We start from the raw sequence: 142,951 nt of genomic DNA, 5'->3' as shown, positions 1-142,951 counted from the left end.
AGGTATAAACTCTTTCAAGTTCTTCTTGGCCTACAAGGGGGCACTTATGATTAATGATGAACTTCTATTAGAAGGATTTAAGAAGTGCAAGTCCCTTGGTGCTCTAGCTATGGTCCATGCAGAAAATGGAGATGCCGTGTATGAAGGACAGAAAAGAATGATAGAACTTGGAATTACTGGTCCTGAGGGACATGCTCTTTCGAGACCTCCGTTGGTAACCTTCAGAAATACATTTCCTAATCAGATTGCTTTTTTTAGATTACGTTATTCTGCAGTATATAAACAGGCCCAAAATCCTAGGCAACTGAAAATCATCATTTCTTTGTTTTACTGATGAGATAAAAGATATATTTATTTATCTGTTCATGATAAAATTCACGATGCCTCTTTCCTTTTGATTCCTTTTTTTTTTTTCACCTTCTTGTTACTTATATTAATAATAGAGCCATTTCAGTACAAGATGACTCTAGTATTGTTTCATTTTGGAATTTTTTTGGCTTTTTATTTGGAGAAATTGAAGCAAGCATCCCAAATCCCCCCTCTAAAAAAAAAAAAAAAGAGCAGTGAAGGCTGAGATGTCTAATAGTGAAGTTCAAATGGTACTCCTAAGATGAAATTAGTGCATCCAGATTCATCTTGGAAGTGACTCTCATCTATTATCCTTTTCAAGGGTACTAGGGCAAAAGCCTAAAGGTGAAGTTCAAACAATACTTCCAAGATGAAACCACTGGGTCCATATTCGAAGTAACTCTGCTGAGTTATCCTTTTTGAGTGGCCAGGGTTGAAGCCTAACACTATGTTTATTTGGGACTTTGGAGGGAGCGGCAGATGAGAGGACAGAAAGGAGAGAGAGGAGATAGTTATCTTTTCCTTTTATTTGCATGTTTTAATAAAACAAAATAGGAGGGAGAGGAGAGTAGATATCCTTTCTTTTATTTGGTTGCAAATATGGTCCCTGTCACTAAAAAAGGAAAAGATATCATGTAAATTGAAAAGCGAGAGAGATAACTGATAAAAGTTGTGCTGTAACTTTATTAGAATTTTGCTTACTTGTCAAGGGTAAAAAAGACTAAAGAAAAATTCAGAAAACTTGGAATCCTCTCTCCTCAAGTTGCCCATTATGAAAGCATTAAAAAAAAAAAAGTGTTTTGAGGTTGTACATACACTCTTAAGAGCACTAGCAGCAGCTTCCCTAAATCTCATTCCCTTTCCTAGATATAGGGAAAACTCCTAAAAAAACTCATTGAATTAGATTCCCTTATTGTTCCCTAAACTAAGGAAACACCAAGGGAACTAAAAGTTGTATCCCAGAGAAGTAAAAGTGATTCCCTTAACATTACTTTAATATAAAAAACTTTCTCTTTCATCTCTCATTCCTCTAGCATTTATTTGAAACAATATTTAAATGATTTCTCTTTCCTCTCTCTTTTCCCTACTATTTAATTTAAAGAATATTTAAATGGTATAGAGAAAGGATAAGGGAAACTATTGTGAAGTGCATTTAAATAGGGAAGAAAACTGGTTTGGCTAAATTGAGGAAAAGCTTAAGGGAAGTTGCTACTAGTGCTCTAAAGAGTCCCTCATTTCCTCTCCTCTTCACCCCTAAAAAGACATCCAAACAGGTGGAAAGGAGAACCCCTACCCCTTCCCCTCTCATTTCCTCTCCTCTTCCCCGTTCCAGACATACTGATAAAAGGTGAAGTTAAATGGATGACCTGTCATTCTTTCTTGTTGATTGGTGTGTGTGCATGCTCAGAAACAGACGAACTCCTTTGTGCTTGGTGCAAACTTGGTCATGATCGATTTATTTCACTCTTTTTCTCAAGCATATCACTTGTATTCACCTTTTCTGGGGGCATCTGCCTGGCCTATAATTTCAACTTGTGGTTGGAGCTTCATTTAATTTTTCTTCGACCACTAATAGAAAAAATTTATTGCTAAAGATTTGTTTTTGCTTTATTTTCTTCTGGCTGAGAAAGACCATATATATATATATATTCTAAACCTTTTTTTGAAGGTGCAGTCACTGATGGATACAAAATTTTCTTCACTCTTATTGCTGTAAATAACATTTCTTTAAAGATAAACTGCTCTTTGTTAATCTGTGAATATGTTCCTCAAGGGAATCGTCAATAATTTTAATTTAACATCAGTACTAAGAGCAGGATAACTGCTTATACTTGCCTCCTTGTTCGGGTGCAAGTGCTTACTGAGAATAGTCTTAAGACATTCTTTTAGGGTTATATATTAACCCATTTCAGTAAAAGATATATTGCTATGCTCTGGTGAGACTAATGACTAAAGCAGTAGATCTGTTCTTTTAAATTTTGTTGTTTCAGTAAAAATTCATTCCGTGAATGTCATTGAAGAAATGCTCCATGTATGATTTTATGATTTAATGCCCATACAGCTGGAAGGGGAGGCAACTGCTCGAGCAATCCGTTTGGCAGATTTTGTGAATACTCCTCTCTATGTAGTTCATGTAATGAGCATTGATGCTGTGGAAGAAATAGCTAGAGCTCGGAAAACAGGTTTGGAACTCTCCAATCTTTTAAATTTCTGTTTGATTTGGCAAAATTTATTTGACAGTAGCATTGATTTGCTTTTACAGAGTATCATGTTATTGAACAGTAAAAGCTGCACCTTTTCATTTTAAATTGGCTTTTGCTTTTTCTGGGGGAAGAAAATAATGTCGTTTTTTGCACATCTGAGTAATATATGGAACAGGTGGGAGAAAAGTTTAGATGCTTATATCAATTATAAAGGTTGGCTTGGACATTTATAATACGGTTTTTTTTTTTTTTTTTGATAAGTAAGAGAAACATCATTAAAAAGCGCAAAGCGCAATCAAGTTTATAATACAGTTGAAATGGCAAGAAACAACCAATAGGATTATGATGATCTTTTGCAATTATTTTCTCCTTTTCTGTTGAAGACATGTGGTTGATTTGATCCTCATATGATTTTCTAGATTTGATTTCCATTTATTGTATTTCCGTATTAGATAGTACTGCTCCTCTTTATAAACGATGTAATTGTATCAGTAATTTCATCAAGAAAAAACAGACCATATTCACTGCATATTCTTCCTTGTTCTTTCCCCAATTTTTTCTTTCTTCTATTTCAACTTTCTATTTCACTTTTATATATACATGGTAACTTATCAAAAAAAAAAAAAAAATAAATATCAATATGCAAGAGAAGTTTGGTTCCCTGGTAAGGAAGAGAGGAAAAAGGTGCTGTCAGGCGTAACTGATTCAGTTAGAGCAAGGGGAATGTGTAGCTCTGAGTACGTGCATTGGAACTCTTTGCTTGATGTTCTGGGTTGCTCTATTGTAAACCGCTGTTTTGTCGGGCAGTGGGAGAAGAGACAAGATAAAGTTGATGATATTAGATGTAGTCTGTCTTAAGAATAGTTTTCTTCAATGAGAGAGAAGCTTGTTATATGATATTAATACAGTTTCCAAAAACTAAACTTCAGTGATTTAAAAATTACTCGATGCTGTAATTCTTTCTCCTAACAGCCTAGTTAGGCCTTTTTTTGCCGCCCTAGTATTGATGAAAGAACACCCATAGTTGTCACATCAGTGGGTGAGTTTCTCTGGAAGAAGCCATGTGTCACCTTTACTGATGCCACTGACTTGATTTCAGCCATAAGGATGCTTGTACTAGCCTACTTTTAAATATTTCTTCTAAGAACGTATTGATTTTACCCCCTAAGTGGAACCACCACCTTATAGCATGTTGTCACCAGAGGTTCATTTGTTGTTCTACCCCACAATAACTCATTTGATCAATCCTTTTTTCTGTTGTTTTTAAGGTGGAGAATTGAACCAAAAAATTTCTTTCTTAATCAATAACCAAATTCCACTTGAAACAAAAACTTTAGGATAAATCACTGCAATTTAAGACTTAAAAAGGACATCAATTTGAATCCAGGCTTTTAGAATTTAAAGGATGCTTTGTACTAGCCTACTTCAAAACGCTATTCAGCTCTAATGACATACTCGTAAGGACTGAAAGAAGTTGAAAGGAGCGGAGAATTTTAGGTTTTACTCTAGGATTTGGCTAGAAGGAGGAGATGAGAAAGGAGGAAATGAAATTAAGAGTTATACTCCTTGACCAAAATATCCAATCTCTTTTACTTGATTGGTGCTACCTCCACCGTCTCAAGAATTTCTTCAGTTTTTGTTCTATCTTTCTTTTATTGCCACTCATCCTCATCTCAACTAGACTCATTTGGGGGCATGGTTTTTCAGTTGGCCAATATCTGTATCGTATTTTATATGTATCCTTATAGCAGTGCTATAAGTTTCTCCTTTCAGCTATATAGGTTTTATATAATCTCACGGCAGTTTAGATGTTCTTCATGTTATTTACTCTTTCTCAATTTCATGGATGACATTCTCTTCAATCTTCCCTTGACACCTTTTTTATTTTTTAAGGATAAGTACATCCCTGAATGAAAAATTGCTCATGAGACCCCAAAAATAATTTTCATAGTACTGTAAGTTTCATGTTTGCCCTCACATACCAGAACCATCCTCCTCAACGCACCTCTAAAAGCTATGAGCCAAAAGGGCTAAAGTTGAAAGAAATGAGAAATACACACAGCCGTGGATATTGACACACACAAAGATGAAGAGAGATATTGATATGTAGGTGATTAAGAGCCCAAGACTAGTTTTCTTTCCAATCCTAGCTGGTTGATTTGGTTCGAGCATGATCTTCAAGTTTTCAGCTTTCATTATTGAAACTCGTAACTTTATGCTGGTCTCCTGATTCCAATGTTATTTTACTTTTGATGATTTACTGTTTGGAGAAGATCAAGTATTCGTTTTCAAACTGCAGGTCAGAGGGTTATTGGAGAGCCAGTAGCTGCTGGGTTAGCCCTTGATGATTCTGGGATTTGGGATCCTGACTTCGTCACTGCAGCAAAGCAAGAACCGGAACTCCTTTCATATTATTTTGTTTTGTTTTTCAGCCTTTTCTAATTACTGTCAGGTTTAAATTTTCAAACATTATGATCGTCTCATGTTTCAGGTATGTCATGAGTCCCCCTATTAGAGCATCTGGACATGACAAGGCCCTTCAAGCTGCCCTTTCAAGAGGAGTTCTGCAGGTTTCTACCTCATCATTAAAGAACATAGTGCAAACACAACAGTGGGGACCATAAGACACAAGAGAACTTTTTGATCTACAGGAGTTTATGATTTAATATGCAATTTTAGAAAGGCTTATCCATGACTTGAGTTTAATAAACAATACATGCAGTCTTCAAAATTTTGGCTTTAACTATATGCCATAAGCAAACTATAGTGCCTCAGATTTAAAATACTTCCTTTTAATTTTCAGTTTATGGAGATCTTTAAATTTGTTTCTCAGGATACTTTCACGTTTTGCAGCTTGTGGGAACGGACCATTGTTCCTTTAATTCTACACAGAAAGCTCTAGGGATCGATGATTTCCGAAAAATTCCAAATGGTGTCAATGGTAATCACAAAATTAGCCCCTTATATTTATGAAATCATATATACGGTTCTGAGTAATTATGTGGGTCCAATTTATCCTATTCGACTTTCTAATACTTCTATATGTGGCAATTGGGAATTTAGGTATTGAGGAGAGAATGCATTTGGTATGGGATATAATGGTGGTAAGCTGCAATTAGATTTCTTGGTCATTTCCTCAAATAAATGGATTCAATTAGAATATATTCTTGAAGCTCCGACTTTTCTCAGATTCACATATTCATGCAGGAATCTGGCCAAATTTCTGTCACTGATTATGTTCGGGTAACAAGCACAGAATGGTATGCTATTTCTCTGACTATTTAGACAACATAGGATCTCTTTGTGATTTTATCTTTAGCTTTTTGAGATAAGAAAAACTGAGAGTACTTATCAAAAAGAAAAACTAAGGAGAATATTATGTGTTTTATGATCTAATCCCTATTAAGCTGCCTGTTGTTTGTCAAAATGATCTCACTGTCTGTAATTTTTTCAGTGCTAGAATCTTTAATATTTATCCGAGAAAAGGAGCAATTTCTCCTGGATCTGATGCAGATATAATCATACTGAACCCAAATGCAAGCTTCGAAATAACTGCAAAGTCCCACCACGCTAGATCAGATACAAATGTTTATGAAGGAAGGAGAGGAAAGGTAATTTTTGTATCTATAATATAGTTGATCTCTATATAAACAAGGAATTATAGAATTGGTTAGCAATTATTAATGAGAAGGATCTGCTATCGGTTGAATACATTTTTTTTTATTTGCATCTATGGTTTGTAGACACACCAACTCCCAAACATCTAGACACAAGGACACAGCCATAAATATGTCTCTCTGACTTTATTACATTAGATGTGTGTATTATTTTTTATTGAAAGTAATAACCACGTAAAAGTGTCTTGACAAAAATACATAACATACTCATAATTCTGCAATACTTTTAAAATAATCAAGAAAGTAAAAGCTATTTATAGTTTTCTTGAAAAAGAAAAGAAATGTGTAACACTCTTATAATCCTGCACTTCTATATTACATGACGGAGGTGAATTCTTCTATCAGTCTCCAAAGAAGTGCCCCACAGGGACCACACATGGTGTTGTTCCTCAAGTTTGTACTTGCCAATTTCATATGGAACAAATCATAGTCAGTGAGTCTATATCGATACACATTTATATTTACATATACACAGACATATATTTTTCCAAATGACAGCCTATTATTTTTAAGATGTTGCCTGTTCTCTTGATTCTTTATTTAGATGGCTGTCTTAATGTACAGATATCTGAAACTTTTCCAAGTAATGTTCTCATCTAATACTTCACGTGGTTTCAATAAAAATGATGTCTACAATGAACTAATGAATGTAGTTTCATTTAAGCTGAGATGATTGGGGTTGCTAGTTTGAAGTTTTAGTTTATTTGAAAAATTACATTGTCTGTGAAGTTGAAGAATTTTTTTATTTTATAAAGCAACAGTGCAGAGTGTTAGCACATTGACTTCTGTAGATGTGATTTGAAGATGCTTGAATAATGTGAAACTTATGAAATGGCTATAATATGACCTTTTCAATTGATTGTGCCCCATAAAGGATCCTTTGTAGATCCCATGTTATTTAATGGGTTTAACAGCCTTTTTAATGCAATGTAAGCAACCCAAATTATTTCATGATGAGTTACCACTAGTTATAGTTTTTTTTTTTCTGAGAAATACAGGAAGCAGGGAAAGGGATACCACTAGATATTGGTTAACTCTTCTGTTTTACATATTGCTATATTTTCATCAATACTGGTGTAATTGTTGATTATTTTATTGTTATAACTTGTAAGCAAATCCATGTATCCTTATTTTTACTTTCTAATGCTACACATGACAGCAAAGCTATGGCATTACAGTTTTCAACAACTAATACTGCATTTGATACTTTGAAATTAAATTTTAAACAGCTCAATTCGATATTTAGTCCTGTCAACGATAATTCATCTACTCTTGAAAACTTTTTTAATTATTTCTTACAACCCCAACTATATCTTTTCCCCTGCACAATTTGTTTTGCTGTCCCTTGAGAACCTCTCTTTGATCACTACTAACTCATCCATATCTGCTGAATTTGTAAATTTTCAGTCTTCTCACTCTCACTCTCTCTCTTTTATTTTTTATTTTTATAAGTAATCGAGATATCATTAAAAGTGTAAGACACCTTCATGTACACAAGAAGTATACAAGAGAAGCCACCTAACTAGTAGGGGCAAAAAGAACAAAAAAAATCATGATAACTAATCACCGCGAGAAACATAAGCAACTGTCCAAAGATACATAGTGTTAAAAAATAAAGGTTTAATTTCCTCCATAGTTCTCTCGCGGTCCTCAAAACATTTATCATTCATTTTTCCCCATAGACACCACAAAAGGCACGAAGGCACCATCTTCTACACAGCAGCACTCCGAGTATTGCCGGTAGTCCACCAACAAGCGTACAAATCGATTACTCGTCTAGGCATAACCCAAGACAACCCAAATCGACTGAGGAAACATTTCAAATGGTACAAGCAACCTCACAATAAAGAAGAATATGGTCCACTGACTGTCCATTTCTTTTGCACGAACCCACTATCTCTCTTATAGCATTAACAATTCATATGTCCTATTAAACTTTGTCATTTTGTGTTAGGTTTTAAATGTTGATATTATGTTCTCTCAGGGAAAGGTTGAAGTGACAATTGCTGGAGGAAGAATTGTTTGGGAAAATGATGAACTGAAAGTTGTTCCCGGTTCTGGAAAGTATGTAGAACTGCCACCATTCAGTTATCTGTTTGATGGAATTGACAAGGCAGAAGCTAAGTACTTATCTTCCCTCCAAGCTCCAGTAAAGCGATTTAAATCCACAGCTTAAATTGTAGTTGCTTTTACTTTTAATATCTCAGTTTTACTTGGAAGGAAAAGAATACACAACTCTCCAGTATATAGGGTTTTGAGTTTTTGTATAAAAAGAAAAATAAATGAGATCATGCTACTCATCACATCATCTGTGTGAAATATGTGTGAATTCATTTATGTCTGTCAATCAATGGAACTCTAATATGACTCTTTTCTAATTATGTTACAGTCTGATTTCATTTCTTTATTTTGCTTCTATCTGAATGACTAAAAGCTGGAGAAACTCAGAATGTTACATAGTAAATAGCATATGTAGCACACTTGAAAGATTTTATAGAATCAATAAGCCAAAAAGAAAAAGAGAGAGAGAGAGAGAGTAAGAAAGATTACACAGAAGCTTTGGTTATGCTTCTATTGATGAACATGCGCCATCTATAAATTTACAGGCCAGACTTCAAAATTTAGCATAATAGTGCAAGATGATTGAAAATGAGGAGTGGCTTGGTTCTTAGGAAATCAAGGCTTAATACAGCAATTGATGTAGGTCAGAATCTTCTTTTTCCTCTGCATGGCAATAGACATAGAATGATTAGAAAGAAGAATGTGAGGATTGTATTAGTACCATTCTTCCTCTTTCTAGAACAATAACTCATTTCTTGTGAGGGCATTCTCTACCATGTAATGATCCATGTGCGTTGACCAAGGGGATATGGACCAAAACAAGATGAGTATGTCAATAGCCCCAAGTGAGAAAAACATAGTCAATTTGGGAGACTAGGAACAACCATTTTATAACAAAGAGTTTGTAAATTGGAGGCTCACCATAATCGAATCATCTTGATGCTGAGCGCCATTGATTAACTCCGTTTCATGCCCGAGGCTGGCTCGCTTGAAGTCACTCAAATCTGTTTTGTGCTGCTTCCTATTAGCTCGAGCTCGAGAAAATACCATGGAATAGTCTGTAGCTCCTGGAGCCTTATGATCCCACCCTCCAAATTGAGGAACGGACATCCAACCATTTTTCTGTACATGTAGAATATCTAAGTAGTCAATATATGTCATCTAAGAAACTCATGTGTTCAATAAACTATCAATGAGAATCACATCGATATTGTAGTCAATCACACAGAAATTCTTCCTCTTAAACAGCTTATATGCCATCTTGAGATTGCATTGGTCAATATCCCCTTGGTCAACGCACATTGACCAATACAAGCTCAAAATGTTCCTCCACCTAAATGTTGTTTGTCTAGAAGTTACATTTTCAGAAATTCAGATACAGATATTAAACTGGAAACTGGCTCTAAAGGGAAGCATTAGAAGAAGGTTTATAAGCATTTAGAGAGCAAAAACTGTAGGCATGTTTGCATAATGAGGAACTTTTCATGAATATTGAGTAGTGAAGTTTAAGGATGTGTTAAGAAACAGATGACATTTCCATACAAATAACGAAGATTTAAGTTACAGTAGGCCTTAAATTCAACAAAACCAGCCCTATTGGATCACCAAAAAAACAATTAATGCTTGTTGAAAAGGTAGCAACCAGGCATTCAGACAAAGGCAAGATATATATATGTTCTTGCAACTCTTGAAGATTTTTAGGCCTACCTCCTTCAGATTTTCCATTGTTCCCAGAGGAGAGAAGATGGGATTTGCACAAAAAAATAAATTGTAGAGCAGTATAATTTTCACAATATATTTATATATATGTGTATTTTAGAAGGAAGTGGAAATTGCTCTGCCACATGTCATGGTTTCATTGGACAGTGAGTAGGGCAATTCCATTTCTAGCCATTTACATGCATTGTGCATGGTGGCGATAACGGAATTAACGTGAACTCAGTTAGAAACGCTGGATAGGTACACTATATGGGAGACACAGAGAGATCTTAGGCAAAAAATGTGCATGGCCAATGGATTTTGGAATGCATTTTGTTTGAGAAAAAAGAAATGACGTAAAAAAAAAATAAAAAATCAATATTTTTATAAACACAAGTCAAACCGGACGTTTTGAAATTGTTAAACCAAATAGACCCTTAAACCGGACGTTTTGAATTTAATCATTTGGTTTAAATTCTTACATTTTTAAAAATGCATCCCTTACCCGCTTCTTGACGTGTTTTCAAACCGCTATTCTTCTTCTTCTTCTTCTTCCTTTTTTTTTTTTTTTTGAATTTTTAAACACACTTTTAAACTTGATAATTTCTACGATTTTGTCTAAAAATGCTATTTCGCCTAAAAAAAAATCGAATGAGATTTTCTCGCTGAAATCGTCGAATTGACCTATAGATTTTATCGGTAGTACATGTTTAATCCAAAAACAGAAAAAGTTGTGAAAAGCAAAAATCTACGAATTTGTTAATGCAATTTAAGGTTTTATTATTATTATTATTTTAATGTTTGGTTTGAAAAAAAATATTATGACGTGATACAAAGATAAAAATTATTTTTATGTTTGACTTATTTGTTAATATTTTTATTTTGGAAAGAAAAACAAATGGCATAAAACAAGAGTTTTAACAAACAATGCTGATGTAATTTCTTTTTTCTTCTTATTTTGTCTTGTTTCACTCCTCTTAGTTCTCTATAATAATAAAAAGAGATAATTGCATCATTGGTCCCTCTGGTATGCTATAATTATTTTTCACTCCCTATGGTTTAAAAAGTACATGGAAGATCCATGTGATATACAATAATTACGTTTTACTCCTTGAATCGATTTTCCGTCCACTATTTTGACGGAATCTGCTAGCCTTACACGTCAGCGCCACGTGTCCATCTTAAAAAAAAATATAAATTTATTAATAAATAAATAAATAAATTTATTTAAAAAAAAAAAAAGAAGAAAAAAAAAATGGCAGGCAAGGGGTGGTTGGGCCACCCCCTTGCCACCTTTTTCCTTCTTCTTCTTTTTTTTTTTTTTAAAAAAAAAAAATAAAAAATAAAATAATAAGTATTTTTATTTATTTTTTAATAAATTTATATTATTTTATTAAGATGGACATGTCAGCGCCACGTGTTGCCAATAAGATGGCGACACGTGGCGCTGACGTGGTATTTGACGGAATCTGTTAAATTTTTTAACTGAATTTGACTGTAGAGATCAATTTGTAATTATTGCATATCACAGGGACCTCCCATGCACTTTTTAAACCATAGGGAGTGAAAAATAATTACGGCATATCACATGGATCAACAGTGTAATTATCCCTAATAAAAAAATAATAAGAGTAATACTAAAAATTATATTTTTATCTTACAATTATTTTATGATATTGATGTAACAATCTCAACCAACCATTTAATCAATAATTGAAAAAAAAAAAATTAAAGATTAGTTGGATCTATTATGTCAACATTGTAAAATAATTATGAAATAAAAATATAATATATATTATATAACAATACTCAAAGAATAATGCTAGAAACCATGGGTGTGTTTGGCGGCACATTCTACTTTTTTTGTTTTTATTTTTATTTTTATTTTTTTCTATTACAAACAACTTTCTTTCTTTTTCCTTTTATAAAAAATTCAAATCTTTTTTCCTCTATCACATCAATAACTTCTTATTATTATTCAAATAAAAAATTTACAGTATAACATTTTACTAAACATGCCACACATTTTATCTCGTAATTATTTCAAAATATTCACATAATAGTCTGAATCAACCATTAAATTTGATCATTATTTTTAATTTAAGAAAGATTAATAATATAATTGTTAACAAAGGCTTTTTTTTATTCGAACTATTTTATTATTATTATTATTATTTCTTTTTTGTTTTTAACAATAATGTAGCATTACTCTCATTCAAAATAATAATAGACTAGTATGTAGAGGAGAGCTTTGTCGGCTTATATTTGTATAAATTATAAATATATGGAAATATAGAAACATCCTTTCGGATTCTCGCCAAAACTTTCTCGGCATCCAAACATGGCGACAATCAGCCTGCGTAAGGCGAACACGCGGCTTCCGCCGGAGGTGAACCGCGTGCTGTACGTGCGGAACCTGCCGTTCAACATATCGAGCGAGGAGATGTACGACATCTTTGGGAAGTACGGGGCGATACGGCAGATCCGGGTGGGGACGAGCAAGGACACGCGAGGCACGGCCTTCGTGGTCTACGAGGACATCTACGACGCCAAGACCGCCGTAGACCACCTCTCCGGCTTCAACGTGGCCAACCGCTACCTCATCGTGCTCTACTACCAGCAGGCCAAGATGAGCAAGAAGTTCGACCACAAGAAAAAGGAGGACGAGATCACCAAGCTCCAGGAGAAGTACGGCCTCTCCAAAGATAAGTAGTAGATTAGACTATGAATATCTCAAAGCGACGTCGTATTTGGTTTTTATAAATCTAGGGTTTGTTTCTGTATGTATACGGTTTATCTGAAGTTTGAGACTGATGATATTATATGACAGTGATTCTTTTTTAGCTGTTATTTTGCTCTTGGTTTCTCTGCTTTTTGTGCGATTCGTGGAATTGATTGGATGCGATAGCCGTGATAAATTGTAGAACTTATAGGTTTTCTTTTCCTATTTTTAACTCAAATTAGGGAAATTCTAGTCGCAGAGTTATATGGTGGAATTGAATGCGGCGATTAGATGAATCATTTTGAAGTTTTCGTGGTTTAATGGAGAACTTGTTAGGCGCAAAGTTGTTATTTTCAATCCTATGATTTAATTGTTTGGTGTAAATTGTGTGAATAATTTTTAGGATTTCTTTGGTACTAGATTAGTTAGGTTTAGTTTGGAAACCTTGTTTCGGGAGTAATCAATACGGTATTTAAGTTGTTAGGTTTTTTCTGCTTTTGGATAGATATAATAATCACTGCAGTCTTTGTTGTGACTTGTTATTTGATTGTTCATTGTTTGGTATTATAAGTTTGTAAGGTCACTCAAAAAAAAAAAAAAAGTTTGTAAGGTCACTAGCATTGGGTTCCCTATCCTCCATGTGGTTCCCTAAATTTGGATAAAACCCCCAAAAACTCACCTGCATTGGCTTCCCTATACCCAATCTAAAATAGCATCGAGTGTAGTAGCTCAATCCAAACATTCTCTCTCACTTTTTTTTTATTCGCAAAAGGTTCTCCCTCCGCCCCTCCCTTTCTCTATAAAAGCGTAAGGCGCCCCTAAGTACATAGGTAGTATACACAAGAGAACCAAAGCTAACTCGCGAAAACCCAACCACAGAAACTAAACCCTAGAAACTGAAAAAACACCCAAAAAACAACCCATAAAAGAACCCAAACAAAAGCACCCACAAAAGAAACCAAACACAACCATCTAGAAACTGAAAGAACCCCCGAGATACAACCCACAAAATCCACCAAGGCATACAATCCTACAACATGTGGGCCTTGCCTTTCCTACACCTAGAAGAAGCTTTAACGTCGCCATAATTGATGAAACTTTGCAGATTTTGAAGCTCCCTTTTTTCCTTTGGATTTCTAGCGCTCAATCAACTCGCCCAAGATAGCCCTGAACTCCTCGCCTTGACCCTCATCCATTTCCCACTCCATGGGCAGCCTCTCCAAAAACGCCTTCTCCTAAACATCTATCTCCCTATTGCGGTCAAAATCGACAGTCGAAGCCTGGGTTTGGGAGAAGCCATTTCTGACCTCCTGAGATGGAGCACTCTGACGAGAGTTGAGAAATCCCTTCCTAAGAAAGTATTTCTTCACTGGAGGCTCTGCAACCTTCTTCAATGGAAGCTCTACAGCCATCTTCAAGGCTTCCAGGGAATCTGAGCGAAACCCATCATTCCACTTCATAGAATGGCTTTTCCTGAGCTCCCTAGCCCTCCGATAATAATGCTGAAAGGGTTTGGAATTAAGCAGCAAGGGGGGAGAAGAACGAATCTTCTCCCCCAGCTTGGAAGCCCTTGAGAGGGGAGGAGCGAAAGCAGGGAGCTCTGTACCGCACGAGCTATCGGAAAATCTAGAGCTCACAAACAGACTAGCCAGAGCCGGAGGAGCAACCAACGACACCGTAGGCGACAGCTCTGGATCTAGCAAGGCGGGGAAGAAAAAAGTGAGAGTCGGGTTGACTGGAGGAAGGGCTGATGCAGACTTCAAAAGACAAGACGACCCACCCCCAGAATAAGTCTCCGGCAACAACTCCGGTTGGATGCTCGACTGATTGTCGACTGAAGTAAAAGCTGAGGCCGTCTTCAAAAGGCTAGACGACCCACCCCCATGAGGAGGCAGACCCAGAAACACCCTAGAAGAAGTCATCGGCGTCCTCTCTGGCAGGATTCTCGCTGGACAGGAGACTATGTCCTTCGGCATGAGACGGCCCAAATGAAGACCTGAGCGTTTCAGGCCCAGCCTAGACCCGGCAAGCCGACCCAAAAGATTCCTTAAAGCCCAACCCATGACCAAGTTGAAACCGAAGACCAACTTACTCCATGTGTGCAAGTTCGGAATTTCGAATTTCGAATTCGAACGTGTGAGAGGCTTCTTATCCAACGGACTACGAGGCTGATCTTTGTCCAGCAGATCAAGTGGAGGAGACTCTCCTCTCTCACTTTCTCTCACAACTTTTTTCACACCACACACCACTGATCGTCCATCAGCAATGATGGGTGTGCGTTGTGCAGCCCTCTCGTCCCTCACACTTTCCATTAATGCTACTGCCACAATGCCTATCAAACCTTGTAATTCCCATTGTGATGACAATCAACATGCACAATTAAAGGATCCATTGCATATTTCAGTTGGGCCTATTACTATAGCAAGATCCAAGAAGATCAAAGAAGTACTTAATGGGCTGATTGAAGAGATTTGGGGTGATTCTAAAACGGAGCATTCTAAGCTTGGCCCAAAGGAAGATGAAGGCGTAATAAATTTAATCCAAACTATTGATGGGGTTGATCTTACTTAATTGGGCGTGGATTAATTGCTGATTATTGCTTGATTGGGCGTGGAATTAGAAGGAGAAAGTGGCTAATTACTTTCTAATTTCAGACTAATTAATTGGCTGATTGACTTACCTATTTCATACCAATTAATTGGCTAATTGACTTGCCAATTCTATACCAATTAATTAGCTGATTGACTTGCCTATTATTAGTGCTAAATTTAAGGCTCCTATGTTTTTAGTCGTCCTTTTTTTTTTTAATCTATTTTCTTATTTTCGAAATACGTTAGTTTTCTTTTCCTTATAGTGGATAAATAGCCTATACTCGTTGTAATGAAGTATCATTGAATCGAAAATGTAAGTTTGTTTTCTTCTATTGGTTCTTTAGAGAACTTGTGAACTTATCAATGATTCTTTCTTGTGGCGTCAAATTTTATACCTTCGGTTTATGATTCAATTATAACCATTGGGTCGGGGTTTGTCATTTTATACCTTTGGTTCTTGATTCAATTATAATCATTAGGTCGGGGTTTGTTACTTTATACCTTCAGTTCGTGTTTTATTTATAAACGTTGGGTCGATGTTTTCTATCAAAAATACGAATTTTAGCTTTCTTGGGCAAATATTCCAATATTGTTTATTAGGTCTCAAAGCGTGTCAATAGAGGTTCGCATCATTTGGTATTAGAGCCAAGTTCTGAAATCAGGTTTACTATCCTTTTATCTTTTGTTTCTTGTTATCATCTTATCTTGTTCCGTTTGTGTTCATTATTCATTGTTCTTGTTATCATCCTATCTTATTCCGTTTGTGTTCATTATTCCTTATTCTTGAGACTAAATGATGTGAATCTCAATTGACACACTTTGAGACCCAACAAACAATATTGGAATAGTTGCTCAAAAAAGCCAAAATTCAGATTTTTGATAAAAAACCTCGACTCAATGTTTATAAATGAAACTGAATCAAAGGTATAAAGTAACAAACCCCGATCTAATGATTATAATTGAATCACGAACCGAAGGTATAAAATAACAAACTCCGACCCAATGATTATGATTGAATCACGAACCGAATGTATAAAATTTGAACGCCACAAGGAAGAATCCTTGATAAGTTCACAAGTTCTCTGAAAAAAGGAACGAGTGCGCCTATTTATAACGAGTGCGCCTATTTATAACCTTTTCAGCCCTACACGTCCACTATAAGAAAAAAGGAAACTAACGTATTTTGAAAATAAGAAAATAGATTAAAAAAACAAAAAAAAAAAGACTAAAAATATAGGAGTCTAAAATTTAGCACAAATAATAAGCAAGTCAATCAGCTAATTAATTGGTATAGAATTGGCAAGTCAATCAGCCAATTAATTGATATGAAATAGGCAAGTCAATCAGCCACTAATTGGTCTAAAATTAAAAAGTAATCAGCCACCTTCTCCTTCTAATTCCACCCCCAAGCAAGCCATAATCAACAATTAATTTACGCCATTTCTAAGGAAATTACAGCTATTAACCCACACCCAATTAAGTATGATCAGTCCCATCAGTAGCTTGGATTAAATTTATTACGCCTTCATCTTCCTTTGGGCAAAGCTTGGAATGCCACGTTTTAGAATCACCCCAAATCTTTTGAATCAGCCCATTAAGTGCTTCTTGGATCTTGCTCTAGTAATAGGCTCAATTGAAACATGCAATGAATCCTTTAATGATGTATGTTGATTCTCACCACATTGTATCCCCCAAATTGATTCAAAGTCTCCAACCAACGAAATATCTGATGAAAACTAGCGCCACCGATAAGGTTAGGGAATTTCGAGTCTTTGAGACATCAGTAGAATATGATGGCATTGTCGGTAAATTTTCGGCTAGGTCTGTCCTAAAATACGTTGCATGGAATCTTTGTGTTGCAAACATTTTGTGCTGTTTGGGTACTAGGAAATGCCAATTCTGAGAGAAAAGAAAGGAATTTGGATTTGTGCAAGAAAAAATTGATGGCTAGGGAGGCATGGTCCATGGAGGATTGAGGTGAAGGCAATGAAGAAAGATGTTGAGGGTATTGCTTTTTATTTTTTGATAAGTGAATGAGATATTATTGAAAAGCGCTAAAGGCGTGACTCAAGTACGCAAGATGTATACAAGTGGAACACCTAGCTAGAAAGAGAAAGAAGGTTGAGAAAATCATGAAAACTAAGCACATTAAGATCTAGAGCAGCTATCTAGTGGAAAAAAGTTTTAAAAAAGAAAGGCATTAGGTCCACTGCACTTTTTTCGTCGTCCACAAAACTTCTATCATTTCTTTCCTTATGAAGACACGACAAAACCATCTCCCACACTGCTCAACCCTGATGACATGAGGGAAGAGAAAGAATAGAAAAAGAACAAAGAAATAAAATTTCAATGGTATAGAGAAGGAATAGATAGTAGGATGTAGAGTGCATTTGAAAAGGGAAGCAAAAAGTAACCTGGTTTCCTAATTTTGGATAGAATTATGGGGAAACCAATGTTAGTGTTCTAAGATTTGTTCAGTCTAGTTAATTTGTTGATTATTTTATAATTTCTTGCACTCCTTTTGTTTCCTTGTCATGAGAGATAAAAGAAGTGAAGTATTATAGAGAAGGAAAGGAAGATAAGGGGAATAGAGATGTGGTTATTACCCTTTTCTTCTGTATTCTTAAGATCAGCAGAGAATGTGGGTGGAGATCAAGTTCTCAGTTCATTAAATTATGCAATTGCCTTCTAGACTTCCCTGAGAGCTTTTTTTTTTTTTTTTTGTCCTAGTGGAAATTTTATTTTGCTTCTCTTTGGAGAGGCAAGTTAAAAATTTCTCATTTCTGGTTCATATCTTTTAAAATTTGCTGTCATCGGAATATATTGACATGTTCGATTGTTCTGTGTACTGTGTTTGTTTGATGGGCTTGTCTGGTTCATGGATTAGGTTTTTGAAGCCATTCATTGTTGTTTACTGCATTACCTATTTTCCCCCCTTTGTGACAGCTTGAATTGTTTGATTACGGTGGAACAATTGATTATATTTAAACTAAAGGAGATCTGGTTTTTTTTTTTTTTTTTTGAAAAATTATTTTTTTAGTTTATATATTTATATTTTTTTATTAAAGAGTGAAACGTGTTGCGCTTTTATTGGGTCTGGCGTGGCAACCAAAAGAATTATGTTAAGTTGTGGACGGAAATTGACTTTAGGGAGTAAGTTGTTATTTTTGCTAAGCACAAGGATCTTTGAATTAATTTTTATAACACATGGAGCGATTTGTAAATTAGGCCAACTACAAGAACTGATTTTACATTTTTTTCCTTAAATAAATTAATCCTTAAATCAGTATACACACTATATTTATAACTGATGTATTGGATTGCAGATTAACTTCTTACATATTAAGCTTCGTATGCTAATGCTTTTTAGATTGTATTTTTTGTTTTACAGAGTGTTATGAAATGACATAAATGTTGAAAGTAGTTTTGAGTGTTTTATGAGTGAAAGTTTTGAATCTTTTGTTAATGTGTTTGTCTTGAAAAGAGAAAATAAAAGGGTGATGGAAAAAATGTTATCAAAAGCAAAACTGAATGATTTTATTTTTAGCATTCTAATGTCAAGTCTTTACATCGGAGGGCATGAATCGCACCATTCCTTTACCCTTTATTAGCAATGTCTAGCTTAAGAGAGTTGAAATTGCACAAAGAAGCAGTACAAAGGGGGGATAAGATAGCTTAAACAGTAGTTAACTAATTTATCTTTCTCTGAGAAGTTTTCAGTGAGTTCTTTTTCCATCCATCAATGACTTTGGAACGGTCATTTAGGATTAACTTTACAAGTCTCTCTTGTGACTCTCCAATAATGAGATAGCTTTTAAAATTATTATTTGATCAAAATTCAATAATGATCAATTACAAATTCAATAGTGATTTTAACAACCACATCATTATAGGACGGACATAATAAGGACTTCTAGGATTACTCGTCAAGTTAGTGTCATCCATTTTTTCTCTAAATGTGAAATTATGGAAAGGTAATGGCAATATAAGGGGAGACTTGAAGTATTTGTAAAGATTCGAAAGTCTTCCCAACTGCTATTTTTGTACTTGAGTCCCCTAGACAACTAGTACAACATAAGTGTGATTTTTGAAATGAGTAATGTTAGAAATTATATATTTTTTTTTCATCACTATCTTACTATCCAGATGTGGTACTGTCACTCCACCATTAGTTTTTTTTTTTTAAAAATAATAATAATAGCTAATCTAATGGTAGAATGACGGTGTGCATAGTGAGATGGTAGTGTGGTTTTTAGCATTGTTTGGGAAAAGCCAAAAAAATGATCGGATAAGGAGGGGTTTGAAAAGTGTAAAAGAAGCCATATTAGAGCAAAATTATAAAGTTTTTGGGTATAGGTTGTTTGAGTAAGGCTAGAAATCACTCTTATTTCTCTCGAATAATTATGTGACTTTAAACATCATTGAGCTTGTGATTGATCATTATCGAATTTTGATTAAATTGTTATTTTAAAAGTTACCTTATTATTTGAGGGATATAAGATGAACACAAGAGGAACTTGTAGAATTATTCGAGTTGTTCAGTTTCTATTAAGTCATAAGCAATTTTAAGAGTTTAAATTAATATAATTGCATCCATGGTATCGATAACAAGTATTTTGCCATCGAGTTTATTTGTGTGGGATGTTGGCGTCGGGTCTTTGGTCTTCCTCTGCACTGCCAGTCGCCAGAGTTGATATTTTTTGGGCTTTTTTGTTGTTTATTTGCTTATTTTTCTTCTTCTTCTTCTTCTTCTTCTTTTTTTTTTTTTTAAATGGTACTTGGGTTATTGTTTTCCTCTTGGGGAGACTCTTGTATTTGAATTTGTGTTGGTACCTCTCTTTCTTGCCGTCCCATTTTCGGACTCTAATAGTGATTTTACTATTTCAGTCATATTCTGATGGTTGTTGTTTCCAAGTGGGAGTACAGATATGCCTGCCTTAATCTATTCTCCTTTCGCTTTTATAACTGCCTTGTACAGCCCATTGAGAGGACCGGGTCACTTGTTTGACCCATTTCCTACGCTTTGTAGTTATTTCAGCGTTGTTTTAGTTTGGTTTGAGTCTACTGTTGGGGAGCCCACCCATTTTTTATTTATAGAATTGGCCATTTCTTCCTTTTGGATCAGAAATGGGAATGATCCTCCCTTGTAACCATTTTCTTTATTCAATTAAAAAAAAGAAAGAAGGTATTTTGCCATTGAGTTTTGATTGGTTTAATAATGTATTACTTAGCGTTGGCAGATTGTAAATAAATTATAGGCAGAGAATGTTTCTTTTCCTAAGTTTAGTAAATAAATTTAACTATCTTTTTATTAATTTGGTTGGTTAGATCCAAATAAGAAGGGTGAAATATGAAAATTTGAAAACTCATTCAAACAACACTCGTCTCTTAATCTGATTTTCAGAAATCACATCTGAATAAAACATCCTTGATCACCTCTTACATGTTAGTTACATGACAATATCATTCACAAGTCAACACCCCTGATTCCAGTTTTTCCATTGTCAGCAAACCCACATGTTTGTTCCATTCATGATACACACTACTCTTGTCATGTAATCGTTGCACATTCAAACCCCAAGTAGTTCAAATTATACCATACTGGATCAGCCTCTATGCTACAATCTACATATCATGTTCAGAAACCTATGCCACCAGCATAGACTTTCACCATTGCAGCAACTAAGAACACACACTTCTTCTCGATTGCTGCTGCAGTTGGTGTTTAAACAAGCAGATCTAACTTCAGTCTGTTGCTTCACACCGCCGTTCATGGTGACCTAGTTCTTGGCCGAGGAGCTAAGTTTCAAATGGGTCGGGTCAATCTTTTGGCCCATTTCCTATAGTCTTTAGGGTCTGATTGCACTTGTATTGGTTGTTTTGGAGTGTTTGTTGTGTTGTCCCACTTTCTTTTGTGTTGTGATGATTGATGTATAATAGGGGTGTAAACGAGCTGAACTACTCGTGAGCTTACTCGAGATCGGCTCGAATAAACTCGACTCGTGCTCGAATCGATTATTAAATGAGCTACTCGTGAACACGAAAATCAAACTCGATTATTAAACGATGCAAACTCGTATAAACTCGACTCGACTAAAGCTCGTGAACCCGCTCGTATAAGGATCGACTCGTTTATTAAGGCTCGACTCGTATATATATATATATATATATATATATATATATATATATATATATATATATATATATATATATATAACTAGTTTTATAATATAGTATATTAATAAATAATATACTATATGTAAGCATAAATTAAGTAATAAATAACAATAGTTATTAGTTAGTATATATTAATTGGTTATAGGTATATAAAATAATAAAAGTGAATAATATCAATAATTAATTATTAGTCATATGATATAATGACAATTTGTATACTTAATCATATTATTCATGTTATATAATAAGATTATATGGTTATATGATCATATAATAATATAACATTGTGTCATATGACATGTAAATATAAAATATGCAATCACTTTATTATATGTTATGAGTTTATCATTAAATACTTAATAATCATTCCATCACGTGATCTAAGATCTAAGATTTAAGATCATACGAGTTGTTAAATCATGTTAATACATTAAATATGCTATCATATGATAATACTTAGATCGTATGATCATATAATATTAGTATTATTAGTAGGTAGTTATAAATTATGATTTATGACTCATAAATTCATAATGATCAATTTGACCATATTTAATTACTTATTATAGATTCATAGATAATTGTAATTCAAATTCTAGACTCATTGGCAATTGCCTTATTGTTTGCTTTTATTGCAAAATTCTAATATGTGCAAGTACACATTATTTTGAAAATTTGTGGTTTAATTTTTAATTTTTTTTTTTTGCTAAAGTTAATAATTTAAATTATGATACGAGCCGAGCTCGAGCCGAGTACTCGAGCTCGGGATCGACCAAAATGGCCGAGCTCGAGCTCGAGCTTGGACAATAGTTTTTGTTACGCGAGTCGAGCTCGCACAAGATTTTTCAGCTCGTGTCGAGCTCGAGCTCGAGCTCGAGCTCGAGCTCGAGCTTTACTGTTTGTTAAACGAGCCGAGCCCGAACAGGCAATACCCGCTCAGGATCGGCTCGTTTACACCCCTAGATGTATTTCTCCCCCCCTTAGTGCGCTCTTCTCACTGTATTTCAAATTAAGACACATTTGGTGGGATCCAAGCATGTGATTTCACTTGTAAGTCTCACCCAATATATCTTAAAATTATAAAATAGTTATATAAAAGTTGTAATTTTATCATTTCTCTTTTCAAAAACATTTGCGCGCGGGTTCAAATTGTGGTGCGGCAAGTCATAGTTAGAATAATGCCCTCACCTAACTTGTGTTTACAACCTAGGTATGCAACTGTATGCAAATCCTTTTCAATGGAAATGAACAGTCACGAATGTAACAAAAAGAAAAAAGAAAAAAATAGGACCTTAATAGAAGAAGTCAAACCACCTCCATGATCTTAACGGTGGTTCAATCACTCTCAAATGAACGATTAAGACCATACCTGTAACACCCAAGAATTTTATTAGGATAACTAAGAATACTTTAGTATAAATAATAGTTTTAAGTTAGATTAAATATATTTGATGTCTAATGTTATATCCTCAGTTTGAACTGAGAAGTGGACAGTTCGAACTAGACTATGATTCGTATTATAGATGGTTTAACATTTAAGATTTAAATATTTTGACTTAAAATAGAATAATTAAAATAGTGTGAAATTTGTATGTAGTTTATACAAAAAGTAACTAATGGGTTTTAATTAAAAAAAAAAAAAAAAAAAATTTACTGCTATTTTATATAGTAGTGTTACATGTAATTTTTTAGATGATTACGCTTACGGCTTGTTAAAAAGCTGGGACGCTACAAAAACACATCCACACTTGGGGGGGAGTTCTCAAAAATAATATCATTAACCTTTTACATTGTTTTCAAAACTAGGGTTAAATACTTTATTGGTACCTGAATTTTCAATTTTTTTAAATTTAGTACTTGAGTTTTCATTTGTTTTATGGGTGATACTTGAGTTTAAGGGTAAAAACCACTTTGGTACTTCTGTTACATTTTCCGTCCAATTATTAACGAGTTGCCACGTGTCAACCGCTATGGTTGACATGTGGCACTATATAAAAAAATTTAAAATTTAAAAATCTTTAAAAATTAATTAAAAAAATTAAAAAAAAAAAAAAAAAAAAAAGAAGAAGAAGAAGAAGAGGGGTGGCTCTCGGCCGATCTGAGGCCCCCGTGGCAGAAAAAAAATAAAAAATAAAAAAATTGATAGGTTTTGGCCTTTGAGGGTAGCCGAACCACCCCCAAAGGCCACGGGGGTAGTTCTGTCACCCCCAGATCGGCCGGCCTAGGAGTGGCCGAACCACCCCATGGCCCATGCCATGGCAAAACCTCTAAATTTTTTTTAGAGGGTTTGGCCGCCCTAAGAGGTGGTTCGGCCATCCCATAAGCAAACCTTCTAAATTTTTTTTAAAGAAATTAATTAACATCTCATTCTGCCGTTACAACAATTACAATTCCTTACAAAGTTAAGCCAATTCCAAAAATGAATTGATCGCCCTCAAGTCTCACCCCATATATATATATATAGACCATATATAGTCTACGTCAAAGCCATCTATTTCAACATTTATCACCGTATTCCTGCGCACCAAAAACAATCAAAACCACAGTGCTTGTGAGTTGTGAGTGCTTATTATTGTCATAAAAGAACACAAAAACATAGTATATAATGTAAGATAACTAACACAATAAAACTTCGACGTACTAGTCTACAGCTAGTATCCATATATGAGGAACAATTCGCATGCATTTGACTATCATAGAAACTATACATATCTAGACGGTAGGAAATTCGATTAGTGTCCCATGTCACATTTAATTTGTTGTAACAGTAACGGTTAAATAATTACTGTAACGGTAATTATTTAATAAATGAATTTAATATGATTTATTTTACATTATGTTACATGATAAAAATGGTTTTGTATTCATATTAATTTCTGATTTATTTGTCTTGATGGGAGGAGGATAATCAACTAACACTACAAAAAAACCAGCAATTACTAACGTGCATAAATTAGCACGCCACTACAATTAGTAACGTTATAACAATTTGCACGTTACTAACATATATTTCGAATAATTTTTTTTAAAAAATATATATATAAATATTCAAAATAATACTAACGCGGTGTAAAATGCACGTTACTAAAGTTAGGGTTGTCAATTTTTGACACGACAAGCGAACTCGGCAAGAACAAGACACGGAAAAACAGGGTTTGGGTTTAGCATTATCGGGTTCTGGTCATAATCGGGTCAACCCGATTATGACCCGGTTATATTAATAAAAAAATAAATAAGAAACTTGAAAGAAATGATTCAAATGAACCAGGAACGCAGGAACCCTAACCGAACTTCTCTTTCACTTTCACGGTTTCACATAATCACAAGTTCATAACTTTCACAGTTCACTTTCACCATTCGGTCCCTTCCAGTTCCAGTCTTTCTCTTTCACACTACGTCTTCACCCAAATCACTCGTTCGCCCGAATCACCCGACGTTCACTCAGGTGCAGCCACAAGCCCACGCCCCACGATGCCTTAGTGCCTCACACACAGCCACGAGTCCACGACGCTTCATCCTTCAGGCCCTTCACAGGTACAGGTGCGTTAATCACTAAATCTTAATTTGTTGATTTTTTGTTGTTAATAAAAAGGATAATTTTTACTAATCTATTGGAGTCTCTAGGACTTTTTCGGACATTAATTTAATGGGTGTTTCTTGTTTACAAAAATTGTATCATGCAGCAGTGGTTATGGGTGATTTGATTTTGAATGTGTATTGAAAAAAAAAAATATAATAAAATAAAATCTCGATCTTGAAAAATTCTTTGAGATGTAAAAATATCCTAGAAATATTATTTTTACAGAGGGGACCATCAGAGGCGATCGAGACTTGTTCTTGAGTCTCTTTCTTCAGGTTTAACCTACCGTTTAATACAAATCTTTCTTGGGTTGTGTCCTGTTTTGGAGTCTCGTTTAATCCATTTATGGTTTCATTTTCATATCTTGGTCCACCATTAGAGCAAGTTACATATCTTGGAAATAATATCTGTTTGGCCCTTTGGGAATTGGGACCATGGACTGTCACAAAAAATTCTTGTCATATATATTATCTTCTCCATTGCCACATGTGCCCAAATGCATCCATAATTATTAATTGAAAATATTGGCGTTCTTCTAATAGTATTGAAGGTAAGGGACTTGTCTACCAATTATCCAACCAAATCCAATGCATGCCTAGTCATTGCTAGTTCTGGTCCCAACTAATTAAAGAGTAAAAACCCTTTTTTTGCGCAGAAATTAGGAAGCAGGGTTATTGGTATTTTCTTATTGCTTTCAAAAGTGACCGTTATTTCTCTTCTTCAACAATCAACACTCGATAATTAATCTTGATTCCTTCTTCTTATGTCGTTTCTTTTTCAACTAAATCCAATGTTTAATAATCAAGTTGTTTTTGTGAGTTAGATTTTATGTACTATCTAATTTGGAATGAAGAACTAATTTGCTAATAATGATATGTGTAGATGAGTAACGAAGTACTTGATGATGATATTGTTAGAGACTTTGAGGATGGTGTGATTGAATTGACTACAATAGAAGACGATAACTTTTTTTGTGTGGAGAAAGAGAAAAAAGACCACAAGCGTAGGAGGACTTCAACCGTTTGAGAACATTTTGATGCCATTCGTGGAAAGGAAGGTGAGAAGTTAAAGGCAAAATGCAAGTTGTGTGGTACTATATACTTGGCTCCAAGTATTTATGAAACTGTAAATTTGAAGCGTCACATAGATAGTTGTTCGAGGAGAAACACTCGTGATATTGGGCAGATGCTCTTATCTAGAAGTCAAGGATCTCTGTTTGTAAGTAACTCTAAATTTTGTCTCAAAAAATTTAGAGAACTATTGGTTGCTTCAGTTATTAAGCATGACTTGCCTTCTTCGATATGTTGAGTATGAGGGTATAGGAGAGATGATAAAATACTTACAGTAAAACCCTTTAACCTTTGGAGTGCTCCAAAACTCGAATGCCCCGAGCACTTAAGAAAAAGGTATGTACTGAAAATATTTTCTCTATTTTTGAGAATTTAACGCAACGTTAAATATTGGTCAACCTGAAAATGTTTTCAACTAGACAAAAAAAAAAAAAATTAACCTTCACAACAGAATCATGAGACGTAAAATGATTTACATTTTTAATTTGCGTAAACTATTTCCTGCTACGTACTCTTCCACGTCCTTGGACAGAAAATTGTGAGATGGGTCCATATGTGGCCTACCTGCCGCATATGTTGAGCTTTCCAAACAAGTTAATAGCACGCATGCTCTACAAAGAAGATCTTCTTGCAATTGCATACCTAAATTTTAAATTTTTAAAAATGTCACCACTTGTTCAGACATAACCTCCCCCACATTAGTACATTATAGTCTATGCAAACAAGTATTAAATATGTCGCCACCTTTTGAACTCTTGCTCCCACCTTAATTAATTACGTACCCTCTTTCGGCATTTTGTATCATGACTCATGGTTTCACATGCTAGTTTTGGCCTGCTCTCCCATTCCGATCCCCATTAAATAATGCAGTCTATGCAGAGCACTAAAATAGAAAAGAGCTATAGGTAGTAGCTAGTATCTGGCCTGCTTGCTGCCGTATTTGTTTGTGTTGGCTAGGCAGCCATGCTCCTTGACTGCTAGTTGAGCAACCGAAGGTCCTCGCTTAAAAGAATCAAACGAATCTCCTTTATAAATGAGATACGATCACTTTTTTAAATTAATTATTAAATTTATAGGATCTACATGTATATCCTACAAATCTAATGGTTAGTTTAAAAAAATGATGTACAAAAAATATACAAATGATGTGTAATAATCATTTCTCTTTACAAATAGCAATTATAGCATCATTTATATGATGTCACTTACCAACGCTTTGGTTTTAGTTAGTATTGATGTGACATATTAATGTGTTTTTTATCAATAATTTTTTTTAACGATAATTAAGGACCAATTTTTTTTTTTTTTTTTAATTATTTTGACTTATCCTAAACAGTGATTAATCATTTTTTAAAACTGAAAGAGTTATCTACCAAACCTCAATAAAAAATACATTAATTTGTCCCTTCTTTAAAATATTCTCCCGCAATGGCAAAAAATTCTTAAAGAGAGCGAAATATCCGTGCATCAGCCAAGTCACGTGTAAGTCTGACCTATCTTCATTATTATATATACAGCCAAGTCGCGTATAAGTTGGATCTATGATCTATCTCTTACATCCTCATATATATATATATATATATATATATTATGTAACGCTCCCAAACCTCTAGGGTTAGATTTGACTATTTTCTTACACAAAGCCGCAAAGATTTATAAGGTCTGCTAAATAACCTAGCTAATATGCTGAATTAAATAAATTACTAGAAAAATAATTTTTTTTCAAACTCAAAGCTTTAATAAATGCGGAAACAAGTATTTCGAAAAGAATAATGATATTTGATACAAAAAATGAAAATCCAAAGAAAACTAAATTTATCGTGCAAGTGCACTTACTAAAGTAACGGAAATGCAATATCCTAATGCTAGCTTAGATCACATCCCGGCCGCTTAAGTCTCTCTACTCATAACCTGAAAACAAAACAAAATAAGGGTGAGCGAGAAATACTCAGTAAGGTAACCTTCAACCATAAAACGGTTGAGTTAAATTCATATTCTTCAAAACGATTATTAAACACACTTGAGATCAAATAGTTCCATAAAATAAAATATAAGTTCGGCATTTTTCATAAAGCATAAAATTACTGGTTAATAAATAAACTTCTCATACCCATGTACACTATTACGTCCTGTGCATTAGGGTTGCACAGTCAATGCAACCCCAGGCAGGTAAACTGTGGTCACAGGCCTGCCTTGTTAGCTAATTAATTAAAGTGTACTTAGCATGACCTAGGGATGGATTATCGCATTTTCAAAGTCCTTCAGCGGTTGCGCTTCCATCCAAATAACAGTACTGAGCTTAAGCCTCTGTGAATCTCTGTGAATATCTCTGGGGCCAAAATAATTGTCTCCTCTACACACGTTCCTCATTTATAAAAATCTCATTCTTATAAATTATTCTTATTCTCTTCACTTTTCTTGTAGTACATCTTGAGGGCATGTGTGTGAGGGTTTTTACTATTTTCTTTTCATTTCTACCAAAAGTAGGGACTTCCTATCTCGGGGGTAAAATATGAAATTTTTCTATAATTGAAAAATCCTTTAGAACTGAGGTTTTTCTTAAAATCGTTACTTTCAAAATATCATTTCCACTAAATTACTTTCATATTGAAACAAATTTAAGATAAATCCTTCATACAAACAATATATTTCAAATAATTTTTTTTTAAAAATATATATATAAATATTCAAAATAATACTAACGCGGTGTAGAATGCACGTTACTAAAGTTAGGGTTGTCAATTTTTGACACGACAAGCGAACCCGGCAAGAACAAGACACGGAAAAACATGGTTTGTGTTTAGGATTATTGGTTCGATCGGGTCATAATCGGGTTGACCCCGATTATGACCCGGTTATATTAATAAATAAATAAATAAGAAACTTGAAAGAAATGATTCAAATGAACCAGGAACGCAGGAAACTTAACCGAACTTCTCTTTCACTTTCACGGTTTCACATAATCACAAGTTCATAACTTTCACAGTTCACTTTCACCCTTCGGTCCCTTCCATTTCCAGTACGTCTTCACCCAAATCACTCGTTCACCCGAATCACCCGTCGTTCACTCAGGCGCAGCCACGAGCCCACGCCCCACGATGCCTTAGTGCCTCACACACAGCCACGAGTCCACGACGCTTCATCCTTTAGGCCCTTCACAGGTACAGGTGCGTTAATCACTAAATCTTAATTTGTTGATTTTTTGTTGTTAATAAAAATGATAATTTTTACTAATCTATTGGAGTCTCTAGGACTTTTTCGGATTTTTAATGGGTGTTTCTTGTTTACAAAAATTGTATCATGCAGCAGTGGTTATGGGTGATGGGTGATTTGATTTTGAATGTGTATTGAAAAAAAAAATAATAAAATAAAATCTCGATCTTGAAAAATTCTTTGAGATGTAAAAATATCCTAGAAATATTATTTTTACAGAGGGGACCATCATATCAGTGGCGATCGAGACTTGTTCTTGAGTCTCTTTCTTCAGGTTTAACCTACCGTTTAATACAAATCTTTCTTGGGTTGTGTCCTGTTTTGGAGTCTCGTTTAATCCATTTATGGTTTCATTTTCATATCTTGGTCCACCATTAGAGCAAGTTACATATCTTGGAAATAATATCTGTTTGGCCCTTTGGGAATTGGGACCATGGACTGTCACAAAAAATTCTTGACATATATATTATCTTCTCCATTGCCACATATGCCCAAATGCATCCATAATTATTAATTGAAAATATTGGCGTTCTTCTAATAGTATTGAAGGTAAGGGACTTGTCTACCAATTATCCAACCAAATCCAATGCATGCCTAGTCATTGCTAGTTCTGGTCCCAACTAATTAAAGAGTAAAAACCCTTTTTTGGGCGAAGAAATTAGGAAGCAGGGTTATTGGTATTTTCTTATTGCTTTCAAAAGTGACCGTTATTTCTCTTCTTCAACAATCAACACTCGATAATTAATCTTGATTCCTTCTTCTTATGTCGTTTCTTTTTCAACTAAATCCAATGTTTAATAACCATGCATGAGTAAGCAGATTGTGAAAAGTTGCAACTGTGAAACATATATAATAAATAAAAGATAGTGAGAAAAATTTAGAGAACTCTAGCCGCCCCAAAGAAAATGAATATTAATTTTCTAGAAATGACAAAAAAAGAAAATTTAAAGAAGGTTTTTAGGATGGAGTTAGCAAGCTTGACTTCTACGTCAGGTCAAACGCATATTTCAATTACTTTTCTTATTATGCAGACTTCATGGCTCATGATGTTTATTGATCTTTTTTTTTTTTTTTTTTTTTTTTTTTTTAATATGAACTCTTCATAATTGATCAGTTTCCTCAAAACCAAATAATTCTGATACATCTTTTATTGTCTAGATCACTCGGATTCCAACAAAGCTTATATATTTTGAGCAGCTCATCTATTGTATGACTTGTGTCTAATTATGAATTAGGATCAAGACTCAAGAGCAGCCTGAGCAGGTAATTTTAAGTTTCAAGTTGTCTTTGTGAGTTAGATTTTATGTATTATCTATTTTGGATTGAATAACTAATTTGCTAATAATGATATGTGTTGATGAGTAACGAAGTACTTGATGATGATATTGTTAGAGACTTTGAGGATGATGTGATTGAATTGACTACAATAGAAGACGATAACTTTCTCTGTGTGGAGAAAGAGAAAAAAGACCACAAGCGTAGGAGAACTTCAACCGTTAGAGAACATTTTGATGCCATTCGTGGAAAGGAATGTGAGAAGTTAAAGGCAAAATGCAAGTTGTGTGGTACTATATACTTGGCTCCAAGTATTTATGAAACTGTAAATTTGAAGCGTCACATAGACAGTTGTTCGAGGAGAAACACTCGTGATATTGGGCAGATGCTCTTATCTAGAAGTCAAGGATCTCTGTTTGTAAGTAACTCTAAATTTTGTCTTAAAAAATTTAGAGAACTATTGGTTGCTTCGGTCATTAAGCATGACTTGCCTTTTTCGATATGTTGAGTATGAGGGCATAAGAGAGATGATAAAATACTTGCATCCCGATGCACCGCTTATCTCTTTGAATATTCTGAAGGCTGATTTGTTTAACATTTGATCTGTAGACTTCTTTGACTACTGATGAATATATGTGTCTCACAGCACATTTTATTGACAAGAATTGGGTCTTAACTAAAATTGTGTTAAACTTTTCATTCATGCCCCCACCACATGATGATATATCTTTGTGTGAAAAGACGTATAATATGCTAGAAGAGTGGGGGATTGAGACCAAGATTTTTACTATAACATTGGATAATGCTTCTTCCAATGATGTTTGTGTTGGTTTATTAAGAAATCAATTGAACATGAAGAAAGTCCTTCTTTGTGAAGGCGAGTTTTTTCACATTCATTGTTGTACACACATTCTTAATTTGATAGTTCAAGATGGTTTGAAAGAAATTGATAGTGCTTTCCAAAAGATTCGTGTCAGTGTGAAGTATGTTAAATGATCACAAATGAGGAAACAAAATTTCCTTCAGACTGTAAATAAAATGTCATTGGATAGTAGAAATTGGCTAAAACAAGATGTGCCAACCAAATGGAATTCTACATATCTTATGTTTGAGACTGCTATTCATTATCGGAGTGCTTTTAGTTATTTAGAGATGATTGATTCAAACTATAAGCATTGTCCTACTGCACCTGAGTGGCAAAAAGCGACACATATGTTGTTTTTTGGCTTCCTTTTACCATACTATATGTGAGTTTTCCGGTATCAAGTATTCCACAGCCAACCTCTACTTTCCTATGATTTTTTATATTTATGTAACTTTGAAGGAAGAAGTTGAGAGTGAAGATGAGTATAAGAGATTAATGACAACACAAATGCTATCTAAATTTGAGAAATATTGGTCAGAATTTATTGTAGTGTTGGCTCTTGCAGCTGTGTTGGATCCTCGTTACAAGCTTCAACTTGTAAATTTCTGTTATTCGAGGCTTTATGGAGTTAATAATTCTAGAGAATATTGTCATGTTCGTGATAAATTGGTCTATCTTTTTATGGAGTATGGTGGTTCCTCATCCACATCTTCAAGCACCATGCCTCTTGATACAAGACATGTTGATCCCCAAGTACCCCAACCACAAGTCAAGGCTGTCAAGCGGACTTTCGCAATGATGAAGGTAAAATTATATGTTTATTTTGTGATTTATGTGTTATTGTTAGTAACTTAGTATATATACTCCTAACTACTTAGTAAATTATGTTCATATTATCTTTTTTTAATTGTAGGCATTTTTTAGTTTTGGCGGGGATGATGTTCAAGCAAATAAGAATCAATTAGAACTTTATTAGGATGAACCCATGATGATGAATGATGCGGAGAGAAATTTTGACATTCTTTCATACTGGAAAGTAAATGAATTTCGTTATCCTATAATAGCTGCTATGGCTCGTGATATTTTGAATATTCCTATTTCTACTGTTGCTTCAGAATCCACTTTTAGTGTTGGTGGACGTGTGATTGATCAATATAGGAGTTTGCTCAAACCTAATATTGTTGAGGCACTAGTATGCACTCGGAATTGGTTATATAAAGAGAAATGTAATATTTGTTATTTGTATATTTATTTTTTTCATCAACTTATATTATTTTTTTATTACACTAATTCCTCTTATCTTTTGATGTAGAATTGAGACAGATGAAGTTTGATGAGCCTGGAGAAGATATTTTGTCTTTAAACCTAAATTTTTGGTGATAAAACTATCGTTTTGATTTTATATTAAATATATAATATAAATATTTATATTATTTATATATAAGGGTAGGCGGTTAGCGGTTATTAATTGTTTACCCTACCCTTAAAACCGCTAACAGTCATGCCTTGGGCGGTTAGCCGTTTCTTATAACCGCATTCAAAAGGAATTATGTAGTTAGTGGTTACGGAGCAGTTAACCACCCCGTTTGTACATGCCTAATTATTATTACAACAAAATGACCCAAATGCCATGATGAGTAAAAGCATACAAACATGTGCAGTAAAACCCTTTAACCTCTGGAGTGCTCCAAAACTCGAATGCCCTGAGCACTTAAGAAAAAGGTCTGTATTGAAAATGTTTTCTCTATTTTTGAGAATTTGACGCAACGTTAAATATTGGTTAACCTGAAAATATTTTCAAGAAGACAAAAAAAAAAAAAAATTAACCTTCACGACATAATCACGAGACGTAAAATGATTTACATTTTTAATTTGCGTAAACTATTTCCTGCTACGTACTCTTCCACGTCCTTGGACAGAAAATTGTGAGATGGGTCCATATGTGGCCTACCTGCCGCATATGTTGAGCTTTCCAAACAAGTTAATAGCACGCATGCTCTACAAAGAAGATCTTCTTGCAATTGCATACCTAAATTTTAAATTTTTAAAAATGTCACCACTTGTTCAGACATAACCTCCCCCACATTAGTACATTATAGTCTATGCAAACAAGTATTAAATATGTCGCCACCTTTTGAACTCTTGCTCCCACCTTAATTAATTACGTACCCTCTTTCGGCATTTTGTATCATGACTCATGGTTTCACATGCTAGTTTTGGCCTGCTCTCCCATTCCGATCCCCATTAAATAATGCAGTCTATGCAGAGCACTAAAATAGAAAAGAGCTATAGGTAGTAGCTAGTATCTGGCCTGCTTGCTGCCGTATTTGTTTGTGTTGGCTAGGCAGCCATGCTCCTTGACTGCTAGTTGAGCAACCGATGGTCATCGCTTAAAAGAATCAAATGAATCTCCATTACAAATGAGATATGTTACATGTACATTATTTGTACATGTTTTGCACATCATTTTTTTAAATCAATTATTAGATCTGTAGAATTCACATGTGAATCCTTATGAGTCTTACAAATTTAATGGTTGATTTAAAAAAGTGATGTACAAAAAATATACAAGTGATAATTATAGCATCATTTATATGATGTCACTTGCCAACGCTTTGGTTTTAGTTAGTATTGACGTGACATATTAATGTGTTTTTTATCAATTTTTTTTTAACGATAATGAAGGACCAATTTGTTTTTTTTTTTTAAAAAAAAAAATAAAATTATTTTGACTTATTCTAAACAGTGATTAATCATTTTTTAAAGCTGAAAGAGTTATCTACCAAAACCTCAATAAAAAAATACATTAATTTGTCCCTTCTTTAAAATATTCTCCCGCAATGGCAAAAAATTCTTAAAGAGAGCGAAATATCCGTGCATCAGCCAAGTCACGTATAAGTCAGATCTATCTTCATTATTATATATACAGCCAAGTCACGTATAAGTCAGATCTATCTCTTATATCCTCATTATTATATAGATCTATCTTCATTATTATATATACAGCCAAGTCACGTAAAAGTCAGATCTATCTCTTATATCCTCATTATTATATATATATATATATAACGCCTCCAAACCGTTAGAGTTAGGTTCGTTCATTTTTTTACACAAAGCCGCAAAGATTTATAAGGTTTGTCAGATAACCTAGCTAATATGCTGAATTAAATAAATTACCAGGAAAATAATTTTAAATTCAGAGCTTTAATAAATGCGAAAACGAGTATTTCTAAAAGAATAATGATATTTGATACAATAAATGAAAATCCAAAGAAAACTATGCAATATCCTAATGCTAGCCTAGATCACATCCCGGCCGCCTAGGTCTTTACTCATAACCTGAAAAACAAAACAAAATAAGGGTGAGCGAGAAATGCTCAATAAGGTAACCCTTAACCATAAAACGGTTGAGTTAAATTCATTTTCTTCAAAACGATTATTAAACACACTTGAGATCAAATAGTTTCATAATATAAAATATAAGTTTGGCATTTTTCGTAAAGCATAACATTACTGGTTGATAAATAAACTTCTCATATTTATGGCCCATGTACACTATTACGCCCTGTGTACTAGGGTTGCGCGGTCAATGCGACCCCATGCAGGTAAACTGTGGCCACAGGCCTACCCCGTTAGCTAATTAATTGAAGTGCACTTAGCATGACCTAGGGATGAATTACCGCATTCTCAAAGTCCTTCAGCGGTTGCACTTCCATCCAAGCAACGGTACCGAGCTTAAGCCTCTGTAAATCTCTGTGAATATCTCTGAGGTCAAAATAATAGTCTACTCCACATACGTTCCTCATTTATAAAAATCTCATTCTCATAAATTATTTTTATCCTCTTCACTTTTTCTTGTAGTACATTTTGAGGCCACGTGTGGAAGGGTTTTTACTCTTCTCTTTTCATTTCTACCAAAAGTAGGGACTTCCCATCTCGGGAGTAAAATAAAAAAATTTCTATAATTGGAAAGTCCTTTAAAACTGAGGTTTTTCTTAAAATCGTTACTTTCAAAATATCATTTCCACGAAATAATTTGCATATCGAAACTAATTTAAGATAAATCAGTCATGCAAACAATATAAATTGACATATAGAACGAGAACAATTAGTCGCAAATATTATAATAAAGGGACAAAGTAATATGACATAAAACAATTTAAGAAGGGGTAGAGGATCCCTTATCTCGATACTGCTACTAAAAAGACTGCTCTGAAATAACATATACCTGAATTGATAAAACTTAACTATATCAGCTCTAGGCTAGAATGCAAATCCTAACTACAATCGGATCCAACGCATCCCGACTTTTCGATCTCTACCTATATCATGATTATAAGTGTTTTATTATTATTAAGAAATTATTAAACCGTATTTGATTGTGTATATTTTTTGGGTTTCATAAAAACTCGAGTCATATTCATAAAATATGATATTAGTTTACTATGAAAAATGCTCTTGAAATGATATAAATTGTTCAAGTAAAAAATCCAGAAAAAAAAAAATATTATTAGATGCTGGAATATCATTGGTTGTTAAAGTAGTTTTATAAAATTATAATAAAAATTATCAATTACATACAAGAGAAAAGTAAGAGGAAGGAATAGAATCAACAAGAAATATTTAACCCAAGACCTGCTACAGTATTTGATTTTAGAAAATGTGATAAAAGGACAAAAAGGTTGTTAATAGGGAAAGAAAAGAAAAGGGAAGAAACGAAAGGACTGCAATGCATGTGACGTCAACCACACTCTGCTGTATCAGGTAGAAACAACGTAGAAGGCCCCAAAAATAAGTCAACTGCAAAACTGAAAATCCAGTCTTGAAGACACCTGCAACGTCGGTAAAGATCGAGAAGAAGTAAGAAAAAGTACTGAAAACAAAGAAAAGAGGTACAAAAGAACTCTTAAAGCCATGCTCTCACAGTGCCGTGACAGAACCATAGGAACTAAAAACAAGACAACCCAGGGGACAATACAAAAGGTATCCTAGGTAGTAGGTATGGTGTTTGGCTCTTAGCAGATGAAGAGGACAGAAAAAAAATAAAATAAAATAAAAAACAAAGTGAAAGGCCTGCTACGGTTACTCTAAAGAAAAGAAAAGAAGAGTAAAAAAAAAGACATGAAGATATACCTAAAATCTACTGACCTTCGTACATACAGTTAAAAAAAAAAAAGACAGCTTGTGAAAATATATATATATATATATATATATATATATATATATATATGATTTACCACCATTTAAGCATACAACTTTTACCATTTTACCTATGTGGTAAGGTGGCCATCCATTATTTTTTGAGTTTTTTTTATTTTTTAAAAATAAATTAGGGCGAGGGACCACCTTGCCACATAGGTAAGGTGGCGAAAAGTTATATGTTTAGGTGGCATTGAATCATTACTCTTACTCTATATATATATATGGGTTAGAGTTTTATCTCATTCTCTCATTTTTTTCTTTTTTCTTTTTTATTTTTTTTTCTTTTTTTGGGTTTAGATGGAATGAGGGATATTTTTAATATACTGAAAATAATATAATAATAATAATGGGTGAAATTTCGTAAATGTCCGAAATTTCTATTTAAAACAAATATTGTCTCTTTATAGATTTAAGAAAAATATCAAATTGTGAGGCCGTATTAAAAATTCTTTAAAAGCAGCTTCTAAAATTTTTCTTTGTCATTTAATTAATCATTGATCAATATTTGGAGGAATTAATGAAATTTAAAATTTTGTTCTCTAAAAGAAAAATAATTGTCTATGGCTACTGAAATTACATAAATCTCCCTAAATGAATGTCGGGATCGTTACATATTATACATTATATATTTTTTTCATCCAAAAAAAAAAAATGTACAAGAGCTCTAGTAAGGCTTGCTTAGGCATAGAGTTTGAACACTGCCGCCAACACTGAAAAATTATCACAAATTTTAAAAATTTAGAGAAATGTCTGATTTTATTCTCTTGCACATTCTCTTGTCCATTACCATACAAGATAAGAGATGTACAAATCCACCACTGAATTTATAGAACCACACATCTTAAAAATTTATACCGATAAAAAAGTATAAATTTAATTACTTACCATTCTTTTAATACTGCAATAAAGGTAGCAGTAAGATTATCTTCCTTCTCCTTTTGCTTTTCATTTTAATTTTGGATGAGGTTCCTCATCAATTATTAAGGCATTGAATCATGTATGTGCAATTTTTGAAATCCCAATTATGGTTTTTAAATTAAATGGTTATGATTTGTAAGGATTTTTTCAATTAAATTAGTATTTATCACTTGTAGTAATAATCCAAATTTTATCACTCGATCAGTGCTGATCATATTTTACTATATTTTAAAAGTGATGGATGATAATTTGACAAAATTCGAACCATTTAACTTTGAAAATAATGACTGAGATTAATTTTTGGTATTGTACATGTATATATGGTACACTAGAAATTATAAAAGATCTTGATCAAGTCCAACCCTAATCAAGCAATTTGATCACCCAACATGCAACAATTATATGCAAAGAGAAAAGTCTAAAAATTATCCATTTATATTTTCAATATAAATTCAAGCATGCTGAGAGAATTGATCATATGAGACGTATTTATCCGGATAGATAGTCGTATTAAGATAAGAGTTATAAGAACTCAAGAGACAAAAGTTACAAGATGATAAATTATTGTTAGTGTAGAAGTAGAAGAGATTTGTAACGTTTAGATTCTTTTTCTATAAATAGAGTCTTGTATACAATTAAATATATAAAGGAAAAATGTAGTCAACAAAAAAATTTGACTTGTGAATTTAAGCCATAGGCCGAACCACCTTAATTCTATGCATGTGTCTCTCTTTCTTATTCTCATATTTTTGCTAAATTATGTGTACGTTCTTACAAGTCGATAGTCCTAAAGTTATTTGGGCAGATGAATTTTATATGAAATCTCTCGCATTACATATCTACTAGCAATTCGAACAAATAATTAATGCGAATCATTATCCACAAATCAAACAATGAATAAAGAAACATAAATACTTCTTAAAGCCGAATGGCTCATAACTTTATTAACGGTACGATATTAAACACAGAGGAAACATACATCAGTTTCAACAGTAAAAATCATAAAGGCATTAGATATATAGATATAGAAACGTAACCGACTTAAGCCAATGCTTAATTAGGAGGATCGATCAAACGCTAATTAGGAATAATTTAGCTTAATTAAGAAGCATATGCACTCAAAGACAGCCGGGGGCTGACAATAGCCGCAAGGGGCACCGCCTTTTGCAGCGCTAGCCCAAAGCTCTCGTCCATGTTCAGCTCCACACCATTTGGCAATTTCCAGTCAAAAGAGTGCACCAAAGTGCCAAGAATGTACTCAACCAACACAATTCCCATCCTTGTTCCGGCGCAAATCCTCCTCCCGGCCCCAAACGGGATCAACTCGAAGTCATTTCCTCTCGGATCAATCTTTGCATTTCTGCCACTCAAAAATCTTTCCGGCGTGAAATCCAGAGGGTTCTCCCACACATCTGGGTCGCGCCCTATTGCCCATATGTTCACGCTGAGCCTGGTGTTCTTGGGAATATAGTAGCCGTCCACTTCGCATGCCACGGTTGAGACGCGCGGCAGGTTTAGCGGCGTGGACGGGTGCTTTCGCATGGTTTCTTTGCAGATGGCTTGGAGATATGGGAGCTTTTGTATGTCGGTTTCCTCCAGGCGCCGGTTCCTGCCAATCACTTTATCCATCTCCTCGTGAGCCCGCTTGAGGATGGTAGGGTTGTTTAGCATCTCCGCAAGTGCCCATTCAATTATGCTCGACGATGTATCGGTGCCGGCGGTGAATAAATTCTTCGATCAAAAACACGAAAACATATTCGTTAGAAAGTACGTACTCAAAAAAAGAAAAAAAAGAAAAAAGAAAGATAAATGTAAAAGATTTAAATTGGACGAAATATTTATGATTCATATATAGAAATATATACGTACATATTTGTAAAATAACTTTTTTTTTTTTTTTAATATTTTTTGTTTTAATTTTGTTTTTGTATAACTTTTTGTTATTTTAGATTTTTTTAAATACCTAGAGTATTGTACCTGAGTGTAACATATTTTATTTGAGTTTCATTTAAAATGAATAATTCATATTATTACAATAATTTTTTTTTAAAAAAAAAAGATAAAAAAAGAAAAGAAATAATAATAATAAAAAAGAGCAAAGAGTTGTTTGGGGGTTGATGAGGTGATCGAACCGCCCCCAAATCAGCTATTGGGGTGGCCGAACCCCAACAATCACCCTTTGTTTTTTGTGATATTTGTTGATATGATTTAGATCGTTCATTTTAGAATATCAATTAAAATAAACAACTCAAATAACATATATTGCACCGGTTATCAATCTACCGTAAATAAAGTTGCACCAATACTCAATAAAGATCGAGTTGTTGGGGTACCAATAAAAAAAGGTCAAGGATCCTCTGTTGTTGGGGATCTCTCCTCTACTCATGCCCTTCCTGTTTTGGGCAGGATTATGTTAGACTCTTATATCATAAGAGGTTCACTCGTGAGGCCTTCAGTGCATGCAGAGACTCTTCTGCTCAGGCAAAGGATCCCCTATTATATTTTCTACTCTCAATTTTTAATAGGAAATAATAAGAAATCTGAATTGATTTAAAAAAAAAAAAAAAGTTATAGATTATGTTTGTTAATGTGTTTTAAGAATTTTTTTTGTTTTTATTTTAAAAATAAATATTTTAGTAGGACATAAATGCGAAAACTCTTTTGTGTTTTCAAGACTATTTTAACAAATCTCTACGTAGTTGTCGTGTAGGCCAGGCCAAAATATAATGGATATTCAAGTTGTCGACCGTGCCATATAAGTCGAATGCTATTGGAGACTTTTTGGGTGTCAAGTCAAACGGAATATTATCAATCGCCAGCCGACCTGCAAGCCTAGTTTTTAACGCTATCATGGCCATCGAGATTTAAAAAATAAATAAATAAATTGAAAAAAAAAAACCGCATGGGGGCTTAACATATATAAGTGATAGTAATTAAAGCTGAAAATATTGATAAAACTAAGGTGGTCTTACCAACAGGAGGGCCTTAATGTTGGTCAAAGTAAGCTTCTCGCCGGCGGAGTTTTCTCGGTTAGCCATGACAACGTCTAAGAAATCTGGCTTTCCCTTACGCTGATGAGCAGAAGCCGTGTGCTCCTCTATCATCTTCGTCAACAACACGTCGAACCGTTTATGCAACCGCTTCATTCCGCCCTCGATCCCTTGCAAGTCCATCCACGCAATGGAGGGTATGAAATCGCCGATGTTGAAGAACCCGGCTGACGTCATGAGCTCCACCACCATGTCCTTGAACTCGTTGGACTCCTCGCCCTTTGTCACGAACACGCGGCGACTGAGTATCACTTGCCCGATCATGTTCGCCATGGCGTAAGTCAACATCTCCGGCACCACCACCGCCTCGCCTTGCTTGCTTGACTCGTTCATCGCCCGGAGCATGTGGCCCAGCTCGTTTCCTCGAACGTGAGCCCAGTCGTCAAGAGCCTTCCCTCCGAGCATGTGTAGGTTGCTTAACTTTCTAAGCAACTTCCACCTGTTACAAAATTAAACGACGGAGGTTTTCGGAATTAAAAGAAAGCAGAATATGAAACTCCATCAATATATTCTCTCGTCTAAAAATTAATTGGTGTTATGAAAAAAGTTTCAAAATTGCATGTTTTTAAGAACAGCTCACGTGAGCAAAACGAGCTCACGATCGAGCACGGTTACTGTTGCATATATATATGTATTCCAATAATCTCCGATCCCTCCTTGTGAAGCTCTTAGAACATTAATAGCAGATAGTTTATAGGTAGGTCCCTTTCTTAAATATAGAAAAAAAAAAAAAAAAAAAAAAAAAAAAAAAAAAAAAAAAAATCACAAAAAATACCCACATCACTTTTCTTATATTTTTTCTAAACCCTTAATTACTATTGTAGTTATTCAATTAATTATATAATGATAAAAATGACAAAAAAAAAAAAAAAAAACTATACAAAAGCTACTTCAGAATAAGAGCACAAAAAAAATCTAATAACTTTTCAATCGTGGGACAATTAAAGAGTGTAAAAGACAATTAAAAAGAAAGTTGAAAATTTAAATTTATGAAATAATTAATTTGAACAACCTTTGCCCATAATCGGCAAACACCATGTCCTGAGCATTATAGGCTAAATGGGTTGCGCCGGCATTTGGCGGGCGGTTGGAGAAATTTATGTCTAGGGTTTTGAGGAACGCTCGGGCGGCATCTGGGGTGGAGGCGACGACCATGTTACAAGTGCCCATTTTAAGGTACATGACGGGACCATATTTTTTGGCCATGTTGGCTAATGTTACGTGAGGCATGGTTCCTAGAAGTGGAAGGGCACCTATAATCGGCCACCCTTTAGGGCCCGGTGGAAGTTTCCGACTAGGTTTACCGAGGAGTGAACGAACGGAAAAGAGGGTGATGAAGAAGAGGATAATCGCTGTAGCAAGTTCCCGAAAAAGGAATATGTCTAGGGCAGCCATGGTAGCCTATCACTGTAAGTATTAGTGCAAATGAAAGGTAGCTAGGTAGCTAGGTAGCTAGGCAGTAGGCTCGTACATAAAGGTTGATCTTAATGAGAATGTATTTATAGCGGGAAATGCTTATCTACATGGATCCACACACATGTGATTAAGAATTGTGTGAAAGTTAGATGAAAATTGTGAGTTTATCATCACTCATTTATAGCCGCCGATATAATAGCCAATCGATGTGGGTAGGTTAACTAATATTTTCACGTCACGTGCTTACCAGATACGATGGTCTCCGTTCAACTACTTCTTGCTTGACCTAGACTCGAGATTAATCCTCAACCACGAGAAGAAAGTACAGATGATTGTCTGTTTAAAATTTGCTGCTACTTAAAAAATGTGTGGTTCCCAAACAGATATACATTATACATATTAGAGTACTTTTCATTAATTTATAGAATTAAATTACATTTTTTCTTTTTACTTAAGTTGCATTTGATACTTTGTTAGGATTTGCTGTTAAATCTTATTACAATTTCTAAAATATTTTTGTGGCTTTTTTTTTTTTTTCAAAAAGAATTATAAAATTTTCAAAAATTCACGCATGAGTATTTTTATAAATTCTGTTAAATTTTGATCAACACCTAAATCCTATCATTTTTTTTTCTTTTTTTACTAAAAAAAAATATGGGTATTTTGGGTACTCCGTTAAGATTTAACAACAAATCCTAATGGAGTACCCTTAAGTAAGACGTTTGCCCCTTCAAAAAAAAAAAAAAAAAGTAAGAAGTTTGAAAACATGGATATCTCAGTTTGAGACGTTTGTTAGTTCAATACCATTGTCTCAAAACGGCATATAATTCGATACCTTTTTGTGAAGTTATCCCTAATTTTCATTATTCACTTTCATTATCTTTTCTTTATACCATTTAAATATTATTTAAATTAAATGCTAAGAAAAAGAAAGAAGAAAGAGAAATCATTTAAATGTTGTTTCAAATAAATATTAGAGAAATAAGAGGAAATATAATTTTTTTTTATATTAAAATAATGTTAATGGAACCATTTTTACTTCCCTAAATATAGAGTACAACTTTTAATTCCTTTGATATTTCCTTAATTTATAAAACAACAAGAGAATCTGATTTAATATGTTTTTTTTATGAGTTTTTCCTACGTTTAAATAAGGGAGGAAGAAAATTTAAAAAAACTGCCAGTAGCAGTTTGGATTATGAATAATTTTACATGCGATATAAATGTCAATCAAATAATAAGATAATTTTTAAAATTATCATTTAATTAATTACACGCTAATTATAATTTTAAAAGACATATTACATCTAATTATTTAATAGATACATAGATAAATATTTATACCAACCAGTAAAATTAATCATGGGTCATACGCCACGTTAAAGATGTAATAATGACTAATTATGACACTTACCTAACCTCAGTTTCAAGAGAAACACGAAAAGGGGAAAATTAAAAAAAGGAAAAGAAAAAAAAGGGGGTATAATAATTGATCACTTGACCAATCTAGCTGTGACACAATAATTGATTAATAACTTTTGAAAAACCAGACATATTCATTATTAAGTGGATAATTAATTGAGATATTGTTAGTCCTTGGTGTTTATTCCGTTTGGAAGAAGGGGGAACGATAAAATACACAACAATATAGGAGATTTTGAAGTTTCATCGATTAATGTTCTCTGTAATTAATATTATTTTTTTGAGTTAAGATAATAATTGAGTTAAAAAACTATATTAATCCTCATCTAATATCTCTTAGTGTTTCAATTTTTGTAATCTTCTCTCAATCTACCATTCGGGTTGCAATATCCCTTCTCTACAACTCAAAATTATAGAAATACTCTCCATTAGTTAAAAATAACTTACCTTTCTTTTTAATTTTTTTTTTTTAATAAAATCTTATAAAGAGTATTTTTATCCTTTTTTATCGCAGAAGAGTGTTACGTGAATAGTTTCATAAACCGGTAATGGGATCGATTTTAGGTTCTGAGTTAACCTAGATCTTAGATTATAAGACAGCCTAGACCTTTTTAAACACAAAGTTTGATATTAATTTCTGCTAGCTTTTTATTAATCACTTTTACTTCTACCCAAAGACAAGCCCTTAATACAAATAATCTCATTGAAGATAACTCATACTCTAACTTGGAGATAAATTCTTATAAAGAACAATAGAGACATACTACTAAATAATTTATGCATCATAGTGCTACAAGTAATTAAAAAAACTAACTTAAATAGATATATATCATTATTTAACATAATTATACTCTAATACGATTTCTAACTTATCATCATACTACTTTCATAACATTTAATTCTCCTTGTCCTCGAGAGCAAAATTGAAAAATCTTCTTTTTTATTCGCTTTCTAGGCGTGCTCCCGAAGGTGGGTCCATTTTCTCAAAAATCCACTTAGGTTTCTGTCACGGTTGAATCTCCATCTTTACCATGATTTTGTTTGCAAGTGTTATGATTTGTGCAAAAAACTGGCATGGAAAATGATGCATCTTGTAGGTCTTCTCAAATATCAATTCTAGCTGTAACCCGTGTTATGGTGTGATCCATTTTGTTTAGACTTCGACGCCGGTGTTGGTGTGACCTTAATGAAGCAGCGGTGCTGTATGCTCTATGCTACTGAATTTTCTAAGAGGTGGATCGGAGTTGATGGCCTGGCCTGTTGACTTTGGTTGCAGGACGAGTAGTGGACTGCTTTTTGGGTGTGCCCATGTGCTATTTTTTTTATTGGATATTTTTTCGCTAAGTATTTATTGGATTCTTGCTCATAAATTAAAAAAAAATTACTACGAGAATGAAAGTTAAAAATAATACCAACTCTTTTCTTCTGTTATTTTAAAAATATTTTTTAAAAAAAAAAGAAAAAAAGAAAAAAAAAAAAGAAGAGAAATAATTACTGCAACGGCCACCCAAGAGAAACATTCTATCAAAAAAGAGAGCGCTGGTTGATAAAAAGGATGTTTTTGTCATTTTGCTAAAAGCTTAAAGCTTGTTTATTTACGTGAAATGACTAATTAAATACCGTGGGTTTGATTTTTGGTAATTAATTAAAACGACAATTGTTACATTCATCACATACGACTTGTTCAAACAAATATATATATATTTTTTTTAATAAAATAATGAAATGATCGAGGTCTTTTCATACTTAATTTACTCAACATTACTTTGTCAAATAAGAGAATTGCTCAAAATACGCACAACAATGAAGTGAGCCTCACATAATGAAATGATATCTATCTTCCGGTCTACAATGCACACGTGGTATAAGCTTTAGAAGTTGTTGCCATGGTAGGGTTTTTTTTTCTTTTTCTTTTTCTTTACATCAATTACATGTTTTTGGTGATTTGTTTAGGAACATGGTCTACATTTCATATTATTCTTTTAAGAAAAATCTCACTTAATTTTTTTTTAACTTTTATCACTTTTGAATTTTTTTTTCTTAATTTTAAAAAATTCTCAATTTAGTATATCGAATTTTAAAAAATTTACAATCTCTCACCCTCAGTTTTTTTTTTCTTAAAAAAATTAATTGTAATTTAAGGATAATTTTGTAATTTTATAAAGTTTATAGGGATATAAAGATTATTTTACCTTTTGACCGTCTAATTTTACCCCAAACCTTAATAGGAGGAGTGAAATTGTAAAAATAATGAAAGTTCAGTTAGATTGAGTGAAGTATCACCTTATTTTTATTAATAAATTGACAAAAAAAAGAAAAAAGAAAAAAAAAGATAGAATCTGTTTGAACTTCAGAAATAACTTATGGAGATTATTGCAAAAATTAAGACCTCGAATAGCGATTTCATATTAAATTTAAAATGAATAAGATTTCAATATTTCATTTAACAAAAATAAAGGCACATATATAAGTTTTGTTTAATTTTTCTATCCATTTGATTATGTATATATAATTTTATTTATTCACAATATGGATAGGACTTCGATAATTCATTATTATTTTAATTATTTAAAAAAAAATCCTAAAATTAATTAGAGGACCATCTTATAACATAGACAAGATAGTTAAGAGTTCTATCATAAGGTTAAGGTGACAAAAATCGTATCTCCTCAACTGAACCAGTGATCCGGACCTGACCTTTATAAGGACCACTAGAAAAAAACTAAAATTTATTTTTATTTTTTTATTTTTTTAAAAATATTGCAATCGACTGGAGGACGTAGTGCTTGTTTCCAACATCGTCGTTGGGCACGATGCACGCCTGCAGCTCGGCGAATGCGGACATAGCTAACTTCATATCCTTCGATGTCTATGATATTAATCTTTCGAAGGTTATGAATTATTCGAATTTGAATTTTGTTTTGTTACAAACAACAAGCAAGTCTACCATCATAGTGGAAGACCTCGATCAGTTTCTGACGGAGAAATCAACGGCCGTGAGCTTGTTCGTTGATGTTCATATCTATTTTTCTCTTTGTGATTTTTTGACATTCAAAACGTTGGCCAATAGCTAACTAGGGTTCAAGGATTACAAGTTTATTCTTCAGGTAGAAAATATTTTTCAGAATGGGGCGAGCTTGAGCTCGGCCGAAATCAACGAGCTAATGATTGCGAATCGAAACTCGTTAAGCTGGGCTATAAAGTTAGTCATCACGGCGTTACAAATAGACGGTGACCGGAGAGGTGTTGGGAAGATCGGGTCGCGGTTGGAAAATAATGCCACCCCTAACACCCATTTTTTTTAAAAAAATAAAAGTAAAAATAAGAAATAAAATTTTTAGTTTATTTTTTTTAAAATTTTTTAAAATTTTTTAATTGAAAAATGACACGTGATACGGGTATTATGGGGATATTTCGCTAAAATGGGCATTTTTCAAAGGTTATGGTAGTTTGGAATGCCAGAGTGCAAGTCTTGATAGCTTGGGGAGCCATTCTATGAAATAGTGGTAGTTTAGAGGACTTAACTGAGTAAACGAAAGGACATGAAGAAAATGTGTAACACATCTCTTATATAAATAAGGCAATCTTTTTATTTTGGGAAATGTCAATGTACTTCAAAATTATAAAACAATTTATTCCAAATTTAACGGCGAGAGCCTTTTACTCCAAAGAATGGCCTAAATGGTGTGAGTTTTGATTTTAATGGCATCCTGTCTTTTTTTTTTTGAAAAATAATGGCATCCTATCAAGTTTAAGATTTAATTTTTTTTTTTAATATGAAAACAATTTAAGAGCCTTACGATTCGTTTGGAGGTGCTTTTTTGTACTGGCTGAAGTTTACTATTCTAGTTTATTATATAAAATTTCAAAAATAATATATATTTTACATCACATCAATTACTTAAATACTTACAAAAATTCATAACTCAAATGCTTACAAAAGACACATTTGCACGTTGTTCAATAAATATAAGGTAAGGTACTGAATGAGAAAGATTGGCAGATATTAAATCATTGTCCAGTAAATGTAAGATAAGGTACTTACTGACAATGATAGTCAGCCTTCCGTGGCCTTAACAAAGCGAAATAAATTGTCAAATCACATTCATATGCGATCTGTTGAGTGTTGATCGTCGTACACTCGTACAGTGCAAAGGATGCATGCATGTAACTCGTTCAGTGGCGGACCTAGGTTTATAAAAATGGAGGGGCCAAACTGAAAAGAAAAAAAATAGAGGGGGTAAAACTAAAAAAATTAAAAAAATTAAGGGGTAAAATTTTAAAATATTTTTTTTTTAGGGGAAAATTTTGGGGTTGGGGGGCCAGGGCCCCCCTAGCCTCCAGATAGGACCGCCCCTGAACTCGTCGTTCGCTTTTCATCCACAAAATGGTTTTGACTTTTGACGTAGGTGACTATTTACCACTGACAGGTTAGGCAGTTGTCACAGGTCAGTTAGACAGTGACACGGTACGGTGGAGTAGGTTGATGAACATGGAGGCGGGTGAGAAAGTGAGATTGGTGGATATTGCAGGGGCAGTGGGGGAGACTGTAGCAGAACTGGAAGAGGAAGTGGCCATTGATGCAGGATTCAAACAACAAAAAATAATGAGAGACTTGAGTCTTTAGAATGGCCCTGATATCATATAAATGACAAGATAATATGTGTTGGAAAATGGACTATTTCTTGATGATATTAACCAGTGTATTAGAAATTGGCTACCTTGGTTTTTAATAGCAGGACAAGTTACAAATTGGGGCTAGAAGAGACATTCTACTAGGTAAAATAGTGAGAATTAGATACTGAAAGATCACCGATTAGCTCTTGTTTGGAGTGGATTTAGAATTCTAGATTGAGATGAATATATAAATTTTAACGATAATTGTACTATTGGTTCTTGTGGTATGTCATAATTATTTTTCACTCCCTATGGTTTAAAAAGTTCATGTGAGGTCCTTGTGGTAAGCAATAATTACAAATCGATCTCTGACGTCAAATTCCGTTAAAATTTTTGACAGATTCTGTTAAATGCCATGTCAGCGCCACGTCAAATCAAAAAGAATGTGACACGTGTCCATCTTAATTGAAAAAAATAAATTTATTAAAAAAATAAATAAATATACTTATTTTTTTAAAAAAAAATTAAAATTAAAATTCAAAAAAAAAAAATAATAAAAAAAAACCAAGGGGTGGCGCGCAACCGCCCCCAATGGCGAGCCACCCCTGGACCAACTAGGGATGGCCCAATGGCCACCCCCAGCCATCCCCATTGGTTGGGAGTGGCCAGGTCATACCTTGCTTTTTTGAATTTTTTTTAAAAAATAAGTATATTTATTATTTTTTTTTTATTAAGATGGACACGTGTTGTATTCTTATTGGTTTGACGTGGCATTTAACAGAATCTATCAAAAAATTTAACGGAATTTGACGCCAGGGATCGATTTGTAATTATTGCTTACCACAAGGACCTCCCATGAATTTTTTAAACCATAGAAAGTGAAAAATAATTATAACATACTACAGGAACTAATAATGCAATTATCTTAAAATTCTAAAGAAGCCACGTGCACATAACTTTTTTGTTATATATAAGTAAGCCACCTGCCACCTGCACATAACTTTTTTTTTATATATAAGTAAGCCACCTGCCACCTGCACATAACTTGTAAAGCATAAACAAAGCTTGAAGAACCATTACAAGCTAGTTTTAGTATTCGAAGAGTTTAAATCAAGAATTTCACCTTCTATATATCTAAGTATCTAACATATGTACGTACACTTAGACTTTGTCGTTTAATGTAACAAATAGTTGATGCTGATACTATTTACAGCAGCAGTAATATGGTCAGAATATTTACACCGGCGACGGATCGGACAACATAATGATCAGGGGCGGAGCCAGCCCCCCCAAGTTGGGGAGGCCAAATTGAAAAAAAAAAAATTTGGGAGGCCAAAATTTGAAAAAATAATAAATTTTGGGGTAAAATTTTAATTTTTTTAAATTTTTTTTTAAATTTTTTTTTTTTTTTGGGGAGAACCTTGAGGCTTGGGGGGGTCCAGCAACGTGGCTCCGCCCCTGATAATGATATCATGCATGCATGTTACATTAAACAACAAAGTCTAAGTGCATGCACATATGTTAGATATATAAAAGGTGAAATTCTGAATTTAAACTCTTTATTTTTGCACGCACGTTTATCAGAATTCGTCACTGCCAGGCATTAGAGTTTGTTAGTAGCTTGACACTATCGTCGAAGATCTCCAATTTTTTTTTTTGTATCCGATTGCTAGAAGTCGGCAACCGCAACCGAAGTCCGGCCGGTATCATAATCTGATTTGCCGAAATCCGACTACATCATCGAATTCTGGCCAAACTGACTGAAATTTGAAAATTTCTGCTGGATTCGGGTTGTACTAATCAGATTCCGGCTAGTTTGACTGGAATTTGATTCGATAAAACCGGGGATGGCGGCCGGACGTCACCAAATTCCGTTTTACGCTATTGGTATTTTTTTTTCGTATGAGCCAACAATCGAAAAATATTTCAGAAAATTTTTTTTTTCTGAAAAAATAATTTTGTAAAAAATATTTTACGATGAAAATATTTTACGTCAAAATAAACATAGCATTAATAAATTTCAAAAAATTTCTATACTTCTAATGATTTGTTTTGTTGTTAAAATTTGTTTCTTTTGGTTTTCTCTTCTTAAAAAAAAAATATTAACAAATAAATCAAACAAAAGTATATACTCGATCATAAAAGCAAAAGTATATATATTTATAGTAACTCACCCAATTCATGAGATTTGCGAATTAATGGGAATTTGAGGGACATGCATTAATGCTAGAGCATCATAAGATGCTAAACTGTCATGAATTAATGGGAATTTGAGGTACATGCATTAATGCTAAACTGTCATGAAATGCTATTAATGGCACTTTATTTTTGTCTCTTTTTCCGGCCTCCACACACTTATGTTGACCCCTAACCCGTCAGTGCTCTAGTAGATGCAGAGTATCGATCATAAGATGGTCCTCATTGTCCTCCCTGCTCTTCGAATATATCACTATATCAGTATGTCATCAAAAAAGACTACCACACCCTGATCGACGACTTTTCAAAAAACTCGATTTATCATATCCATAAATGCAGCTACGACGTTGGTTAGTCTGAAAGATATTACTAAGAACTTTTCAAAAAATTATGGATTTTTTTTTTTTTTTAAAAAAAATTGTCAGAAAAAAGGGATGATTTAATATAACCGTTCTTAAAAACATAGATGGTTTGAATAAAACAGTCCGAAATTAGAAAATTTCAGACAGTTTTTTTTCAAATCATCTATAAATATATAGACGGTTTGAAGATAATCGTCTATAAATAGATAGACGGCTTTTTTAAAACCGTCCATAACCTAGTTCTAAAATTAGGAAAAATCGTGGATGTATCTAGAAAGTTCAAACATACCCTCTCTCTCTCTCTAGCTTAGGATCTGTCCGGCTCTCTCTTTTTCTCTCTCTCTAGCTCGTACTCCGTCCGGCCCCTCTCTCTGTCAAATCGAGAAACGCTGGCCCGCCCTCACCTTCTTCGGCAACACTTGATGCGTCCCAGCTAGCCCGGGAGCCACAGCCCCGGTGCCCGGTTTATTTTTAAATTTTTTTTGCTATTTTTTTTTCCTTTTAAATTTGTAATTAGGTTGGTGATTTGCATATTATGGACTTTAATTTGTGTGTATTTTTTTTTTCAGTTTTAATTTTTATAATATTTGATTATTTGGTTGGAAATTAAATGTTATATATATATATATATATATATATATATATATATATATATTGGTTTTTGAAACTGTCTATCTACAATTGTGAAATAGTTTTGGTGATTAGTTGCTTTATGTTATATATTTAAAAAATAAAAATTCAAGGTTGTTTCTTTTAAACATTTTCTTTTCTTGCCTATCTTAGTAACAAATAAAATTCTGTATTTGTTGGTTATAATTGGTTCATGCAGCTGATGGGTCGTATTCATCTTTAATTCAATTCCAATTTCAAATCCAAATACTCTTTGAATAAAAGAAGCAAAATATATTACTGGTACTTGGGATATAATTAGAATTTCATTTCTCGAATATTTGTATTTGTATGATCTAATCCATAAAAAGGACACCCTCATGAATAAAACTTTGGTTTATGAGGCAAATTTGAATTCAAAACTCAACCATCATTATACCATCATAGTGGGCATGGATGATGGGTCAAAGAGTGATGGCAAAGTTGCTGCCTTCAAATTTACTTTATAATTTCATTTACTGCTATAGCATGCCATGAATGAAAGTGAATGACAAGGGAAAAGTACTAAGAAGATACCCACTACAAACCAAACTGAAAGGGACTAAGGAGGATCTTTGCCAATTGACATTACCTAAAGGAAGATCCAAAAGTGGACTTTCCTGGATATGAGAGTGAGGTTAAATTTTTTATCTTTTCTGAAGCCTCACCAAATATTTTGAAACATAATATTAGTACTTAGTTGCCTTTAAATCATAGAGTTAATACTAATAGAGTAGATATAAACTACCCCAAGCTCACTCAATCCACCCACTAAGTGGAAAATAATCAGAGAATTGGTAGCCCATCATGTGTCAAGCATATAGGATAATGAGTAATCAGCAGCTCACCATCAAATCACATAATCACTCACAAGAAAAGTCACTCACCAGCTCTCAAAATCTTACTTTTTATTGTTGTTGCATCCATGTCAATAGAAAAAAGAAATTACATTGCTAGTCAACACTATATTATAAATAATCTTATGATATTTGATATATTCTTCTTCTACTTCTTTTTCTTTTTACATAAATTATCAATTATCATCACCAAAAACTCAACATTTTGAACTCATTATTTTTCAGCTTTCTTTATTTTTTTTTTTCTTTTTATATTTATCCTTCTTTTTTTTGGCCGGCTGATTCTCAAAGATAGCTTTCTTTAGACAACCTTCAACTTTCTTCCTTTTAATCATAATTTAGATACAACTGTGATTATTGGTTTTACTATCAAAAGAGTACTTGCAATTACACTCGACACCATTCAAAAGACATCACAAATATAAAGAAAAGAAAAATAACACTCAATAGACCTCTATGTAATCATTTTCCTAACTAAAAAATTGAATTGATTAATGATAAGATTAACAAATTTACAATTTTTGGATGGGATTTATGGTCTAAATATACTTATATCGACTATCTTGAAATTTTGTGCTCTTAGGAGTTAATAAGTACTCTTGAGGTATCTTATCTTGAAACATTTGGACTATTTTGTGATGTAGTCAGAAAGATGGACAAGAGTTGGATGAAGTTGCCGAGAAGTTCGCGAGAGTATATTTGCGGGATTATGGTGTTTGTGAAATTTGCACGTGAACATTCGAAGAGAAAATTGGCCATTGTGTGCCCATGTAAGAAGTGTTTGTTGGGCAAATCATGGTCCAGTGAAGTTGTATGTGCCAATTTAATGTCAGGTGCCGGTATTATTGAGGGTTACATTAAGTGGATAATGCATGGGGAATCACTTATCCCTCCCGCTAATAACGAGGCAATATCTAAAGCTCCCAAGATGGTTCAAGTGGATAGCATTCCACTACATGGGGGTTCCGGTGCGATACAAGACATGCTTAACGACGTTTTCGCGATGCACGATGTTTGTGCAGAAGCCGGTGGGTCTCAAGTGAGAGTTGAAGTCGAAGTCGAATCTATGGATGCTGAAATTGAAAACTCTAACAGGGGGGCGAATAAGTTAGAAGAATTTCTAAAGGATGCCGATACGTCACTCCATGAAAATACAAAACATAGCAAATTGGAAGCTATTATGCGTCTATATAATATTAAGTGTATGGGCGGTTGGAGCAATATATCATTCTCCTTGTTGCTCGAATTCATCAATGAGCTGATATATCCGAATGCAAGTTTGCCTAAAGACACATACGAGGTGAAAAAGTATTTGAGGGATTTGGGCTTTGAGTACGAGAAGAAATCAGCTTGTCGCAAAGGTTGTATATTGTTTTGGAAGGAAAATGAAAAGTTGAACAAATGTACATTGTGCAATGAGTTTAGGTGGAAGGATGACTTAACTAATGAAGATGGGTTGACAAAAAGTTCAAAAAAAAAGCCGGTCAAAGTGTTGCGTTGGTTTCTTCTAATACCAAGGCTGCAGAGGTTGTTTATGTCACATCATACATCACCACATATGAAGTGGCACGCTCAAGGCCATACAAAAGATGGTGTGTTGAGTCATCCGGCCGATGGAGAAGCATAGAAGGCATTCAATTCACATTACCCAGACTTCGCATCAGACCCGCGACATGTGAGGCTAGGTTTAGCGTCAGATGGCTTCAATCCTTTTGGGAACATGTCCTCTAGTCACACTTGTCTGATAATGTTAGTACCCTACAATTTGCATCCCTGGATGTGCATAAAATAACCGTATTTTATGTTAATCTTGATTATTCCTGGTCCGAGTGCACTAGGATAGAATATAGATATGTACCTAGAGCCCCTTGTAAGTGAGTTGAAGGAACTATGGGAAGTAAGGGTACAAACTTTTGATGTAACCTCAAAAAAATATTTCACAATGCGTTCGGCCTTGATGTGGACGATAAATGACTTTTCGGCATACGGTGATTTGTTAGGCTGGAATACACATGGACGGAAAACATGTCCTTGTTGTAGGCATGAAACGCAATCAACGTGGCTAACGTGTGGTAAAAAATGGTGCTTTATGGGGGCATAGGCGATGGTTGCCTCCAGATCATCTATGGAGAAGAAACAAGATACGATTCAACGATGCGCAAGAAATGGTTGGTCCTCTCGAAGTGCCGGATGGCGATGAGATCATGAGACAATTAGAATGTATTGTCAATTGGACAAGGACCGGACAGAAACTACCCAATGGGAAAGTTGATTGGAAGAGGCGAAGTGTATTATATGATTTGTCTTATTGGAAAGATCAATTACTACGTCATAACATTGATGTGATGCACACAGAAAAAAATGTCGTTGATAACATACTTGGCACACTATTGAACATGAATGGTAAAACCAAAGACAACCTCAAAGCACATTAGGACTTGCGTAAGATGAATTTGAGACCAAAACTTCATCCATTTACTGCGAAAAACACAAAACACTTTTGCCCTCAGCTTGTTTCACAATGACGAAAAAAGAGAAGATTGACTTCCTGCAAATGTTACATGATGTTAGAGTGCCAGATGGATATTCTTCAAATGTGTCACGTTATGTCAAGCTCAAGGAATGTACTGTTGGAGGTTTGAAAAGTTATGACAATCATATAATCATGCAACAACTCATGTCAATTGCACTTCGAGGAACATTATCAGATGATGTTGTGAGGCCTTTAATCAAGTTTTGGGGTTTTTTAGAGACATTTGTTCAAAACCAATGCGGGTGGAAGATCTGGATCATCTATAGAATTAGATACTCATAATCTTGTGCAAATTGGAACAAATATTCCCTCCAGTTTTTTTACATCCATGGTGTACGTAATCATACATTTAGTACGTGAATGCAAACTAGGCGGACTGATACACTATAGGTGGATGTATCTCATTGAGAGGTAATGTTAAAATTATGTTCACTTATTATATATTCAATCGAATGACCCATTACTATATACATTTCTTATATTACGGTCTCATGGTCTAGCTTTAATGTAGGTATATTACGGTCTCATGGTCTAGCTTTAATGTAGGTACCTTGGTAGATATAAATGTACCGTTCATAAGAAGGCTGCACCCAAAGGGTTTACTGCAGAGGGTTACATTGTAGGACGAATTGTTGACGTTTTGCTCGCGCTATTTAGTCAACGCGTCAACGGTCCACAATAAGGCCCCAAGACACCAAGATGATTCGCGAGGGGCGAGCAATTGGATAAAACTTGATAAGATCACGTTTGAGCAATCACACCAATATATTTTATTCAACTCTGACGATTTCCTTCGATTTTGCACGTGAGTTACATTATTAAATACGTATTGTACGCCGTTAAATACAATGAAAAGTAACCAAATATATCTTTTGTTGACATATAGGATGCACATAGAGTCGCTAATGGAACCAAACAATAGGGAACGTACCTCACATCAACAGTTGGTGAAACAATACAAGGACCAATTATGTAGCTGATACAAGTCACACGTAAGAAAATAGTTGGTTTGAATAATTATTTGCCTATAAAAGCATCATGAAGTCATTTTTTTTAAATAAGGTGTCTAAATCACAGGTTGATAAGTTGGCCAAGGCGGATAGAATGGCATTGAGAGAGAAACTTGTAAGTCATGCCAAAGGCCCAATGTTCGATGCCGTAGAATATAAGCAGTATGTGGTTAATGGCGTGTTGTACCGCACCCTGGATGTCGACGAAGAAAAAAAAAAGTCAAAACAGTGGGGTGTGTGTCACCACTGAAGACGGTCCCACCTACTACGGCAAGCTAACTCGAATAATCGAGGTTACATACTATGACTTGAAGCAGTATGTGCTTTTCAAGTGCGATTGGGCCGATATTCAATCGAATAAGAGATACAAAAAGGACGAATATGGATTCGATCTTGTAAATTTCAAAAACCTAGTACATACGGGTGCACGAATCATCTATGATCCATTTGTACTACCGAATCAAGTATCATAGGTGTATTATGTCGAGGATCCCAAAAATCCAAATTGGGCTATTGCTATAAGGACAAAACCAAGAAATGTGAACGATATTAGCAGTGGTGAAAGTGAGGATTATGTCGAGGCTGACAATTATTATGAGCACAAGCCTTTCAACGTCAACGTGACGGGAGACATTGGTTTTGATGACATTGATTGTGCATGTACTAATGTACCAGCCACCGAAGCAACATAATAATTATATGTAGAAATATGGTTAAACTATTAAATAGAATCCAAATATATGGTGTCTAGAATGATTTACTTATAATCGTCTCACTTTTATTTTTTAAGCATGTCGTTTATGTTGGTGCATATTGTATATTTTATTTACTATTAGAAGTGACACATTTTAATGTGTTTGCCGGTAGACATGACCCTTAAACAAAGGACGCTGCAACCGAGAAATAATTTTGGGACGCCTATAGACCACACACCGGTTGAGTGACCGATTGTAGGGTTAGACGATACGACACAATTAACCCTAATGAGACACAATGGGGCGTAGATTCTCAGTATGTATTATATGAGCGACCGGTTGTAGGGTTAGACGATACGACACAGGACCCTAACGAGACACAAAGGGGCGTAGATTCTCAGCATGTACTACATGAGCGATCGGTTATAGGGTCAGACGATACGACACAGAACCCTAACAAGACACAAAGGAGTGTATATTCTCAGCATGTACTACATGAGCAACCAGTTGTAGGGTCAGATGATATGACACAGGACCCTAATGAGACACAAGGGGCTGTAGATTCTCAACAATGTGTAGCACCTGATATGGAATTTAAATCATCAGCACAATCATGACCTGAGACTTCACATCATAGTGGTACTACTCAAGTGCCGCATATATTACGGGATGAGAAAGTTCACACAATAGGTATGAATTATGTTATATTTGATGATAGTCAATTACGTTGATAATCTTCAATTAATTTAGTAATAATCAAGTGTGACATAAATTTTTTTTATGAGTTGCAGATGAGTAGGGTAGAAAGAATGTTAGCACTGTTAGTAGTTCTAAGGACATATGGCACATACCTGAAGGGGAAAAGGTAGTGATCCAATTTAACCCATCCTACCAACCAACCGACCCGGAGGTCAAGAAATTTAGAAGAATTTGTGGGAAGATCATAAGAAATGGTCGATTTGTACAGTTGCATGGTAACTGGAGGAAGTTACTATCAGAAGGGAAGGAAGATATGTGGCGCACCCTAACAGTATGAAACTTTTTATTGACATGTCAATCACTTCTTATTTATAGTTTTGTAGCCTTACATTTCCAATTAAGCTATGAAATTTCATTTTTGGTGTAGAAAAAATTTTATTTTGAGCCTATTCACGACCTTGCGCACATTAAAAGGTTAACGTTTATGTACCTAGCAAAGAAAAGAAGGCAATAAAGGTACGAGGTCAAGAGGGGGTCTAAATTAGAAAGAAGGTGATACCGTAGAGTCTGTGGTCAGTAGGGCTTTGACAGTGTCAGTCTTCGATGCATAAGACTTCAAAATGCAAGTTGATACGTGGTTGTCTTTGGCTGATAATGTATTTTTATTTATTTATTTATTTTGTTGAAGAAATCCACATATTAACATTACCAAGTTTATAGGAGAAAGCGTTGAAGTCCAGGACAAGCCGTGGCTGCAACGCATTTATTCACACTTTAGGGTCGAAGAGCATCGCACAGGTTGTACGAGAAATGGTACGTATAATACAAAAACGTTCATGGCTCGTACGTACTGTAGTAAGATAATAAGCTTATAATTGATAATGTTAATGATATTGCAAGAGGAAGACACAGAAGAAAGATGGGAACCCTGTGAATGCAGCTGCTGGAGAAATTATCGTAAGTGGTAAATACGTAATATTAGTTGTATGTTCAAGTTTTCACCTTTGGATGTTTTGTGTAGGTGAAGATAAGAGAAATTATTGAGAATCAGTCGTCTGCAAAACGAATGTGTTCACAGGGGTTAGTCTATTGGTTGCATAACAATGCATGCAAACAAGTGCTAGGACGAGAACATTCCGGTCGTGTACGCAGAGTGGGACTAGGGCCGACTCCAGATAAATCCACCTCTTAAACCTTCGGACAAGGATTGATCTCTAGTGCACCTACTCCCAGGGAACTAAAGATGGCTATTGAGATGGAACGTTTGAAGACTTTGTACGAAGCACAAAATATCCAACTGTAAGAGCAAAATAAAAAGTATGAAGCGCAACAGGAAGAGTTGGCAGCTGTCAAATATATGGTAGCCATGATTATGGCAGAGAATCAACAATCGATGGGAAACAACCGAGAATGTGATGTTTTGGTTTAGTCGTAATTTTGTATTAATTTGTCATTAATTGTCCCCTCTTACTGTTCATTAGGCTTGTTTTATTTTTATTTCAAATTAAATTCCAAGACAATAATTTATGGTTGAAGAGGTATGTTAATAGTTAAGAGGAATGTTAACTATTATATGCTTAGGTTGAATCTTGAAATCCTTGTGAACATGTCTTTTCTTGGGGGAAAACATTGTCAGCTCATATTTTATATTAGCTACAATTTTAGCTGCTTATCAATGATCTTCTGTAGAACTTTGTACTCTTTGGTAGTGTAGGTGCTGAAATGGCTCTGTAGTACTAAATACCGTCATCATTTTCTCTATTCTATCATTAGCTTAGCAGTGTGATATTGTCAGTTAAAAGTTAGATACTTAATTCCTAATGATCCTACTAGTTCAAAGATCTATTCTATCATTTGAAGCGAAAAAAGAAAAAATGAAGTTGCTTGTATGAGTATCTAGGCGGTTATATTATAATCATTAGTTGTGATTAGTTTTCACTTTGCAACATGTTAATCATAGCCTCATCAAGATGATTCTTACCTAACAATTTGAGATTTGTATACTTATTGCAGCAAACACTATAAGCATAAATGAACAAGATGGTTGAAGCAAGTAATGCACACAAGGCCGTAAATCTGATTCTCTCCTGGGCTTGCATACATTGATTATTATGGGGCATGAAATATAGGTTTTAATTTTTTTGGATTTTAATTATGTATTTATATTTGAATTCTGTAATAGGTATGCATGAATTTTTCAAATATATAAGCTAGTAGACTGTTATTGTGAAGAGTTTGAATTTGGAAATAGATTTGGATTTGGATTTGGATTTGGAATTCAAATTTTGTAATTTGGGATTTGGAATTTTGTATTAGGGATTTTTTTGGATTTTAATTTTATATATATATATATATATATATATATATATATATATATATATATATATATATATATATATATATATATATATATATATATTTTAAAAAAAATATACATTATTCTGGACGGTTTGGGTCCAAACCCTCCATAACCATTTCCGGACGGTTTAGCCCAAACTATCCATAAATAGTTACGGACAATTTTGGCCCAAACCGTCCACAAACAGAATTACTGACCCATTCTCCTGGACGGTTTTAAACCGCCCAGAAAAAGCCTTTTAAACCTTTTTTCAGATGGTTTTTTTCCAATTAAACCGTCCAGAAATCTAGTTTTTTTTTTTTTTTTTTTTTTTTTTTTTTTTTTTTGTAGTGAGTACGTAGTTTATAAAGATTGTCATGAGTGATAAGTCTCACATTTCTTAGCTACTAAGTGAAATTGAGTTTTATAAATGACTCTATGAAATATTTAGATTGACTAGTCATTTTGAAGTGATATCGTAGATGTGTAACCATTTTGCTTGAGTCATTACGTATTTACTTCTCTCAAGCAACCAACAACAGATATGGGATCATAGGTTACTGATCTACCAAATCAAAGAATTAGCTCCCATGAGGTATTTGTCATAGGCCATTACGTGTATCTTCGTGCACCACCTTCGATAGTTGGAGAATCTAAGAGCATTTTTAAGATTGTATTAGGAAATATAATTTTTGTCTAACAAAAAAAAAGAAAAAAAAGAAAAAAGAAATAGGTTAGAAAGAGCTTTTTCGAAAAAGCCCAATCCTTTTCGTGTCACTGCTTGTACGTCCTAATTGGTTGCGTCGTTTCCAGTATGTCTTGTCAAATTTCTAATTGTCTTAACTCGTGGCCATTTCTCTTCTTGTTAATAATGTCAAGAATCAATCTATAGAAGTCCAGCATCATTATTTATTTCATATTTTTATTTTTTGTTTTATCCCACCGATTTGATTGTTTTGAGATTTATTGTTGGGTCGTTGTCCAATCCTTCATTATTGTAGTTCATTTTTAGGGATAATTGCACCGTTGGTCCCTGTGGTATACCATAATTATTTTTCACTCCTTATGGTTTAAAAAGTTAATAGGAGGTCCTCGTGATATGCAATAATTACAAATCGATCCCTGGCGTTAAATTCTGTTAAAATTTTTAACAGATTCCGTCAAATGCCACGTCAGCAACACGTGTCACCAATAAGATGGCGACACGTGTCCACTGTAATAAAAAAATAAAAATTTATTAAAAAAAAAAAAAAAAAAAAAAAAAAAAAAAAAAAAAAAAAAAAACAAAACAAAAAAAAGGCTGAAGGGGCCGGCCACCCCCAGCGGCCGGGGGTGGCCCGATGGCCACCCCTGGATCTTCCAGGGGTGGCCTTTTGGGCCACCCCCAGGCCACTGGGGTGGCTCCGCGCCACCCCCGGCCACTGGGGGTGGCCGCGCGCCACCCCCTGCGGCCACTGGGGGTGGCCGGCTCCTTCAACCTTTTTTTATTTTTTTATTTTTTTATTTTTTGAATTTTTTTTTTTAAAAAATAAGTATTTTTTTTTTTTTTAATAAATTTTATTTTTTTATTACTGTGGACACGTGTCGCCATCTTATTGGCGACACGTGTCGCTGACGTGGCATTTGACGGAATCTGTTAAAAATTTTAACAGAATTTGACGCTAGGGATCGATTTGTAATTATTGCATATCACGAGGACCTCCCATGAACTTTTTAAACCATAGGGAGTGAAAAATAATTATGGTATATCACAGGGACCAACGGTGCAATTATCCCACATTTTTACTACATGCACTTTATAAAAAAAAAAAAAAAAAAAAAAAAAAAAAAACCATTTCCGTTTAGTTTTAGGGAGTTTTAAGTGACGTGATCGAGTCCGATATGTTTTTTTTCTTTTTCTCCATCTCGTCCCTCTAAAAATACTTTTTCATTTTGTTATTTTATTTTCAAAATAAAAACTTTAACAAACAACTCAAAATATATAACACGTTTTATAAATAAATTAAAAAAAAATCTAAAAAAAATTTAAAAAAACAGTACTCATTATATCTTCTGGTCAACAAGTACTCAACAACCATAACAGTAAGTATTTATGTCTACTTCATATAGTGGAGAAGAAAGATACGCTTGAAGAGCACCCGTTGATTCCTTGAATTAGCAAGCCATGACTTTCTATGTGGTTAAATTTTCATAATCTATTGGGAGAGAATAGATCGACCAAACCTCTCCAATCTTCATAACCCTCAATACCCACCAATATTCTTGTTCTTGAGCCACTCCTCACTCATTTCTCCTCCCAATTTTCTTCGCCGGCCCTTGAACGATAATATTGTACATGACCTTCCACAAAATATATATATATTATATATATATAACATTAATTCACCCACATGCTGCTCTAACGACGAGATCGAACACTGAAGGAGACACAAATGATGTTGATTTTCCCTTTTCCCCACCATGCATGCATGCACCATCGGCCACAAAATCAAAGATTAATTACATCACGTCGCTTCTTGGGGTTTGCTTCTGGGTTTCCCTTTCTCATCATCGCAACAAATTCATCGTAGTTGATCCGGCCATCCTGCAAGAAAAGAACAAGATGGAAACTTTAAGGGCATAGCTGCAATACTTTCACGACAAGAAGATCGATTTCAATCCCTTTTTTGCTACTCACGTTATCGCCGTCAACTTCAGAAATTATTTCCTTTATGTCCCTTCCATCATGCATGCCATACTCGCGGAGAGCTTGCTCTAGCTCTTCAGTCGTAATGTACCTGAATATATATGTATATATATGGCATGAACCAATTGAATTTGAAATATTCTTCAGGGAAATTTCTACCGATCAATTTATTGTAAAGTAGTTTTTACCCGCTACTGTCCTTATCGAAGAATGTGAAGGCAGTATAAAGATGCTCCTCTCTATCCATCCGGTTCATGTGCATCGTTGCTGTGATGAACTCACCATAGTCTATAGTCCCATTGCCATCAGCATCAGCCTGTTTTTCGTGAAAGAAAGGAAGATAAATTAAAAATATTTTAATACCAATATAAAACCTTATATATAACATAACACAATTACATATTTATCTTTGCAGCAATGGTAATTAATATTGGGAGATTAGTATATAAAAAAGACTTGCAAAAAGATAAAAATAAGAACTTACAGCTTCCATTAATTGTTTAACTTCATATTCAGACAGCTTTGTCCCTTGCTTTGCAAGTCCTTGCTTCAGCTCTTCAAGTGTTATAGTTCCACTGTTGTCAGTATCCATCCCCTTGAACATCTCTTTCAACCCCCTGATTTCTTCCTCTGATAAACAGCCGGCAATCACCTACAAAATTTTACAAAATAAATGTAATGACCTACCCCAATGTCCTTTATTTTTTTCTCTCGCGAACCAGATCGATTTCACATGAAGTCACTCATCATGGTATTACTCTCGTATAAAAATACTTAACTGCTAAATTCTAATTGGTCCATAACTATCAGGATTTTAAAATGCGTAATATTAGAAAATGTGCAAATATACCATATTTATTTTTATACCCAAGTCATGTTGAACGTCACAATAAACAGACATTCATGGCATAACAGGCCCACAAGTAAGTACCTATAGACGTTGATCGACGTCAATGATTTGTCTGATAAAAGAGTAAATAATTATCTAATATATATATATATATATATATATATATATATATGAACGCGGAAGCACGAACTGAATTTCAAATGAATAGGTAAATAATGGATACCCGAAGAGCAACTTTCTTGAACTTATTCATAGCTCTAAACTGTTTGAGCCTACTCAGCACTGCGTTGTCAAGAGGAGTATCTGGTGCTTCTCCATCCTCCTTAATCCATGGATGATCTAGTAAACAAACAAATGTGCTTTATCAGAATCAGGCTTTGTTTCGGTGTAAAATATTTTTTAAAAAAATGTTTTTCATATGTTTCGAAGTTTATGGTCTGTTTGGGTTTGTGATTTTAAAAAGTGTGATTTAAAATCACGATTTTAAAATGTGCGATTTGAAAAAAGTGATTTTTAAAAACGCAGTTAAACGTTTGGCAAAATCGCAGTTTAGCATTTTAAATCGCAAATTAACCTTTAAAATTTTGCGTTTTAAAAAAAACACAATCTTATCTGCGATTTGAAAAGGCAGATTTTTTGCGTTTTTCAAATCGCAATTTTGAAAAACATAGTTCTCAAACGATTTATGTTCTACGATTTGGTTTAAAATCGCACTTATTATCTACGAAATCGCAATTCCAAATGCATCTTTAGTCCAATCGAAAATAATAGTTAAACCGAAAATATTTTCGGTCGTTAGACCAAAATAATTTCTTCTTTGGTTTCGAAAAATAATTTCTATTTTTAAATTTCAAAAATAATTTTTGGAGTTTGAGTTTTTCTTTCTCAAACCGTTGGACTATAATTGGACTACCACCAAGTCACTTGAGACTAAACATTAGGTAATATTCAGTGTCATGACACTTTCCCTTTTGCTTGCAAATATGTTTGCGATTTCATATATATATATATATGAAGTTAAAACTTCAGCCATTCGCCCAAAAAAAGAAAAGAAAGAGAGATAACCTAAGTATTCAAAGTATATATACTTACTGAGAACTTGGAAGGCTGTCAGCCTCTGCTTGGGGTCTGAATGCAACATCTTCCTGACAAGATCTTTCGCTGCAGGTGAAAGCGAGGGCCATGGGTCGCTTGTAAAATCAACGTGGGCACGTAAGATGGCATTGAATATCCCCTGCTCCGATTCTGTCATCCCAAATTTCTCTTGGTTTCAAGTTAAATATATTTCCATGGCTTGAAGGAATAAGACCCAAGAAAAGCAATTTAAAAAAGAATTACCAGCCCAAAAAGGAGGAACTCCACATAGAAGAATATACAACATGACCCCAACACTCCAAATATCGACTTCTGGTCCATATCTCCTCCTCAACACTTCAGGTGCAATGTAATATGCGCTACCAACAATATCTTTAAATAGTTCTCCTGTAAAATGGATGAACATCAACTGTTATTAGATGTTGTAAGTTGGGGCAGTTGGGGTGTCCTCCTTTTTCAATGTAATATATATGTAAAACTCATTCACAAAAGGTGATTTTAGAATTGGGACTCATGTCTTATGCGTCTGGGTGCAACACTGCTACTTTGCTCATGTTGACGGTTTTTAGAACATGTTTTGAGGTGCGATTTCGATGTCATAAAAGGCTTTGGCTTCTCTTATTTGACACCAATTGATTTTCAGATGAGATGGTCAAAGGCCCGATCCAACAATGTACTTATTGTAAACTAAGTCAACCAGACGTGATATGGTGAATACTGAATACATACAAAATTATCATAAGAGGGTTTGTTTGTTGGATCATGCAAGATTCCTTACAATTCTTAAATTGCGGAATTTAAGCCACTTCTAGACATCGAAATGCTTAGAAAATGCTACATATTAAAAATGTGGCATGTGAAAAAGAAGCGTCTCTACAAAAGTGAAAAAAAGACATTTGGGAAGGATAAAATTTTCAGTCTGGTTTGATAACATGACACATTTTTAATATCATGTTACATTTTTTAAACGTTTCGATGCTTAAAAAAAATGTCCAAAATTTCGTAATTTAAGAATATTTGAAATTGTAGAAACCATAATCCTTGTTTGTTGAGTAGTGTGTTTTATTTTTTTTGTTTGAAAAGGTGTTTTGGTGCATGTGACATGATTAAAAGTATTTTCTGTTTATTAATATGTTATCAATATTTTATATATACCTTAGAAAGCAAAAAGTGTAATTTGAAATATGAGAGCAAAAATCTTGATTTGAAAAAACTAGCTAGATAATGAAGAGAATACGTTGTTGTAATTAACCTTGTTTGTAGAAAACAGAGAGACCGAAATCCGTAGCCTTGAGTGGTGAATTCTCATCCTTGTTGAGCAAAAGGAAATTCTCAGGCTTGAGGTCCCTGTGAATGACTCCCATGGAATGGCACGTGTGCACGATCTGAACGATCGTCCTCAGCAACGAAGCCGCAGCGCGCTCCGTGTAATGCCCCTTGGCAATAATCCGATCGAAAAGCTCTCCTCCTGCGCACAGCTCCATGACCAGATGGACCGAGTGCTTGTCTTCATACGCGCCCTTGAGCTCCACAATGTTGGGCTGCCCGGTCAAGTGGTGCATGATCTGGACCTCCCTCCTTACGTCCTCAATGTCCTCCTTGTTCACAAGCTTTCGCTTGGCTATGGTCTTGCAAGCAAACTGCTCGCCCGTCACCTTGTGGGTGCAAAGATGGGTGACCCCGAACTGGCCCCGGCCGAGCTCTTTTCCGATCGAGTAAATCGACCGGACGTCTTCCATCGGCCTGCCCAATACGGGGCCGATCGGCGCGGGCTTGGAGGGCCGGGTAGGAGTGCCGGGTGCGGCAGCCGACGGAGCATGAGGCTTTGCATGGCTGGTGGAGTTCCTGGGAGTGCTGCCGTTGCATGCATTGTTGGTGTTTTCTAGGAAGGATTCTCCTTTTCGGTTTTTGGGCGCACCATTTCTCTTGCCATGAGAGCAACAGTTGCCCATGGTTTGTCTGTGAGCGAGAGAGAGAGAGAGAGAGAGATTGGAAGATGTGGCCAAGGGCGCAGGGAATGTTAATGGGTTTTGGAGGGTCGTTGAAGAATGTTTGTTCAGACAAAGAGAGAATAAGAAAAAAAAGGGTGGCAAATGAGAGCTACAGTTTGGATTGTTGAGGGGAACTACAGAGGGATTGATGGTGAGGGATTGTAGGGATGGGTTTTGAAGGGTGTTGAAAGAGTCTTCGATGCGTCTCACGACGTGAGAGAGTAGCTAGCTAGGGTTTCTCTTTTTTTGTTTTCCTTTTCCTTGCCGCAATGATTCAGAGGATTTCTCGGAGGGAAAAACGGTTTTTTGTCTGTTGGAGTTAGTTATGGCAGGTGTAAGCCCAAAGAAGTTTGCAACTGCCAGGATAACGCCATAATATTCTAGTTTAATTAGTAATTTATGTCCGTTTCTTGTTGGGATCGATCATGGTCGTTTGCCATTATTTGTTCGAATTGTAAACGTTTCGGGTAGATGATTGTGAGATTCACCTGACTAAATAAAAATTGAACTGTTCAACCAATTAATCTATCAGGCGGTTCATATAAGTAGTTTCTCATATTCGATCACATGTTCTTAGTGTAAACGATTCGGACAGATAATTACAGACGATCCTAATCCAACCTGTCGGGACCAATAATAGAGCTTTGGAAATTGTGGTGGCAGCAAGGTTATAGGTGGTGGGATTTTAAGAATTGATGATCACTCTATGATAGTAGTGGCGTTGATGGATCGATGGTATGAGAGTGGTGGTGATGATAGTCGTGACAGTGCATGATGATAGCAACAAGGGTGGTTATGGTGTTCAAAACGACAAGTAGTGGTAATAATAAAACATTTCTTATTCATGAAAAAAAATAAAAAAAAAATAACTCTCTCATGAAATTTTCAAATTTAAAATCCCTTGTCTAAATAAAATATTAAGTGCGCGCGCAAAAAAAATAAATCTTAATTTAATGTGTTCCAAAATTAGAATTACAGATTTTTAACACTAGCTGTGAATTGTGTCTATAAAGAAGGATAAAATTTCCTATCAGAATGGGTTTGAGAAACAATTTATTAAAATGAAAGAGTTTTTAGAAGGTTAAAATCTCTCAGAGCACTCACAATAGACTTTTCATATTTAATTTTTCTCAACATTTTAAACAAAAACCACAAAAATGCCGAAATAACACTTTTTTTTAAGCAAATATTCTCTTTCAGTTTAAAGAGCTAAAAAGACTTTTTTTTTTAAAAAAAAAAAAAATAAAAAAAAATAAGACTTTTTACAAACCGTGTCAATGTTCTCCCTTTTTCTAATAAATAAAAACAGCTTCATATGACAATGTTATTATGAATGATTAAAAAATAGTATTTATTTAAAGTAGCTAGAGAAACATTTAGAGATTTTGTTGTTTGATGGTTTAAAAAATACGTGACAAGCTAAAACTCTTGAAATAGATTTTGAGAGTTAAATTTAGAAAAATTATAAAGATCGATGCCATTGTGAATGCTCAGAACAGCTCTTGAAATTTAAAGAATGAGAGGAATAATTAAATGCATTTAGAAAAACTCAAGCTTCATATCAACTTGATAAGAAAACCATTTGAAATGAATTGCAGTAAATGAGTTAAGCTCAATCTTAGATTTTGATACCAAGACTTTTGCTACTTTGCACATATATGTAAGGTTGCAGAAATGGTTGCATTATGGGGGTACATCGGAAACAAAAGGAATCATTCCCTTTCCATAAAACATTCTTGCCGGCTATTACTCAATTTCTGCCAAGGTAAAATTCTTCAAATGCACAAAAAGAACTAAAAAAAAATTCTGCTTGCAATCATTTCCAAGCCTTAGAGAGAGAGGGAGAGCATATCATTGAAGGTGAAAAAGGCAAGTCCTTCGTCGGAGGACAAATATATCTTCTCAATAAGTGGGAATGGACTGATCAGCCTTGAGAGCATATGCATGGATTCCCCCAGAAACATTATATACTTTTATAAAACCCTGAACAATTGGAAACAAATCAATGGAGGGGCGTTTAACTCCCACAAGAAGTGAAATAATTCAAAACTTTCAAACAATAACTTCATAGGCAGCATATGCATATCAATATCAATTAGCTAATGACTCTAAAGTAAAGAGTGTCTCAAATACTCAAATAAAAATAAGATGCTATTAAAGCAATGAAAACCCAGTTTAATTTTCATGAGGTGCCCAGAGAACTGAAAAGCATATATCATTTATGGAAAATCACTATAATAGAAAGTGTTGTACCTGTGTCTGCAACCACTTGGCAACCTGTAACGACCGCAGGCCATGGTGACACTGCAGTCCAAGACATGACTTGTTAGTAGTACTCTAGAAACGGATTTATTTTTTTTGGTAACTAATCGAAATATCATTAAACAAGAAACAAAAACAGATCTTGTTGTGAAGCAAACAAGGATTTTACATTAAATTTCACAGAAAGATTTACAATACAAGCACCACAGACACCATAACAGAACATGTAGACTTAAGCCATCATTGGGTGGCTTCAAGTAGGCTATTCCCTGAAAAACTGAAAGTGGAGAAACTCTATAAATCTTTTTTTTAAAAAATTTTTATAAGTAATTGAAATATCATTAAAAGTGCGAAGCGCAATCCATGTACACAAGAAGTATATAGGAGAAACGTCTATCTAGAAGGAAAAAAAAGAATAAGGAAAACCATTAAAACTAATCACCAAAGGAACTACAAGCGCAGCTGTCCAAGTATAAAGAGAATAAAAAAGGACTTAACAGTGCATGCTGGGCAAATTCAAATAAAAAGTGAATGAATATAAAGAGTGGCTCATAACCAAAGTGGAAACTCAATGCTCAAGGCTGGGAACTGAGTGCATAAAAGGATGACCACTTCCCACAATACTGGTAAACATGGAAATGGATATTCTGTTTCCCTCATTGCCTGACATCTTTTCCTGAAAAGTTCATGGTAAATTTCTACACTTTTTTTTCCCCCTAAGCAGTAATTAATAACAAGGAAAAATCCCCAATCTGATTGCATGTATCCTTGGAATAATATAATATGGCACCGAAACAACTAGAATACAATTTTTTTTTTGATAAGTAACAACTAGAATACAATTTTAAACACTAGAAGTCTAGAACATAATATGCCATAGCCCTAAATGCAAGTAATTGAAGCAGAATGAATGCTTTGAAAATATCTGTAAGAATGAAAAAGCTATATGAAAGTTAATCTGCTAGTGTGTAACGGAAAGAAAAAGTATAAGCTCCTTGTCATGTGACAGTGAATGTATATTAAAATAGCATTTAGTATGCTTTCAGTCCTATTTGTTAATATCATATGTAGGGGGATGCGTTGAATTCCACATAATTCAGTATTCAGAGGGAGAGAGAGAGACAGAAACATATTTGCTACCATTGAACCTTCCATTCTGAACTTGGGATGTGGGGGTTTCCTACATTCAGAACACAAGATTCTACAACTAAAAGTTGGTTTCTCTCGTCCCCTCTCCCTGATGGTGGTTTTCCAGGTTTGGACTGGAAGGCAAAGTTGCCACTTGCCAATACAATTCTGTACTGGCAGAAACAGCCAGAATGCTAGTACCACTAAGCAAAAACATTACACAGGATCCCTGTGAAAAGTTTAAAAGCATTGCCAATCTCAGGCCATCTTGACTGTACCGGACTGTTTTGGCCAGCATTTCTCAACATTCTTCTTGAGTAGTAATTTATCAAATTTTCTTTTTTTTGAAAAGTCAAGGGGAAGATTTTAGCATTCTGGGTTTTTTTGGCTAATGATACTTTCTCCTCTCTCTCACTAAAAAGTGAGGAATGAATTTTGATATGCTAGACCACTGATTAGTAAGTGTTTAATATACAACATTCAGCAACTTGAGAATGAGCTACAAACTCTTGTACATCATGTTATCTTATCGGCAGAAGTTATCAACATTGTTCATTGATTATCTCCTATTTAAGAAAATGTATTATGAATATTGTGTTGATATGAATTTTAGATTCATAATGATTTTGATTGAACTACTTATTCCCATCTCTGTGTTGGACCTTTTCTAATTAGCTGTAAATGTATCCTTGTCCCATGATTTGGGACAGTAAGAGGTGTTAATGCTCAAAGTGGTGGAATCGAAAACCCACAGGTGAATTATTGGTGCTCCCCACTACTATGCTATAACATCACTGCAAAACAGAGATAGGCGTGCATCTAAGCATGTTGCACACACGTGCACTGAGCCTAGTTTAGTCAAGTCAGTTGAATGCCCACTGAATAAAAACCATTGTCTATTTAATGGCAGCAGCTTTATCCAATATCTGTTTAAAAGTTCTATACAAGCCTTTTTTTTTTTCTTTTTTGCCCTTTAGGAGCATTTAACACCAATCAATTTCCCTAAGTTTCTAATATTTTTCTTTACCGACTCTTGACCCCAACAGAACATACATAAGCATATTGCTCTCTTTTTACCTCCATAATGACTAACACATAAAAGCCTAATGTCTAATATTTTCCGACTGGACTTACTCAACACCAGTGATAAAAGTCATCAAATAATTGAAAAATCAAGATCCGAAGGATGTGTCCTTTAAACATTAGAAACAAGAACATGAATAATATGGACACAAACATCCCTCAGACTGCATAAAGTGTGTATATAAGGAAACTATAAAAGTTCTTGAGATGAAATAATCATCTCTTCCTATCTCCATTCAATTTAGAAAGATTTAACCATGGTAGCAAATTTCACCAAACCTAAGAATAAAGGTACTAAAGGAGCTTAGCCTTTTGTTTTCAATAAATTATTATTCATGAAAAAAAGAAAAAAAGAATAAAGGTAATAAAGGAGTCAGGCAATCAGAAACTAGATAGGCTACATTGTCAATATAGATACACAGTTTAAATAGATATAAGAATACTAAATCAAAGTCAAAACAGAAAACAGAATAAAGTCTAAAACATAGTCTAATGTTTAATCACTTTATTGGTGAGACCATAGGGGATCCAGGATAAAACGAAGAATAACTGTCTCACCTCCAGGACCAGTCAGTCAGTTGCAATGACAACAGGGAGAACAACTACACTCTATACACAAGATTAAACTTCATTCCCCACTCTTTTGCATTTAATTATGAGAAGTCCGTTTTACTTTTTTTTTTTACAAGTTATTATGTGCCTATGTAACTTCTGGCATTTAAAATTGAGTAAATACCAGAACATATGTATCCTTTTGAGGATCCAACTTGGTAGTTATCTCAGGTCCCCAGCTTCCAAATTGTCGGAGAGGAAGAACTTGAAAACCTGGCACAGAAGCTTGGTCCCTGTCAAAGAGAGTAGTCTGAGTAGTGAACACAAACAACATGACTAGCAAAATGTTATGAGAGAAAGGAAGAGAAAGAAAATGCATGCACTGTCGAAGCCAAGAGCTACTTCATTATTCTGCTAAACTTCAAGAAATTTATTTCAACCCTATAAGAGAATAGTGTTGATGACTGTCTTGGTCAATAAACATTCATGAATTAAGCTAACAAAATATTGTAACTAATTATGTTAAAATATCACAAACTAGGTTGTCCTGACATTTTTGCATAGCATTGGCAATAGTTCAAGAATCAACCATTGAATGGCAAATTTTCTTGTCACAACCTAACTCCCAAAATTCAAAAACATCACCACAATGTGACTATATGTGAATAATCTGAAACACAGTGTCAAGTCATTAATAGAACTTGAAAACCAGGAAATACATAATAAAGATTCTCTAGCTAGAAATGAGCATACACTTCTTCAGGTTCTCGAACATCAACCAATTGTGCCTCTTCTGAGAAATTGGGATCTTGCATCTTTGCATGAAGCTCGTCAGGTTGTATATCTAGAAGCAAGGATTCTTCCCTAACAGGATAAGGTGCAAGTATAGAAAGAAATAAGTACACACCAAGTGAGAGCTGACACTTGCTAGCATATTTGAGAAGATAAAATTTTTTGTAACATACCTCTCAGAGACAACTTGCAACAAGTGCCATCCAAATTTTGTTTTACATCTTACAACTTTATCTAAAGGTGCATTAAATGCAGCCTCCTCAAACTCAGGCACCTAATACATTTCACCATCAAAGATCTATCAGATCAGTTGGTGAGGTAAACAAAATACCAAATGAAAATTATAGGAGAAAAATTCCAATTCCCCCATTGACATTTTATGTTATGCATTATCCATTTCGGTGGCAGATAGTAACATATCATCATCATAGTTTATTCTTATATGCATGCCATCAACTACAAAAGTGAAATTACAAATATTAAGGTATTGCACTCAACAAAGCAGCAAAGAAAATTATCTTTCACTTGCACCAGTGATTGACTAGATAATGATGTTACAATAACCAAGTTCATAACGGTATCCACTTTTATCTTTGATTTTCACTGGATCTCTTTCTGAGTTTTAAAAAAAATAAAATAATAAAAAAACAATAATAATAAAATAATAAAAAAGAAGAAGAAGAAGAAGAAGAAGTAGCATCTTGCACTCTCAAAGAAAAGTGAATCCTAAGCTATCTCATAGCATAGGGGTGTACCTAAGGCAACCACAAGTACACAAGAATATCAAAGTTCAAAAATTTACTTAAGGATTTGTCCCTAATGCTTCAGAAAGCTTTGCAAGACAATTAAATATCTCATCGTCATACCATTTGCCCCTTTTTCACCCACCCAAGCATTCCTCCCTCTCCTTTGGATGGGCAAATTGAGTGCTCAGCAGCAAGATCACTAAGGTCTTCACCTGAATGTAACAAATGACAACAAAACACCGTACCATGAGAAAGATAAATTGTTAAAAGAAATATCAATGCCAACTATAATTTAGGATTATCAGCCTGTCAACTAAATAAATAACAGAACCACCGATTGCAGTGACAAATTGCCAAGTTCCAATCTCCAGAGCGATTGTAGTACCCATCCTTAGAGAATCAGATGGTAATTGAATTTTGATTTACTTGGATAACAAATGTATTGAAACTAACCTCCTGAAATTCTCTGCTGAAGATCCAACAAAAGCTTAAGGTCATCTTCTTTAACAAGCAAGTGCTGCACCAGTATTTCCCGGCTGCCTCCAGAGTCACTCCCAGCACTAGATGAAGCTGAAGGAGAATAGAATTTAGAACTTCTCAGTTAAGTAATGTAAAAGTCTGTGCGAGCAAGAGAGATATGCCAAGTAATATGGAAGCCGTATGTGTTTTCAACTTTACAATTGGGATTTTAATAATCAAGAGGTGATAAAACAAAAAAAGAGAGATTAGCTTTGTTTTTTCATACGCTGTATCTTTAGACAGTGGCTTTTTTGTCACCATTGTTAATTGGTTTTGTTGATTTCCTTGTTCGTTTTTCTCTTCCTAGTTAGATGTTTTCTTTTGTATACTTCCAGTTTACTTAGGGGCGCTTTACGCTTTCAATAAGACTAAATTTAGTTATATATATATATATATATATATATATATATATATATATATATATATATAAGATTATTGTATGAACTAGGATCAAAATATACATAGGTTTACCAGATATTAATCACTTACAATGTGTAGCACTAACACTGAAGGGATTAAGCATCTTGTGAGACAACCCCAAAAAACATCCCAAGCAATGATGGAAAAATAATTGGAGGGAAACTAGAAAACAGTGCTAAGTTTTTCTAAACATCAAAAGTCTATGCACTAAAAGGAACATGGAAACCAAAAGCAATACATTAGATATAATCATAATTGATAATAAACCCTAATATATCTCAAGCAATCATTAAAAAAAAAAAATGCTGGCCATAAACAGAACTTATTGTGAATTTTTTTAAACCATCACCACTCCTTGCACTCCAAGAAAAGAGGGATCACACTTAGGCACTGAAGTTGAGCGCAAGATAGACAAATAGGTTGAAAATCGGTTGGCTAGTTGGAAAAGGTTATATCTCTCCAAGGGAGGGAGGGTGACCCTTATCAAGAGTACTCTCTCCAACTTACCTACTTACTACATGTCTCTGTTCCCTATTCCGGTGTCTGTTGCTTCGCGCATTGAGACGCTTCAACGAGATTTTCTTTGGGGTGGAATGGGAGAAGAATTTAAATACCATTTGGTGAGTTGGGCGAAGGTTTGTACCCCAATTTCAAAAGGGGGGCTTGGCATTAGGAATTTGGTGTTGTTCAACCGCGCGTTGTTAGGAAAATGTTATGGCGCTTTGGCATGGAAAGAGATGCTTGGTGGAGAGTTACGGTGGACTCCAAGTTTGGTAGTTTGTGGGGTGGGTGGTGCTCTCGTGAGATTGCAGGGGCTTTTGGAGTAGGGTTATGGAAGTTCATAAGGAAAGGATGGGAGACGTTTTCCAAATTTCTTAGATATGAGGTGGGGGATGGAAGTAGGACTAGATTTTGGCATGACTTGTGGTGCGGAGATACGGTTCTAAAAGAGGTGTTTTCTGATCTCTTTGGCATTGCTCAGGTGAAGGATGCTTCAGTGGCTGACAATATGGAGATTTTGGGCTAGTCCATTCAGTGGAATGTGAGCTTTGCTAGAGAGGCGCATGATTGGAAAGTAGATGTTTTTACCTCTTTCTTCTAGGTTTTGGACTCTACTAGGGTGAATAGAGATCGGGCAGATTGCCTTAGTTGGGTCTCTTCCAAGAAAGGTGTGTTCAGGGTTAAGTCTTATTTTGGTTCCTTGACATGTTCTGGAGGAACTCGGTTCCCTTGGAAGAGTGTGTGGCGGTCTCAGGCACTCCCGAGGGCAGCTTTCTTTACTTGGTCTGCAGCTCTAGGTAGAATCCTTACTTTGGACAATCTCAGGAAGAGGCACATAATCATTGTAGACAGATGCTGCCTATGCAAGCGTGATGGGGAATCAGTGGACCATATTCTTCTGCATTGTGATGTGGCTTCCGCTCTGTGGAACAACATTTTCTCTCGCTTTGGTATTTCTTGGGTCATGCCTAGGAGTGTGCTAAACCTAGTTGCTTGTTGGTAGAAGTTTGGGAGATCAAGGAGCGCTACAAAATTGGAAGATGGTGCCTATATGCTTATTTTGGTGTATTTGGAGAGAAAGAAACCTTAGGTGTTTTGAGAACCTAGAGAGCTCCCTAGAGGAGATGTTAGAGTTGTTTCTCCATACGCTGTATCTTTGGTCGATGGCTTTTTTGTACCCTTTATCCATCAGTTTTGCTGATTTTCTTGCTTCTTTTTCCTTTTCTAGTTAGGTGTTTCCTGTTGTATACTTCCAGTGTACGTAGGGGCGCCTTACGCTTTCAATAAAACTAAACTTACTAATAAAAAAAAAAGATAGACAAATATGTTTTTTTTTTTTTGATAAGTAATTTAAAATTCAATAAAAAGCGCAGAGGGGCGCAACCCTAATACACGGGAAGTATACAAGAGAGCCCCTAAACAGTAGGAACAACTAATAAATTAAGAAAGTCTACAAAAGTAGAAACACCTAGGTGGCAAATATGGGGTGCTATCCATAGATATATCGTGTTAAGAAGACGCTTCCTTAAAACTACCATAACAGTCTCGACATCTTCAAAAAGCCTCGCATTCCGCTCCCTCCAAATGCTCCACAACACACAGTGAGGAACTAAACGCCAAACATTTTTTGCTAGACCATGCCCTCGAGAAGCACCCCACGTAGTCAACAAACCCAGCACCGATTGTGGCATGACCCATTCAATTCCAAATAAGGAAAACATAAAACTCCAAAGCTCACGGGCGGTGTCGCAATGAAGTAACAGATGACTGAAAAGCTCACATTCAAATGATAATAATTCTTATTACTTGATTTACTTGAGTTTCTTCCCAATTAACAAGAGTACATCCGGATTTGAGCAAAACGTTAAGTTCGTTATGCACTGCTTAAGATGGGCTTATTAGTTTCTCTTTCTTCTAATTCGGTGCTTAAAAGACCATTTCTTCTCTTACGCAGCTTTTGGTCACCGAGAAAATGAAGGGGAAATAGATAATAAATCAACAACAACAACAAAAAATTACATAGAAAACCATGAAGTAAATTATGGGTTTTGATAGAATGACCGACCTGTTGCCTTGGGGCATGGAAGACCCATCAGAGGAACGACCCGCTTCAAGCTCAAAAAGGGTCGATGAGGCGAACTGGGTGCGAAGGTTTGAGGTATACACGTTTGAAATGGTGCTGCAAATGTTGAGAGTTTCCGAAGGTTTGGAGGCGAAGAGAGGCGGATATAGGGAATCCGAGATAGTCTGAGAGCACAGAGAGCTGGAATTGCTCTTGGTGGGAGATGAGAACCTCTTAACATTGCTTCTTCTTTGAGAGAGAGAGAGAGAGAGAGAGAGCAAGACAGAGGCTGTGTCACCCTCTATGAGCAGCTTGTAGGTTCTTCCAAAAGAGCTGAGGAATTTACGCGCAGAGCCGTTATGAAGAGGAACCCAACAACGGCCCACAATATCAATGGGTAAATCCTGAATACACGAGCCCAACCCATCCACAAGTCCAGTATATATTTTGGGACAGAAAACAATCTAATGATAAATAATTATAGTTTTTATTATTTTTCTTTTCTTAAGGCTCAATGAAATAATTCTTCTAAGAAAAATGCTATACAAACACTTTTTTTAAAAAAAATAATACAAAATATTTTTCAAAAAATAACTAAAAAATATATATATATTTTTTTTTTTCAAGTATGAAGATTGTTTATATTCATTTGTTTTTAGGTATGAAGGTTATCTTAGAACATCTAAAAACTTAAAATAAATTAAAAAATAGAGACTCACATAATGGCCAACTAATGCTTTTTGGAACAGATTTTTGCTTTTTAGGAAAAACAAAATTAACAAACAATTCCAATCACTTTATATTTGCAAAATACATTTTTTTTAATATGTATATTCGCAAAATACGTAAAATTATTTTCACATTTATATTACATCAGTATATTTTTTCAATCACAAAAACAAAAAATGAAAAGCATTAACAAACAAGCATTACCTTTTTACCTCGCAATATTGATGTAGCAGTCCTAACCAATTATTAAATAAACACTAAAAAGATAAAAATAAAGAAAAAGACAATAAACCTACACCATTCTTTACGCTTTAATTTTCACTTACATAATTATTAAAATATATATATATATATATATATATATATATATATATATATATATATATATATATATATATAAAGTCTCTTGAATTAACAACCGATTTTAGAATAGTCATTTGAATTTTCAAGTGTACTAATATAATCCATCAAACTATGAAAATGTACAAAAAATGCCACTTTTATCGAAATATTTTTATAATACTCATATTCTCTTAAAAACTAAATTAAATTATTATTATTTTAAAATAAAAAAGAAAAAAAAGAAAAAAGAAAAAAGAAAATGATAAATACAAAATCAATCAATGTGATTGGCTTAAATTACAAATCGATTACTGCGGAATAAAAAATAATTCAAAGGTCTTTAAGGTAGACAAAAAATAACAATTTAATCATTGTAGTCAAATTCCGTCAAACTTGATGGCACCCCTAAAATCTTTGAGTGGCTCATAGGTCACTCCAAATCCACCATTGGAGGTGGCTCAAAGGCCACCCGCCAAGCATCTTTAGGGGTGGCTTGCAAGCCACGCTCAGCTAAGGGGTGGCTGCTGAGCCACCACTTTTTCTTTCTTTATTTTTTTGATAATTACATTTTCCCCCAACTATCGGCCATTGTCAATGTACCACCACGAACTGACATTATGACTAAAATAGAACATGAAACTACCATTTTCATACCGTTACCCCCATTTATGCCAATCAAATTCATGAAAAAGACTAAAATACCATAATTTAAAATCAAAATTTACATAAAATACTTTCAAAATTAAACAAATAATAAAAGAATAAAAGAAAGGGGGCTGCCACCCCCTTAGGGGGATGGGGTGGCATGTGAACCACTCCCAGAGGTGGCGTCAGCCACCTCTGGGGTGGCCGCGAGCCACCCCCCACCTTTTATATATATATATATATATATATATATATATATATATATATATATATATATATTAGGTTTTATATTTTTTGTATTAAATTATTGTTTAAGGACATTTATATCTTTAAACAAAATTTAATGTCTAAAAATAGAATATTTTGTTCGATTTAATGAAATTTCCTAAAGGAAGGGGGGTAGCGGTATGAAAATGGTAGTTTCATGTTTTTTTTTTGTCGAGGTATCGGTTCGTGATGGCATGTTGATAATGGCCGGTAGTTGATGGTGGAAGAAGTAATTACCCATTTTTTTTTAATTAAAAAAATTTAATTTTTAATTTTTAATTTAATTTTTTATCTTTTTAGTTTTATATTAATACTTTTTTCAAATTTCTTTATTTTTTTTTTAAATTATTATTATTATTTTTTTATAATTTGTTATTTTAGTTTTTAGGAGAAGAAGAGTATTTTAAAAATATTTAAACAAAAGTGGTATTTTTGACGAACTTTGATAATTTAATAAGTTACATTAATATACTTAAAAATTAAGAGAGTTATTGTAAAATTAACCGTTAATTTAGACTTTAGAGAGGTTTTTTATATTTTTTTCCCAATTATTCCGATCACACCGGTTTCTTCTAGAATCACTCTTTCTTTTTGTCATGCACATCTGTGCACTTTCTTTCCGAAACAATTATTATTATTATTTTTTTAAAAAAAAAATTAATTGCTGCCGTGGCATACACACGTAGAGTTAACTGTTCAGACCCACCTACCACAGCGTGGATTATGGAAGCGTATAAAAAGTCCAAGGCCACGTCCTCAGCACTTCTCTCCTCCTCCTCCTCCTCTTTCTCCATCTTCAAAATCCTCTCCGACAAGCTTTCTCCAAACCACTCCATTGAAAACTCGCGCTCCCATTTCGTAAGAAAACAAACGCAAAAACGACATGCCGAAGTTGGAATCGAAGAAGAAGAAGATCCGAGTCCCGACCTGCTCAATCTGCCACACGCCCTACGACGATGACTCCCACGCGCCTCTCTTGCTCCAATGCGGCCATTCCTTCTGCAAGCACTGCCTCTCCCACGTGTTCTCCTCTTCGTCGGCCACACCCAAGCACACCCTCCCCTGCCCCAAGTGCCGCCACGTGTCTACAATCGGCAACTCCGTCCTCTCCCTCCCCAAGAATTACTCTCTCCTTCCCATCCTCTCCTCCTCCTCCGACGATGTCACCGACGACGAAGATTCTGAGTCGGAATTGGCACCACCGTCACAGCCTCGTAGCGCGTGCTGTCGAGGCAGCGGCACGGGATTGCCCAGGAGTCTGTATGTGGATCACGAGCTGAGGCTGATCAAGAGGATCGGGGGCGAAGCGGAGAGGTGGTTGGGTGAGATGAGGAGGTCGAAGAGGTGTAGGCACAAGGTGGTGGTGAGGAGGGTTGGGGTGGCGGACGTGTCAGACTGCGATTGGGTGGAGGGGGAGCTCGAGAGGCTTCGCGTGTCGTCGATGTGGTGCAGGAACGTGTGCACGTTCCATGGAGTGGTGAAGCGGGACAATCATCTGTGCCTCGTCATGGAGAGGTGCTATGGTTCGGTTCAGTCCGAGATGCGCCGCAGTGGCGGCCGCCTCACTCTCGAGCAAATCCTCAGGTAAAATTCTCGCATCTAAGCTTTGGATGCTTTGAAATGGGAATTGTAGCTTCAATTCCATGTTCTTAATACTACATCTCTTAAAGCATGAAATCGCTTATCTATTTTATTGTGTAATAAAAGCTTTGGAAATTTTCACTCGGAGTGTTTTTACTTTTTATAATTATTTTGATCTTGTTCCGTATCTTGATTGTTAAACTTAGTTAATATGTCATGTCCCGAATTAGCTAGTTTTTGTGGTGATTATAGGAAATCCTAATCTGGAGCCCGACCTTTGTGCCGAGAAATAATTCCTGTCCACTGTGTTCAGCTGCTTCTTTGTGGTAGGTTCTTTCATGCAAGAGAAGGATTTTTTATTTTTTTTTGGGTGTGGGGGAAATATGCCTCAATAAGAAAACTCGTCTAATCTACTCTAGAAAACAAATTAGATTTTCACTATGAAACTTATTGCGATGCGCCTATGGCTAGCGATTCTTGAAAGTTACTTATAACATACTTATCAAAAAAAAAAAGTTACTTATAACATCGTCATTTTGGATGGATGTGAACTGTGTCATTTACAAGACCTCCTTTGATGCTTGCTTTTGTAACAGTTAGTGAGGAAAGGTTTAGCTGTGGTATAAGCGCCATGGCTACACCTATTGATTATTATTTTGAAATTTCAGCTTCTGATCATATCAAGACATGCTATAGATGAGCCTCTTTGACTAGGTATTCCTATTTATCAATTGCCCCCATGCAGAGCAATATCAAGAACAGAAACTTTAGCTTTATAATCTAGAGTTACTGCCATTGAGTGTCTGAGTATTTTTTATTTTATTTATTTATAAGTAATGCCAAATTTTATAAAAAGCGTGAGGTGCCCCTAAGTACACGGGGAGTACACAGAACGAACGCCCAAAAATAAAGAATAAAAAATAAAAAAACTAAAACAAAAACAAAAACAAAGAACCCATCCAAGGACACCGCAAAGAGAGCCCACATCCCATCCAAGAACAAGAATTACAACAATACACCCACAACCCAAGAGCCCTGGGCTTCGTCAGGACACTGAAAGAACCCTCTTGCGTTTACCCCGACTAGAACAAACACCTTGTTCTGACAGAACCCTCATGCCTTTGCCCCGGCTAGAATGGACACCTCTAGCATCAAAATTGATAGAACACTCCAAGTTTTTAAGCTCCCTTCTCCCTTTTGGTTTAGAAGGAGAAACCAAGACCTCATGACCCTGCTTCTCTTCCAGCTCTGTCAAAAGATCCATAAGCTTTTTCTCATTACCCCCACAAGAGATCCCCGGAAAGGGATACAACTCCTTTGCACATTGCACTGTCTTAGAGTAGACGAGATTCTCACCCACCTCCCCATTCTCAGCAGCCCCATCCAACCCATTGCACCAAACCTCTTGCTGATCTCCTCCCTTCCAATTCTCACTGAAAACTGAATGCTCAGTTAGAGGAGAGAAAGCAATGTCAACCATGGACGAATCAAGGCCAAATGGCAACGTCAACCTCAGTAAGAGCTTAGACAGGCCACCGTGAGGGAAAGGAGGCCACCATAATATGACATAAAGGTATGAAATTCAAATCACATTTTTCAAACTAAACACAGCACTTTCTGAGTTTCAGAGTGTCGGGATGCCTTGCATCGATCAACAACATATGGGGTGGCTAGCATCCACACAGAGCTGGGAAATTCCATTTGGCATCGTGTAGGGCAATGCAGATAGTTCCCAGGTGGCGGAACAGCACTTTAATGCAGTGCTTTCTGAATTGGGGTAGCATTTTCAGGCTCCCAGGTCACTCCTTATCTAAAAAATTTAAAATTAGGACCACTAGATGGCTCTAGCTTTCAAAATGTTTACTAATCGGGGTTTAACAACATTGATAATAAAGGATGGAAAACCTGTACAAAAAAGAAATAGATGCTTCAATGAAAACTTGACAATTTTATTTTGAATAGCTTAACTTGCATTAATACCTATTTGACTTCAGACTGACATTTATCCTTTAAATTTGGGTGTTCTACTGTTTTACAAATGATAACAATAGAAGAAGAAAGATAACACGGATAGAAGAATAAAGACTTAACATGGATTTTTCTGAATAGTTTCCCTTTAATACTTGATCCCATTTTTCGAAGTGCTTATTATTTTGTAGAACATTCATATTTTATTAAATTTTAGCTGGGATGTTGCAGCAGGAAATGTTTATGAAGCTTTTAAGAGATTCATTTTGTTAGGCGCAGTTATGACAGAAATTAATACTTTTGTGTGGTTCTTATGTTGAAGTTTTATCTTTTGCTAGTGGATGTTCAGAGAATTATTCTGTTTTCTTTTAATCTATCTTCGATTTTCTTTCAGTCATCAATTCTTTTAATTTTTTTTGTCACTTCCATTTTGAAATTGTTCAGAAAAGATTTAAATGAATTCCTGGTTCTAATTTCCAACAGTCATTTCTCATAATTACAGACCTATATTTATTTATCCTCCCATCTCATTCAGGCTAGGAAATTACTTTTAATTACTGATTTTCTTGTTGGTATCTTTGTTTTTGTTCAAATTTCTTGGATGCAGATATGGGGCAGACATTGCGCGTGGGGTGGCTGAACTACATGCAGCAGGTGTTGTATGCATGAATTTAAAGCCATCCAATTTCCTTCTGGATGCAAGTGGCCGTGTAGTGGTTTCTGATTATGGGCTTCCAATAATTCTGAAGAAACCTTCTTGCCGAAAAGCTCGACCTGGTCCAGAGGTTGAGTTCTTAAAAATGCATTGGTGTATTGATTGTACATTGTTGAGTCCACATTACACAGCTCCAGAGGCATGGGAGCCTTTAAAGAAGTCACTGCACTTATTCAGGGATGATGCAAGTCATATATCTGCCGAGTCAGATGCCTGGAGTTTTGGTTGTGCCCTGGTTGAAATGTGCACTGGTTCCATTCCGTACGTGCTGTATTAAATTTTCCCATAGTATGTGAAACTTAACAGTTCTCTTTGCTTACCTAACGTGACATGTGCAGATGGGCTGGTTTAGGCGCAGAAGAAATTTGTCGTGCTGTTGTCAAGGAAGGAAAGCCACCTCCCCAGTATTCAAGTGTTGTAGGTGTTGGGATTCCTAGAGATTTGTGGAAAATGATCGGTGAGTGCTTACAGTTCAAGTCATCGAAAAGACCAACTTTTCATGCAATGCTTGCTATATTTCTACGCCATTTGCAACGGATTCCTCACAGTCCAAGTCCAAACAAGTAAGTAATTTCATTTTCCACCTTTCACCTGATTTTTTTTTCTGTTTAGACAAGACAATAGTACTGCATTTTATCTATAAATTTCTTCATGGTTTATCCATTGAAATTCTCTTTATATTAAACTATTAAAGAAATGATAGAAAATAGGAATTGCTAATCCTTAGGTGAAGTTGTTGAAGCATAAACCAGGGAATCAATGGACCCATTAAGTGGGACGCCTTTTTATTTACGCAAGTATCAGCGCCTTGTTATTTAGATAAGAACTCGGTGAAAAATACATCAAGCAGGATCTAAGGTTAAGGGTCAAAATGCAAGGGCTTCATTCTGTAGTTATGTTATTTCTATATTGTAACATATCTTACATTGATGTTTATGGCTAAGAATTAGATTTAATTAGAGAATATAATTTAATGTTACTACAGTTTTAGGGTTCAATCCTGTTTTATATTACGCCATGTCCTTTGAGTGGATCCCTACTAATGCCTTTCTTAGTTTTTTCACTATACATTTACTAATATATATATGTATGTAATCATTTACTAATAATTATAGGAAGTTCTCTAAATATGTTCTCTTTTTTCCTTCTCTTCTTCCTCTCGTCAACGCGTGCCGACATTTTGTTCTTCTGTGCTTTTCCTGTGTCTCTTCCCTGGGGTTGGCATGCTTGCTGCTTTTGGTGGAGTTTGTTGACGATCGGTTATGTGAGTTGGTTTTATGTTGAGGCTAAAGCTTATGAATTAAAGCCTTCTCTTGCACTTATCAAAGAAAATGTTGAGGCTAAAGCTTTTTAGCTTTCGGTGGCTGAAGGGGGGTATGATCTTCGGTGGTTAAAGCCTAGATCAATTTCTAGGCTCAAATAGTGCCAAGAAGTATTCAGATCTGAAATTTTGTAAAATAGATAATAAAGGCTGCTCAAAATGAGTCAAAAGAGACTATTTTATGATATCCTTTTGTGACCCTAAAATCTCAGTCCTCCATCACAAATGTAACAAATAAATTCTAACCAAAGTCATTAAAAAAATCACATGACCTTTTAAGGCACGAAAGACAATAATAAACAAGACATGATATAGAGATAAAATGAAGGACTAGGCTTATACTAGTTAGTGGGCTGGACGATGTGGACTAATGGGCCCACTTGCTTTGGTCTTAGATGCTCCTGTATTACATGTTAATGTTTTACCTTGAGTTTTGAGAATTATGTAGTCTGGATAAGTAAAGCTCTTTTTCTTTGTGGAATCCAGTGAAGCAGCTAATAGTCCTGGAATTGATATGTTGGAACGGTCCCCTACATCTGTTTTGGATATTTCCCATGTTAAAAGCAACCATCTGCATCAACTTGTATCTGAAGGGAATGTGAATGGTGTTAGGTTAGTCCATTTTGATACACAATCCTTTACTGCAGTCTTCTTGGGGCATCTAAGAAACATTATAATTGTTCCAAACCCTCGATTTTTTCTTCACTTCATGTGTAGGGATCTGCTTGCAAAGTCTGCAGTGGGGAACAATAATGGCTCAATCATTTCTCTTTTGGAAGCACATAATGCTGATGGTCAAACTGCTCTGCACTTGGCTTGTAGACGAGGTTGCCCAGAGATAGTTGATGCTATTTTAGAGTACGGCAATGTGGATGTGGATGTCCCTGATGAAAATGGAAATCCTCCTATAGTGTTTGCTTTAGCAGTTGGGTCCTCAGAATGTGTGCGTGCTCTCATCAGAAAATCAGCTAATGCTATATCTAGGTTGATGGAAGGCTTTGGTCGATCTGCTGCTCATGTTTGTGCATTTTATGGGCAACCTGATTGTATGCATGTAAGTTTTCACTTAGACAGCAATGGTTTGAGGTAACTGCACTCTTTCTTTCTTTCTTATATATTTTCTTAAATGTTCCATAACAATCACAGGAACTACTATTGGCTGGAGCTGATCCCAATGCAGTGGCTGATGATGGTGAAACTGCATTGCATATAGCCATTGCCAAAAAATTCACAGACTGTGCTATTGTAATACTGGAAAATGGGGGCTGCAAGTCTATGGGTTTTCTGAATTCAAAAAATTTAACGTAAGAATCAATGCTGTTAAAATTTGATGTATGCATTTATGGAGAAAACACTTGAATAGTATATATTATAACCAAAATGGTGAAATTTGATATGCTATCATAAGTATGGAGCCTTTAAATTTTTATAATTGTATCTAAATGACTTGAAATGCATAAAATTGCAATATTCTAATACTAGTGGATATGATCAATACAATAAGAAAATAGCTACAGACCTAAAACATGACGTCTCTATTTGTTAATACTTTTTAGAGAGTGCTTTTTGTTTTTTGTTTGAAAAAGTGTTCAAATGTGACAAAGGTGAAAGCAGTTTTGAGTGTTTCATTAGTATTTTGTGTTTTAGGTTATTTGTTAATGTTTTTGTTTTGAAAACAGAAGGAAAAAGCTTTAGCAAACAAAGCAAACATCTCTTTCTTGTTGATTGTCAATTCACTATAGAATAAAAAGGGAAAGTTTGCTTTTCCTATCATTTTAAGATGTAGCCCTTGCTCAATGGTTGCATCTCCTTTTGCATTTTTCTTGGCGGGTTATGAAAGAATTCTCTTTTCTGCTTATATAGTTTTCATGTGACATTTTGGAAAATCCAGAAGCGGGCAAACTTTTCATCATGCGCAAATAGCTTTGTTGGCAATGATTTTATTGCTATTTGGTTGATATATTATCTGTTTCTTTGTAAAGGTTGCTTGGTGATTTTATCCAATTAAGGTTTTTTTATTAATTTTTTTTTTGGGGGGGGGGTGGGGGGGTGGGGGGGGGGGGGTGGGTCACCTTTTTTATGTTGCTTGATGATGTTAAATAAAATTTGGTATCTTGATAAAACTATCATATGGCATCTGATTGGAATACATCCATTTTCTTGTATTTTACGCACCTGACTTTTGTTGGCATTCTTACAAAAGTTTAATTCATCATGTTGCAAATGCTTGTTATAAACGAAGTTATCATTTCACCTTATCAAAGAAAAAAAAGTGGAAATACACATTCTTTTGTTGCTGGAGAATGCTTCATCTATCCCCTGCATACGTTGATGATAAACACATAAAAATAGCAGTTCTTTTTGCATTTTTATTGGCCAACAAATCATTAATTTTGACATGTTTGATTTCTCGGTGGAGGCATTTACTAGTCATCTATAGTACCTCAAAAGGGAGTCACTCTTCTTAAATACACTTCTTTTTGTAATGCAGAAATGTGAGTGGTCAACTTGTATAAAGATCATAAGTAGGTCCAATTCTGTTTCTGGATTTTCACTAAATTATGGTTGAGAGGGTGCCATTGGCCATTGAATGTAGTATTTTATTATTATCATTTTTTTTTTACACCTCAAATATCAGCAACTACTAAAGCTTACACCAGAGATCTATTACAATATGGAGTCGCCTATGTGCCTCTCTCTGTCTCTTTCTTTTTCCCCATGTATGTGTAATAATAGTAATAATAATAACCACAAAAATAGTAATATTGATACTAATAATATTTTTTAATAATAATGTGCAATATCTGAAGTTGTGTTCTTAATTTATTTTATTTTTTATTTTTATATCATTTTGTTGTTCTTTTGCCTCTATCAGATGCATGATATTACCCTTTTGTCATTTCAGTCCTCTGCACTTGTGTATAGCATCTTTAGATGTGGCTATAGTTAAGCGGTGGGCAGAAATCGCGTCACTCGAAGAGATTTCTGAAGCAATTGACATACCAAGTTCATCTGGAACTGCACTATGTATGGCGGCTGCTCTAAAAAAAGATCGCGAGACAGGTAAAAAGTGATTGTCAGAGATTGCTCTTGTTGAACGTTCTCTTAGTTTCTTATGCTATTGAGTCTTCCTTCAAATTCTATTTGGAGTGTTCTTTTTTCTTAAGTTCGACCAGTGAATTAAATAATTTTCCTTCTTATATAGATGTCTTTGCTGTCTGCAAATAGGTTATCTTGAATACTTTGTTTTAGCCTATTGGAATACGTCTCAGTGAAAGCTTTTATGTGTACTAACCTAATATGCAATGGAAGCTGGAGCTTGTCTTCCTTTTAGTGTTGGGGACGACTTCTGATAAATTTCTCGTACAGCCTTCCCCTTTCCTGCCAGCCTCCAAGTGATATAAGGACCCAAGCCACATAAAAACCCATGCACTTGTTTTGAACTCCTGAATTCTACTCATAGCCTCTCTTGGTGCTTAGCCATTGGTGTGTACGGCTTTTAATGTAAATTCCAGACCTAGTGTCACATGGTTCCTGTGATTTAGTTGAATTAATGGTCACAAGGAATATATTGTCTAACGGTTTTTTCTTTTCTTTTTCTGCTAAGCAAATGGTAGGTGCTGTGTTTGGCATGAGGGCTATTTTCATTTACTTTATCTAGTTAATGCAATGTCAATTATATTTTTAATATTAATGTTCTTTGTAGAGGGTAGAGAGCTGGTAAGAATACTGCTTGCAGCTGGAGCAAACCCAACTGCCCAAGATCCACTACAATATCGAACAGCTTTGCATACAGCTGCCATGGCCAATGATGTTGAGTTGGTTAAGGTGATTTGATGGGCTTCTCCCACCATCAGTATGCTTATATTAGTATATATGTGTGAACGTTAAAAAATGTTGTAGTTATTTCATGCTTATGTAGAGTTTCAGTCTAGAAATTTGTTTGGTACTCATTTATAACTTTTCAATAATGGTTGCTTCTCTTTCTGTAGATTATTCTTGATGCTGGAGTCGATGTGAACATCAGGAATATGCATAATACAATACCTCTTCATTTGGCATTGGCAAAAGGAGCAAAACCATGCGTTGGATTACTCTTATCTGCTGGAGCAAATTGTAATTTGCAGGTTGGCCCTTATATATTTCTGAATCGTATGTGACTTCTGTTTATACCTTTAGGAAAACTTTAATCTTTGTTGCTCGCATTGTTTTTCTAGTAAGATGGTGAAGATACTAACAAGCCCTGTGTATCTATGTACTGAAATATTGAAGACAACTTAACTTGGTCTTTTTCTGGGGTCTACGGTCCTAACCTAGACAGCCACCGTAGGTCTTTATGGGACGAATTGGCTGGTTTGCTTAGTTTGTAGGATTTACCTTGCTGTAATGGTGGTGATTTCAATATCATCCGCTTTCCCTGCGAAAGATTAGGAGTCACTCGTCTTTCTCCCACGATGACGGAGTTCTCTAATTTTATTTTAGAGCAAGGTCTCATGGACCTTCCCTTTGCAGGAGGGTTGTTCACGTGGTCCAATAATTCCTCTTAGTCTAGGCTTGACAAGTTTCTTATTTCTCCGGATTGGGAAGCTAGATATCCTGGGCTCTTCCAGAAGAGGGTTCCTCGTTTGTGCTCTGACCACTTTCCTATCCTCCTCGTCTGTGGCGGCATCCAAGGGGGGAAAAGACCTTTTAAGTTCGAGAATATGTGGCTGCAGGAAGAAGGTTTCGTGGATAGGGTGAGGCTTTGATGGGCGTCTTTCCTTTCAAGGCTCCCCTAGTTTTGTTCTTGCTCAAAAATTGAAGGCTTTAAAGGTCGACCTCAAATTATGGAACGAACAGGTGTTTGAAAATGTTGACTCCCTTAAAAAAGCTCGCCTTGAAGATTTGAGCTTGAGGAAGAGAGAGGCTTAGACTTTGAAGAGCTATTGAGGAAAAGCCTGATTGCTAGGGATTTGGAAAGGATTATTCGCGAAGAAGAAATTAGTTGGAGACAAAAATCCAGGATCCTTTGGCTAAAAGAAGGTGACAAATGCACAAAGTTCTTAAATCGGATTGCAAACTTGAATAGGAGATCCAACTCCATAGAATCTTTGTCTGTCAATGGCTCAGTCACTTCAGATCAACCAGCCATCAGAGATCATATTGGTCAATTTTATGGGTCCTTATTTTTTGAGCCATACAACTGGAGGCCTAGGTTGGATGGCCTTGGTTTCAACTTTTTAGCTACGGAGGAGGCCTCTCAGTTGGAGCTTCCTTTTGAGGAAAGGGAGGTCCTAAAGGTGGTGAAAGGTATGAACCGAGATAATGCTCTAGGTCCCGATGGCTTCCCCATGACTTTTTTCCAAGACTGCTGGGACGTGATCAAATTTGATATCATGGGAGTCTTTTCTGATTTCCATGCTCATAGCAAATTTGTGAAAAGCCCCAATGCCTCCTTCATTGCTTTAATCCCCAAGACTCCTGGGGCGACTGATCTCACGGACTTTTAGCCTATTAGCCTCGTGAGTGGTGTTTATAAGATCATTGTTAAAGTTCTTGCTAATAGAATGAGTCGCATTATGGAGACGATTATCTCAGAACCATAGAATGCTTTTGTTAAAGGTAGATATATTTTGGACTAGGTCCTCATAGCCAACGAATGTTTGGATAGCCTTATCAAAGTCTGGTATTCTTGGGGTGCTTTGCAAGCTAGATATTACGAAGGCTTTTGATCACATCAACTGGAAGTTCTTATTATACATGCTGAAAAAATGCGGTTTTTGGGAAAAATGAGTCTCTTGGATATCACACTGCATTTTTTAGGTGCGCTTCTCTATTTTGGTTAATGGTTCGCCGTCTGGCTTCTTCAATAGTTTTAAAGGGACGAGACAGGGAGATCCTCTATCTCACCTCCTGTTTGTAGTTGTCAAAGAGGCTTTGAGCAAAATGCTTTCTGTTAATGTTGATAGTGGTTGTCTTTCAGGCTTTTCGATGGGTTCTAGGCTTCCCGTGGTCAACATCTCACTCTTGTTGTTCGCGGATGATACCTTGGTCATCTGTGAGGCTAACCCTAGCTACCTACGCTACCTGCGTGTTCTCTTATTATGCTTTGAAGCTGTCTTTGGCTTAAAGGTCAATTTGGCCAAATCCCCCTTGTTCCCTGTTGGCAATGTGGATAATGCTGCTGAGTTGGCTGTCATCTTGGGCTGCGGGACTTCCTCTCTGCCCCTGAAGTACATTGGTATGCCGCTTGGGGTGTGTTACAAGGCTAAGTCTATCTGGGATGGTATCGTGGTTAAAATGGAGTGTTGCTTGGCCAGTTGAAAAATGTTGTATTTGTCCAAGGGTGGCAAGGTTACCCTTATCAAGAGTACCTTCTCCAATCTTCCTACGTACTTCTTGTCTCTCTTTCCCATTCTTGCTCGTGTGGCCAATCGCATTGAGAAGCTCCAAAGAGACTTTCTATGGGGTGGGATAGACAATGAATTTAAATATCATTTGGTTAGCCGGGACAAGGTCTGCTATCTGATCTTTGAGGGAGGGTTGGGGATCAGAAATTTGAGGGCGTTCAATTGCGCCTTGCTAGGCAAATGGCTATGGCATTTTGGGTCTTAGAGAGATGCGTAGTGGAGAGTCGTGGTGTATGCTAAATATGGCAGCCTATGGGGAGGGTGGTGTTCTCTTGAGCTGACAAGTGCTTCTGGGGTGGGAGTGTGGAAGAACATTAGAAAAGGTTGGGATTCTTTCTCTAGATTCACTAGATTTGTTGTGGGGGATGGCTCTAAGATTAGTTTTTGGCATGATTTGTGGTGTGGAGACACGGCTTTTAAAGTAGCTTTTCCAGCTTTATTTGGTATTACTCGTGTAAAGGATGCTGCTGTTGTGGACAATTTGGAACATTTGGGTGATTCCAACCAGTGGAACGTGAGCTTTACTAGGCTCACGATTGGGAGGTGGATGTTTTTGTTCTTTCTTCCAGGTGTTACACTTAGTCAAAGTGAGCAGAGGCAATGAAGACAAGCTGTGGTGGGTCTCCTTAAAAAAAGGTTTGTTCAAGGTCAAGTCTTTCTTTTACTCCTTAGCTTTCTCTGGAAGTAGCCGATTTCCCTGGAAAAGTGTTTGGCGCACTCAAGCTCCCTCAAGAGCTACCTTCTTTGTGTGGATCGTGGCTCTTGGCAAGATTCTTACCCTGGACAACCTTAGAAAATTGCATGTTATCGTGATAAACAGATGCTATATGTGTAAGAAGATTGGGGAATCTGTGGATCATCTCCTTCTTCATTGTGATGTGACTTCTGCTTTGTGGAGTTCTCTCTTCAATCGTTTCGGGATGTCTTGGGTTATGCCTAGACGGGTTATCGACTTGCTTACTTGTTGGTGGTCCTTTGGAAGGTGAAGGAGCGCTGTAGTTTGGAAAATGACGCCTATTTGCCTCTTTTGGTGCTTATGGAGGGAAAGAAATAATAGGAGCTTTGAGGATTTGGAAAGTACTTTTTTTTTTTTTTGATAAGTAATTGCAATATTATTAAAAAAACAGCGTAAGGCGCCCCTAGTACACACGGAGTATACAAGAAGCAACAGCCCACAAAACAACTCAACCCTAAGCCCCTGAAGTACTTTGGAAGCGATTCTATCGTCGTTCTACCTTTGTACTTTTGGACCATGGCTTATGTCCACCCTTTGTCTTTTACTTTTGTTGACTTTCTCACTCGCTTTTCTCTTTCTAATTATGTGTTTCCTTGTATATTTCCAGTATACCAAGGGGCGCCTTACACTTTTTTAATGAAATTGGTTTTTTACTTATATAAAAAAAAAATCTACGTACTTGCTGTTTGACCAAACATTTGGACGGTTACCCAAATTGTGTCCTCATACTCTTATTGTTGTCAAAGGCTCTAAAATATTATCAGAAGTGATGATGGCGCTTTACAACTACTGAGGCAATGACATATCATGTTGGGGGTTGCCTTTAGTGCCCCACTATTGATTGATCAAAACTTTCGTGTGATGGCATGGAATGCCTAATTTATAGGAAATAGCTTGAAAATGTATACTAAGCAAATTTCTTTTTCTCTGTGGATAGTTTGTGTTCTATAGATCCTTCTTTGAGCGAGCTGTATCCATTACCTGAAGCAGTAAACGAAAAATGAGATAAAAAGATGTCAATAGTTCTGTAAGATTGATACTATAGTCTCCAATTGTGAAATAGTTGGGCATCTACCACTCAATAGATGATGTACTTACGTGAGAAGACAAAGGTTACCATGTTGGCAATGACATATCAGATACTGACACTTGTATGCTTATACAAATCCAATACTTTTTAAATGTATCCAAAATCTGGAAGAAGAAAAAAAATCTTTTTTAGAAATGCTTCCAACACTTCTTGGATACTCTTCAAGAAGTATTGGATATGCCATTTTTATTAAGATATGATTTTTTTTTTTGAAAGTATAGAATGAGAACATAATTATGAACGAAAACAATAATGAAGGGTTTATCACATATTTTTTTGGCGTGTTTTTGAATTGGGGATTCTTGCATGATTATTTTTCTATCGCTATTATAGAGATACTAAATGCAAGAAGAATGTGACATAGAATACTTACGTCTTAGCATATCATCTCCAACTTTTAACAAGAATTATTGTATCAGCATGTCTAGTCTGTATTGTATTTGTCTTCATGCTTCATAGATGAGACATAAAGAAGAGAAGAGTTTTGTCTGTCTATCTTGAAAGCAAAGGCCTTTAATCTTTGTCTATGAAGAAGCCACTTTTTGACATTTAACTCTTTAAGTACTCCGGCATCTTGTTGAACCAAGCTAATTTTTTTGTCACATACTGTACAATGTGAGGCCTATAAATAATAGGTCTGAGTCATTTTTTTGTTTCTTGTGTGTCTTCTTCTTCTTCTTTCTTTTTTTTTTTTTGAAATATATACATGGGAAGAACCTTTGTAGTAATGAACTGTCAAGGACTTTCCTAAACAAGGATTCTCCTTGATGGGAGACATAAGTTTATTGGTTCTGTGTTGAATACAGTAATGGTCCGATACTGCTGCATTCTTATTGGGTAGATGTTGTGCGTATCTAAAATTTGGAAACAAATTTCATAGTAGTGGATATGTTTGAGATCCCTATAGACCTACTTAGAAAAAGGTATGAGAGTAAATTTCACCTACGCCCCCCTATGGTTTAGTCAATTTTAATAATACAGCTTTAGTTTTTAATTTTTCTAATCATACCCTATGGTACCTGATTGTTTTAATTCAGTACTTCCATCCTCTTCCACTAAATAAACTAACGGAAACTTTTTTATTTTCAAATTATGCCCACGCCCAAACCTAACATTTCTACCATCTTAAATGCAGTCTTCTGCTTCCAAGGTGGCTCCACAAGCAACAAAACCCAATCCATGTTCAAGCCTTGGCCACCAAACCCCAACACCGACATCAGTCGCAACTCAAGCCCCCACACGCCGCCAAGCACTACCCAAAACCACTGATTCACTACCTTCCCAAGTCACCATACAACCCTCAACATCCAATGGTTTAGGGTTGGCCCCAGAGAGAGAAGGGTTTAAAAAGACAGCAAAACAGAGAAGCTGTAGGGCTTAAACAGATAAATTTTAGTGAGAACCCAAAGCGATCACCATCAATTACAAACCAAGCCCACCCAAAAAACCCATATGCCAGCAGCTGATCTAAAAGTACCCCAAGCAATTGCCCCACACCATCATCAACATTGTGCTGCTTCAGCTGAAATTAAAATGGTACTTTTAGAATTGCTCTGAACATCATAGATGCAACTAAATAGCCCCTTCACTTTCACAAAAAGCCTATGGCCTCGTTTGACAATGTTTTTTAGAAAAGCTTTTTGCTTTTTAGCAAAAAAGCATTAACAAACAACTTCACTCACAAAACACTTAAAACTACTTTCACCTTTATGTCACATCAGAACACATTTTCAACCAAAAACCAAAAAGCAAAAAGCACCCTTTAAAATTTTTTTTCAAACGAACTCTATATTTTTTTGTATGAAAATAGTGTTTGCATCTATTGGAATATGAACAAATTGAACTGTCTTTATGTGGTAATAAAAATTAATTGTTCTTTGTATTAGAATTCATTATAATTTTGAAAAAATCTGGTTAGTTATAAAAGTCTATGGTACACCATGTACACACATGAAGTGTGCGTGCGTCTGCACGTGTGCACATATATGCATAAGTGTGAGCCTGGAATTGGACTTGAAAAGTGTCCATGTTTCAGTGTATGTGCTGCATATATCCAAATTATATTCTTTTACGTGCCAATAACAAATTTTCTACTTCAAGGTTTCTTAAAGAAATGCATAAAAGCTTAAATTCTTTTATAGTATTCTTCATATGGCTTATTCACCAACTTACATACTTTTTTTTCTTGTATGACCATTATCAGGATGATGATGGTGACAATGCTTTTCATATAGCTGCTGATGCAGCAAAGTACATACGTGAATGTCTTGAGTGCATTGTAGTTATGCTGCAGTATCCAGGTGCTGCCATCGAAGTTAGGAACCACAGGCAAGTATTAGCTCATTAGAGTTGTTTTGATCCATTTATCCTCTCAGGGAGATTTTCAAGATTCTTGACTTGTGTATATCTTCAACTAAATTATAAATAGTTGAAACATTGTTACCCAATGTGACAGTGAGTTGTGCTAAATAGCTATTTGAGTGAATTTTTTTGAACAGTGGTAAGACATTGCGTGACTTATTGGAAGCCCTACCTCGAGAATGGATTTCTGAAGATTTAATGGAAGCACTTATGAGCAAGGGACTTCATCTGTCTCCGCCAGTGTGAGTAAAGTACTAATTTGATAATACTGATGAATGATGCTTGATATACTAACATCACTCGTTAGATTTCTTGAAGTATGTAAAAGTTTACAGACTTATCATGTATTTTGATTGATATTTAGATTTGAAGTGGGAGATTGGGTGAAATTTAAAAGAAATGTGAAAACCCCTGTATATGGTTGGCAAGGTGCAAAGCATTGGAGTGTTGGCTTTGTACAGAGTATCCAAAAGAGCGACAGCCTTGTTGTTTCATTTTGCACTGGAGTAGCTCACGTCCTCACTAATGAAGTTATAAAAGTCTTCTCTTTGGACAGGGGACAGCTTGTGCGACTCAAAGCTGACGTTGAAAAGCCAAGGTTTCAAAATTTCATTCCTTAACTATCATCAAAATTTAGGCTTAATGCTTCATGGTTGCTAATACTCTTTCAATTTAAGTCCTTGTTGCAAATTGTCACAACCTAGGAACGCGTTAATATCATCTGCTAAAACTCAAAAGGAGCTTCTGTGTATACTGTTAGAATATATGGAAAATATATTATATTTTCCATATATTCCATATTTGGTTGATATTGTAATATTCTCTATTTATGGGTTAATTGTAATCAAATCATGGGGATTTGATTACCATATTTGTATTCACTCTAAACCCTATAAATAAGGACTTTTGTATTGTAGACAATCAAGCAATAAGAGCATAATGTAGTCCATTATATGTTTCTGCTTTCTCTCTTCCTCTCTCACTCTCTTACGTAAAATTTCTTGTCTCTTTTCTATTATTTTCGCTATTTTTCTCTTTAGTTTTCCATCTTATTGTGTTTTCTTTCATGGTATCAAAGCTATAGGCTAACGCCAGTGTTCGACCCAATGGTCTTGTGAATTTTTCGTTTTCTCTTATGTTTGTTGCTTCTTTTATCTCTATGTTTTTCTTATGCTTCTCTTGTTCTTTGTCTATGATTTCACCATGTTTTCTTTCTAAGAGTCCTGTGAATTTTTTGTTCTTGTTCTGTTTTCCACTCTTCTCTTTGATAGTCTGCAAATCTCATCATCATAGAATTTGCATACTTGAATTTGCCAAAAAAGAAAAAAAAGAAAAAGAAAAAAAAGGGACAAATCTCACTCTCCGCGACAGCAGAACTTGTAGATTCATGGCAGAACCAAGTCTCCAGTCCAGTCCGATCCTTGACCAGCTCCTGCCCAATCCGATCAGCGCCCAGAGGCTCAGCCCAGTCTGATCCACTCCAGCCCCACTGCAATCCCCTATGTTCTCTGGCAGTTCAGTTACTAACTTCCAGCAAAGCCCTTTGGGTGGTCTTCGTTTGGATCATTGCACATGATAGGAGTACTGAGAATACGTGGGTAGAGGCCGAGATTTATTGTCACAACCTAGGAACGCGTTAATTTCATCAGCTAAAACTCAAAAGGAGCTTCTGTGTATACTACCGGTGTACTTAGGGGAGCCTTACGCTTTTTAATAAAACTTTTCTTACTTATCAAAGCAAAAAAACTCAAAAGGACTTGACATAATTAGGATTCCTTGTAATCATTTATATAACTCAGATTGACCGTGAATACATATGATGTGGGACTTGGCATATTTTTTTCATGAATAATAATTTATTGAAAAAGAAGAAAAGCTCACGTACACAAAAAGTATATAAGAGAAGCGACCGCCCTATTGGTGTCGAAAATCTAAAAAGTTAACAAAATCTACAAGATTAGAGGAGGAGAAATTAGGAACAAAAGTAATAGCCCCATTCTAAAAGGGATCTCAGGAAAGAAGCTTTTAGTTGTGCCACATTAGATTCCCAGTCCTTGAAAAGACGTCTGTTTCTTTTTCTCTAAATGCTCCACATAAGTAAAGCAGGGATGACTTTCCAAATGACCTCTTTGTGTTCTCTCCGCCCTTGTGGGACTTAGCATATTGCCAATGCAATGCCTTTACATCCAAATCCACTCTATTTGGGATACTATAATCTTCCCCATTCAAATCTCTTGGCGAAGGTAAGGGTTTGTATGTGTTATATCCTTTCGATCGAGCAACAAGTTCTAAGGCCTTCATTCCCGTTTGATAGAAGTTCAAAAAAAGAAAGAAAAAAAAAAGTAGTGCTAGGGAAAGACCAATGGAAAGAGAAAAGGTTGCAGAAGTGCTTCTAGATTTCCTATTTAAAGGCCCTGGCCAGATAACATTATTAGGTTAGCCTTGATATCATTTGTCATGACTTGGAAAGCACTACTTTTTCATCTACATGATACCCCAAATAGATCAAGTTGCAAATAGGGCTCCCGTAATCCTTTATGTAACCCAAAAAAGTTGTGGTACTTCGTTTTGTACGGATTTGGATGTGAAAGTGTTGCGTGAGCATGTATAGAATCTCACTTGGGATATGTATTGAATCCCACATCAGGCATATACTTGGCTGATCTAGGCTTCAGGAATGATTATAAAGACCCAATTATGATTAGTCATTTTGCGGTATTGCTCAAATATTGCTAATGCATCCATAGGTCTTGACACAAATGATCAGTTCTGTGATAAAAGTATATTAATAGGAATGATATGCTACTGAAAAATTAAGAGATCATCAATGCCTTACGCCTTTTAATAAAACTTTTCCTTATCAAAAAAAAGAGATCATCCATAAACACTGGTCTAAGAACTGAATGTGGATTATATTCAGCTTTTAATAGTTATTTTTTCTTTTTTAAAACATTTAAACTGAACGAACAGACATATTATTGACTGTTACAACAAAAAAGACCACTTTTTTTTTTTTTCTTTTAAACTGCTTAATTGATATGAAGAGAAAATTTGCCCATGATCCAGATGTAAATGAGCATAACGAATTTATCATTGGGTGACAAGTTACTCAGAGTTAGCTGTTGTAGTCATGAAGCAGGAAGAGTTTCATATATGCATGTGCCTCTTGTAAAGATCAGTTATCTGTTTAGCTTTAGCACCTTATTGTAATTAAAATAATGCCTGAGATCATGTGAAGTTCTTAACTGTTACAAAGTTTAAAGAATATACTGTCATGTTGTCAGGTATGAGTTGCGTGGACAATCACGTGACAGCATTGGAACTGTCCTGTGTATTGATGATGATGATGGAGTTATACGTATTGGATTTACTGGTGCATCTAGGGGATGGCAAGCTGATCCTGCAGATTTTGAAAGGGTTGAAGAGTTTAGGGTTGGTGACTGGGTTCGTGTTCGCCACAATCTGCACTCTGTAAAGCATGGTTTTGGGGCTGTCATCCCAGGGAGTATAGGGTTAGTGTATGGTATTAGACCTGATAGTAGTCTGCTGATAGAATTTAGCTACTTACCCAGCCCATGGCTTTGTGAACCAGAGGAAGTGGAGCCATTCACTCCATTCAGGGTAAGCAAATTCATTTTTCTTTTTGTTTATATGAACGTTGATTTCCATTCCCCTGCCCCTCCCCCTGCGTCTTTCTTCCCTGTCCAAAAAGAAAAGCTCCCGCATGTTCCTTTTTCTTTATTTCTCTTTTTTCTTAAAATTGATATGCTTTTGTGCTAATACAGATTGGTGACAAAGTATGTGTAAAGAGATCTGTTGCGGAGCCCAGATTTCCTTGGGATGGCGAGACACATCATAGTGTCGGAAAAATAAGTGACTTAGAGAGTAATGGTCTTCTGATAATTGAAATACTAAATCGGTCCATGCCATGGAGAGCTGATCCATCAGATATGGAAAAGGTGGAGGATTTCAAGGTAATGTCCAGTACTTCATGGTGACTTTATACGCTCCAAAGGAAACATCTATGGTGAGTATTTTTTTTTTTTTCTTATTTGTTCTGTTCCAAAATGAGCAGGTTGGTGATTGGGTAAGAGTTAAAGCTTCGGTACCCTCTCCAAAATATGGGTGGGAAGATGTCACCAGGACCAGTATAGGAATAATTCATAGCTTGGAGGAGGATGGTGATATGGGTATTGCATTCTGTTTTAGGAGCAAGACTTTCTCTTGCTCCATGACAGACATGGAGAAGGTGTCACCTTTTGAAGTGGGACAAGAGATTCGAGTGATGCCATCTATCAATGAGCCGTTACTTGGATGGTCAAATGAAACTCCATCTACCTCGGGCAAAATTGAAAGGATTGACATGGATGGGACCCTTAATGTGAGTATGCTTATTTCTTATAAGTATGCTTGTTGTTCGTGTAATTTAGTTGTTAGTATTATTGATCTTTGGCATGAGGTGTGCTGGAATCTGGTTATTGAACTCTTGAATTCTCGGTATTGGTGATAAATAGTTGCTTCTGAATATCTTTCCAGGTGAAAGTGGCTGGCAGAGCGAGCTTGTGGAAAGTTGCTCCTGGTGATGCAGAAAGGTTATCAGGATTGGCAGTTGGTGACTGGGTTCGTTTGAAGCAATGTATGGGAACAAGACCAAGTCATGAATGGAATAGTGTTGGGAAAGAAAGCTTAGCAGTAGTGCATAGCTTGCAGGATTATTCTTATTTGGAGTTGGTTTGTTGTTTTCGTAAGGGTAGGTTCATTGTTCACTGCACAGAAGTTGAAAAAGTTGCTTCCACAAAAATTGGGCAGCATGTTCGGTTCCGTGCCGACTTGGTAGAACCCAGATGGGGATGGAGAGGTGCTTGCCCCAATTCAAGAGGTGTTGTAACTTCTGTAAATGCTGATGGAGAAATAAGAGTTTCATTCTTTAATTTGTCAGGTTTGTGGAGAGGAGATCCTGCAGATTTTCAGGTAGAGGAGATGTTTGGGGTTGGAGAATGGGTAAAACTAAAAGATGATGCTAGTAAATGGAAATCTTTGCAACCTGGAGGCATTGGTGTCATACAAGGAATAGGGTATAAAGGAGATGTATGGGATGGAACTGTCCTTGTTGGGTTCTGCGGAGAATCAGAATTATGGGCGGGCCAGACTTCCAAGCTAGAAAGAGTAGATAGGTTTGCAACTGGGCAACGGGTGAGAGTGAAGCCAAATGTAAAGGATCCACGATTTGGGTGGTCGGGTCATACGCATGCCAGCATCGTTTCTATAACAGCAGTTGATGCAGACGGAAGAATAAGAGCATACACTCCGACTGGCTCAAAGGCATGGATGCTTGATCCATCGGAAGTGGAAGCGGTGGAGGAAGAGATTTTAAAAATTGGAGATTGGGTAAGGGTAAAATCATCAGTGGTGACACCAGTTTACCACTGGGGAGAAGTGACTCACAAGAGCATCGGGGTGGTTCTCCGCATGGAGGAAGGGGAGCTTTGGGTATCGTTTTGCTTTATGGAGCGGCCCTGGATATGCAAGAATTGCGAGATGGAGAAGGTGAGAGCATTTAAGGTGGGCGACACAGTGAGATTTAGAGAAGGACTAGTAACCCCAAGGTGGGGATGGGGAATGGAGACACATGCTAGTGAGGGACAGGTTGTTGGAGTGCATGCTAATGGAAAGCTAAGAATTAGGTTTAAATGGAGAGAAGGTCGGCCCTGGATTGGAGACCCTGCAGATATTGTTCTTCACAATAAGCTCTAGTGGGAATTCAATTCAATGAAAAACTAAACCGTATGTGGCCCTCAAATTAAGGATTTATAGAGGAGTAAAAAATGGATTCTAAGTTATTACTACATAACTACCTGCCTGCCTAGATGATATAGAAATAGAGAGGCCTGTCCGTTTTCCTTGTATATTTAGAGCACGACAATAGATGATGTTGGGCCTAATACCTTCTTGTGTATTTGTTTTTTTTTTTTTATTAGGTTTTTCTCTGTAGATTCTCATGTTTGTAGGTGACCCCTGTTGTGCTATTTGTAAAAGTGGCTGGACACATGGTTAAATAGTTCTGTAAATATCAACTCCCATTTTTAGAAAATAATATATCAATTATGTATATGTTAGGGTGTTTTTTTTTTTTTTTTTTTTTTTTTTTTCTCCTTCCTAGAGGTCATCGTGAAATCTTAATCAACACACAATTTGTTAAATTACTGCCTTCAACGTCTCTCTCTCTCTCTCTCCCTACCGGCACATACTTGTCGATCTGTATTCTATTCCCAAAATTGGCACATACTTGTCGATCTGTAAGTCTCCAAAACATCATAACCTATCAACTATTCTTGTATTTAAGTTGCTGGTTTGGAGGAATAAAGCAATATTCTGAAATTATTGTTTTGATAAACAAACAAAATGAGTCCATTCAAAAGAATCCCTCTCTTATCACTGTTGCTTCTTGCAGTAGTGTTTACAACTAGGTTCTCCATGGTTAATGCAAAAGCGGCACGTGTAGATTTCTATAACGAATTGAGTTAAGAAAGGCCAACACGCAATTTAAAAAAAAGCTTGAAAATGAAGCTTTTTCTCAGAAGTTCTTTTCGACTTTAAAAGCTATATTTTTCAGCACAATTCCAACCGGACTGTTACAGTTCATTGCATATCCAGGAGTGGTGATCTTGCTGCCCATACAATAGCCTTAACGCAAGGCTTTCAGCTATGGGTTCAACTTTGATACAGTTGCTTCCGGTGGTAGTCTCCTGTAGTTTCCAATCGCTCGGAGCAACCCACTGGTTCGATATTTACGGGAAGCGGAGGAACAACAAAATGTTAAAGAGTAGATGGTCCATGTTTTCGTCGTGGCTTTCTCGGACTTGTGGTAGACTGCTATGGTTCGAGGAAAATAATGAAGCGTATGCAAATGTTATTTGCCATCATTGCAAAAGTGATAATGGAATTTGCTGTCAGTATTTTAATGTCATTTTAAGGGGTTAAATACGTTTTTTTGTTACTTGTACTTCAAATTGCTCTTTGAATTTTCGAAAGTCACATAATGCTCTCACCATTTACCGTTTTAATCATTCTATCCATATTCCGTTAAAAAAAAATTAATGGATTCTTTGCCATGTGTGCAAGCCGCCATGAAGACCAATAAAATATTGTCATGTGTTTATTATTGCCACATCAACGTATCACTTAAAAAATAATAATAAAAAAAGATGGTTGATGCCTGTAATGGGGGGAGAACCCCAAACCTGTTGGTGGGTTGCGGGCTCGGATCTTATCCGCCGACCATTTAATGTCATGCAGGGTGAAATGTACTACCCCCCGACCCACCTGAGGGGTGGGGTTTCCCCCAACAAGCCACCATCTTTCTTTGTTCTTACTTCATTTATTCAAGAGATATGCCGATGTAGCAAAAATTGACACTGGCTATGTTTTATTGGTCTTATGTGGCAGCTTGCACACGTGGCAAACAATCGATTTTTTTTTTTTTTTAATGAAATTTGCACGAAATGAGCTAAACAATAAACGAAAAAAAGCACAAAAACCATTTATGTCACTTTTGAAAACCCAAGGAGCAATTTAATAAAATACACAAAGCACAAGAACGAAAAAACACATTTAACCCTTATTGTAAATGTAGAAGCCATATGATATTGAACCGTTCTCATTCATTAGGGCACAATCAATCTTTCTTTCAAAAGTAGTGTTACACATTCCCACTTCTTCACACCCATTTCTCCACACCGGACCCTTAGGTGGCTTTTAAAACTTCCATTGACTTTGATATGGACATTTATTAGATTTTAATCCAATTCTTTCGATCTTTCTTTCTTTATTTTGTTTTCCTTACACTTTCTCTTTTTCTTTTCTTTTCTTTTTTTTTTTTTTTTTTTTTAATAAAAAAAGAAGAAGATATTAATCCCATTCCTCATTCCATCTTTCATCACTGTGAGGATTCACTTGGTTTCCCCTTCTCTCGCAACTGAATTCACTCCCCATCTCCCCCCATTCCCCAAAAAAAGAAGAAGAAGGAAGTTTTATATCCTACTTGCTTGGGCTTTAATTTCCAGAAACGCACATTACATTTTCCATGGAACAAAAATGACAATTACAAATGGCTTTCCTCTCTCTCTTCCACAATTCCTCTTCCTCTTCTAACTATTGCAAAATCCAAAGCGCAGAGAAGCATTACCGGCTGCTCTTGATAGTAACAATCGGGGTAATATGATGATCATATACTAGTTGGGAAGCGATGGAGAGGCGCTAGTGGGAACTGATGGCATCCAAGCATAGACGAGCAAGCCCATAACAAGAACAATGGCTCCTGCAACAAAGCCTGGAGGAAGGGAGGATGCAACACCAAGGTACGGCAGCGGCAACGTGAACACATAGACCGATATTGGCACTGCCATGCACCCGAGATGAGGCCAACATATTAATTAAATTAAACCACAAAGTACAAACCAATAAGTTGTATAGAAGAACATTAGACTACATTTCTTAAGTAGCACTCAATGCAGCTAAAACATCACTAACTAATGCTTTATGAATCCCACATGAGGTTAACAGAAGACTGTTACAGTCCTCTGATGATTAGGACTAGAAGTCCATCTCTCTGCGGAGTAGTGTCAAGTTGGGTCTCAAGTATTTTAATTCTAGTAGGAATTGCATCTTTCAATAAGAGTATATCTTTAAGATGTCCCAGTGTTGGAGTCTTTGAGTCGGTACGAGCTTAAGGGTTTTGAGTTTGTTTTGCAGTAGGAGTAAGTTCCCTACATATGTTTGAAGGAGGTCTAAGTTCCTTCTAAAAACCTACCCTAATTATCAAGTTACGGACCTGATATTCAAGTTCGTAACAAATACAATGCTCAAAATGCATTTAATCCAATATCTAAACTTCAAATTTCAATTTCCAACCACCAATCCATGTAGCCTGGCGGTATCTCTTCCCTTTTAGCAAGGGAGAGTTCTAGCATTTAACCCATGCAAGAAGACGGATAAGTGAATGAGAAGTGACCGTCCACTGTGTAAGTCTACTATCACCATTTGATTTATCATATTAGCACCGGAAGCTGGAGATGTATCAGCCTATATTCCACCAATGTGATCTCCATTGTTAATGGACACTAACATGATTTCATTATCTCAAAAGGAAATCCCACACAAATATTTTGGTATCGTGCAGATTTTGTCTTGTCAAATGAATTCTAGCACGGACAGTCTTTAGGATGTGTAGAAAAAGGAAGTGGTTGGGGCAGATTGAAATATTAATCTGCCCTGAACAAAGGTTAAGATGAAAAAATAATTGAAATTGTAGTTAAAAATGACTTAAATGGTTGGCCTAATTGAGCATGGAGATACACTTTATTATGTCAGTACTAGGTTGATACTCTAGAGCAAAACCCAACATGATCCAAATGGCATCTTTACAAGCATCATCATGCTTGTGGTGCACCAAACTGATTCGCATTGTAAAGCTTGGTGGAATACCATCCATGGCAACCATACCAAACCCATAGAAACCAAGCACCAGTGCACCCTCTAGGGCAATTATCATCAGGCTTGCCAACCTTGTACAGGAATTAAATCAATAAAACACGTCATACCTGAAAATGTAGAAGCAAGGGAAGACACCACAGCAGAAGAGATCTTGAGCAGATGCAACAATGATATGTTAAAACCCATGTTGACAACAACAAACAGCAAAGGTAGCAGTGGAGCACCATCACATCCTGTAGCCAGCCAAATTTGATTGTTATTGGTTGAATACTCCATTTAAAGTGCAACACCAATACAGCAGAAAGATAACTAAGGAAGGTAGAATGGTTGTCTTGGATACCAGGCCAACTCAAATAATACCAAGTTGCAGTTCTATCTCTTCAAATCTTATTTACTGGCAACATAGGCTTTCGCTAGATGGCATTCTTGGCCTATTAACTATTGCTAGACAACTTTCATTACTATGATGGACCACCACTACCACTATGCATTCAAATTACAATTGAAACTTCACTTACCCTAAACTATCAAGCAATTTTCAATGTCCCCCAAAACTTCCAAAAATTTGCAATGTGGGGGGTTCTAATCTTTCAGCTCCTTTCAATTATCCCATACCATTTAATTTTTTCTTTATCTTAAACATCTAGCATATAAAATGTACGCTCTACCCCTATAATAATTCTAAAAATACAACTATTTTTTTTGTTATCTTAAACACGCTGTGGGTCATTTTTCTTTTTTCTTTTTTGAAAATTTTATATTATAAAGGGGTATTTTGGTCATTTTTGTTTCCTCTTTATCCTAACAGGATGGGGTAATTGAAAGGGGCTGAAAGATTAGAATCCCACATTGCAAATTTTTGAAGTTTAAAGGGGACATTGAAAATTGTTTGGCAGTCAAGGGGGAAAGTGAAATTTCCCCTTTTTGTATTTTGTAAAATGTTAGAAATCATAAAATATGACTCAATTGGAAATGCTGCAATGAGCAGGACTTCATTCCATATCTTTAAAGCCTAATAGTCTTGAAGAAAGTTCTGATTCAACTAAGCTCAAATGAAATTCTTTAATGCCCATAAAAGTTTCTATAAAATTTCTACCTTTTTCAAGATGAAGCATGACACTCGTGTAGATCTGAAAATCTGATGCCATTTGCACCTCAATTAGATAATGTTTTTCTTAATTAACTCTAGTTCATATATTAAATTAGTTTGGTTGAGATGTCAATCTTTTTGAATTCCTTAACAGAGTCCAAATTGTGGGAGCACTGTCAGTTGCATATCGTAACTGGCTAACAATCTCTAAAAGACAAAAGCATTCATGGAAATTATGAAGGGTTTCATTCCCTCTGTCAACAAGTAATCAGGCCAGGATAGATACTCATAATTGATCTTAAATGCGCAACCAATTCATTACTTGCTAAATGGGATTGGCTTGACCCTATGTTCTCTCTTGGTCGGAAGAGCCAAAAGTCATCATACCGTGGTACAGTGTTCATAAAGAGAAGGATGATTTCCCAATGCTAGTCCTACTTAAGTGAGGTCCTGGGAGTAATAGCCTAGATACAGTCCTACCTTTCAGCGTTTTTGCATGAAGTGGCCACTCTCAACACTTGAACGTGTGCACTTGTGCTTGAGAACCCAAGAATTTTACCATTGGACCAGACAATGGCCGCTGGTGTTCATAATGAGGGGGAAACAAGTGCATTTTGTACTGGAACCCCTGAACAATAGCCACCCCACCTATGTCATAATCGATGTGCGACAAGATCGGATATAAACTTCATTTACATAATTATGCATATACCTCTGAAGTAATAGCATATCAAGATCATAATCTTATACTCTCAGACAAAATTGATAAACTCCTAGAGTTCTTCAGGGTATCTTTTGTTTCTATGAATTGAAATCAATAGAGGGAGTGTATAAATACTACTGAACAAGGTGTGATTCATTGTAGTATTCTGCTAATATAATTGAGTTGAATAAGGGATGCAGCCAGCCTATACTGCTGGAGAAAATTAAAATCAAATACAAAATTAAGCACACAAATTCTTCACTTCCCCTAAGAACCAAGAAGTACCACAATGGTTGCCTTATGCAAAAGGGGTGCACATGGTATGCCCTAGAATTGGCAGTTAACAATACAAAGAAAGGTATTGAGTGTGAGCCTTTTTTTGTTTGGGTGCTAGGGATTAACTAAAAATTGAAATCTAACTACAACTTGCAATTATACCCTCGTATGCCGCAAAGAAAATTAGATGGGAGTTGACCTGTTATGCGCTATCACAAGTCATCTTTAAAAATGAAGCTCAAACTCATGGTCAGATGTAGAGCCATGCTTCGAATAATTTTTTTTTCTTTTATTTAACTACAAGCAGACAACTTGTTAAAACAAGGAGATAAACTATCAGAATGAAGTGCCAAAAGATAATCTATTCATCAAAGAAAAAAAGATAATTTTGCAAACAAATTGTAGCTCACCGCTTGACGAAGTACCAATGTTCAGAAAGCAAGCTGCACCATCTTTAAGATAGTCTGGCAGTTGACTAAATGGAATGCCCCATAATTTTGACAAAAAAGGTAGGAGAAGGCATATAAACAAGGCCTGCAGTAAACATAGATCCAAGCAAGTTAGGCTTCTCATTATTTTGGAAAAGAAATATTATAATGCCAAACAACCATAAGAGTCATAAACTTTCTAATTCACAGCAAGATGCTTACTTGGAAGGCAGATCCATAGGAATTTACAACAAATAGGTCAACTGAACCTCCCTGTAATAGAGATAACGGAATCATACCAATATATTACTAAACTTAGAGAGAAATAATTAGTAACTGAAATCATGTTGGCAAGTTTATATGCTACAAATTCGCCAACATACATAAAATTAGGTAGCTTTTGAAACTTGTGTGAGAATGAAATCATTTTTGTTTAATGAAGAAATTGAAATAAGTCATTTCATATTGCCTTGACCACGTAAGATTTGGCGGTGATCATATTTATTCTTATAACCCCTTTTTCCTGCCACAATCCAGTTTCAATTATATAAATGTGTTTTAAAATGCAATAAAAGCAGAACCATTTAGGTTCCTTGTGGTGGCCAAATACCCTAACAAAATGGCTTTTGGAAGTCAGCATTTACTGTCAATCTAGGAACATATAAATAAAAAGAGTTCACTATCTTACATACCTTTAACCGCCTGGCAGCATCCAAAAAGATTACTTCCTACAAATGATAAACATGCTGCCTGTTACTGCAGAGCAATTCAAGGTAGAAAACTGGGAAAGTTCAATAATCATTCAGAACAACAACCTTCAGCACTGTATCGGTCGCTTGAAATAAAAATGAAACTATCATTAAGATACTCCAAAATATACCAGCCTCCTTCAATGAATGTCCAGCACTAGATCCGCTGCAGAAGCAAATGGAGGCAAGTAATGAAGAACTAATAAAATATATAAGAAAGGTTTAATAAAAATTCTTATGAGCCAAAGGATTTTAGATAGGATTCTACTTTGTAACGATTCTACAGATTGCCATATGTAGTAATCTTGAAACAAGTAAACCATTAAGAGAATCACATGAGTTTTTAATGCTATCAATCAAGATTATGTAAAATTGGTTCTAAATCAGCTACTCCAAACCGCAAAAAAATGGCCCAATCTCCACTTAGCTTGGCCAGGAGATATTAGAGTTTACTTCTCCAACTAGAAGGGAGACCAACCTCCACCTCAGATGGCCATACAAACAGGTGGGAGTCCATTACTTTATGGCTATGACTACAAGTTGGATTCTAATCTTTCAATACTTCAATCCAGAATCTGATCAAGTATTCTTCCTAAGCTTTCTTCTTAATCTACAATAAAGGATTGACTATGATCAGGGTCATGCAATTCTTAAGAAGATGCAATCCGGGTATCTGCTTCAGTTCATTTCAGACTTGTAGAAGGAGGTCAATAAGATTACTGAGAAAAAGATTCGGTTATCTTATCCAAATGGCACAGATGAAGAACTCATCTACTGGCTGCACACCGGTCTGTGTCATTAACACTGCTAAGCAGTTTTAAATTCCCAAGCTCCTCATACTATAGTCTCTCAGCATACCTCAACTATATTTTGGTCCAAGACCCATATTGAGTTGCATGTTATATGATTAGAATCCCCAAGAATGAATACATTCAATAAACTTGAGAGCTTGCCCACTTATGTATTCTGCCTCAAGGTCTTTGTTTGTTAAACCTATATCTCTCAGACTTCATGAGCCTCAGAGAAATGAAAAATGAGCCAATATTGTTAATATATGAGCCTGCACATCAGGCCACAATCTTAGAGAAACAGAAAATGAGCCAATATAACTTACCTTGCTACAGTTATGATTACGCCAACTGCTACAAGAAAGCATCCAAGTAGTTGGTTGGCTCTATATCTCCTTCCAAGGAAAATAATTGACAGAAGAATTTGCCACACAAGAAAAGTCTGCAAAAGAATTACAGATTCAAAACAATGTGTTTCACATTACAATATGACTAGAGCACTAGCAGAATAAAAATTCATAATTCACCTATGTATAAACTAAAAGAAAGGAAAAAAAGAAGAAGAAATGAAAAGTTATCATGAATGCCTCTTACCTGAGACAAAATTGGAATTGATGCTCCAGAAAGAATTGCTGATCCAAAGAAGGACAATAAATAAAATATATGAGATTTTAATGATTAGTGTGGGATAAAAGCATAATATAACTGATTATCTTAGGAACAATCAAGAAGAAATGGCTAGCTGTCAAAGATCCATTTTAAATGCCTCCAAAAAACTGAATCCCATATAATAAGTACTTGAACAAAAAGTAAAAATAGAACAAACTAAGATAAAAATTAGCATTTACAGAGATAACCACAAGCGCACACAGAATGTTTGTGGAAAGACAGAAGTACCTAAGATCATATAGAGCGAAGCATTTAGCAATCAAGAATGTCCATAGATATAATCCTATGAAGCAAATAAAACAGGAACAAATAAAAGCATAATGAAATGGGCATTACCTCCAGCTGCCATTCCAGTAGCAGCACCAAGTGCCTCCAAGAGGCCAACAGCCAGGAATGGAGCTTTCGGCATAGAAAGCATCTCATCAGTAACAATGCCGGCATGGTACCGGAGATACAAGATAGAGAAGTATACAACTACATATCTGAAAAATACAATTTACAGTAAAACACAAGTTAGTCCATAGTGTTGAAGGCAGTGCATTTTATCCTTCCTTAGAGTAATTCCAGTAATTACATCAAAAAAAACTCAGAACCTTAATTAATTACGTAAACCAGTTACATTATACAAAAAAGTCAAGTAAATTTTAAGATATTAGAATATTAGGTTTGTAGGAGTTCACTCAATATTGCTTGTAATTAATATGCTAAAACACCTTCAGTCTATTTGAGGATTTTATAGTTGACTCTTTATGGTGAAACTTACAAAATGATGAACAATTTGTTAGTTAAGAGTTCGTTAAGACTTTAGTGAAGCTGCAATGTATTGAATTCTTACATACTCTTTACCAAGACCACTCCTCACCTACTGAAAGGGAAAATGGAATAAATTAATCCTAATGGAGGTCAATATTATTTAAAAATTCTAATGGAGAAGAACCACGTAAAAATTCCTTATGGGGAATAATTGTAATTTGTATAAGAGAATTGCTACATCTATCCTCTTTAGACGTGGTAGGAAAAATTATTATTAGATAAATTCAATAGTAATTTCTACTAGATCAGAGAGTGCGTGACGCCTGTCAACTGAATTGTCTTTGTAGAAACTTCATGGGCTAATTCACTAAGAGATATCATACGTTTACAACTTGCGTACAATTTTTGTATAATTTTAATAACTTTTTTTAAGATCAATTATTAGATATTTAGAATCCACGTGTAAGAAAACAAATCCAATTATTAATTTAAAAAAAAAATTGTTAAAGTTACAGAAAAATTGTACAACAATAGTTTATCTTTCCCTCATTCTGCCGAGGCCCAGAGATGAATGTAAACCACACACCAAAAGCAAAAACGACAAAAGGTGTCCGACTCAGCAAAGGAGTAAAAGAACAAAAAAAAGGACCTAAGGGGCCTGGGGAAGCACGAGCTCGATTTCTTACAAAAGATTCCACGTGGCCCACCACAAACCATGGTACTATCAGAATCATCCAATATAAAAAGCAGCCTCACTGATCATTATATCATATCTCCCCCTTTACATTTGGATTACATAGTGGGGTCGCACGAGCCGTCCAAGTTAGAGACTTTTTTTGGTTCAAGTTGCGCCCACCACTTACTAGATTAACGGTTGCTAATGAAGTAGGCTCCATCCCTGAACTCTTAATAATCGCAGCGACTTGTTCCATTTCTTCTTCTTTTCTTTCCGCTGCTTTCCCGAAAGTCCTTCACTTTTTTCTTTTCGACAGAACAACAAAAAGATTCGAAACTTTAAAAGGATGCTTGGGAAATAAAATTTTGAAACTCAACAACTTGGGGTTCTAGTGCTTCCGTATTCCCTAAAAAAAACCTTCGAATATGCATGCTTTTTTAAAGCCACATTCACGTATCATCAAAGCTCTATAATTGTAATCGTAAAAGTTTTTATTTTTTTCCGGGCATTGTACTTGTAAAAGTTACCACTTAATAAACTAGACACCGAAACGGATTATGGGCTATTTATTTTAAGTAAATAATGTTCAAGAGGTCCTAGGTTAGACTTTTCCTTCCCAAAGATTTAAGTTTTATCGATTTTTTAAGATTTTAATTGTTATCAAAATAGATTTTTCTATTTATTTTTGTTAAATTTTTAACGGTATAATCACGTCATATCCAACAACAAAAAAGTAACATGTCATTTTTGAAAAAAAAAATTATTAAAACACGAAAAAGAACAATTATATATATATATAAAATAAAATAAAAAAAAATAAAAAAATAAAAAAAAAATAAAAAAAATAAAAAAAACACCAAAGGCAGAAAATTGGGGTGGCCTGCACAGCCACTCTAGCAAATGGGGGTCACAGTGCGAGTCACCTCACACACTTTTTTTTCAAAAGAAATTCTATATCTATTTTATTGTTTTGTTTTATATTTATGTTTATAATTTTGATTTTCTTTTCTTTTTAAAATTTTTTATTAAAAGGAACAACATGTTGTTTATGATTGAATATGACATAACAGCACTGTTAAAAATTTAATGAAATGTATAAAAAAAAAAAAAAAAAAAAAAAAAAAAAAAATCTATTTGATAACAATTAAAATCTTGAGGAATAAATCAATAAAATTTAAAATCTTAAAAAAAAAAAGTGCACTTTAAGCCTTAAGGCCCTCTAAAACATTTTTTTTTATTATTATTTTAAATGAATGGCCTAAATTATATCTTGTGCAATATTTGCAATATTCTAGATATTGACCGTCATCTCAATCAAAAAAAAAAAAAAAAAAACACACACACTCACAATCCTATGGGAGATCCACGTCAGACCAATTTCAAAAGTAATGATTTTGACATGTACATAGCTTGTAGCGTCACGTACATGAACGAAGTTACTAATTTGGTCACGGCGCCCACCGTAAAAGACAATCACAAAACCAGACAAAGGAAAACAAATGCAGCGTGTAAAGCGTGGATTGTTCCCGATGTGTTGTGTACTGCACTAAGAGTAATTTGATCATTTCCTTCGTAAAATTTGGCCACATGCCATGATGAAGCGAAGCGACCAACTTTGGATCCAATCTGCTGGTCATATTCATTGTAGCCTGGGTAGTTTGATCTAAATCTCCCGCCATTACTGTTTAATCCAACGGTCGTGATTTCTTAAAATTTAACAACGATAGTTATTCTAAAACGATGCTTGATACTCTATTATTTTATGATTTCAATTCGAGTGTCACCGACATGACTCAGATTTCAAAATGAATTTCAAAACCTTTTTTAATTACGAAAATAATCTGATTAAGTAAATTAATAACAATAATAATAATAAACGAGAGAGAGAGAGAGAGGAGAGGAAGAGGCGGTATGTACCCGAAAGTGGCAAGCTGAGCGAGAAAGAAGGGGTAATGCTTGAGAGGAACCAAGGCCAGTTTGTACAACACCCGATTCCCTACTCCCAGCACCACCGTAATCGCCGCCGCAACCGCCACCTTCACCGTCCGATCCAAATTCTTCTTACTCTCCCTCCTCTCATCCTCTTCCACTTCCTCCTCCTCCACTGTCAGATCCTCGCTGCCGCTCTTCTCCGCCAAATCCTCTACAGCGTACGGGCACGGGCCCGGCCCCACCACCTTCTCCTCCACGTCCCGGCCGTCCGATCGCTCCCACGCCCCTCCGCGTCCCACCGCTTCCACAATCCACAGCCGCGATCTCAACACGATCCTCCGCCGCTGATTCATCACGCAGTCGCGAGGCAGCCGTGCAATCTCGGCCGTCCGTGGTGATTGCCCTAACCGTATCGGCCCTGCCCCGGCGGTTATCCGACGAGGACATGCCGTCATGATTTGTTGCAACTTTTATGCAACAAAATAAATTTCTTTCAGAGAGAGAGAGAGAGAGAAAGGTGTATGATAATATGTTTCGCTGTCTCAATAATTTCTTATAACTTTAGTTGAAATGGGCTCAGACTTCAACGACTAAATTTATTATTGTGTGTGCGGGGATCATATACGCCCGCTTCTAGCGTGAGCTGATACGTGTTTTCGTGCTTATTCAATGGAATTTCGGCACATTTATCAATGAGGGGAATGCATACTATATTACCATGTAGGCCGCCAAACTCGAGCGAGTAATGTATATGCAAGTTCTCGGCTCATTTAAATTTATAACGAGCTCTAACCGAAATCGAGCTCATTTATCACGAGCTCGAGCCAAGTTCAAGCTCATGGCGAGTTTTAAAAATTAAGCTCAAATCGACTAAATGAGCTCGAGTTCATGACAAGTTTTAAAAATTAAGCTGAACTTAACTGATTTTGTTGTAAGCTATGTAGTTTATTTAACATACAAAAAAGAAAAGTTAGCTCATTTAAAAATTATATAACATATAAACAATATATATTTATATTGTATGTTAAATAAACTATATAACTTACAAAAAAAAAATGATGTAATGATTATTAAATATTTAATGATAATAATTATAACATATAATAAAGTGATTACATGTCATTTGTCACAATGTTATATTATTATATGATCATATAGTCCTATAATCATATTATATTATATAAATAATATGATTAAGTATATGGATTGTCATTATATCATATGGCTAACAATTAAGTATTGATATTATTTCCTTTTACTATTCTATATACATATAACCAATAAATTATAACTAATTAATATATACTAACTAATGAGCATTGTTATTTGTTATTTAATTTATGCTTACATATAATATATTGTTTGTTAATATATTATATTATAAAAATAAGTTATATATTAACAAATTAAAAAAATAGCATGATTCATTGTAGGCAAGTCATTTCACAGTCTTGAAGAGGAACCTTAAGATGGAAGGAGTAAGAGGAAAAGCTACCAGCGATGTTGCTAGTAGCCACCCATGGTAATATTTGTGAGGCAAAAGGTACTTACAAAAATTATTGGTTTCAAATCAGCTACAGAATTAGTTGTGAAAACTCAAGAGGTAAATGTACAATCAAATAATGAGTCTCTACTATGGTTTGTGAAACAAATAACAACAATGTCAGTGTATTTTGAGGTTTAAATTTGGATTTAAAATTTTCTTTGCAGCAAATGAGCTTCACAGGTAGGGAGCCGGAGGAGCAAAGGTAGAGAACCATTAGATCTACCAAAGGAAACCAAAATGGGTGTTGGCGCGTGCAGCCCACACATGCCATGGCGGCGCATGGCATTCATGCGCTGCAACAGGTAACGTCAGCGATGAGAGAATTGGTTGGAGATAGTGAAAGAGGAGCACATGGCTTGCGAGAGTGGAAAGGTTGTAGTAGATCTAGGCTCCAAATTCCAAATAAAATTATTGTTGAAACTAAAGAGAGAAGGGAAATGAAGAACCAAAAAGAGGTTGGACAAGGGTTATTTGGATGGGGGAGGTGCAAAGGAGGGAAGAGCACCCTCCTCCATGGTTGAGATCTGGAAGGGTTTTGCAAACAAGAGTTTTCTCGCCAAGAGCTCTTTCGAGGAGAGAGGTTTGTGAGGATGCACTACTTGTTACTTACTCATATACTTAATTAACCTATATAAATTTATGACATATGGTTGCTAGTTCTTACACATTAACTAGTTGCATATGACACAATATGTTTAACGTTTAATTTAATATAGACAGCCATGCATGTAAGGCTTTTAAAATGTTTGAGCGAAGGAAATATAATTTTTTTTTCCTTCACCCTTCGTTCGAGCACAAAGGCAGAGAGTCAATGAAAGAGAGAGTGAAAGCAAGGGAGGATGTTCTTGTGATATTGTTGTGTTAGGTTTGTATTTGATAGTGTTTTGTAATACGATTAAAATTCAGGGTATTTGAAACTAAAATCAAACTTAAGACTTCATTGAAACTAAAACAGAACTTTTGGGTCCAATACATATTTTAATAATTGATGGTTTGTTCCAAATGAGTAATTGGAGAGGCCTTCTTATACTTCTAACACTCTCACGTGTAAATATGATAGAAGTTTTAACCAAAAAAAAAAAAATACGTAGAGTTCAAGAATATTATGAATTAGTTTCAATATTATGTCAAAACATCTAACCCAAAATATTGTCACAACTGATTTTTTAGGAAATCCAAAAAAGGCAAGAAATTCGTCAAGCCACTTCTTCAAGATAATTATGGAGCATAGGGCAAGTACCTAAAGCCAAAGGTCAGGAACAAGCAAATCTGCAAGAAATGCATCAACCAAAAATATTATCATCTTTTCAAGCAAGTCCAATCAAAATTGCATCACATGAAACACATCATGCTGAGGAGTGACAATAAGGGCTACTCAATCCCCACATGCACAGTGCATGCCATGAAAAGCGAGCTTCCAAACTTGGAAGACCATTGAGGAGCAGATCAACCATGGGTAAGTAACCCGCAACTGCATCAACTTATCACAGGCATCTACTTGCTTCTAGGCTTCTAGCCAGGGAAGAGTAGTCTCCTATGGAGCAATGAGCACATTAGCAGCAACACCATCTAATCATCTTCCTTCTCCCTTTTCCAATCTTGATCTTCAAACAAGTCTTCAGGTGGGTCATACACAATCATATGGGGAAAAAGTTCCAAGAAGTCATCTTTCACCTTCTCTCTCAATTCTGGGTACGGAAGGAGCCCTTTCAATATCACTCGAAAAGGCAAAGAGATTGGAGGATCAGGAGATTGTCTCATTTCATCATATATGTCCATTGCGTCCAAGGGCAACCCACTATCTAAAAAGGCCCTGATAATGTCTCCGAATGTATGCTGATCAAAGAGAACTTCCTCTCTCTTCAGGTCTTCCCAAACCCGCTTTACTTCATCAACCTTTTTGTTTCTTGAAAGCATCATAAGCATGTCCCTGTAAAAGAACATGTCTGGCCGGTACCAAATTTCTTTGCGCACCACATCATATAACTGAGAAGGAAAATATTGGAAGATAATCAAGCATTTTGCACATTTTGTTTTGGTTCTTTTTCTTTTGCTTTTGTACAATAGCATAGCTGATGGGAAGGTACAATATCAATGGGGAAAATATACACCAGAGGAAGAGTCAAAATTCATGTTTTTCCATCAAATTAACTTTAAAAGGAAAAAGAGTAGCAAGTAGCCAATAAGCACTAGCTAAGATGGCATCTCCTCTCAATTAGAGAGAGAGAGAAGGGATGAAGGGTGAATTCATGAGTTCAATGCAATAACTTACCAACAATGAAAAAAAAAAAAAAAAAAAAAAAGAACTCTGCTTTGTGTTTGATGGTGATATCTATGGAAGGAACGGAATGCAAACACTTTTGAAGATTGTGAGACTGGTTTGGTCAATTTAAAGAAGTTGGTGCTATAAACCTTGTTTACATGGAGAGTTACGTTGCCTACTATGTCTAATTGTACTTTTTCTGATTTTTTAGATTTGTATTCTTTCTCTATGGATTAGAGTTTCCTGTATACATTTTGTGTACTTTGGGTTACGCCTCTCCGCGCTTTTTTGAAATTTAATTTACTTATTAAAAGAGAAAAGAAAATACAGCAAATACGCCCAATGGAAATTGTACAATGTGCTTGTAGGGAAGGTCATTCCTCGATCAGAAAGCAATGAGATGTCAAATCCTATGAGTTAGAGATATCAAAACTAAAGAAAGTGAGATATCATCAATTAACTCACTGCACTTGTTCTTAGCACAGTACACCTCATGTAAGGGATTGATTAGATGAGTATATATCTCCATGGCTTTTATTAGAATGATTGCTGGTAGACATAAGTAATATAAGCACACTACCTAAGAATTCAACCTGTTATTCTTTCTTAATATTTGTACACATAGAACGCCAGAAAATTTGCAGTCAGAGATCAGGATGCTACATAAGGAATCAGCTAGTAAGCTAATAAGGTCATCAATTAAATCGACAATTGAACTTAGCCGTACTTAGTAGAGGCTAAGATTTTGAGGTAGTAACTATCTATGGTTTTTCCACATTTTCTTAATCTAAACCTATATTTATTTGAGGCACTTTCCCCGAAGAAAAAGGGACTAAACAGCGGGACTTGCAGATTTGGATTACTGTCTACCACTTCAAACTTTTGCAACACCCTTTGAGGCTTTGAATCCCAATCTAATTAATTAGAACTTTTCGAACAGCAACTGAGTTCTTAATGCTTCTAACATACACCTTTTCATTGATAATCAAAATTCGAACATTTTTCTTTTTCTTTCCCATACCTTCTCATAATGCAAACAGGGGGAAAAAAATATCTTCAAAAATCTTAAACTTTCCACTACTCTCCTTCAAAATTCCATATTTTCTCCATAAACGGATCATGATCCAAGAAACTTATTTCCAGTGAAAACAAACAAACCTTCTGCAATTCAACATTACAATCTAGAGCCAAATAAAGACCGTATATGAAACTAAACTTAGGAATGACGAAATCGAGAACCAAAGAGCAGGAAATTTTATTTCCCTCAACTTTCTGGGGACCCAAACAGACCCATTTTATATATATATATATTCTTTCTTTCTTTCTTTTCTTTTCCAACATTCTCTCAGCAACATAAACAAAAATGAGAAAAGAAATGACGAACCTTCATGCAGAGGAAGACCTGTTCTTGTCTCTGGAACTCGGCGAGAACGGCGACAAGATCGGACTTGAGCAAGCGGGACACGTGGGACCGGATGAACCGGTCGAGGCGGACCGGGTGGGACTGGAGCCTCTTGAGCTCTTTGGCCACGATCAGACCCTCCTTGCCCATCTCCTTCTTTCTTCTCCATATCGACAGGCTCGGGCTCGAGGCCGAGCCGGTGACATATCGACGAGACCAATTTTGTTGCAGCTTTTGTTGTTGGTGGTGGTGTTTTGACAAAGTGTTTTCGGAAAGCAAAGAGCGTTTGGGGAAATTGGGCGAGGAGGCTGCGCTCGCGGTGGTTGCGGATGAGGTTTTTGTGAGGAGATTTCGAGCGTAACGCAGCATTAAAAGGTTTGAGGAACGAAGTTGTTCGCTGCTCGGTGCTCAGGCTCTTCTCTCTGCGAACCTGGGACTGCTGTGGTTCTCCGCATTCATGCCCAAAAAAATAAAAGGAGAATAAAAAATAAAAATGGATAAATGCCTTTTTTTTTTTTTCTTTTCTTTTTTTTTTTGGCGGTTCTAACGGTGACAAATAGCTCTCTAAATTTTAAAAAGTGATTAGTTACTCTCTAAGCTAAGCAAAGAAAACAAATTAGATCATTTTGTTAGAAAAGTTGAAAAATCCGAAACTGCTCTCATTTTTTAACTTCATAATGAATATCTGATTCTACGGTGGATTGTAAATTCAGTATCCACATAAATTGCAAATAGTGTGAACTTCGGTGCGTTCATGTTGTTGTCTCTAAAATTGAGTAAAATTACATAATCAAGGGCGGTGCTACTAAAGAGCTTGGGGTTTGGAACCATATCCTCCTTAGTTGAGAGGAACCAAAGAGGAGCCGATCAGTTATTGTTAGGAGTATTTTTGTAATTTCATATGGCCAGTTGAGAAGAACTAAAGAAGAGCCGATCAGTTATTATTAAGAGTATTTTTGTAATTTTATACCATATGAAATTACAAAAATACCCCTAATAATAACTGACTAGCTCATCTCCAATTGAGATCCTGTTGGGGGGCCTGGCCCCCTAAGCCCCAAAGTTCTTCCAAAAAAATAAATAAATAAATAAAAATTTACTCCTAATTTTTTTTTTCTTTCTAATTTTGGCCCATCCAAATTTTTTCTTTTCAATCTAACCCCCCCTCCCCAAGTGACAGATGCTGGCTCCGCCCCTAATAACGTAATGGTCATTTTGCAAGGTTACACATATAGGCACAGTTCAACTTTCAGAATATTTGATCCTTACAAATGTTCTTTGTGTGCTGCAAGCCAACTCATCCATAACATCAAATGTTGCCTCATTTTTATTGCCGGTTTCTGTTTCATTCAGAACTTGCACACTTTGGAAGATGATTGGAATAGGTAGAGAGAAGGGTGGTTTATTCCATTTACTGCAAATAGCCGAGACACCTACTTCTGCATTGCAGTCTTTTGGTTTACCTTCTGTTAAAGCATTAGTTTCTACTTCCGTCAAAGCTGTTTCTGCCGATATATATGCTAATGATTCTTATTGTTTGGAAATTTAATCTTACATAGAGGCACTTCCACCAAGCACCTAACAGTGAACAAACAAATAATCGAATACAGCCAATATATGGGAACACCTAACAAATATGGATTATTATCATAAGCGCACATGCCTCTTGTTAAAAACAACGAGCATTTTTGCATTCAAGTCTGTTTTGGCCTAATGACGGCTCCTTTAATAATGAGTCCGCGTTTCCAATGTCCTCCATGCTCACAAATAAGGAAGCTCACTTCTCCCAATTCTCCATTCTTCCTCTGGAAGTTGCCTACATTGAGCTCTATCCATTGTCTTCTAGGCTTCTCTAAAAGGCTAACTTGGCGTTCTTGACCTCTTCCATCTGGGAGTGAAAGTATAAGTTGGATAGGGAGTTCCCACCCAGAAGCCCCCTCTGTCAACTTGACCACATACACAATTTCATAGACAACTTCTGGGGAGAGCTTTGACAAATCCAATCTTCCTCTCACGTCCAGCCAACAAACATGAGAAAGTTTTGCTACGACTTCAATGTTTTCATCACTGCAAGTTAATAGAAGAGTTGGAATTGCATCAGAGGTGACACTAGAGAAGAGTGATATGCACATACAAAGTTCATGACCTCACCTTGTTTCCTTGAAACTATTCCAATTCCAGTTTTCACGATTACCCCAAGTGATATAGAGTGACCTTGCGTATACCGTGAAGCAAAAATCTGTTGGCGCCTTCCTCACTGTTTCTTTTTCCAATGAAGTTAAAGAAGCTATGCAGATATGAGAAGTGCATGTTAATCATTCTATATTGTGATGATTGAGTTCCATCAAAAGAAATTAGATAGAGTAAGCTTCAAATACAAATTGTTATTTTCTAAGGCTTTTATATATAATATAGTTGACATATATATTAGATTAGAATGTATTATATGGTACAAGTGCCAGTAATTAGCAAAAGTAGAAAGTACTAACCTCTACAGCATAGAAAATGATGATACCAAACTGGCCGGTTTGGTACTGATGTTGAGGGGACGACTATATGGGAATTATCAATCTCCAGGTCAGAAATGTCCGCAATTCTCGGCCAATCTGGACCCCCTCCACCCTCCTTTTGGCATCGCTCAGATAATAGGGGACATGTTTTGATTTGCAAATGTTTAAGAGAGCTGGGAAGCCCATCCTCGGGCAAGGACTGGAGCATAGGACAGTCCTCAATGTAAAGGTCCCTGAGTGAAGGGAGGTTCTTCAGTGAAAATGACTTCAGAATGGGGCATGATAGGATAATCAAATACTCCAGCGTACTGGGTAGCTCCTCTTTTAGTGTGTCTAGCATTTGACAATTTCTAATGGAAAGTAGTTTGAGAGAGGTCAATGTTCGCAATGACCCTTCTTCTCCATCGGACAAGGACACCAGATCTTTGCAATCACGAATGTACAACGCCTTGAGCCCTGGAAGTTTGGGCCATTTCGGAAGTGAGGATATGTTTGAGATGCTGGAAATAACCAACGAGTGTAGAGAGCCGGGATCTGGTATTGCCCTCACTAATGCTCCATCATGAGATGCATCCAGTACTAAATGCTCAAGACGCTGGGCCTGGTGTGGTGGTGGGAGAGTGGTCAGCAACTCACACCCACGGATCTCCAGCTTTTTTGGAGAGAAGATAAGTGGCAGTGCCTGCAGCTTGGGGCAGCTTATTACTTTCAGTTCTAACAATTCAATCAAAGAGGGTTTGCGATCATTATAATCTTCCAGCACCAGATTTACTTCATTCCAATCCTCCAGAATAAGATTGTCGATAAGTATTAGAATCTGCAAATATGGGACCACTGGAAGAGCCCTTAAGGAATTACAGCTCTTAATCTTCATGTAATCTAAATTTGGAAAGATGTTAGGCAACTCCCTTAGCTCGGGACAATTACTCAACTTTAGCAGGCGAAGGGAATAGCATTCGACCTCTGGCCATTTCTCTAACTCCTGCATACCTTTGATGTAGAGCTCTCGAAGATTGGGTAACTGATCACCTAGATCGAGGCTTTTGCATTTGAGGCAACCATTCAAGGTTAGACTAACTAAATTTTGGAGCCTCCCTTCATTCATCCAAGCAGGAAATTCATTGCCCCTATAGTGTAAAATTTGGAGCTCTTTGAGGTTTGCGTGAGGTTGTAGATCTTTGAGTACACTGTTTTCAGTTGCTTCATCTTGTGTTTTGTCAACTCTGTCACTCCATTCAAACACCAACTTGTCAAGGCTCTTCTTCTCATTCAACTTGGCGTTTCCTGCATTAACAGCCTTCTCCAGCTTTGAGATATGCAACGTTCCTGAAAGATACGCCATTTTCCCCAATTGTTCAATTCCATATTCTTTCTTGTGGCCAACCTGAAACACGGGCAAATTGTGCAGACTGGTTAAGTTCCCCATATTTGGTGGCAACATGGAGAGCTTGAACCAGAACATATCATCGAGCTCAAGATGTCGAAGATTAACCAAATTCCCCAAGTCCTTGGGCAAAGCAGAAAGCCAAGCACACCCCAAGAGTTTCAATGTTTGCAAATTGAAGAGATTGCAAATTGAGTTGGGTAGGTCACTGATTTCTGTTTTAGAGAGGTCAAGGTAGCGCAACAGCTTCAACTCTTCGATTGAGTCGGGCAATTTCGAGATCTGGCTTGAACTAAGATCCAACACACGTATGTATTTCAATTTAACAAACACATTGTCAGGGGCTTGACCAAAGTTTTTCAAGTGGCCACTAGGCAGTAGAAGTGAGCGCAGCTTCGTAGCATTATTGACAATCTTCAACATGGGCTCCAACATGGGCTGCTCGACATCTTTACTGAGCAAGAAGACATGACGAGGTTGTTCAGAGAAACTGCATAACTTGCTGTCCTTCACCTGACAGCAATTGGGGCTTGATATTGATTGTGCCAAGTCATGGATAAGATCGTGCATGCTGAATATCTCATTGTTGTCAATGCTTGAAGGTTGAAAGAAGGACCTTATTAAAAGCTCACTAAAATATGCAATTCCAGCCTCCTCCATCGTATCATATCCAATATTGGATTGTATAAATCCTTGCGCTATCCAGAGTTTGACCAAATCTGTCTTACAGAACACGTTGGATTTAGGAAATAAGGAGCAGTACTCAAAACAAGGCTTTAGATGAGCAGGCAGGTGGTCATAGCTCAATTTTAGAATAGCCATAACTTTGAGCTTGTCTTCTATTTCCCATATTTCACTACTTTGAATTTGCCTCCATATGCTTACATCAACGTGACCGCGCAAGAGACCTCCCATTGCCTTGACTGCCAACGGGAGACCTTGGCACTTTCTAACAATTTCTCTACCAATATCTTCCAAGTATCTCCGCGTTTCGCTGGATAAAGTAGTGCCAATATTCCCAAATGCAATCTTTGCAAACAAGGACCAACATTCACCTTCAGGCAAATAATCCAAACAATGAGAAGGTTGAGTGCCTACAACATTCCCAACCGTGGTAATCCGACTGGTTACCAAAACTCTGCTACCCTTTGCCCCCTGTTTCAAGAGAACTCGCAGGGAATCCCATTCTTCGTATTCCTGGGTCCAGACATCATCTAGAACAAGTAAGAAACATTGTCCTCTCATGAAATCCAAAAGCCGGGACTGTAGGTGGCTTGTGGAGCTGTCATCCAATTTCATCTTAGAATGAAATTGAATCATTTCTTTAAGAATCCTCGTGAGGTCAAACTCAGCTGTGACACAGACCCACATTCTTGATTCGAAATGGGCACTTACCCTCTCGTCGTTGAAGACAAGCTGAGCAAGAGTTGTTTTGCCCAGGCCTCCCATCCCTATGATTGGAATCACAGAAACGTCGCCTTCTTTATCGAATTCATTCGATAGTATCATATGTGTTATTCTTTCTTTATCAACCTCCCTACCAACTACATCTGACTTGTCCACAAAAAAGCCCGTATAGTTTGGGGTCACAGACCTGACGCCATTATCTTGGAAGACTTGGATGTCGAGATGGAATTGTTCTTTTTCTTTAGCAATTTCATCAAATCTGTTTGAAATATCCTTGATCTTATTTGCAGTATCATATTTAGAGGATGATCTACGTACCGCACTCTGCCGCTTTTTCCTGTGATGATAAGCTTCTGCAGCAAAAGTTTCCAGTATGTCCTCAGCATCAAGAGCTGCCTCCTTGAGCTTTCCGAGCCAATCTTTCAGTTGTGGATTGGTCCCTTGCTTGTTCTCCGCATCTTCAAGCACCCCTCTGATAGAAGTGAGATTACTTGAGAGGCGCTCTACATCTTTCTTTACGCCATGGATAGAAGAATATGTCTCCTTGATCAAGTCGAAAGCTGTCTTAATGATCCCGTCCAGAATGGTTTTGCCACGAGTGAAGTGGGGTTCGCCATATATGGCTCTTTGATGGCACCAAGGAAGAAGAAATGCAAAAGTATTGAGCTGAGTAAGGATTACAGGATGAATTTTCTATCTGTAGAAGAATGAACAGAAGGAGACGAGGAACTGCCCCTGAGTGTGCCCCACAACAAAACCAACGAAGTTTCCCCGTCCCAACTTCAGTCAAAGTCTTCTTATACCAAAAAAAAAAAAAAAAAAACCAGTCAAAGTCTTCTTAGTAAAGTCTTTTCTTCTTTTTTTCTTTTTTTTTTTTTTTTTTTTTTTAGATTTGAATATTTTACAATATATATATATAATATTTTCTATAATGGTTTGATGTATTTTTTTTATTAGATAAAAAAAAAAAAAGAAAAAAAAAAGAAAAGGGGTGGCTGCCTTTTCATTTCTTTTTTTTTTTTCTTTTTTTTTTTTTAAAAAAAAATTATTTAGTTTTTTATATTTTTTTATTAAGAATGTCACGTCTCATAATTTTATTGGCACTAACGTGATACCTAACAAAATTTGTCAAATTTTTTAACGAAATTTAACTCTAATAAACTATTAATAAATCAAACCAAATACATACACCTCTAAATTCACTTTGATACGTATATTAGAGAAACAATGATGCAATTTTTCCCCATCTTAAAATGTTTGAGGCCGCCGGTTGTGGCTTATAATATAACAACGTTCTAGACTTGACTAAAGTTGAGAACATAAAGATTACTTTCGACTTTTTTAATTATGGAGAAGAAGCCCAAGGAAGGAGGCAACTTTTGACATTGCTGAAGACGAACGGGAAACTTTTGCAGGAGATCGAAGCTCATCATTGGAAAAAGAGGCAGAGTGCGGTTCAAATTGCATCCTCTCAATATGATACTCCACATAAGAGCAAGGTTATTCCAAAAAGATTTAGAGTGAAACTTCCTCTTTTTCGGCTTTTGTTTCTGTAAAAGGGTATGGAGGGCTGTTATATATCCATAGATGCAGCGGTTTGAATGTTCCTGATGTGTGGGAGGATATTCACTACGGGCATTAAAGATTGGCAAGTAAAAAGCCACATAGCTGTCCTTTGTAAATATCACATTTGGAGATTAAGGTGTGTAAGATCACATCATTTAGGAAAGAGATGAAAATAAAAGAGAGAATTAAGGTAGTTCGGTATATGGCCTGCACCTGCACGTCAACGTTTTTTGTTGGCTACATCTTTTATTGATTCATTTGATTGTAGAGTTTTATAGAGAAAGAGCCTAAACATTACAAGTCTCTTTTACTTCTACATTAACAATAATAAATTTAATTATTATTTTGTAACTCTTGTCTCTTGAATGCTTGTAACTATTGTCTCTTGAGTTCTTTGAAACTTTTATCTCAATAAAGTGTGATGTGAAATTTGGAAATCCTTTGGTTTCGGAGGTTAAATTAGTGCAAAGGATTTATTGGGAGGTGAGATCCAGGATGCTGTGGAAAGGAAAGTATAAAGATACTGAGTTGAACAAGTCTCTTTGTGAAATTTGGAGTATTTCTTTCTCTGTTCTGGTTTAGCCTGGTAGTTTTGTTTGGGTTGCTCTTTTCTCTCTGTTTCGATTCTCAAGCTGGTTTGGAGCTCTGTTGATGCCTGTGCTATTACATCAACTAACTCAGATTCAGCTACTAAACAAGTTAAAGCTGCAGACACCATACCATGTTCTCTCTAAACTTACTTGTTTCCCTTGTCTCCTATACAGAACACGTTTCCTGCTTGTATTTTATTCTAGATTGTATTTGTTGCTTTTCTCCTTTACACGCTTCTTGTTTGTATTTCTTTTCAGCTTGTACTTGTTAGTTTGCTTTATTTTCTTGTAGTCTGTAATGCTTCTATCATAAATGGAACAGAGGAACGAGTCCTCAGTGTGATAGCAAACATAATTTTTCTGTCTCGTTATATGCTATTAGAGCCTAAAAGACAAACGTCTCCTTTTTCTGCCCTCCTTCCTTCTTAGGGGTGGGCAAATTATCTGACTACCGCCTACTGACTAATTTCAGTTCAGTAGCCAGTATAAAATTTTGTTCCGAAAGTCAGATCAGTTCGGTAGTCGGTTTGGTTAAAATTTTAACCAGCTTACCGAATCGAACTGCCTTTTAACCGATCGATTAACCAAACCGACATAAAATGAAACGACGTCGTTTTACTGTTTTAGTAAGAACAAAACGTTTGATCTTCTTTTTTTTCCGAACTTACATAAAACACGAAACGACGTCGTTTTAGTAAGAACGAAACATTTGATCCCTTTTTTTTTTTTTTTTTTCCTTTAACAAAATAAAAAACGAGTCATTTCATTACCCATATTAACCGATTTAACCGATTTAATTGACTGCCTATTAACCGACTTAACCTATATTTTCGAAAATATAGTTTGTCGAAACGAAGTCGGTAAATTAACTGACTTAACCGCTTACCAAACCAATACCCACCCCTATCCTTCACCTTAGCGCCCCCCCCCCCCCCCCCCCCCCCCACTTCCCAAGCCTCCCCACCTTCTCTACAAACTCACTCATGACAGCTATGGTGCACTATCATTGTCCCTTTCTTAGAAGGCCAAAATCTTTGGAACAGGATCTAAATTCAAAATCTTTATGGCTATGTCATTGGTGATACTTCCCCACCACCCCAGTTTCCTGTTTCACCCAGAAGTACGACCACATCTGCTGCCATCGTTGTCAACCCCCTACTCCATGTGGTCTCAGTAGGACAAAATTGTTCTCACAACCTTCATTTCTTCTCTCTCTATGAGAACATATTGGTACATGGGTATTGTTGAGACTGATGTCTAAAACTTCAATTGCATTAATGTTACTTTTCTAGAAATTGTATAATATTGAACATTGGACATATATATTATTGCTTTACATATACATATATATTTGAATATTTCATAAGATATACATGTAAGGTCCCTAAGTTACATTGTATTTGAGTATTTGACGAAGGTGTGAGTAATGCGATTATCACATAGAACATCATAGTCATAGGTCCTTGTAATTTATAATAGATTTTCGTAGTCATAAATGGAACTGAAAAATCCATCTAAACTACAACATGTCAACCTTAACGATCTATCTTGATTATGATAAATAGGAAGTGCTTTTAGTTGATATGTTGGTGTAAGTGTAAGGTAGTGTCATATGCCGAACGGACTACGTGAGTCATCATTCTTTCAATACTTTGATTAAAAATGATGTACGTGCACAACAACTTATAACAATTACTCTAAATCCTGAAAAGATTGTGAGAACACTTCTATGCGTTAGCTTGTACCTGTGGCCAGGGGCGGAGCCACCTTAGGCCTTGGGGGGGCCTGGCCTCACCAAGGCTCAAGGTGTTCCCTAATTTTTTTATTTTTTATTTTTTAGTTTTGGCCCCCCTAATTTGCAAAGCTCTCCCCTCCAATCTGCCCGCATTGCCTTCATTGGTGAGAGAGTATCCATAGATTAATGGCACAATCGTCCCGAGCATCCTGCTCCTCTGTTGGTCCGTCATCTTTTGTCCAAGCATTGTCTTCCTGTGATAACTCAGAAGTCTATTCAACTCTATCCTACCTGTGATCATCAAGGAAAATTGCACAAAGTTCATTTTGGTGCATCTGTGTCTGTTTCCAATGATCCTCTAAATCATTTATTTCTTGATGTATGGGCCCTGCTCCTCTTTAATCTTCTAATAATAAACAATATTTCCTATGTATTGTAGATGACTTCGGCATATGACTTCGGCATGTACTTTTGGCTTTTCCCTCTAACTCAAAAATCTGATGTTCTCATTTTCTTTACCCAATTCAAATCCATGGTTGAAAAATTCAAAGATATTTTTCTTTACAAACAATTCAAAGACATCTTTCTTTTTTGAATTTTTTGCCCGTACTGGTCATATTCCGACCAGTTTGGCCTGAATCTGGTTCGCTGGATTCCGCTTTATGCATATGGTGATTTTTTCGTACGAGTCAAACGCTGAAAAATATTTTCAGAAAAAATAATTTTCCTAAAAAATGATTTCGTTAAAAATATTTTATGACGAAAAACATTTTGCGTCGAAACAAACATAGCATTATATAAACAATCATGTTGGGTTATAGTAGTAATTACGCTGGATATTTCAATTTGGAAGAAGAAGTTTCTGAGCTTCAGATATTATAAATTCCCATTTCAGTTTCTTGATAGCTAATATTTCATAGGGATTAGAAACATTCTTTTTACAAAACCAACACAATTCACCGTGGAATAGTTACATAAAAAATGAAATTTTTATTCAATCCCATAAGACACTTTATTTGTGGTATGATGGAGGCAAGATCACAGCCAGTCAGCCTCAAATTCTCCCACATTAAAACCCTCAACAAGTGCTTAACACCCACATTAAACCATGCAACTACATACATTGATCAAAAAGAAGAAGAAGAAAAAAAACCCAAACTAGAACCCAATAACTCCTAATTAGAAAGCAACTAAAACAAGTACACCAATAAACTTGATTTAATTTCCAATATTCAGAGCTGCAGTTTCTTAATCTTTTCACCATGGATAGCATAATTTCACCTGATGGTTTTGCTGGCACCACCAACCTAGCGTCTTCACTTTTGAATTTAGTCCTGCATACATTTTGAAGCAGCAAACACACAGTTATACACAGCAAGTGCAAAAGTCAGGAAAAGAGATAATTATATGTATTTTATACGTACCTTTTTGCCTTTGCATTAAATGAAGAGAATTAATTTGGTCGTTCGTTTGCCCCGGCTATATCATTAGTGTCAATTCCTGCAACAAATGAAAATTATCATTGTTATATAATTTTGAGAGGCATTAAGATGTTCTTGTTAGAAGCATTAGAAAATTAAGTACTAACCTCTACAGCATACAAAATGACGATACCAAACTGGCCGGTGGCGGTTTGGTACTGATGTTGAGGGGACGTCGACTATATGTGAATCAATCTCCAGGTCAGGAATCTCCGCAATTTTCAGCCAATCTGGACCTCCTCCACCCTCCCTTTGGCATCGCTCAGTTAACAGGGGACATGTTTTGATTTGCAAGTGTTTAAGAGAGCTTGGAAGCCCATCCTCGGGCAATGACTGGAGCATAGGGCAATCCTCCATGTAAAGGTCCTTGAGTGAAGGGAGGTTCTCCAGTGAAAATGACTTCAGAAGGGGGCATGATGCGATACTCAAACACTCCAGTGAAGTGGGTAGATCCTCATTTAGTGTCTCGAGCGTTTGACAATTCCGGATGGAAAGTAGGTTGAGAGAGGTCAAGGTTCGCAGTGACGACCCTTCTTCTCCGTTGGACAAGGACATCAGATCTTTGCAATCATGAATGAACAACGCCTTGAGCCCGGGAAGTTGGGGCCATTTCGGAAGTGAGGATATGTTTGAGATGCTGGAAACAACCAACGAGTATAGGGAGCTGGTATCTGGTATTGCCCTCACTAATGCTCCATCATGACATCCATCCAGTGCTAAATGCTGAAGACGTACAGCGTGGGGTGGTGGTGGGAGAGTAGTCAGCAACTCACATCGACTGATCACCAGCTTTTGTGGAGCGAAGATCTCTGGCAGTGCCTGCAGCTTGGGGCAGCCTATTACTTTCAGTTCTAACAAATCAATGAAAGGGAGACGGCGCCTGATTTCATGTTGGCCTTGATCATTAACAGCTTGCAGCAGCAGCATTACTTCATTCCAATCCTCCAGAATAAGATTGTCAATGAGTATTAGAAAATGCAAAAATGGGGTCACTGGAAGAGCCCTCAAGGAATTACAGCTCTTGATCTTCAAGACTTGTAAATTTGGAAAGATGCTAGGCAACTCCCTTAGCTCTGGACAATTACTAAGCTTTAGCGAGCAAAGAGAATGGCATTCTTCAACCTCCGTCCATTTCTCTAACTCCTGCATACCTTTAATGTAGAGCCCTCGAAGCTTGGGTAACTGGCCTAGAGTGAGGGTTTTGCATTTGATGCAGCCATTCAAGGTAAGACTGACTAAATTTTGGAGCCGCCCTTCTTTCATCCAAGCAGGAAATTCATTGCCTCTATAACGTATAATTTCGAGCTCTCTGATGTTTGAGTGAGGTTGTAGATCTTCGAGTAGACTGTTTTCAGTTGCTTCATCTTGTGTATTGACAACTCTGTCACTCCATTCAAACACCAACTTGTCAAGGCTCTTCTTCTCATTCAACTTGGCGTCTCCTGCATTAACTGCCTTCTCTAGCTTTGAGATGTGCAATGTTCCTGAAAGATGCCCCATTTTGTCCAATTGTTTAATTCCATATCCATTAACCTCCTGGCCAACCTGAAATATGGGCAAATTGTGCAGCCTGGTTAAGTTCCCCATATTTGGTGGCAACATGGAGAGCTTGAACCAGAACATATCATCGAGCTCAAGATGTCGAAGATTAACCAAATTCCCCAAGTCCTTGGGCAAAGCAGAAAGCCAAGCGCACCCCAAGAGTTTCAATGTTTGCAAATTGAAGAGATTGCAAATTGAGTTGGGGAGGACACTGATGTCTGTTTTAGAGAGGTCAAGGTAGCGCAACAGCTTCAACTCTTCGATTGAGTCGGGCAATTTCGAGATCTGGCTTGAACTAAGATCCAACCCGCGTATGAAATGCAACGTACGAAACACTTTGTCAAGGGCTTGACCAAAGATTTTCAAGTGGCCACTAGGCAGTAGAAGTGTGCGCAGCTTCTTAGCATTATTGACAATCTCCAACATGGGCTGCTCGACATCTTTACCGAGCAAGGACACGTGACGAGATTGTTCAGAGAAACTGTATAACTCGTTGCCCTTCACCTGGCAGCAATTGGGGGTTGAAATTGATTGAGCCAAGTCATGGATAAGATCGTGCATGCTGAATATCTCCTTGTTGTCAATGGTTGAAGATTGAAAGAAGGACCTTATAAAAAGCTCACTGAAATATGCAATTCCAGCCTCCTCCATCGTATCCCGTCCCCTGGATTGTACAAAACCTTGCGCTATCCAGAGTTTGACCAACTCTTCCTTATAGAACGCATGGGATTTGGGAAATAAGGAGCAGTACTCAAAACAACGCTTTAGATAAGCAGGTAGGTGGTCATAGCTCAATTTTAGAAGAGCCATAACTTTTAGCCTGTCAGCTGCAGGGTCCTGGTCTTCTATCTCCCATATTTCACTTCTTTGAATTTGCTGCCATTTGCTTACATCAATGTGGCTGCGCAGGATACCTCCCATTGCCTTGACAGCCAATGGGAGACCTTGGCACTTTCTAACGATTTCTCTACCAATATCTTCCAAGTCTTTCCGTGTTTCGCTGGATAAAGAAGTGCCAATATTCCCAAATGCAATCTTTGCAAATAAGGACCAGCATTCGTCTTCAGGCAAATATTGCAAACTATAGGAAGGCTGAGTGCCTGTAATTTCCCCAACCTTGCTACTCCGACTGGTTACCAAAACTCTGCTTCCCTTTGCCCCTTGTTTCAAGAGACCCTTCAGGAAATCCCATTTTGAGATATCCTCAGTCCAGACATCATCTAGAACAAGTAAGAAACGTTGTCCTCTTATGAATTCCAGAAGCCGACCCTGTAGGATGCTTATGGAGCTGTCATCCAATTTCATCTTAGAATGAAATTGTATCATTTCTTTAAGAATCCTTGTGGAGTCAAACTCAGCTGTAACGCAGACCCACATTCTTGATTCGAAATGGTCACTTACCGTCTCGTCGTTGAAGACAAGTTGAGCAAGAGTTGTTTTGCCCAGGCCTCCCATCCCTATGATTGGAATCACAGAAACGTCGCCTTCTTTATCGAATTCATTCGATAGCATCATATGTGTTATGCTTTCTTTATCAGCTTCCCTGCCAACTACATCAGACTTATCCACAAAAAAGCCAGTGTAGATTGGGGTCTCAGTCCTCCCACCATTAACTTGGATGGCGAGATGGAATTTGTTTTTTTCTTCCGCAATTACATCAAATCTTTTTGAAATATCTTTGATCTTCTGTGCAGTATCATATTTAGAGGATGCTTTACCAAAAGAAGGTAGGGGGTTACGTACCGCACTCTGCTGCTTATTCCACTGATAAGCTTCAGTTGCAAACGTTTCCAGTATGTCCTCAGCATCAAAAGCTGCCTCCTTGAGCTTTCCGAGCCAATCTTTCAGTTGTGGGTTGTTCTCTTGCTTGTTCTCCGCATCCTCAAGCACAGCTTTGATGGTACTGAGCGTACTTGAGAGGTTCTTTACATCTTCCTTCACGCCACGGACCGAAGAATACGTCTCCTTGATCAAGTCGGAAGTAGTCTTAATGATCTCATCCAGAATAGGTTTTGTCACGATTGATAAGGGGTTCGCCATATATGTGTTTTTGATGAAACCAAGGAAGAAGAAATGCAAATATTTGTGTTGGTTCAGTGAGGATTACTGCAGGATGAGTTACGTACTTTGTTTCCTGCTGTTCCTTTTATTTATGAATTATATCTGAACGGAGAAGATTCAACAGAAGAGACGAGGAACTGCCACAACAAAGCCAACTAATGGCATGACACGATCAGCCACCTGCCCTACGCGGCGTGCCTTGGTGGGCGCTGTTTGCTTGATCAGCCTTGACTCGTAGACTTGGACTAAAAATTGGCATATTTCTTTTTTAAATTAAATTTATCGGACCTCCAAAGACCCAATGTGATGAGTTAATTATAGATGAGGATGGGAGTCCTGTTGCACGCCCACTGTTTTTCCAGTCCCAATGCCGCGTTCTTCGCTGTACCAAGACGCGTTCCCTCCCGCCCCACTTGCCTTCTTTTATATTTTTTTCTTTTGCTACCCGGTCTCTTGGGTCCTCTTTTGAGGAAATATGGGGTCTTTAAATTCTAGAAAGTCACATCTTCAAAGAGGATTTTTATTTTATTTTATTTTTTTCTTGGGATATCTTCAAAGAGCTCATATATATATATATAGTTATCCCAGTAAAAAAAATTCTTAAATGTGACAGTTTATTTTTAACTAAATATAACAAAGAATAAAACAAAAGGGTAGTTAACTTCTTCTCTTTATTCAGCCTTCGTGAACTCCGTTTGTATACCTTCAATCTTGAAGACGATACGATATGGGGGTTTGTCCCTCTACGGTGATGGTGATGTAATTGTTTGTTTTAATGTCCAAATTTGTATTTTTTTTTTTAATCGAAATTCAATTTTCCTAAGAGTTCTCGTTTATTTTAAAATAAATATTAACTTTTTTTTATTAAACAAAAAATTACAAAATCATGTAAATGGGTTGTGATTTGGTTTTGTGTTTTTTATTTTTTATTTTTTTAAATAAAAAAAAATCAATAGTTGTATATTTTTCCTCAAAAATAAAAAAAAAAATAAATAGTTGTATATTTGAGTGGCAAAATATTATTTTTCCATGTTAAAAGATTATTTGAAAATATATATTCTTGTGCGTATTTCCTATTAGATTTGATTTTCAGCCGTTATTTAATTAAAGCGAAAATACAAACTAGAATGTCTTTTCAAATCCTCTAAAAAAAATATCCTTTAGTGAGGGGAGGGGATAATTAAAGTTTTTGTTGTGTTTAATTGGACTATAACGTAAAGGAGTAGAATAGCCGTGTAGAAAGAGGGATTGAGAAAGAACGAAGGATGGAGGAAAAAGTTGGCCGAAGCACCCATGGCCCTTAGTGTGACCTATATATATATATATATATATATATATTTTTTTTTTTTTAAAGGCCGGCCAAGAGGTGGCAATTTTTTTTTTTTAATTTTTTAAAGTTTTTAATATTTTTATTTTTAAATTAATTTTTTTTTTTTTTTATATTGTGTCACATGTCAATCCTTATTAGTTGATGCGTAGCAGATCGTTAAATATTTGACAGAAAAATAAACTGAAGTACCAATTTCCTTTTTTTTCCAAAACCCATATACCAAAAAATAGAGTTTTTAATTCACAAGTATCAAAAAAAGTATTTAACCCTTTAGCAATTATGAAATATGAAAACTCGTGAAGGAAAACAAAATAAATTGCAAGTTACACTTATAAGTTTTAAATAATAATTAAATTTTGTTGAATTGTTTATTTATTTCGTTAGTTATATTTTAATATTTTTAATTAATTTTTATTTAATTTTAATTTTTAATCTTGCTCCCCGTAAAGCAAAATCCTGGCTCTACCACGGACACATGACAATGGTATTATGAAAATATTTCGATCAAATGGCCTATTTAACACACTTTAGTAGTATAAAATGTAATATATAGTATTACTCGTATAAAATAAAAAATGATAAATACATTACAGCCTTATGTGATTTTAAATTTTTATTTTTTATTTTTTATATTTTATTTTTTTATCATAAATAATACTTGGGCTATTAGAAAAGACAAGATCATAGTTCACCGCATGCCAACCAAACAACACGTACCTGGTCCCCAGGTTTTAATGTTTTATAATATGAACGTTGAGGATTGAAATATTTAAGACGAAAACGGAAGGAATCTTACTGATCAGTACCTTCCACGATCCCACTAAGTCCTAACTTCGATTAGTCAAAGTCTTCTTATCCCTTATACTATGACATGATCAGAGCCACCTGCCCTACGCGGCATGCCTTGCTCGGCGCTGTTGGCTTGATCAGCCCTGTCTCGTTGACTTGGTCTAAAACTTGGGAGAAGAAACTTCTATAGGAAGCATCCAATGAAATATGAGATTTTGTGTTATATCTATTAAAAAAAAAAAAAAAAACTAAAAAATTATTAAAAAATTTAAAATAACAAAAATTTATAAAAAAACAAAAAATAAAAACTGGGTCTCATAAAAAAAAAAAAAAAAGTAAATAAAAGTAAAAGTAAAAGTTGTCACATGGTCAAAAATAGTCAAAAATTATGTTTTGAAATGACAATATATCATATCTTTAAAGGAAAATTCTTTTTTATGCAAAAATAAAAGAAAAGTGCACGTAATCCTTTCAAACTACCCATGCATGAATCTTTGATATTTTTTGGTAGTTTGAGAGGAGACATTGACAATTTAGTAGTAGTTTAAGGATATTTGTATTTTTCCCCAAAAATAAATTATTATAAATAAGATTGCCAGTTTGAAAGAAAATTTCAGTTATTTTTTAAAAAATCTAACTTATAATTCATTAGGGAGTTTCCGTATGGGAGTTGTTCGGCTATCCTAAAAATCAAAGGAAAAAAAAATTAAAAAATTAAAAAATAAAATAAAATGAAAGTTAAAATTAAAAAAAAATAAAATAAAAAACATAGATTTTAGCCCCTCGGGTGGTCAAACCACCCTGAAACTGGCCTCCAAGCCAAAAAGTACTTAACCCAATAAAAAAAATAACTAACGCAAACGAGGGCAATGAGAGTTCACCGCGTGCCAACCAAAGAACACGGACCTGGTCCACACGTTTTAGATCGAAAATGATAGTTGACGATTGAAATTTAACTCAGAATCAGATTTAAGACCAAAACGGAAGGAATCTTACCGATCGGTACCTTCCACGATCCCACAGAGTATCAGCCCCGGCGAGCGAGGAAAAAAATAATCGTGTGGAATACTGCATATATAAACGGCTGCCCAGAGAAAAAGCTAGTTATAAACGCCAAAAGTGGAAGATTGAAGAAGTGAGAATCCAGTGCAAACACTCTGGAGAAAGAAATGGCGATGAGGGCGTCAACAGATCTTAAGGAAGCACACTCTGGAGAAATTTTCCTAGAGCACAAAAGGAAGGTCGGTCGGTTACATATATATATATATATATATATATATATATATATTTCTTTTTCTTTTTCTTTTTTTTAATAGCAAGACTTCATTACCAAGGGGCCATTCATGGGGTACAAGGAAAGGCCAACAATAATACCTTGGCCCTTCACCGTTTCTATTTGAGACTAGAGAGATTAAGCTGATTTTTATCTTCTATTTCAATAATTAATTATGCAGAAGAAATGGGCTGATGAGAAGACTGGCCATTCTTGCTTCATGTTGTACGCAAGGTCACTCTATATCACTTGGGGTAATAAAGAACACTGGATTTGGAATTGTTTCAAGGAAACAAGGTGAGGCCATGAACGTACTTAATTTGTATTTGCATGATATCACACGCGATCTTCTCTGCTGAAATTCTAATTCTTGTATTAATTAACTTGCAGTGAGGAAAACATTGAAGTAGCAAAACTGTCGCATGTTTGTTGGCTGGACGTGAGAGGAAAACTGAACATGTCAGAGCTGTCGCCAAAAGTTGTCTATGAAATTGTGTATTTAGTCAAGTTGACAAATGGGGCCTCTGGGTGGGAACTCCCTATCGTACTTAAACTTTCACTCCCAGATGGAAGAACTCAAGAACGCCAATTAAGCCTTTCGGAGAAGCCTAGAAAACAATGGATAGAGCTCAACGTCGGCAACTTCCAGACCGAGAATGGAGGATCGGGAGAAGTGTGCTTCGATATTTATCAGCATGGAGGACATTGGAAAAACGGACTCATAATTAAAGGAGCCGTCGTTAGGCCAAAACAGACGACGACTCGGTGAATATTGATCACTCGAATAAAATGTCCATCGTTTTTAATTAACATGAGACATGTGCGCTGATGATCATAATCCATATATGCTTGTATGTAAGATTACATTTCCAAACAATAAGATTAGCATATTTTTCATAAGATTATATATATGCAGATAGAAATGAAAAGGAAGATGCATGCCTACAACCACAATGTTTTTGGAATATGTACGTTAATAAAGCTTTATGCAAATTATTAAGGTGAACGGTTGATATATGATTAAGGAAGGAGATGAACAATAACTCTTCAGCCAAGAATTTTACTCAACTCTCATTGTCTCGGGGATTAAAAATGTATTATATTATGACTTTAAATTGGTAGCTCAATCGACTAGAGATTACGGCTCATAAAGCGGAGTCTATTAGTTCAATCCTCATTCCCCTAATCTCTCCTCCCCTTACAGTTATATAAAACAAAAATGTACTGTTGCTACCCTAATGGTAAATTAATGTGGGCATCATCATTATTACTTAGGATTTATGAACATTTAGTTGGTTTTGAGAGGAGGGGGGAAAATTTAATGTTAGTTAAGTTAAAAAAAAAATTAAAAAAAATTAAAAATTATTATTATTTGAGGTAATTGAGATTTTCAAGAGAGGCGATGTGAGAACATTATTGCTCGTATTAACCTTCGAGACCTACCACTTTTTAAAATTTATTGACACATATCATCATATAATTAGAGGGTGTTAAAATTTTGAAAGGTGCTAAAATTTTGAAAAAAGTAAACATACATCTTTCAAGTTAGCAATTTGCAATGTCCCCCACAACCCAAAAGAACCCAAAAAAAAAAACAAAACTTTCCATTCTAGCAATGTCCTTCCTAAACTACCAATAAATTACAATGTACCCCTTTATACAAAAAATGATAAAAATACCCTCATAAAATATTTAGAAAAAAAAATACAAAAAAATTAAAAACATAATTTAAAATTTTTTTAGAAAAAAAAAAAAAAAAAAAAAAGGTGATTTTTTGGGGTTTCACAAATAGCTTTATGAGTGTAACAACCCAAGAAAACCGCTACTAATCAATTTGAAACTTTCATAAAATCACTATAGTTTCACCTAGTAATGCTCCGTTTATTTTGGCATAAAATGTTTTCTAAAAACTGATTTCGACATTTTTCGGTGTTTGAATAGTTAACTTGAAAATGATTTTCGATTGACAAAAAATGCTTAGTAAATTTCGAAAAATGATTTACGCTTTTTAAAAGCGTAAATTATTTTTCCCAGACAGCAGACGTATTCGACCATCTTTTAAACATAGCAATCAACCTTCACGCTCAAGTAGTCAACCACCACTGGAATCAAGCCGGTGCCGAAATTCGGTTGTCGGAATCCGACAATATCCGATCACTGTCGCCGGATTCCGACCACCTTCGCCAAAATCCGACCGACCCAGATTCTAGCAACCAGAATGATTTGATTCCAACCATCTAGCCAGGATCTTGCCAGAATGGCCGGCTTCTGGCAAAAATGGCCAGATTCTAGCGATAAAGGCCGAAATCCAGGAACAGTAACTGGAATCCGATGAAAGTGGCTAGAATCCGTTTTGTCAGTAACAAAATCTCATCACCAATGATTTTTATATTATTTTACATTAATGTATTTTATTTTGTGAATAAAAATTGATTTTTATAAGTTAATATAATTGAATAAAAATATAAAACATATTTGTGATTTTTTGTACAAGCCAAACACCGAAAAATGGTTTATAAATCAACCATTGGTTCTATAAGACCTACATGTGGGTCTTTTGGATCCTACAAATCCAATGGTTAATTTAGAAAAGAAATGTACGTGAGATGTATAAATATCATTTCTCAGTTTAAAAAGTGACTAAACAAAACACTCCCAAAAAAGATAGTGTATACAATTTGTACACAAATTAATTATATGTAACACCACAGTCCCATATTGGGAAGATAAGTAGCTCACATAGAGTGGGTGTGTACATGGTTTATAAAGATAGTCATAAGTGTTAAGTCCCACATTGCTTAGTTATTAGGTGAGACTGGACTTTATAATGGATTTTAAGAAAAACTTCAAATTGACTAGTCATTTTGGGGTAATAGCGCAGATGTGGCTAGCGCTTTTCCTTGGGTTGTTACAAATGGTATCAGAGCTACCTAATAACGCTAGGCCATGTGATACTGGAGTGCTACATGATGTGACCCTGACGAAGACTTCAGAAGTTTAAGAGAGAGAGTTTGTAACACTACAGTCCCATAGAGTAGCTTACATAGAGTGGGTGGTTTATAAAGATAGTCGTGAGTGCTAATTAAGTCTCACATTGCCTAGTATTAGGTGAGACTGAACTTTATAATGGATTCTAAGGAAAGCTTCAAAGTGACTTGTCATTTTAAAGTAATAGCGCAGATATAACTATCGCTTTTTCTTTGGATTGTTACAAATTATGTGCAAGTAACATATCCCATTGCCAGTGGGTCCTTCCCATAGAAGTTTCTTGTCCCAATTTTTAGTCAAGTCTAAGAGACATGGTTGATCATGCCAACAACGCCGACCAAGGCATGCCCGCGTAGGGCAGGTGGCTGAGTATTTCATATTATGAAACCAACAAGAATAAGAGTAAGAAGAGTTAAATTTCAATCCTCATTCCTTTTGTAAAACGTGTGGACAAGATCATCGACTTTTCTTTGTTAACGTGCTATATATATATATATATATACATATACACCTAAACATATTTTCCATCCAAAAGTTAACAGATTCTGTTAGTTAGTCAAATCAAACCCAATAGAAAACTGACACGTGTTCATTACAATAAAAAAATATAAAATCTAATAAAAATTAATATATATATATATATATATATATATATATATATATATATATATATATATATATATATATATATATATATATATATATATATTTGTTTTTTTAAAATAAAAAAAATACAAAGGGCGGTAGCCACCCCTTTGTTTTGGTTTTTTTTTCTTTGTTTTATTTTTTAAAAAAAAAAACAAAATTTTTATTTTTATTAGGTTTTTATTATTATTATTGTAATGGACATGTGTCGGCTTCTTATTGGATGTGACGTGGCTGACTAATGCAATCTGTTAACCTAATAAATGAAAATTGGTCCAAAGAATGATTTGTAATTATTGTTTATTACGAATACCTTCCATGAACTTTTGAACCACAGGGAGTAAAAAATAGTTATGACCAACTCTAGGGACCAACAATACAATTAGATGAATGGTTGATATATGATTAAGAAGATGACCAAGAACTCTTCGGCCAAGAATTTTACTTAACTCTCATTGTCTCAGGGATTAAAAATGTATTATACTATGACTCCAAATTGGTAGCTCGATCGGCTGGAGACTACGGTTCATAAAACGGAGTTCATTAGTTCAATCCTCATTCCCCTCTCCCCTTCTCTTACAGTCATAAAAAATAAAAACGTACTGCTGTTACCCAAATGATAAATTAATGTGGGCATCATCATTACTTAGGATTTATGAACATTTAGTTGGTTTTGAGAGGAAAGGGGAAAATTTAATTTTAGTTAAGTAAAAAAAAAAAAAAATTGTTATTTGAGGTAATTGAGATTTTCAAGAGAGGCGATGTAAGAACATTATTGCCCGTATTAACCTTAGGAAAAATGTTAGACCTACTACTTTTTAAAATTTGTCGACACATATCATCATATAATTAGAGGGTGTTAAAATTTTGGAAGGTGCTAAAATTTTGACAAAAAGTAAACATACATCTTTCAAGTTAGCAATTTGCAATGTCTCCCTTCCACTAAAAAAAAAATACAAAACAAAACAAAACAAAGAGAAAAGTACACATAACCCCCTCAAACTACTACCTCATTGTCAATGTACCTCCCAAACTACCAATTGTGTCAATGTTCCCTCTTAAACTACCAAAAAAATGTCAATATCCCCCTAATGACAAAAATGCCCTTCATAAAATTATTAAAATAAAATAAAAACTCAAAAAAATTATTAAAAAACTATCAAATAACAAAAATTTATTCCAAAAAAAATAATAAAAAATTAAAAATGTTATTTATTTATTTATTTATTTTAAAATAATAATAATTTTCAGTTTTTTTTTTCTTTAAAAAAAAATCGTTCCTTTTCGTTTTTTTAATTTAATAAAAACTGGTTTTTTTCGTTTTTTTTTATTTAAAAAAATAATAATAAATTTAAGTTATTTTTTGTTTTTTTTTTCTTTAAAAAAAAAATGTTCTTTTTCGTTTTTTAATTAATAAAAACTGGTTTTTTTTTCATTTGTTTTATTTTTAAAAAAATAAATAAATTTCAGTTATTTTTTGTTTGCTTTTTTTAAAAAAAAAATTAAAAAAAAAAACTGTTCTTTTTATTATTATTATTATTATTTTTCGTTTTTTATTTAGTTTTTTATTTTTAGTTTTAGTTTTAATTTTTTGAATTTATGAGGACATTTTTGCCTTATTTAAAAAAAAATTAAGGTCATTTTTGTCTTTTTGTTGGTATTAGGGGGGACATTGACATTTTTTGGTAGTTTAAGGGGGGACATTAACACAACTTGTAGTTTATGTGGTACATTGATAATTGAGTGGTAGTTTGAGGGGGTTATGTGTACTTTTCCCCAAAACAAAGCTTTCAATTAAAGCAACGTCACTCCCAAACTACCAATAAATTACAATGTACCCCTCTGTACAAAAAGTGACAAAAATACCCTTGTAAAATATTTAGAAGAAAATACAAAAAACATTAGAAACATAATTTTTTTTTTAGAAAAAAAAATGGTGATTTTGGGGTTTCACAAATAGCTTTGTGAGTGTAACGACCCAAGAAAATCGCTACTAATCAATTGGAAACTTTCATAAAATCACTACAATTTCACCTAGTAATGTTCTGTTTATTTTGACGTAAAATGTTTTCTGAAAAATGATTTCGATATTTTTCGGTGTTTGGTGAGGACGAAAATAATAATCAACTTGAAAATGATTTCCGTTTGACAAAAAATACTTAGTAAAATTCAAAAAATGATATACGATTTTTAAAAGCGTAAATTATTTTTCCCTGACGACAGACGCATTCCACCTTCTTTTAAACGAAGCAATCAACCTTCACGCTCAAGCAGTCAACCACCACCGAAATCTGGCTGGTGCTGGAATCCAACAACATCCAACCACCAGATTTCGGCCTTTATCGCCGGAATCCTACTTATCAATGACGAAATCTTGTCACCAATGATTTTTATATTATTTTATGTTGTGAATAAAAATTGATTTTTATAAATTAATATGATTGAATGAAAATATAAAAAATATTTGTGATTTTCTATACATGCCAAACACCGAAAAATGTTTTCGGCGGAAAATATTTTTTTTGAAAAATGATTTTCTTAAAAATATTTTACGACGAAAAACATTTTACGTCGAAACAAATAGAGCATAAATAAATAATGAGAAACTTAACACCTATAAGTATTTTTATATAAACCACCAACTTGACATAGTGTTACAACTTACAATGTGGTTTAAAAAGTGACTAAACACTCTTTAGGATAAGAAAAAAAAAAAAAAAAAAAAAAGAGTGGGAAGATGAGAGAATTAATGACATGAGAAGAAAATAAATTGTTTCTAAAAAAAAAATACAAAATAAGATTTCGGTTAAAAAAAAAAAAAAAAACTACCGACCAAATGGGCAACCACTGCCCTACTTGTCCTCGTACGCGTCGTTGACCTTATCTTAAAAAATGACATGATCAGCCACCTGCACTCGGACTACATTTTGTGCAAAAGTAATATTGATATATTATATCTCACCTTTTTTATTATATAATTATTTTATTAATGTGACTGTTTTAATTCATATTTAATTTTTTTAAATACATTGCAAAGAGTCAAAGACCCAGAAATTTGGCTCTTCTAGTCTCACCAACTCCTGACTCATTCACTACAACGTCTAACAGTTTTCTTGTCGGTAGTTGTTGTTGGCTTGATCAGCCTTGCTCGTATTCTTGACTAAAAAGAGACGTTTTTTTTTTTTTTTTTTTATAAGTATAAAAAGAGAGATGTTATTTGCAGATAATTTGAACACAGTATTTTCTGAGTGGTTTTTACTAAAATAATTTTTTTTTTTTAAAGAAATGAAAACCCCAAAAAAAGACATTGTGTATACAATTTATACACAAATTATGTGCAAATAACATATTTCATTGGGTCCTCCTCCTATAGAAGTTTCCTGTTCCAATTAGTCAAGTCTCAAGACAAGACTAATCAAGCCAAGAACGCCGCGTAGGGCATGTGGCTGATCATGTCATATTATGATGGGCAGTGATTAGGGGGGATTCTTTACAGGCTCTTTTCCTCCCTTTTCAATAAACAATTCCCATTTATTGAAAAAGAAAATATAAAACAATAAAAAAAAAAAAAACCACTTTTTCAATATATAGGACTTGTTTATTAAATATATATATATATATAAAATAATTTCTGTCATCCCTTTTTATTTTTTAGCATTGTAAGGACATGTTTGGGGAGTATTTTGTTTTTATTATTTTTAAAAAAACATGTTTGGATAAGTTTTCAAAATTCAAATTCCACTAAAATTTTATTCAATTTTTTCAATTTTATCTCAGTCAAGTTCTCTAAACTATCCAAACATAATTTAAAAAACAAATTTTTTCGGTATTCACAATTTTAAATATAGTAAAGAATAATATAATACAATACAAAAAAATCGTACACTCAAATAAGCCATTAACACCCATGAGTATCTTTATATAATCCACCAACTCGATAGAGTGTTATAATTTGGTTTAAAAGAGGCATGTTACATGTACATCTTTTATACATTTTTTTTTAAATCAACCATTGGATCACCTACATGTGGGTCTTTATAGGTCCGACAAATTCAATAATTAATTTAGAAAAAAGATGTATGAGAAATGTACTAATATCATTTCTCGGTTTAAAAAGTGACCAAACAAAACACACCCAAAAAAGACGTTGTGTATACAATTTATATACAAATTACGTACAAATTATGTGCAAATAACGTACAAGCCGACTTCAACTAAAATTAGGACAGGGAAACTTCATTGGTTTTGTTGTGGCAGTTCCTCGTCGATCTCTTCTGTTGAATCTTCTACGTACAGGGAAACTTCATTGGTTTTGTTGTGGCAGTTCCTCGTCTCTTCTGTTGAATCCTCTACGTACAGACATAATTCATACATAAAACGAACCACCGGAAACAAAGTACGTAACTCAAGAATTGTTTGAATTCATTGCTTCCAAGAAACCCTCTCATGACCTTGCATGGGACGTGGGCACCGGAAACGGTCAGGCAGCTCAATCCATGAGTTTCATTTTCTCTTTTTTGTCTTCTTCAAAATTCTAGATGGCGGGTATGGTATTAGAATATTAATAAAATATTTAAATTAATCATTTCTTTTTATTAATTCAATTCA

At 35.5% G+C, this 142,951-nt stretch overlaps 12 protein-coding genes across 14 annotated transcripts in view; 4 read left to right on the top strand and 8 right to left on the bottom strand.

Moving 5' to 3' along the window:
- Positions 1–8,610, top strand: part of LOC133877402 (dihydropyrimidinase) — a 13,556-nt gene extending 4,946 nt beyond the window's left edge. Inside the window, exons 5-13 of the mRNA XM_062315687.1 lie at positions 3–214; positions 2,411–2,531; positions 4,852–4,939; positions 5,044–5,122; positions 5,406–5,493; positions 5,616–5,656; positions 5,760–5,812; positions 6,007–6,163; positions 8,214–8,610. Of these exons, the coding sequence (XP_062171671.1) occupies positions 3–214; positions 2,411–2,531; positions 4,852–4,939; positions 5,044–5,122; positions 5,406–5,493; positions 5,616–5,656; positions 5,760–5,812; positions 6,007–6,163; positions 8,214–8,405 (1,031 nt within the window). The 3' untranslated portion in view covers positions 8,406–8,610. The remainder of the gene's footprint in view (positions 1–2; positions 215–2,410; positions 2,532–4,851; positions 4,940–5,043; positions 5,123–5,405; positions 5,494–5,615; positions 5,657–5,759; positions 5,813–6,006; positions 6,164–8,213) is intronic.
- A 295-nt stretch (positions 8,611–8,905) lies between these two features.
- On the bottom strand, positions 8,906–9,592 carry LOC133877737 (uncharacterized). Its single transcript, XM_062316131.1, has 3 exons — positions 9,494–9,592; positions 9,212–9,412; positions 8,906–8,953 (listed from the first exon to the last, which is right to left on the bottom strand). The coding sequence occupies exons 1-3, from the start codon at positions 9,590–9,592 to the stop codon at positions 8,906–8,908; spliced, it is 348 nt and encodes a 115-aa protein (XP_062172115.1).
- A 2,666-nt stretch (positions 9,593–12,258) lies between these two features.
- Positions 12,259–12,838, top strand: LOC133878476 (splicing factor 3B subunit 6-like protein). Its single transcript, XM_062317031.1, has one exon. The coding sequence runs from the start codon at positions 12,330–12,332 to the stop codon at positions 12,699–12,701; it is 372 nt and encodes a 123-aa protein (XP_062173015.1). The 5' UTR covers positions 12,259–12,329; the 3' UTR covers positions 12,702–12,838.
- A 25,675-nt stretch (positions 12,839–38,513) lies between these two features.
- Positions 38,514–42,210, bottom strand: LOC133878371 (flavonoid 3',5'-hydroxylase 2-like). Its single transcript, XM_062316920.1, has 3 exons — positions 41,664–42,210; positions 40,574–41,090; positions 38,514–39,332 (listed from the first exon to the last, which is right to left on the bottom strand). Exons 1-3 carry the CDS (start codon positions 42,044–42,046, stop codon positions 38,703–38,705), a joined length of 1,530 nt encoding a protein of 509 aa, XP_062172904.1. The 5' UTR covers positions 42,047–42,210; the 3' UTR covers positions 38,514–38,702.
- Positions 42,211–61,932: 19,722 nt separating this feature from the next.
- LOC133877486 (calcium-dependent protein kinase 34-like) lies at positions 61,933–66,027 on the bottom strand. Its single transcript, XM_062315805.1, has 8 exons — positions 65,328–66,027; positions 64,319–64,462; positions 64,073–64,225; positions 63,204–63,319; positions 62,615–62,782; positions 62,319–62,446; positions 62,122–62,221; positions 61,933–62,028 (listed from the first exon to the last, which is right to left on the bottom strand). The coding sequence occupies exons 1-8, from the start codon at positions 66,025–66,027 to the stop codon at positions 61,933–61,935; spliced, it is 1,605 nt and encodes a 534-aa protein (XP_062171789.1).
- A 1,662-nt stretch (positions 66,028–67,689) lies between these two features.
- On the bottom strand, positions 67,690–76,481 carry LOC133877487 (rhodanese-like/PpiC domain-containing protein 12, chloroplastic). Its single transcript, XM_062315806.1, has 8 exons — positions 76,135–76,481; positions 73,083–73,199; positions 72,750–72,841; positions 72,057–72,157; positions 71,845–71,955; positions 71,276–71,384; positions 68,320–68,370; positions 67,690–68,049 (listed from the first exon to the last, which is right to left on the bottom strand). Exons 1-8 carry the CDS (start codon positions 76,370–76,372, stop codon positions 67,969–67,971), a joined length of 900 nt encoding a protein of 299 aa, XP_062171790.1. The 5' UTR covers positions 76,373–76,481; the 3' UTR covers positions 67,690–67,968.
- A 2,398-nt stretch (positions 76,482–78,879) lies between these two features.
- On the top strand, positions 78,880–100,386 carry LOC133877164 (E3 ubiquitin-protein ligase KEG-like). The gene is made up of 16 exons (XM_062315406.1): positions 78,880–79,698; positions 82,271–82,639; positions 82,717–82,941; positions 84,186–84,311; positions 84,417–84,753; positions 84,846–85,003; positions 86,605–86,762; positions 87,406–87,527; positions 87,692–87,826; positions 94,118–94,242; positions 94,413–94,517; positions 94,640–94,873; positions 97,560–97,896; positions 98,061–98,249; positions 98,351–98,656; positions 98,812–100,386. The coding sequence occupies exons 1-16, from the start codon at positions 78,998–79,000 to the stop codon at positions 100,027–100,029; spliced, it is 4,845 nt and encodes a 1,614-aa protein (XP_062171390.1). The 5' UTR covers positions 78,880–78,997; the 3' UTR covers positions 100,030–100,386.
- A 1,793-nt stretch (positions 100,387–102,179) lies between these two features.
- On the bottom strand, positions 102,180–112,401 carry LOC133878106 (protein CLT1, chloroplastic-like). Of its 2 annotated transcripts, none has more exons than XM_062316606.1 (10): positions 111,817–112,395; positions 108,807–108,952; positions 108,396–108,433; positions 108,128–108,243; positions 107,080–107,179; positions 106,957–106,992; positions 106,487–106,537; positions 106,247–106,370; positions 103,875–104,000; positions 102,180–102,673 (listed from the first exon to the last, which is right to left on the bottom strand). In XM_062316606.1, the coding sequence occupies exons 1-10, from the start codon at positions 112,284–112,286 to the stop codon at positions 102,507–102,509; spliced, it is 1,374 nt and encodes a 457-aa protein (XP_062172590.1). In that variant the 5' UTR covers positions 112,287–112,395; the 3' UTR covers positions 102,180–102,506. The 2 variants fall into 2 exon arrangements, 1 of the variants encoding a protein (XP_062172590.1); XR_009901842.1 differs by lacking the exon at positions 102,180–102,673 and adding an exon at positions 105,338–105,485 and having other exon boundaries at positions 111,817–112,401.
- A 2,229-nt stretch (positions 112,402–114,630) lies between these two features.
- On the bottom strand, positions 114,631–117,510 carry LOC133877845 (pentatricopeptide repeat-containing protein At1g62350). The gene is made up of 2 exons (XM_062316275.1): positions 117,025–117,510; positions 114,631–115,363 (listed from the first exon to the last, which is right to left on the bottom strand). Exons 1-2 carry the CDS (start codon positions 117,409–117,411, stop codon positions 114,947–114,949), a joined length of 804 nt encoding a protein of 267 aa, XP_062172259.1. The 5' UTR covers positions 117,412–117,510; the 3' UTR covers positions 114,631–114,946.
- Positions 117,511–118,558: 1,048 nt separating this feature from the next.
- LOC133878012 (putative disease resistance protein RGA3) lies at positions 118,559–123,085 on the bottom strand. Of its 2 annotated transcripts, none has more exons than XM_062316491.1 (3): positions 119,532–123,085; positions 119,194–119,329; positions 118,559–119,109 (listed from the first exon to the last, which is right to left on the bottom strand). In XM_062316491.1, exons 1-3 carry the CDS (start codon positions 122,443–122,445, stop codon positions 118,737–118,739), a joined length of 3,423 nt encoding a protein of 1,140 aa, XP_062172475.1. In that variant the 5' UTR covers positions 122,446–123,085; the 3' UTR covers positions 118,559–118,736. The 2 variants fall into 2 exon arrangements, with proteins under 2 accessions (XP_062172475.1, XP_062172476.1); XM_062316492.1 differs by having other exon boundaries at positions 119,194–119,299.
- A 4,116-nt stretch (positions 123,086–127,201) lies between these two features.
- On the bottom strand, positions 127,202–131,588 carry LOC133877076 (putative disease resistance protein RGA3). Its single transcript, XM_062315310.1, has 3 exons — positions 127,823–131,588; positions 127,659–127,734; positions 127,202–127,568 (listed from the first exon to the last, which is right to left on the bottom strand). The coding sequence occupies exons 1-2, from the start codon at positions 131,295–131,297 to the stop codon at positions 127,688–127,690; spliced, it is 3,522 nt and encodes a 1,173-aa protein (XP_062171294.1). The 5' UTR covers positions 131,298–131,588; the 3' UTR covers positions 127,202–127,568; positions 127,659–127,687.
- A 2,843-nt stretch (positions 131,589–134,431) lies between these two features.
- LOC133877800 (protein PHLOEM PROTEIN 2-LIKE A1-like) lies at positions 134,432–135,723 on the top strand. Its single transcript, XM_062316214.1, has 3 exons — positions 134,432–134,678; positions 134,892–135,007; positions 135,101–135,723. Exons 1-3 carry the CDS (start codon positions 134,607–134,609, stop codon positions 135,477–135,479), a joined length of 567 nt encoding a protein of 188 aa, XP_062172198.1. The 5' UTR covers positions 134,432–134,606; the 3' UTR covers positions 135,480–135,723.
- The last annotated feature ends 7,228 nt before the right edge of the window (positions 135,724–142,951 follow it).

This window comes from Alnus glutinosa, chromosome 9 (genome assembly GCF_958979055.1).
Source record: "Alnus glutinosa chromosome 9, dhAlnGlut1.1, whole genome shotgun sequence".
Classification (NCBI taxonomy): domain Eukaryota; kingdom Viridiplantae; phylum Streptophyta; class Magnoliopsida; order Fagales; family Betulaceae; genus Alnus; species Alnus glutinosa.
This window is presented reverse-complemented; position numbering and strand designations above follow the sequence as displayed.

Excerpts from the sequence above, each read along its gene's own strand:
- LOC133878106 (XM_062316606.1), bottom strand. The coding sequence starts at position 112,286 with ATGACGGCATGTCCTCGTCGGATAACCGCCGGGGCAGGGCCGATACGG. Across the intron at positions 108,434-108,806 it reads TACTGGAATGGCAGCTGGAG|CAATTCTTTCTGGAGCATCA; the intron begins GTAATGCCCATT and ends TCTTTGGATCAG. Across the intron at positions 102,674-103,874 it reads CCTTGCTTCTACATTTTCAG|TGCCAATATCGGTCTATGTG; the intron begins GTATGACGTGTT and ends GGTGCATGGCAG.
- LOC133878371 (XM_062316920.1), bottom strand. The coding sequence starts at position 42,046 with ATGGCTGCCCTAGACATATTCCTTTTTCGGGAACTTGCTACAGCGATT. Across the intron at positions 41,091-41,663 it reads TTTGCCGATTATGGGCAAAG|GTGGAAGTTGCTTAGAAAGT; the intron begins GTTGTTCAAATT and ends ATTTTGTAACAG. Across the intron at positions 39,333-40,573 it reads ACATTAAGGCCCTCCTGTTG|AATTTATTCACCGCCGGCAC; the intron begins GTAAGACCACCT and ends TTTTGATCGAAG.
- LOC133877486 (XM_062315805.1), bottom strand. The coding sequence starts at position 66,027 with ATGGGCAACTGTTGCTCTCATGGCAAGAGAAATGGTGCGCCCAAAAAC. Across the intron at positions 64,463-65,327 it reads CTCTGTTTTCTACAAACAAG|GAGAACTATTTAAAGATATT; the intron begins GTTAATTACAAC and ends TCCATTTTACAG. Across the intron at positions 62,029-62,121 it reads CTGAAGTTGACGGCGATAAC|GATGGCCGGATCAACTACGA; the intron begins GTGAGTAGCAAA and ends CTTTTCTTGCAG.
- LOC133877737 (XM_062316131.1), bottom strand. The coding sequence starts at position 9,592 with ATGTGCGTTGACCAAGGGGATATTGACCAATGCAATCTCAAGATGGCA. Across the intron at positions 9,413-9,493 it reads TGATTGACTACAATATCGAT|AAAAATGGTTGGATGTCCGT; the intron begins GTGATTCTCATT and ends CTACATGTACAG. Across the intron at positions 8,954-9,211 it reads ATCAAGATGATTCGATTATG|AGGAAAAAGAAGATTCTGAC; the intron begins GTGAGCCTCCAA and ends ATTGCCATGCAG.
- LOC133877164 (XM_062315406.1), top strand. The coding sequence starts at position 78,998 with ATGCCGAAGTTGGAATCGAAGAAGAAGAAGATCCGAGTCCCGACCTGC. Across the intron at positions 87,528-87,691 it reads ATGATGTTGAGTTGGTTAAG|ATTATTCTTGATGCTGGAGT; the intron begins GTGATTTGATGG and ends CTCTTTCTGTAG. Across the intron at positions 97,897-98,060 it reads AGCCATTCACTCCATTCAGG|ATTGGTGACAAAGTATGTGT; the intron begins GTAAGCAAATTC and ends GTGCTAATACAG.
- LOC133877800 (XM_062316214.1), top strand. The coding sequence starts at position 134,607 with ATGGCGATGAGGGCGTCAACAGATCTTAAGGAAGCACACTCTGGAGAA. Across the intron at positions 134,679-134,891 it reads TCCTAGAGCACAAAAGGAAG|AAGAAATGGGCTGATGAGAA; the intron begins GTCGGTCGGTTA and ends TTAATTATGCAG. Across the intron at positions 135,008-135,100 it reads AATTGTTTCAAGGAAACAAG|TGAGGAAAACATTGAAGTAG; the intron begins GTGAGGCCATGA and ends ATTAACTTGCAG.
- LOC133878012 (XM_062316491.1), bottom strand. The coding sequence starts at position 122,445 with ATGATACTATCGAATGAATTCGATAAAGAAGGCGACGTTTCTGTGATT. Across the intron at positions 119,330-119,531 it reads TCATTTTCTATGCTGTAGAG|CTTCTTTAACTTCATTGGAA; the intron begins GTTAGTACTTTC and ends ATATCTGCATAG. Across the intron at positions 119,110-119,193 it reads AATAGTTTCAAGGAAACAAG|TGATGAAAACATTGAAGTCG; the intron begins GTGAGGTCATGA and ends ATTAACTTGCAG.
- LOC133877487 (XM_062315806.1), bottom strand. The coding sequence starts at position 76,372 with ATGTTAAGAGGTTCTCATCTCCCACCAAGAGCAATTCCAGCTCTCTGT. Across the intron at positions 72,158-72,749 it reads GGGTGAAAAAGGGGCAAATG|GTGCCTGAGTTTGAGGAGGC; the intron begins GTATGACGATGA and ends GAAATGTATTAG. Across the intron at positions 68,050-68,319 it reads CCAAGTGGTTGCAGACACAG|GGTTTTATAAAAGTATATAA; the intron begins GTACAACACTTT and ends CCAATTGTTCAG.
- LOC133877076 (XM_062315310.1), bottom strand. The coding sequence starts at position 131,297 with ATGGCGAACCCCTTATCAATCGTGACAAAACCTATTCTGGATGAGATC. Across the intron at positions 127,735-127,822 it reads TCATTTTGTATGCTGTAGAG|GAATTGACACTAATGATATA; the intron begins GTTAGTACTTAA and ends CATTTGTTGCAG.
- LOC133878476 (XM_062317031.1), top strand. The coding sequence starts at position 12,330 with ATGGCGACAATCAGCCTGCGTAAGGCGAACACGCGGCTTCCGCCGGAG.
- LOC133877845 (XM_062316275.1), bottom strand. The coding sequence starts at position 117,411 with ATGCTGCGTTACGCTCGAAATCTCCTCACAAAAACCTCATCCGCAACC. Across the intron at positions 115,364-117,024 it reads AGGTCTTCCTCTGCATGAAG|TTATATGATGTGGTGCGCAA; the intron begins GTTCGTCATTTC and ends TTTCCTTCTCAG.